The sequence below is a fragment of the Nothobranchius furzeri genome, chromosome 3 (genome assembly GCF_043380555.1).
Source record: "Nothobranchius furzeri strain GRZ-AD chromosome 3, NfurGRZ-RIMD1, whole genome shotgun sequence".
Classification (NCBI taxonomy): Eukaryota; Metazoa; Chordata; class Actinopteri; order Cyprinodontiformes; family Nothobranchiidae; genus Nothobranchius; species Nothobranchius furzeri.
In genome coordinates this window covers 24,176,953-24,321,131 of record NC_091743.1, presented here as the reverse complement: position 1 = coordinate 24,321,131, position 144,179 = coordinate 24,176,953, and positions in this window count along the sequence as shown.

Genomic DNA, 144,179 nt, shown 5'->3' with positions numbered 1-144,179 from the left:
GAGGTCAGGTTTGTTCCAGAGTACTCCAATCAACAGCCCCTACAACCACTAAAAGGAATGGAGTCATTAGCACTTATGGTTTGTAAATGGCACCCAGAATTATGTTGCACGAAGCACAATTTCACATCATTCTGGGTCCATTTGTGTGAAAACAAGGTCCAATCAGGCTGAAACGTTACAAGAAGGTAGAATCTATTGATTTGTAAGTGATCTGAACGTTTCATGATGATCGCACATTCCTATAGGGGGTCAAACTATGTCCCAAAGGTCACCGGGCCTGGTGTCACATTAAAGAAGTAGTCCAGTTACACATTTGTGGGCTTATAACTTGGCTTCTGAATGTCCTAGAGAGATCAGGTTTGTTTTAGTGTACTCCAATCAACAGCCCCTACAACCACAAAAGGAATGGAGTCATTAGCACTTATGGTTTGTAAATGGCACCCAGAATTATGTTGCACGAAGCACAATTTCACATCATTCTGGGTCCATTTGTGTGAAAACAAGGTCCAATCAGGCTGAAACGTTACAAGAAGGTAGAATCTATTGAGTTTAAGTGTTCTGAACGTTTCATGATGATCGCACATTCCTATAGCGGGTCAAACCATGTCCCAAAGGTCACCGGGCCTGGTGTCACTTTAAAGAAGTAGTCCAGTTACACCTTTGTGGGCTTATAACTTGACTTCTGAATGTCCTAGAGAGGTCAGGTTTGTTTCAGAGTACTCCAATCAACAGCCCCTACATCCGCTAAAAGGAATGGAGTCATTAGCACTTATGGTTTGTAAATGGCACCCAGAATTATGTTGCACGAAGCACAATTTCACATCATTCTGGGTCCATTTGTGTGAAAACAAGGTCCAATCAGGCTGAAACGTTACAAGAAGGTAGAATCTATTGAGTTGTAAGTGATCTGAACGTTTCATGATGATCGCACATTCCTATAGGGGGTCAAACCATGTCCCAAAGGTCACCGGGCCTGGTGTCACTTTAAAGAAGTAGTCCAGTTACAACTTTGTGGGCTTATAACTTGGCTTCTGAATGTCCTAGAGAGGTCAGGTTTGTTTTAGTGTACTCCATTCAACAGCCCCTACAACCACAAATAGGAATGGAGTCATTAGCACTTATGGTTTGTAAATGGCACCCAGAATTATGTTGCACAAAGCACAATTTCACATCATTCTGGGTCCATTTGTGTGAAAACAAGGTCCAATCAGGCTGAATTGTTACAAGAAGGTAGAATCTATTGAGTTGTAAGTGATCTGAACGTTTCATGATGATCGCACATTCCTATAGGGGGTCAAACCATGTCCCAAAGGTCACCGGGCCTGGTGTCACTTTAAAGAAGTAGTCCAGTTACACATTTGTGGGCTTATAACTTGGCTTCTGAATGTCCTAGAGAGATCAGGTTTGTTTTAATGTACTCCAACCAACAGCCCCTACAACCACAAAAAGGAATGGAGTCATTAGCACTTATGGTTTTTAAATGGCACCCAGAGTTATGTTGCACGAAGCACAATTTCACATCTTTCTGGGTCTATTTGTGTGAAAACAAGGTCCAATCAGGCTGAAACGTTACAGGAAGGTAGAATCTATTGAGTTGTAAGTGATCTGAACGTTTCCTAATGATAGCACTTTCCTAAGGGGGTCAAACCATGTCCCAAAGGTCACCGGATCTGGTGTCACTTCAAAGAAGTAGTCCAGTTACACCTTTGTGGGATTTAAACATTTCTTCTGAATGTCCTAGAGAGGTCAGGTTTGTTTTAGTGTACTCCAATCAACAGCCCCTACAACCACAAAAAGGAATGGAGTCATTAGCACTTATGGTTTGTAAATGGCACCCAGAAGTATGTTGCACGAAGCACAATTTCACATCATTCTGGGTCCATTTGTGTGAAAACAAGGTCCAATCAGGCTGAAACGTTACAGGAAGGTAGAATCTATTTAGTTGTAAGTGATCTGAACGTTTCATGATGATCGCACTTTCCTATAGGGGGTCAAACCATGTCCCAAAGGTCACCGGGCCTGGTGTCACTTTAAAGAAGTAGTCCAGTTACACCTTTGTGGGCTTATAACATTTCTTCTGAATGTCCTAGAGAGGTCAGGTTTGTTTTAGTGTACTCCAATCAACAGCCCCTACAACCACAAAAAGGAATGGAGTCATTAGCACTTATGGTTTGTAAATGGCACCCAGAATTATGTTGCACGAAGCACAATTTCACATCATTCTGGGTCCATTTGTGTGAAAACAAGGTCCAATCAGGCTGAAACGTTACAGGAAGGTAGAATCTATTGAGTTGTAAGTGATCTGAACGTTTCATGATGATCGCACATTCCTATAGGGGGTCAAACCATGTCCCAAAGGTCACCGGGCCTGGTGTCACTTTAAAGAAGTAGTCCAGTTACACCTTTGTGGGCTTATAACTTGGCTTCTGAATGTCCTAGAGAGGTCAGGTTTGTTTTAGTGTACTCCAATCAACAGCCCCTACAACCACAAAAAGGAATGGAGTTATTAACACTTATGGTTTGTAAATGGCACCCAGAATTATGTTGCACGAAGCACAATTTCACATCATTCTGGGTCCATTTGTGTGAAAACAAGGTCCAATCAGGCTGAAACGTTACAGGAAGGTAGAATCTATTGAGTTGTAAGTGATCTGAACGTTTCATGATGATAGCACTTTCCTAAGGGGGTCAAACCATGTCCCAAAGGTCACCGGATCTGGTGTCAATTTAAAGAAGTAGTCCAGTTACACATTTGTGGGCTTATAACTTGGCTTCTGAATGTCCTAGAGAGATCAGGTTTGTTTTAGTATACTCCAATCTAAAGCCCCTACAACCAAAAAAAGGAATTGAGTCATTAGCACTTATGGTTTTTAAATGGCACCCAGAATTATGTTGCACGAAGCACAATTTCACATCATTCTCGGTTCATTTGTGTGAAAACAAGGTCCAATCAGGCTGAAACGTTACAGAAAAGTAGAATCTATTGAGTTGTAATTGACCTGAACGTTTCATGATAATAGCACTTTCCTAAGGTTGTCAAACCATGTCCCAAAGGTCACCGGATCTGGTGTCAATTTAAAGAAGTAGTCCAGTTACACATTTGTGGGCTTATAACTTGGCTTCTGAATGTCCTAGAGAGATCAGTTTTGTTTCAGAGTACTCCAATCAACAGCCCCTACAACCACTAAAAGGAATGGAGTCATTAGCACTTATGGTTTGTAAATGGCACCCAGAATTATGTTGCACGAAGCACAATTTCACATCATTCTGGGTCCATTTGTGTGAAAACAAGGTCCAATCAGGCTGAAACGTTACAAGAAGGTAGAATCTATTGAGTTGTAAGTGATCTGAACGTTTCATGATGATCGCACATTCCTATAGGGGGTAAAACCATGTCCCAAAGGTCACCGGGCCTGGTGTCACTTTAAAGAAGTAGTCCAGTTACACCTTTGTGGGCTTATAACTTGGCTTCTGAATGTCCTAGAGAGGTCAGGTTTGTTTTAGAGTACTCCAATCCACAGCCCCCATTACCACTAAAAGGAATGGAGTCATTAGCGCTTATGGTTTTTGAATGGCACCCAGAATTATGTTGCACGAAGCACAATTTCACATCATTCTGGGTCCATTTGTGTGAAAACAAGGTCCAATCAGGCTGAAACGTCACAGAAAAGTAGAATCTATTGAGTTGTAAATGATTCCTGTGTTTAATTATGATAGCACATTCCTATAGGGGGTCAAACCATGTCCCAAAGGTCACCGGGCCTGGTGTCACTTCAAAGAAGTAGTCCAGTTACACCTTTGTGGGCTTATAACATTTCTTCTGAATGTCCTAGAGAGGTCAGGTTTGTTTTAGTGTACTCCAATCAACAGCCCCTACAACCACAAAAAGGAATGGAGTCATTTGCACTTATGGTTTTTAAATGGCACTCAGAAGTATGTTGCACGAAGCACAATTTCACATCATTCTGGGTCCATTTGTGTGAAAACAAGGTCCAATCAGGCTGAAACGTTACAGGAAGGTAGAATCTATTTAGTTGTAAGTGATCTGAACGTTTCATGATGATCGCACTTTCCTATAGGGGGTCAAACCATGTCCCAAAGGTCACCGGGCCTGGTGTCACTTTAAAGAAGTAGTCCAGTTACACCTTTGTGGGCTTATAACGTTTCTTCTGAATGTCGTAGAGAGGTCAGGTTTGTTTTAGTGTACTCCAATCAACAGCCCCTACAACCACAAAAAGGAATGGAGTCATTAGCACTTATGGTTTGTAAATGGCACCCAGAATTATGTTGCACGAAGCACAATTTCACATTATTCTGGGTCCATTTGTGTGAAAACAAGGTCCAATCAGGCTGAAACGTTACAGGAAGGTAGAATCTATTGAGTTGTAAGTGATCTGAACGTTTCATGATGATCGCACATTCCTATAGGGGGTCAAACCATGTCCCAAAGGTCACCGGGCCTGGTGTCACTTTAAAGAAGTAGTCCAGTTACACCTTTGTGGGCTTATAACTTGGCTTCTGAATGTCCTAGAGAGGTCAGGTTTGTTTTAGTGTACTCCAATCAACAGCCCCTACAACCACAAAAAGGAATGGAGTTATTAGCACTTATGGTTTGTAAATGGCACCCAGAATTATGTTGCACGAAGCACAATTTCACATCATTCTGGGTCCATTTGTGTGAAAACAAGGTCCAATCAGGCTGAAACGTTACAGGAAGGTAGAATCTATTGAGTTGTAAGTGATCTGAACGTTTCATGATGATAGCACTTTCCTAAGGGGGTCAAACCATGTCCCAAAAGTCACCGGATCTGGTGTCAATTTAAAGAAGTAGTCCAGTTACACATTTGTGGGCTTATAACTTGGCTTCTGAATGTCCTAGAGAGATCAGGTTTGTTTTAGTATACTCCAATCAAAAGCCCCTACAACCAAAAAAAGGAATGGAGTGATTAGCACTTATGGTTTTTAAATGGCACCCAGAATTATGTTGCACGAAGCACAATTTCACATCATTCTGGGTCCATTTGTGTGAAAACAAGGTCCAATCAGGCTGAAACATTACAGGAAGGTAGAATCTATTGAGTTGTAAGTGATCTGAACGTTTCATGATGATCGCACATTCCTACAGGGGGTCAAACCATGTCCCAAAAGTCACCGGGCCTGGTGTCACTTTAAAGAAGTAGTCCAGTTACACCTTTGTGGGCTTATAACTTGGCTTCTGAATGTCCTAGAGAGATCAGGTTTGTTTTAGTGTACTCCAATCAACAGCCCCTACAACCACAAAAAGGAATGGAGTTATTAGCACTTATGGTTTGTAAATGGCACCCAGAATTATGTTGCACGAAGCACAATTTCACATCATTCTGGGTCCATTTGTGTGAAAACAAGGTCCAATCAGGCTGAAACGTTACAGGAAGGTAGAATCTATTGAGTTGTAAGTGATCTGAACGTTTCATGATGATAGCACTTTCCTAAGGGGGTCAAACCATGTCCCAAAGGTCACCGGATCTGGTGTCAATTTAAAGAAGTAGTCCAGTTACACATTTGTGGGCTTATAACTTGGCTTCTGAATGTCCTAGAGAGATCAGGTTTGTTTTAGTATACTCCAATCAAAAGCCCCTACAACCAAAAAAAGGAATGGAGTCATTAGCACTTATGGTTTTTAAATGGCACCCAGAATTATGTTGCACGAAGCACAATTTCACATCATTCTCGGTTCATTTGTGTGGAAACAAGGTCCAATCAGGCTGAAACGTTACAGAAAAGTAGAATCTATTGAGTTGTAATTGACCTGAACGTTTCATGATAATAGCACTTTCCTAAGGGGGTCAAACCATGTCCCAAAGGTCACCGGATCTGGTGTCAATTTAAAGAAGTAGTCCAGTTACACATTTGTGGGCTTATAACTTGGCTTCTGAATGTCCTAGAGAGATCAGTTTTGTTTCAGAGTACTCCAATCAACAGCCCCTACAACCACTAAAAGGAATGGAGTCATTAGCACTTATGGTTTGTAAATGGCACCCAGAATTATGTTGCACGAAGCACAATTTCACATCATTCTGGGTCCATTTGTGTGAAAACAAGGTCCAGTCAGGCTGAAACGTTACAAGAAGGTAGAATCTATTGAGTTGTAAGTGATCTGAACGTTTCATGATGATCGCACATTCCTATAGGGGGTCAAACCATGTCCCAAAGGTCACCGGGCCTGGTGTCACTTTAAAGAAGTAGTCCAGTTACAACTTTGTGGGCTTATAAAGTTTCTTCTGAATGTCCAAGAGAGGTCAGATTTGTTTTAGTGTACTCCAATCAACAGCCCCTACAACCACAAAAAGGAATGGAGTCATTAGCACTTATGGTTTGTAAATGGCACCCAGAATTATGTTGCACAAAGCACAATTTCACATCTTTCTGGGTTCATTTGTGTGAAAACAAGGTCCAATCAGGCTGAAACGTTACAGGAAGGTAGAATCTATTGAGTTGTAAGTGATCTGAATGTTTCATGATGATAGCACTTTCCTAAGGGGGTCAAACCATGTCCCAAAGGTCACCGGATCTGGTGTCAATTTAAAGAAGTAGTCCAGTTACACATTTGTGGGCTTATAACTTGGCTTCTGAATGTCCTAGAGAGATCAGGTTTGTTTTATTGTACTCCAATCAACAGCCCCTACAACCACAAAAAGGAATGGAGTCATTAGCACTTATGGTTTGTAAATGGCACCCAGAATTATGTTGCACGAAGCACAATTTCACATCATTCTGGGTCCATTTGTGTGAAAACAAGGTCCAATCAGGCTGAAACGTTACAAGAAGGTAGAATCTATTGAGTTTAAGTGATCTGAACGTTTCATGATGATCGCACATTCCTATAGCGGGTCAAACCATGTCCCAAAGGTCACCGGGCCTGGTGTCACTTTAAAGAAGTAGTCCAGTTACACCTTTGTGGGCTTATAACTTGGCTTCTGAATGTCCTAGAGAGGTCAGGTTTGTTCCAGAGTACTCCAATCAACAGCCCCTACAACCACTAAAAGGAATGGAGTCATTAGCACTTATGGTTTGTAAATGGCACCCAGAATTATGTTGCACAAAGCACAATTTCACATCATTCTGGGTCCATTTGTGTAAAAACAAGGTCCAATCAGGCTGAAACGTTACAAGAAGGTAGAATCTATTGATTTGTAAGTGATCTGAACGTTTCATGATGATCGCACATTCCTATAGGGGGTCAAATTATGTCCCAAAGGTCACCGGGCCTGGTGTCACATTAAAGAAGTAGTCCAGTTACACATTTGTGGGCTTATAACTTGGCTTCTGAATGTCCTAGAGAGATCAGGTTTGTTTTAGTGTACTCCAATCAACAGCCCCTACAACCACAAGAGGAATGGAGTCATTAGCACTTATGGTTTGTAAATGGCACCCAGAATTATGTTGCACGAAGCACAATTTCACATCATTCTGGGTCCATTTGTGTGAAAACAAGGTCCAATCAGGCTGAAACGTTACAAGAAGGTAGAATCTATTGAGTTTAAGTGTTCTGAACGTTTCATGATGATCGCACATTCCTATAGCGGGTCAAACCATGTCCCAAAGGTCACCGGGCCTGGTGTCACTTTAAAGAAGTAGTCCAGTTACACCTTTGTGGGCTTATAACTTGGCTTCTGAATGTCCTAGAGAGGTCAGGTTTGTTTCAGAGTACTCCAATCAACAGCCCCTACATCCGCTAAAAGGAATGGAGTCATTAGCACTTATGGTTTGTAAATGGCACCCAGAATTATGTTGCACGAAGCACAATTTCACATCATTCTGGGTCCATTTGTGTGAAAACAAGGTCCAATCAGGCTGAAACGTTACAAGAAGGTAGAATCTATTGAGTTGTAAGTGATCTGAACGTTTCATGATGATCGCACATTCCTATAGGGGGTCAAACCATGTCCCAAAGGTCACCGGGCCTGGTGTCACTTTAAAGAAGTAGTCCAGTTACAACTTTGTGGGCTTATAACTTGGCTTCTGAATGTCCTAGAGAGGTCAGGTTTGTTTTAGTGTACTCCATTCAACAGCCCCTACAACCACAAATAGGAATGGAGTCATTAGCACTTATGGTTTGTAAATGGCACCCAGAATTATGTTGCACAAAGCACAATTTCACATCATTCTGGGTCCATTTGTGTGAAAACAAGGTCCAATCAGGCTGAATTGTTACAAGAAGGTAGAATCTATTGAGTTGTAAGTGATCTGAACGTTTCATGATGATCGCACATTCCTATAGGGGGTCAAACCATGTCCCAAAGGTCACCGGGCCTGGTGTCACTTTAAAGAAGTAGTCCAGTTACACATTTGTGGGCTTATAACTTGGCTTCTGAATGTCCTAGAGAGATCAGGTTTGTTTTAATGTACTCCAACCAACAGCGCCTACAACCACAAAAAGGAATGGAGTCATTAGCACTTATGGTTTTTAAATGGCACCCAGAGTTATGTTGCACGAAGCACAATTTCACATCTTTCTGGGTCTATTTGTGTGAAAACAAGGTCCAATCAGGCTGAAACGTTACAGGAAGGTAGAATCTATTGAGTTGTAAGTGATCTGAACGTTTCCTAATGATAGCACTTTCCTAAGGGGGTCAAACCATGTCCCAAAGGTCACCGGATCTGGTGTCAATTTAAAGAAGTAGTCCAGTTACACATTTGTGGGCTTATAACTTGGCTTCTGAATGTCCTAGAGAGATCAGGTTTGTTTAAATGTACTCCAACCAACAGCCCCTCCAACCACAAAAAGGAATGGAGTCATTAGCACTTATGGTTTTTAAATGGCACCCAGAATTATGTTGCACGAAGCACAATTTCACATCATTCTGGGTCCATTTGTGTGAAAACAAGGTCCAATCAGGCTGAAACGTTACAAGAAGGTAGAATCTATTGAGTTGTAAGTGATCTGAACGTTTCATGATGATCGCACATTCGTATAGGGGGTAAAACCATGTCCCAAAGGTCACAAGCCTGGTGTCACTTTAAAGAAGTAGTTCAGTTACACCTTTGTGGACTTATAACTTGGCTTCTGAATGTCCTAGAGAGGTCAGGTTTGTTTTAGAGTACTCCAATCCACAGCCCCCATTACCACTAAAAGGAATGGAGTCATTAGCACTTATGGTTTTTAAATGGCACCCAGAATTATGTTGCACGAAGCACAATTTCACGTCATTCTGGGTTCATTTGTGTGAAAACAAGGTCCAATCAGGCTGAAACGTTGCAAGAAGGTAGAATCTATTGAGTTGTAAGTGATCTGAACGTTTCATGATGATCGCTCATTCCTATAGGGGGTAAAACCATGTCCCAAAGGTCACCGGAACTGGTGTCACTTTAAAGAAGTAGTCCAATTGCACATTTGTGGGCTTATAACTTGGCTTCTGAATGTCCTAGAGAGATCAGGTTTGTTTTAGTGTACTCCAATCAACAGCCCCTACAACCTCAAAAAGGATTGGAGTCATTAGCACTTATGGTTTTTAAATGGCACCCAGAATTATGTTGCACGAAGCACAATTTCACATCATTCTGGGTCCATTTGTGTGAAAACAAGGTCCAATCAGGCTGAAACGTTACAAGAAGGTAGAATCTATTGAGTTGTAAGTGATCTGAACGTTTCATAATGATCGCAGATTCCTATAGGGGGTCAAACCATGTCCCAAAGGTCACCGGGGTAGGTGTCACTTTAAAGAAGTAGTCCAGTTACAACTTTGTGGGCTTATAACTTGGCTTCTGAATGTCCTAGAGAGGTCAGGTTTATTTTAGTGTACTCCATTCAACAGCCCCTACAACCACAAATAGGAATGGAGTCCTTAGCACTTATGGTTTTTAAATGGCACCCAGAATTATGTTGCACGAAGCACAATTTCACATCATTCTGGGTCCATTTGTGTGAAAACAAGGTCCAATCAAGCTGAAACGTCACAGAAAAGTAGAATCTATTGAGTTGTAAATGATTCCTGTGTTTAATTATGATAGCACATTCCTATAGGGGGTCAAACCATGTCCCAAAGGTCACCGGGCCTGGTGTCACTTCAAAGAAGTAGTCCAGTTACACCTTTGTGGGTTTATAACATTTCTTCTGAATGTCCTAGAGAGGTCAGGTTTGTTTTAGTGTACTCCAATCAACAGCCCCTACAACCACAAAAAGGAATGGAGTCATTAGCACTTATGGTTTGTAAATGGCACCCAGAAGTATGTTGCACGAAGCACAATTTCACATCATTCTGGGTCCATTTGTGTGAAAACAAGGTCCAATCAGGCTGAAACGTTACAGGAAGGTAGAATCTATTTAGTTGTAAGTGATCTGAACGTTTCATGATGATCGCACTTTCCTATAGGGGGTCAAACCATGTCCCAAAGGTCACCGGGCCTGGTGTCACTTTAAAGAAGTAGTCCAGTTACACCTTTGTGGGCTTATAACGTTTCTTCTGAATGTCCTAGAGAGGTCAGGTTTGTTTTAGTGTACTCCAATCAACAGCCCCTACAACCACAAAAAGGAATGGAGTCATTAGCACTTATGGTTTGTAAATGGCACCCAGAATTATGTTGCACGAAGCACAATTTCACATCATTCTGGGTCCATTTGTGTGAAAACAAGGTCCAATCAGGCTGAAACGTTACAGGAAGGTAGAATCTATTGAGTTGTAAGTGATCTGAACGTTTCATGATGATAGCACTTTCCTAAGGGGGTCAAACCATGTCCCAAAGGTCACCGGATCTGGTGTCAATTTAAAGAAGTAGTCCAGTTACACATTTGTGGGCTTATAACTTGGCTTCTGAATGTCCTAGAGAGATCGTGTTTGTTTTAGTATACTCCAATCTAAAGCCCCTACAACCAAAAAAAGGAATGGAGTCATTAGCACTTATGGTTTTTAAATGGCACCCAGAATTATGTTGCACGAAGCACAATTTCACATCATTCTGGGTCCATTTGTGTGAAAACAAGGTCCAATCAGGCTGAAACGTCACAGAAAAGTAGAATCTATTGAGTTGTAAATGATTCCTATGTTTAATTATGATAGCACATTCCTATAGGGGGTCAAACCATGTCCCAAAGGTCACCGGGCCTGGTGTCACTTCAAAGAAGTAGTCCAGTTACACCTTTGTGGGCTTATAACATTTCTTCTGAATGTCCTAGAGAGGTCAGGTTTGTTTTAGTGTACTCCAATCAACAGCCCCTACAACCACAAAAAGGAATGGAGTCATTAGCACTTATGGTTTTTAAATGGCACCCAGAAGTATGTTGCACGAAGCACAATTTCACATCATTCTGGGTCCATTTGTGTGAAAACAAGGTCCAATCAGGCTGAAACGTTACAGGAAGGTAGAATCTATTTAGTTGTAAGTGATCTGAACGTTTCATGATGATCGCACTTTCCTATAGGGGGTCAAACCATGTCCCAAAGGTCACCGGGCCTGGTGTCACTTAAAAGAAGTAGTCCAGTTACACCTTTGTGGGCTTATAACGTTTCTTCTGAATGTCCTAGAGAGGTCAGGTTTGTTTTAGTGTACTCCAATCAACAGCCCCTACAACCACAAAAAGGAATGGAGTCATTAGCACTTATGGTTTGTAAATGGCACCCAGAATTATGTTGCACGAAGCACAATTTCACATCATTCTGGGTCCATTTGTGTGAAAACAAGGTCCAATCAGGCTGAAACGTTACAAGAAGGTAGAATCTATTGAGTTGTAAGTGACCTGAACGTTTCATGATGATCGCACATTCCTATAGGGGGTCAAACCATGTCCCAAAGGTCACCGGGCCTGGTGTCACTTTAAAGTAGTCCAGTTACACATTTGTGGGCTTATAACTTGGCTTCTGAATATCCTAGAGAGGTCAGGTTTGTTTTAGAGTACTCCAATTAACAGCCCCCTTACCCCAAAAAGGAATGGAGTCATTAGCACTTATGGTTTTTAAATGTCACCCAGAATTATGTTGCACGAAGCACAATTTCACATCTTTCTGGGTTCATTTGTGTGAAAACAAGGTCCAATCAGGCTGAAACGTTACAGGAAGGTAGAATCTATTGAGTTGTAAGTGATCTGAATGTTTCATGATGATAGCACTTTCCTAAGGGGGTCAAACCATGTCCCAAATGTCACCGGATCTGGTGTCAATTTAAAGAAGTAGTCCAGTTACACATTTGTGGGCTTATAACTTGGCTTCTGAATGTCCTAGAGAGATCAGGTTTGTTTTAGTGTACTCCAATCAACAGCCCCTACAACCACAAAAAGGAATGGAGTCATTAGCACTTATGGTTTGTAAATGGCACCCAGAATTATGTTGCACGAAGCACAATTTCACATCATTCTGGGTCCATTTGTGTGAAAACAAGGTCCAATCAGGCTGAAACGTTACAAGAAGGTAGAATCTATTGAGTTTAAGTGATCTGAACGTTTCATGATGATCGCACATTCCTATAGCGGGTCAAACCATGTCCCAAAGGTCACCGGGCCTGGTGTCACTTTAAAGAAGTAGTCCAGTTACACCTTTGTGGGCTTATAACTTGGCTTCTGAATGTCCTAGAGAGGTCAGGTTTGTTCCAGAGTACTCCAATCAACAGCCCCTACAACCACTAAAAGGAATGGAGTCATTAGCACTTATGGTTTGTAAATGGCACCCAGAATTATGTTGCACGAAGCACAATTTCACATCATTCTGGGTCCATTTGTGTGAAAACAAGGTCCAATCAGGCTGAAACGTTACAAGAAGGTAGAATCTATTGATTTGTAAGTGATCTGAACGTTTCATGATGATCGCACATTCCTATAGGGGGTCAAACTATGTCCCAAAGGTCACCGGGCCTGGTGTCACATTAAAGAAGTAGTCCAGTTACACATTTGTGGGCTTATAACTTGGCTTCTGAATGTCCTAGAGAGATCAGGTTTGTTTTAGTGTACTCCAATCAACAGCCCCTACAACCACAAAAGGAATGGAGTCATTAGCACTTATGGTTTGTAAATGGCACCCAGAATTATGTTGCACGAAGCACAATTTCACATCATTCTGGGTCCATTTGTGTGAAAACAAGGTCCAATCAGGCTGAAACGTTACAAGAAGGTAGAATCTATTGAGTTTAAGTGTTCTGAACGTTTCATGATGATTGCACATTCCTATAGCGGGTCAAACCATGTCCCAAAGGTCACCGGGCCTGGTGTCACTTTAAAGAAGTAGTCCAGTTACACCTTTGTGGGCTTATAACTTGGCTTCTGAATGTCCTAGAGAGGTCAGGTTTGTTTCAGAGTACTCCAATCAACAGCCCCTACATCCGCTAAAAGGAATGGAGTCATTAGCACTTATGGTTTGTAAATGGCACCCAGAATTATGTTGCACGAAGCACAATTTCACATCATTCTGGGTCCATTTGTGTGAAAACAAGGTCCAATCAGGCTGAAACGTTACAAGAAGGTAGAATCTATTGAGTTGTAAGTGATCTGAACGTTTCATGATGATCGCACATTCCTATAGGGGGTCAAACCATGTCCCAAAGGTCACCGGGCCTGGTGTCACTTTAAATAAGTAGTCCAGTTACAACTTTGTGGGCTTATAACTTGGCTTCTGAATGTCCTAGAGAGGTCAGGTTTGTTTTAGTGTACTCAATTCAACAGCCCCTACAACCACAAATAGGAATGGAGTCATTAGCACTTATGGTTTGTAAATGGCACCCAGAATTATGTTGCACAAAGCACAATTTCACATCATTCTGGGTCCATTTGTGTGAAAACAAGGTCCAATCAGGCTGAATTGTTACAAGAAGGTAGAATCTATTGAGTTGTAAGTGATCTGAACGTTTCATGATGATCGCACATTCCTATAGGGGGTCAAACCATGTCCCAAAGGTCACCGGGCCTGGTGTCACTTTAAAGAAGTAGTCCAGTTACACATTTGTGGGCTTATAACTTGGCTTCTGAATGTCCTAGAGAGATCAGGTTTGTTTTAATGTACTCCAACCAACAGCCCCTACAACCACAAAAAGGAATGGAGTCATTAGCACTTATGGTTTCTAAATGGCACCCAGAGTTATGTTGCACGAAGCACAATTTCACATCTTTCTGGGTCTATTTGTGTGAAAACAAGGTCCAATCAGGCTGAAACGTTACAGGAAGGTAGAATCTATTGAGTTGTAAGTGATCTGAACGTTTCCTAATGATAGCACTTTCCTAAGGGGGTCAAACCATGTCCCAAAGGTCACCGGATCTGGTGTCAATTTAAAGAAGTAGTCCAGTTACACATTTGTGGGCTTATAACTTGGCTTCTGAATGTCCTAGAGAGATCAGGTTTGTTTAAATGTACTCCAACCAACAGCCCCTCCAACCACAAAAAGGAATGGAGTCATTAGCACTTATGGTTTTTAAATGGCACCCAGAATTCTGTTGCACGAAGCACAATTTCACATCATTCTGGGTCCATTTGTGTGAAAACAAGGTCCAATCAGGCTGAAACGTTACAAGAAGGTAGAATCTATTGAGTTGTAAGTGATCTGAACGTTTCATGATGATAGCACATTCCTATAGGGGGTAAAACCATGTCCCAAAGGTCACAAGCCTGGTGTCACTTTAAAGAAGTAGTTCAGTTACACCTTTGTGGACTTATAACTTGGCTTCTGAATGTCCTAGAGAGGTCAGGTTTGTTTTAGAGTACTCCAATCCACAGCCCCCATTACCACTAAAAGGAATGGAGTCATTAGCACTTATGGTTTTTAAATGGCACCCAGAAATATGTTGCACGAAGCACAATTTCACGTCATTCTGGGTTCATTTGTGTGAAAACAAGGTCCAATCAGGCTGAAACGTTGCAAGAAGGTAGAATCTATTGAGTTGTAAGTGATCTGAACGTTTCATGATGATCGCTCATTCCTATAGGGGGTAAAACCATGTCCCAAAGGTCACCGGAACTGGTGTCACTTTAAAGAAGTAGTCCAATTGCACATTTGTGGGCTTATAACTTGGCTTCTGAATGTCCTAGAGAGATCAGGTTTGTTTTAGTGTACTCCAATCAACAGCCCCTACAACCTCAAAAAGGATTGGAGTCATTAGCACTTATGGTTTTTAAATGGCACCCAGAATTATGTTGCACGAAGCACAATTTCACATCATTCTGGGTCCATTTGTGTGAAAACAAGGTCCAATCAGGCTGAAACGTTACAAGAAGGTAGAATCTATTGAGTTGTAAGTGATCTGAACGTTTCATAATGATCGCAGATTCCTATAGGGGGTCAAACCATGTCCCAAAGGTCACCGGGGTAGGTGTCACTTTAAAGAAGTAGTCCAGTTACAACTTTGTGGGCTTATAACTTGGCTTCTGAATGTCCTAGAGAGGTCAGGTTTATTTTAGTGTACTCCATTCAACAGCCCCTACAACCACAAATAGGAATGGAGTCCTTAGCACTTATGGTTTTTAAATGGCACCCAGAATTATGTTGCACGAAGCACAATTTCACATCATTCTGGGTCCATTTGTGTGAAAACAAGGTCCAATCAAGCTGAAACGTCACAGAAAAGTAGAATCTATTGAGTTGTAAATGATTCCTGTGTTTAATTATGATAGCACATTCCTATAGGGGGTCAAACCATGTCCCAAAGGTCACCGGGCCTGGTGTCACTTCAAAGAAGTAGTCCAGTTACACCTTTGTGGGCTTATAACATTTCTTCTGAATGTCCTAGAGAGGTCAGGTTTGTTTTAGTGTACTCCAATCAACAGCCCCTACAACCACAAAAAGGAATGGAGTCATTAGCACTTATGGTTTGTAAATGGCACCCAGAAGTATGTTGCACGAAGCACAATTTCACATCATTCTGGGTCCATTTGTGTGAAAACAAGGTCCAATCAGGCTGAAACGTTACAGGAAGGTAGAATCTATTTAGTTGTAAGTGATCTGAACGTTTCATGATGATCGCACTTTCCTATAGGGGGTCAAACCATGTCCCAAAGGTCACCGGGCCTGGTGTCACTTTAAAGAAGTAGTCCAGTTACACCTTTGTGGGCTTATAACGTTTCTTCTGAATGTCCTAGAGAGGTCAGGTTTGTTTTAGTGTACTCCAATCAACAGCCCCTACAACCACAAAAAGGAATGGAGTCATTAGCACTTATGGTTTGTAAATGGCACCCAGAATTATGTTGCACGAAGCACAATTTCACATCATTCTGGGTCCATTTGTGTGAAAACAAGGTCCAATCAGGCTGAAACGTTACAGGAAGGTAGAATCTATTGAGTTGTAAGTGATCTGAACGTTTCATGATGATAGCACTTTCCTAAGGGGGTCAAACCATGTCCCAAAGGTCACCGGATCTGGTGTCAATTTAAAGAAGTAGTCCAGTTACACATTTGTGGGCTTATAACTTGGCTTCTGAATGTCCTCGAGAGATCGTGTTTGTTTTAGTATACTCCAATCTAAAGCCCCTACAACCAAAAAAAGGAATGGAGTCATTAGCACTTATGGTTTTTAAATGGCACCCAGAATTATGTTGCACGAAGCACAATTTCACATCATTCTCGGTTCATTTGTGTGAAAACAAGGTCCAATCAGGCTGAAACGTTACAGAAAAGTAGAATCTATTGAGTTGTAATTGACCTGAACGTTTCATGATAATAGCACTTTCCTAAGGTGGTCAAACCATGTCCCAAAGGTCAACGGATCTGGTGTCAATTTAAAGAAGTAGTCCAGTTACACATTTGTGGGCTTATAACTTGGCTTCTGAATGTCCTAGAGAGATCAGTTTTGTTTCAGAGTACTCCAATCAACAGCCCCTACAACCACTAAAAGGAATGGAGTCATTAGCACTTATGGTTTGTAAATGGCACCCAGAATTATGTTGCACGAAGCACAATTTCACATCATTCTGGGTCCATTTGTGTGAAAACAAGGTCCAATCAGGCTGAAACGTCACAGAAAAGTAGAATCTATTGAGTTGTAAATGATTCCTGTGTTTAATTATGATAGCACATTCCTATAGGGGGTCAAACCATGTCCCAAAGGTCACCGGGCCTGGTGTCACTTCAAAGAAGTAGTCCAGTTACACCTTTGTGGGCTTATAACATTTCTTCTGAATGTCCTAGAGAGGTCAGGTTTGTTTTAGTGTACTCCAATCAACAGCCCCTACAACCACAAAAAGGAATGGAGTCATTAGCACTTATGGTTTTTAAATGGCACCCAGAAGTATGTTGCACGAAGCACAATTTCACATCATTCTGGGTCCATTTGTGTGAAAACAAGGTCCAATCAGGCTGAAACGTTACAGGAAGGTAGAATCTATTTAGTTGTAAGTGATCTGAACGTTTCATGATGATCGCACTTTCCTATAGGGGGTCAAACCATGTCCCAAAGGTCACCGGGCCTGGTGTCACTTAAAAGAAGTAGTCCAGTTACACCTTTGTGGGCTTATAACGTTTCTTCTGAATGTCCTAGAGAGGTCAGGTTTGTTTTAGTGTACTCCAATCAACAGCCCCTACAACCACAAAAAGGAATGGAGTCATTAGCACTTATGGTTTGTAAATGGCACCCAGAATTATGTTGCACGAAGCACAATTTCACATTATTCTGGGTCCATTTGTGTGAAAACAAGGTCCAATCAGGCTGAAACGTTACAGGAAGGTAGAATCTATTGAGTTGTAAGTGATCTGAACGTTTCATGATGATCGCACATTCCTATAGGGGGTCAAACCATGTCCCAAAGGTCACCGGGCCTGGTGTCACTTTAAAGAAGTAGTCCAGTTACACATTTGTGGGCTTATAACTTGGCTTCTGAATGTCCTAGAGAGATCAGGTTTGTTTTAGTCTACTTCAATCAAAAGCCCCTACAACCACTAAAAGGAATGGAGTCATTAGCACTTATGGTTTGTAAATGGCACCCAGAATTATGTTGCACAAAGCACAATTTCACATCATTCTGGGTCCATTTGTGTGAAAACAAGGTCCAATCAGGCTGAAACGTTACAAGAAGGTAGAATCTATTGAGTTGTAAGTGATCTGAACGTTTCATGATGATCGCACATTCCTATAGGGGGTCAAACCATGTCCCAAAGGTCACCGGGCCTGGTGTCACTTTAAAGTAGTCCAGTTACACATTTGTGGGCTTATAACTTGGCTTCTGAATATCCTAGAGAGGTCAGGTTTGTTTTAGAGTACTCCAATTAACAGCCCCCTTACCCCAAAAAGGAATGGAGTCATTAGCACTTATGGTTTTTAAATGTCACCCAGAATTATGTTGCACGAAGCACAATTTCACATCTTTCTGGGTTCATTTGTGTGAAAACAAGGTCCAATCAGGCTGAAACGTTACAGGAAGGTAGAATCTATTGAGTTGTAAGTGATCTGAATGTTTCATGATGATAGCACTTTCCTAAGGGGGTCAAACCATGTCCCAAAGGTCACCGGATCTGGTGTCAATTTAAAGAAGTAGTCCAGTTACACATTTGTGGGCTTATAACTTGGCTTCTGAATGTCCTAGAGAGATCAGGTTTGTTTTAGTGTACTCCAATCAACAGCCCCTACAACCACAAAAAGGAATGGAGTCATTAGCACTTATGGTTTGTAAATGGCACCCAGAATTATGTTGCACGAAGCACAATTTCACATCATTCTGGGTCCATTTGTGTGAAAACATGGTCCAATCAGGCTGAAACGTTACAAGAAGGTAGAATCTATTGAGTTTAAGTGATCTGAACGTTTCATGATGATCGCACATTCCTATAGCGGGTCAAACCATGTCCCAAAGGTCACCGGGCCTGGTGTCACTTTAAAGAAGTAGTCCAGTTACACCTTTGTGGGCTTATAACTTGGCTTCTGAATGTCCTAGAGAGGTCAGGTTTGTTCCAGAGTACTCCAATCAACAGCCCCTACAACCACTAAAAGGAATGGAGTCATTAGCACTTATGGTTTGTAAATGGCACCCAGAATTATGTTGCACGAAGCACAATTTCACATCATTCTGGGTCCATTTGTGTGAAAACAAGGTCCAATCAGGCTGAAACGTTACAAGAAAGTAGAATCTATTGAGTTGTAAGTGATCTGAACGTTTCATAATGATCGCAGATTCCTATAGGGGGTCAAACCATGTCCCAAAGGTCACCGGGGTAGGTGTCACTTTAAAGAAGTAGTCCAGTTACAACTTTGTGGGCTTATAACTTGGCTTCTGAATGTCCTAGAGAGGTCAGGTTTATTTTAGTGTACTCCATTCAACAGCCCCTACAACCACAAATAGGAATGGAGTCATTAGCACTTATGGTTTGTAAATGGCACCCAGAATTATGTTGCGCAAAGCACAATTTCACATCATTCTGGGTCCATTTGTGTAAAAACAAGGTCCAATCAGGCTGAAACGTTACAAGAAGGTAGAATCTATTGAGTTGTAAGTGATCTGAACGTTTCATGATGATCGCACATTCCTATAGGGGGTCAAACCATGTCCCAAAGGTCACCGGGCCTGGTGTCACATTAAAGAAGTAGTCCAGTTACACATTTGTGGGCTTATAACTTGGCTTCTGAATGTCCTAGAGAGATCAGGTTTGTTTTAGTGTACTCCAATCAACAGCCCCTACAACCACAAAAGGAATGGAGTCATTAGCACTTATGGTTTGTAAATTTCACCCAGAATTATGTTGCACGAAGCACAATTTCACATCATTCTGGGTCCATTTGTGTGAAAACAAGGTCCAATCAGGCTGAAACGTTACAAGAAGGTAGAATCTATTGAGTTTAAGTGTTCTGAACGTTTCATGATGATCGCACATTCCTATAGCGGGTCAAACCATGTCCCAAAGGTCACCGGGCCTGGTGTCACTTTAAAGAAGTAGTCCAGTTACACCTTTGTGGGCTTATAACTTGGCTTCTGAATGTCCTAGAGAGGTCAGGTTTGTTTCAGAGTACTCCAATCAACAGCCCCTACATCCACTAAAAGGAATGGAGTCATTAGCACTTATGGTTTGTTAATGGCACCCAGAATTATGTTGCACGAAGCACAATTTCACATCATTCTGGGTCCATTTGTGTGAAAACAAGGTCCAATCAGGCTGAAACGTTACAAGAAGGTAGAATCTATTGAGTTGTAAGTGATCTGAACGTTTCATGATGATCGCACTTTCCTATAGGGGGTCAAACCATGTCCCAAAGGTCACCGGGCCTGGTGTCACTTTAAAGAAGTAGTCCAGTTACAACTTTGTGGGCTTATAACTTGGCTTCTGAATGTCCTAGAGAGATCAGGTTTGTTTTAATGTACTCCAACCAACAGCCCCTACAACCACAAAAAGGAATGGAGTCATTAGCACTTATGGTTTTTAAATGGCACCCAGAGTTATGTTGCACGAAGCACAATTTCACATCTTTCTGGGTCTATTTGTGTGAAAACAAGGTCCAATCAGGCTGAAACGTTACAGGAAGGTAGAATCTATTGAGTTGTAAGTGATCTGAACGTTTCCTAATGATAGCACTTTCCTAAGGGGGTCAAACCATGTCCCAAAGGTCACCGGATCTGGTGTCAATTTAAAGAAGTAGTCCAGTTACATATTTGTGGGCTTATAACTTGGCTTCTGAATGTCCTAGAGAGATCAGGTTTGTTTAAATGTACTCCAACCAACAGCCCCTCCAACCACAAAAAGGAATGGAGTCATTAGCACTTATGGTTTTTAAATGGCACCCAGAATTATGTTGCACGAAGCACAATTTCACATCATTCTGGGTCCATTTGTGTGAAAACAAGGTCCAATCAGGCTGAAACGTTACAAGAAGGTAGAATCTATTGAGTTGTAAGTGATCTGAACGTTTCATGATGATCGCACATTCCTATAGGGGGTAAAACCATGTCCCAAAGGTCACCGGGCCTGGTGTCACTTTAAAGAAGTAGTTCAGTTACACCTTTGTGGGCTTATAACTTGGCTTCTGAATGTCCTAGAGAGGTCAGGTTTGTTTTAGAGTACTCCAATCCACAGCCCCCATTACCACTAAAAGGAATGGAGTCATTAGCACTTATGGTTTTTAAATGGCACCCAGAATTATGTTGCACGAAGCACAATTTCACGTCATTCTGGGTTCATTTGTGTGAAAACAAGGTCCAATCAGGCTGAAACGTTGCAAGAAGGTAGAATCTATTGAGTTGTAAGTGATCTGAACGTTTCATAATGATCGCAGATTCCTATAGGGGGTAAAACCATGTCCCAAAGGTCACCGGGGTAGGTGTCACTTTAAAGAAGTAGTCCAGTTACAACTTTGTGGGCTTATAACTTGGCTTCTGAATGTCCTAGAGAGGTCAGGTTTATTTTAGTGTACTCCATTCAACAGCCCCTACAACCACAAATAGGAATGGAGTCATTAGCACTTATGGTTTGTAAATGGCACCCAGAATTATGTTGCACAAAGCACAATTTCACATCATTCTGGGTCCATTTGTGTGAAAACAAGGTCCAATCAGGCTGAAACGTTACAAGAAGGTAGAATCTATTGAGTTGTAAGTGATCTGAACGTTTCATGATGATCGCACATTCCTATAGGGGGTCAAACCATGTCCCAAAGGTCACCGGGCCTGGTGTCACTTTAAAGAAGTAGTCCAGTTACACCTTTGTGGGCTTATAACTTGGCTTCTGAATGTCCTAGAGAGATCAGGTTTGTTTTAGTGTACTTCAATCAACAGCCCCTACAGCCACAAAAGGAATTGAGTCATTAGCACTTATGGTTTGTAAATGGCACCCAGAATTATGTTGCACGAAGCACAATTTCACATCATTCTGGGTCCATTTGTGTGAAAACAAGGTCCAATCAGGCTGAAACGTTACAAGAAGGTAGAATCTATTGAGTTTAAGTGTTCTGAACGTTTCATGATGATCGCACATTCCTATAGCGGGTCAAACCATGTCCCAAAGGTCACCGGGCCTGGTGTCACTTTAAAGAAGTAGTCCAGTTACACCTTTGTGGGCTTATAACTTGGCTTCTGAATGTCCTAGAGAGGTCAGGTTTGTTTCAGAGTACTCCAATCAACAGCCCCTACATCCACTAAAAGGAATGGAGTCATTAGCACTTATGGTTTGTAAATGGCACCCAGAATTATGTTGCACGAAGCACAATTTCACATCATTCTGGGTCCATTTGTGTGAAAACAAGGTCCAATCAGGCTGAAACGTTCCAAGAAAGTAGAATCTATTGAGTTGTAAGTGATCTGAACGTTTCATGATGATCGCACATTCCTATAGGGGGTCAAACCATGTCCCAAAGGTCACCGGGCCTGGTGTCACTTTAAAGAAGTAGTCCAGTTACAACTTTGTGGGCTTATAACTTGGCTTCTGAATGTCCTAGAGAGGTCAGGTTTGTTTTAGTGTACTCCATTCAACAGCCCCTACAACCACAAAAAGGAATGGAGTCATTAGCACTTATGGTTTGTAAATGGCACCCAGAAATATGTTGCACAAAGCAAAATTTCACATCATTCTGGGTCCATTTGTGTGAAAACAAGGTCCAATCAGGCTGAATTGTTACAAGAAGGTAGAATCTATTGAGTTGTAAGTGATCTGAATGTTTCATGATGATCGCACATTCCTATAGGGGGTCAAACCATGTCCCAAAGGTCACCGGGCCTGGTGTCACTTTAAAGAAGTAGTCCAGTTACACATTTGTGGGCTTATAACTTGGCTTCTGAATGTCCTAGAGAGATCAGGTTTGTTTTAATGTACTCCAACCAACAGCCCCTACAACCACAAAAAGGAATGGAGTCATTAGCACTTATGGTTTTTAAATGGCACCCAGAGTTATGTTGCACGAAGCACAATTTCACATCTTTCTGGGTCTATTTGTGTGAAAACAAGGTCCAATCAGGCTGAAACGTTACAGGAAGGTAGAATCTATTGAGTTGTAAGTGATCTGAACGTTTCCTAATGATAGCACTTTCCTAAGGGGGTCAAACCATGTCCCAAAGGTCACCGGATCTGGTGTCAATTTAAAGAAGTAGTCCAGTTACACATTTGTGGGCTTATAAATTGGCTTCTGAATGTCCTAGAGAGATCAGGTTTGTTTAATTGTACTCCAACCAACAGCCCCTCCAACCACAAAAAGGAATGGAGTCATTAGCACTTATGGTTTTTAAATGGCACCCAGAATTATGTTGCACGAAGCACAATTTCACATCATTCTGGGTCCATTTGTGTGAAAACAAGGTCCAATCAGGCTGAAACGTTACAAGAAGGTAGAATCTATTGAGTTGTAAGTGATCTGAATGTTTCATGATGATCGCACATTCCTATAGGGGGTAAAACCATGTCCCAAAGGTCACCGGGCCTGGTGTCACTTTAAAGAAGTAGTTCAGTTACACCTTTGTGGGCTTATAACTTGGCTTCTGAATGTCCTAGAGAGGTCAAGTTTGTTTTAGAGTACTCCAATCCACAGCCCCCATTACCACTAAAAGGAATGGAGTCATTAGCACTTATGGTTTGTAAATGGCACCCAGAATTATGTTGCACGAAGCACAATTTCACATCATTCTTGGTCCATTTGTGTGAAAACAAGGTCCAATCAGGCTGAAACGTTACAAGAAGGTAGAATCTATTGAGTTTAAGTGTTCTGAACATTTCTTGATGATCGCACATTCCTATAGCGGGTCAAACCATGTCCCAAAGGTCACCGGGCCTGGTGTCACTTTAAAGAAGTAGTCCAGTTACACCTTTGTGGGCTTATAACTTGGCTTCTGAATGTCCTAGAGAGGTCAGGTTTGTTTCAGAGTACTCCAATCAACAGCCCCTACATCCACTAAAAGGAATGGAGTCATTAGCACTTATGGTTTGTAAATGGCACCCAGAATTATGTTGCACGAAGCACAATTTCACATCATTCTGGGTCCATTTGTGTGAAAACAAGGTCCAATCAGGCTGAAACGTTACAAGAAAGTAGAATCTATTGAGTTGTAAGTGATCTGAACGTTTCATGATGATCGCACATTCCTATAGGGGGTCAAACCATGTCCCAAAGGTCACCGGGCCTGGTGTCACTTTAAAGAAGTAGTCCAGTTACAACTTTGTGGGCTTATAACTTGGCTTCTGAATGTCCTAGAGAGGTCAGGTTTGTTTTAGTGTACTCCATTCAACAGCCCCTACAAGCACAAATAGGAATGGAGTCATTAGCACTTATGGTTTGTAAATGGCACCCAGAATTATGTTGCACAAAGCACAATTTCACATCATTCTGGGTCCATTTGTGCGAAAACAAGGTCCAATCAGGCTGAATTGTTACAAGAAGGTAGAATCTATTGAGTTGTAAGTGATCTGAACGTTTCATGATGATCGCACATTCCTATAGGGGGTCAAACCATGTCCCAAAGGTCACCGGGCCTGGTGTCACTTTAAAGAAGTAGTCCAGTTACACATTTGTGGGCTTATAACTTGGCTTCTGAATGTCCTAGAGAGATCAGGTTTGTTTTAATGTACTCCAACCAACAGCCCCTACAACCACAAAAAGGAATGGAGTCATTAGCACTTATGGTTTTTAAATGGCACCCAGAGTTATGTTGCACGAAGCACAATTTCACATCTTTCTGGGTCTATTTGTGTGAAAACAAGGTCCAATCAGGCTGAAACGTTACAGGAAGGTAGAATCTATTGAGTTGTAAGTGATCTGAACGTTTCCTAATGATAGCACTTTCCTAAGGGGGTCAAACCATGTCCCAAAGGTCACCGGATCTGGTGTCAATTTAAAGAAGTAGTCCAGTTACACATTTGTGGGCTTATAACTTGGCTTCTGAATGTCCTAGAGAGATCAGGTTTGTTTAAATGTACTCCAACCAACAGCCCCTCCAACCACAAAAAGGAATGGAGTCATTAGCACTTATGGTTTTTAAATGGCACCCAGAATTATGTAGCACGAAGCACAATTTCACATCATTCTGGGTCCATTTGTGTGAAAACAAGGTCCAATCAGGCTGAAACGTTACAAGAAGGTAGAATCTATTGAGTTGTAAGTGATCTGACGTTTCATGATGATCGCACATTCCTATAGGGGGTAAAACCATGTCCCAAAGGTCACCGGGCCTGGTGTCACTTTAAAGAAGTAGTTCAGTTACACATTTGTGGGCTTATAACTTGGCTTCTGAATGTCCTAGAGAGGTCAAGTTTGTTTTAGAGTACTCCAATCCACAGCCCCCATTACCACTAAAAGGAATGGAGTCATTAGCACTTATGGTTTTTAAATGGCACCCAGAATTATGTTGCACGAAGCACAATTTCACGTCATTCTGGGTTCATTTGTGTGAAAACAAGGTCCAATCAGGCTGAAACGTTGCAAGAAGGTAGAATCTATTGAGTTGTAAGTGATCTGAACGTTTCATGATGATCGCTCATTCCTATAGGGGGTAAAACCATGTCCCAAAGGTCACCGGAACTGGTGTCACTTTAAAGAAGTAGTCCAGTTGCACATTTGTGGGCTTATAACTTGGCTTCTGAATGTCCTAGAGAGATCAGGTTTGTTTTAGTGTACTCCAATCAACAGCCCCTACAACCTCAAAAAGGATTGGAGTCATTAGCACTTATGGTTTTTAAATGGCACCCAGAATTATGTTGCACGAAGCACAATTTCACATCATTCTGGGTCCATTTTTGTGAAAACAAGGTCCAATCAGGCTGAAACGTTACAAGAAGGTAGAATCTATTGAGTTGTAAGTGATCTGAACGTTTCATGATGATCGCACATTCCTATAGGGGGTCAAACCATGTCCCAAAGGTCACCGGGCCTGGTGTCACTTTAAAGAAGTAGTCCAGTTACACCTTTGTGGGCTTATAACTTGGCTTCTGAATGTCCTAGAGAGGTCAGGTTTGTTTTAGAGTACTCCAATCCACAGCCCCCATTAACACTAAAAGGAATGGAGTCATTAGCACTTATGGTTTTTAAATGGCACCCAGAATTATGTTGCACGAAGCACGATTTCACATCATTCTGGGTCCATTTGTGTGAAAACAAGGTCCAATCAGGATGAAACGTCACAGAAAAGTAGAATCTATTGAGTTGTAAATGATTGCTGTGTTTAATTATGATAGCACATTCCTATAGGGGGTCAAACCATGTCCCAAAGGTCACCGGGCCTGGTGTCACTTTAAAGAAGTAGTCCAGTTACACCTTTGTGGGCTTATAACGTTTCTTCTGAATGTCCTAGAGAGGTCAGGTTTGTTTTAGTGTACTCCAATCAACAGCCCCTACAACCACAAAAAGGAATGGAGTCATTAGCACTTATGGTTTGTAAATGGCACCCAGAATTATGTTGCACGAAGCACAATTTCACATCATTCTGGGTCCATTTGTGTGAAAACAAGGTCCAATCAGGCTGAAACGTTACAGGAAGGTAGAATCTATTGAGTTGTAAGTGATCTGAACGTTTCATGATGATCGCTCATTCCTATAGGGGGTCAAACCATGTCCCAAAGGTCACCGGGCCTAGTGTCACTTTAAAGAAGTAGTCCAGTTACACCTTTGTGGGCTTATAACCTGGCTTCTGAATGTCCTAGAGAGGTCAGGTTTGTTTTAGTGTACTCCAATCAACAGCCCCTACAACCACAAAAAGGAATGGAGTTATTAGCACTTATGGTTTGTAAATGGCACCCAGAATTATGTTGCAGGAAGCACAAATTCACATCATTCTGGGTCCATTTGTGTGAAAACAAGGTCCAATCAGGCTGAAACGTTACAGGAAGGTAGAATCTATTGAGTTGTAAGTGATCTGAACGTTTCATGATGATAGCACTTTCCTAAGGGGGTCAAACCATGTCCCAAAGGTCACCGGGCCTGGTGTCACTTTAAAGAAGTAGTCCAGTTACACCTTTGTGGGCTTATAACGTTTCTTCTGAATGTCCTAGAGAGGTCAGGTTTGTTTTAGTGTACTCCAATCAACAGCCCCTACAACCACAAAAAGGAATGGAGTCATTAGCACTTATGGTTTGTAAATGGCACCCAGAATTATGTTGCACGAAGCACAATTTCACATCATTCTGGGTCCATTTGTGTGAAAACAAGGTCCAATCAGGCTGAAACGTTACAGGAAGGTAGAATCTATTGAGTTGTAAGTGATCTGAACGTTTCATGATGATCGCACATTCCTAAGGGGGTCAAACCATGTCCCAAAGGTCACCGGATCTGGTGTCAATTTAAAGAAGTAGTCCAGTTACACATTTGTGGGCTTATAACTTGGCTTCTGAATGCCCTAGAGAGATCAGGTTTGTTTCAGAGTACTCCAATCAACAGCCCCTACAACCACTAAAAGGAATGGAGTCATTAGCACTTATGGTTTTTAAATGGCACCCAGAATTATGTTGCACGAAGCACAATTTCACATCATTCTGGGTCCATTTGTGTGAAAACAAGGTCCAATCAGGCTGAAACGTTACAAGAAGGTAGAATCTATTGAGTTGTAAGTGATCTGAACGTTTCATGATGATCGCACATTCCTATAGGGGGTCAAACCATGTCCCAAAGGTCACCGGGCCTGGTGTCACTTTAAAGAAGTAGTCCAGTTACAACTTTGTGGGCTTATAACGTTTCTTCTGAATGTCCTAGAGAGGTCAGATTTGTTTTAGTGTACTCCAATCAACAGCCCCTACAACCACAAAAAGGAATGGAGTCATTAGCACTTATGGTTTGTAAATGGCACCCAGAATTATGTTGCACGAAGCACAATTTCACATCATTCTGGGTCCATTTGTGTGAAAACAAGGTCCAATCAGGCTGAAGCGTTACAAGAAGGTAGAATCTATTGAGTTGTAAGTGATCTGAACGTTTCATGATGATCGCACATTCCTATAGGGGGTCAAACCATGTCCCAAAGGTCACCGGGCCTGGTGTCACTTTAAAGTAGTCCAGTTACACATTTGTGGGCTTATAACTTGGCTTTTGAATATCCTAGAAAGGTCAGGTTTGTTTTAGAGTACTCCAATTAACAGCCCCCTTACCCATAAAAAGGAATGGAGTCATTAGCACTTATGGTTTTTAAATGTCACCCAGAATTATGTTGCACGAAGCACAATTTCACATCATTCTGGGTTCATTTGTGTGAAAACAAGGTCCAATCAGGCTGAAACGTTACAGGAAGGTAGAATCTATTGAGTTGTAAGTGATCTGAATGTTTCATGATGATAGCACTTTCCTAAGGGGGTCAAACCATGTCCCAAAGGTCACCAGATCTGGTGTAAATTTAAAGAAGTAGTCCATTTACACATTTGTGGGCTTATAACTTGGCTTCTGAATGTCCTAGAGAGATCAGATTTGTTTAAGTGTACTCCAATCAACAGCCCCTACAACCACAAAAAGGAATGGAGTCATTAGCACTTATGGTTTGTAAATGGCACCCAGAATTATGTTGCACGAAGCACAATTTCACATCATTCTGGGTCCATTTGTGTGAAAACAAGGTCCAATCAGGCTGAAACGTTACAAGAAGGTAGAATCTATTGAGTTTAAGTGATCTGAACGTTTCATGATGATCGCACATTCCTATAGCGGGTCAAACCATGTCCCAAAGGTCACCGGGCCTGGTGTCACTTTAAAGAAGTAGTCCAGTTACACCTTTGTGGGCTTATAACTTGGCTTCTGAATGTCCTAGAGAGATCAGGTTTGTTTTAATGTACTCCAACCAACAGCCCCTACAACCACAAAAAGGAATGGAGTCATTAGCACTTATGGTTTTTAAATGGCACCCAGAGTTATGTTGCACGAAGCACAATTTCACATCTTTCTGGGTCCATTTGTGTGAAAACAAGGTCCAATCAGGCTGAAACGTTACAAGAAGGTAGAATCTATTGAGTTTAAGTGATCTGAACGTTTCATGATGATCGCACATTCCTATAGCGGGTCAAACCATGTCCCAAAGGTCACTGGGCCTGGTGTCACTTTAAAGAAGTAGTCCAGCTACACCTTTGTGGGCTTATAACATGGCTTCTGAATGTCCTAGAGAGGTCAGGTTTGTTTTAGTGTACTCCAATCCACAGCCCCCATTACCACTAAAAGGAATGGAGTCATTAGCACTTATGGTTTGTAAATGGCACCCAGAATTATGTTGCACGAAGCACAATTTCACATCATTCTGGGTCCATTTGTATGAAAACAAGGTCCAATCAGGCTGAAACGTTACAAGAAGGTAGAATCTATTGAGTTGTAAGTGATCTGAACGTTTCATGATGATCGCACATTCCTATAGGGGGTCAAACCATGTCCCAAATGTCACCGGGCCTGGTGTCACTTTAAAGAAGTAGTCCAGTTACACATTTGTGGGCTTATAACTTGGCTTCTGAATGTCCTAGAGAGATCAGGTTTGTTTTAGTGTACTCCAATCAACAGCCCCTACAACCACAAAAGGAATGGAGTCATTAGCACTTATGGTTTGTAAATGGCACCCAGAATTATGTTGCACGAAGCACAATTTCACATCATTCTGGGTCCATTTGTGTGAAAACAAGGTCCAATCAGGCTGAAACGTTACAAGAAGGTAGAATCTATTGAGTTTAAGTGTTCTGAACGTTTCATGATGATCGCACATTCCTATAGCGGGTCAAACCATGTCCCAAAGGTCACCGGGCCTGGTGTCACTTTAAAGAAGTAGTCCAGTTACACCTTTGTGGGCTTATAACTTGGCTTCTGAATGTCCTAGAGAGGTCAGGTTTGTTTCAGAGTACTCCAATCAACAGCCCCTACATCCACTAAAAGGAATGGAGTCATTAGCACTTATGGTTTGTAAATGGCACCCAGAATTATGTTGCACGAAGCACAATTTCACATCATTCTGGGTCCATTTGTGTGAAAACAAGGTCCAATCAGGCTGAAACGTTACAAGAAGGTAGAATCTATTGAGTTGTAAGTGATCTGAACGTTTCATGATGATCGCACATTCCTATAGGGGGTCAAACCATGTCCCAAATGTCACCGGATCTGGTGTCACTTTAAAGAAGTAGTCCAGTTACAACTTTGTGGGCTTATAACTTGGCTTCTGAATGTCCTAGAGAGGTCAGGTTTGTTTTAGTGTACTCCATTCAACAGCCCCTACAACCACAAATAGGAATGGAGTCATTAGCACTTATGGTTTGTAAATGGCACCCAGAATTATGTTGCACAAAGCACAATTTCACATCATTCTGGGTCCATTTGTGTGAAAACAAGGTCCATTCAGGCTGAATTGTTACAAGAAGGTAGAATCTATTGAGTTGTAAGTGATCTGAACGTTTCATGATGATCGCACATTCCTATAGGGGGTAAAACCATGTCCCAAAGGTCACCGGAACTGGTGTCACTTTAAAGAAGTAGTCCAGTTGCACAATGGTGGGCTTATAACTTGGCTTCTGAATGTCCTAGAGAGATCAGGTTTGTTTTAGTGTACTCCAATCAACAGCCCCTACAACCTCAAAAAGGATTGGAGTCATTAGCACTTATGGTTTTTAAATGGCACCCAGAATTATGTTGCACGAAGCACAATTTCACATCATTCTGGGTCCATTTGTGTGAAAACAAGGTCCAATCAGGCTGAAACGTTACAAGAAGGTAGAATCTATTGAGTTGTAAGTGATCTGAACGTTTCCTAATGATAGCACTTTCCTAAGGGGGTCAAACCATGTCCCAAAGGTCACCGGATCTGGTGTCAATTTAAAGAAGTAGTCCAGTTACACATTTGTGGGCTTATAACTTGGCTTCTGAATGTCCTAGAGAGATCAGGTTTGTTTAAATGTACTCCAACCAACAGCCCCTCCAACCACAAAAAGGAATGGAGTCATTAGCCTTTATGGTTTTTAAATGGCACCCAGAATTATGTTGCACGAAGCACAATTTCACATCATTCTGGGTCCATTTGTGTGAAAACAAGGTCCAATCAGGCTGAAACGTTACAAGAAGGTAGAATCTATTGAGTTGTAAGTGATCTGAACGTTTCATGATGATCGCACATTCCTATAGGGGGTAAAACCATGTCCCAAAGGTCACCGGGCCTGGTGTCACTTTAAAGAAGTAGTTCAGTTACACCTTTGTGGGCTTATAACTTGGCTTCTGAATGTCCTAGAGAGGTCAGGTTTGTTTTAGAGTACTCCAATCCACAGCCCCCATTACCACTAAAAGGAATGGAGTCATTAGCACTTATGGTTTTTAAATGGCACCCAGAATTATGTTGCACGAAGCACAATTTCACGTCATTCTGGGTTCATTTGTGTGAAAACAAGGTCCAATCAGGCTGAAACGTTGCAAGAAGGTAGAATCTATTGAGTTGTAAGTGATCTGAACGTTTCATGATGATCGCTCATTCCTATAGGGGGTAAAACCATGTCCCAAAGGTCACCGGAACTGGTGTCACTTTAAAGAAGTAGTCCAGTTGCACAATGGTGGGCTTATAACTTGGCTTCTGAATGTCCTAGAGAGATCAGGTTTGTTTTAGTGTACTCCAATCAACAGCCCCTACAACCTCAAAAAGGATTGGAGTCATTAGCACTTATGGTTTTTAAATGGCACCCAGAATTATGTTGCACGAAGCACAATTTCACATCATTCTGGGTCCATTTGTGTGAAAACAAGGTCCAATCAGGCTGAAACGTTACAAGAAGGTAGAATCTATTGAGTTGTAAGTGATCTGAACATTTCATAATGATCGCAGATGCCTATAGGGGGTCAAACCATGTCCCAAAGGTCACCGGGGTAGGTGTCACTTTAAAGAAGTAGTCCAGTTACAACTTTGTGGGCTTATAACTTGGCTTCTGAATGTCCTAGAGAGGTCAGGTTTATTTTAGTGTACTCCATTCAACAGCCCCTACAACCACAAATAGGAATGGAGTCATTAGCACTTATGGTTTGTAAATGGCACCCAGAATTATGTTGCACAAAGCACAATTTCACATCATTCTGGGTCCATTTGTGTGAAAACAAGGTCCAATCAGGCTGAAACGTTACAAGAAGGTAGAATCTATTGAGTTGTAAGTGATCTGAACGTTTCATGATGATCGCACATTCCTATAGGGGGTCAAACCATGTCCCAAAGGTCACCGGGCCTGGTGTCACTTTAAAGAAGTAGTCCAGTTACACCTTTGTGGGCTTATAACTTGGCTTCTGAATGTCCTAGAGAGATCAGGTTTGTTTTAGTGTACTCCAATCAACAGCCCCTACAACCAAAAAAGGAATGGAGTCATTAGCACTTATGGTTTGTAAATGGCACCCAGAATTATGTTGCACGAAGCACAATTTCACATCATTCTGGGTCCATTTGTGTGAAAACAAGGTCCAATCAGGCTGAAACGTTACAAGAAGGTAGAATCTATTGAGTTTAAGTGTTCTGAACGTTTCATGATGATCGCACATTCCTATAGCGGGTCAAACCATGTCCCAAAGGTCACCGGGCCTGGTGTCACTTAAAGAAGTAGTCCAGTTACACCTTTGTGGGATATAACTTGGCTTCTGAATGTCCGAGAGAGGTCAGGTTTGTTTCAGAGTACTCCAATCAACAGCCCCTGCATCCACTAAAAGGAATGGAGTCATTAGCACTTATGGTTTGTAAATGGCACCCAGAATTATGTTGCACGAAGCACAATTTCACATAATTCTGGGTCCATTTGTGTGAAAACAAGGTCCAATCAGGCTGAAACGTTACAAGAAGGTAGAATCTATTGAGTTGTAAGTGATCTGAACGTTTCATGATGATCGCACATTCCTATAGGGGGTCAAACCATGTCCCAAAGGTCACCGGGCCTGGTGTCACTTTAAAGAAGTAGTCCAGTTACAACTTTGTGGGCTTATAACTTGGCTTCTGAATGTCCTAGAGAGGTCAGGTTTGTTTTAGTGTACTCCATTCAACAGCCCCTACAACCACAAATAGGAATGGAGTCATTAGCACTTATGGTTTGTAAATGGCACCCAGAATTATGTTGCACAAAGCACAATTTCACATCATTCTGGGTCCATTTGTGTGAAAACAAGGTCCAATCAGGCTGAATTGTTACAAGAAGGTAGAATCTATTGAGTTGTAAGTGATCTGAACGTTTCATGATGATCGCACATTCCTATAGGGGGTCAAACCATGTCCCAAAGGTCACCGGCTCTGGTGTCACTTTAAAGAAGTAGTCCAGTTACACATTTGTGGGCTTTTAACTTGGCTTCTGAATGTCCTAGAGAGATCAGGTTTGTTTTAATGTACTCCAACCAACAGCCCCTACAACCACAAAAAGGAATGGAGTCATTAGCACTTATGGTTTTTAAATGGCACCCAGAGTTATGTTGCACGAAGCACAATTTCACATCTTTCTGGGTCTATTTGTGTGAAAACAAGGTCCAATCAGGCTGAAACGTTACAGGAAGGTAGAATCTATTGAGTTGTAAGTGATCTGAACGTTTCATGATGATCGCACATTCCTATAGGGGGTCAAACCATGTCCCAAAGGTCACCGGGCCAAGTGTCACTTTAAAGAAGTAGTTCAGTTACACCTTTGTGGGCTTATAACTTGGCTTCTGAATGTCCTAGAGAGGTCAGGTTTGTTTTAGAGTACTCCAATCCACAGCCCCCATTACCACTAAAAGGAATGGAGTCATTAGCACTTATGGTTTTTAAATGGCACCCAGAATTATGTTGCACGAAGCACAATTTCACGTCATTCTGGGTTCATTTGTGTGAAAACAAGGTCCAATCAGGCTGAAACGTTGCAAGAAGGTAGAATCTATTGAGTTGTAAGTGATCTGAACGTTTCATGATGATCGCACATTCCTATAGGGGGTCAAACCATGTCCCAAAGGTCACCGGGCCAAGTGTCACTTTAAAGAAGTAGTTCAGTTACACCTTTGTGGGCTTATAACTTGGCTTCTGAATGTCCTAGAGAGGTCAGGTTTGTTTTAGAGTACTCCAATCCACAGCCCCCATTACCACTAAAAGGAATGGAGTCATTAGCACTTATGGTTTTTAAATGGCACCCAGAATTATGTTGCACGAAGCACAATTTCACGTCATTCTGGGTTCATTTGTGTGAAAACAAGGTCCAATCAGGCTGAAACGTTGCAAGAAGGTAGAATCTATTGAGTTGTAAGTGATCTGAACATTTCATGATGATCGCTCATTCCTATAGGGGGTAAAACCATGTCCCAAAGGTCACCGGAACTGGTGTCACTTTAAAGAAGTAGTCCAGTTGCACATTTGTGGGCTTATAACTTGGCTTCTGAATGTTCTAGAGAGATCAGGTTTGTTTTAGTGTACTCCAATCAACAGCCCCTACAACCTCAAAAAGGATTGGAGTCATTAGCACTTATGGTTTTTAAATGGCACCCAGAATTATGTTGCACGAAGCACAATTTCACATCATTCTGGGTCCATTTGTGTGAAAACAAGGTCCAATCAGGCTGAAACGTTACAAGAAGGTAGAATCTATTGAGTTGTAAGTGATCTGAACGTTTCATGATGATCGCACATTCCTATAGGGGGTCAAACCATGTCCCAAAGGTCACCGGGCCTGGTGTCACTTTAAAGAAGTAGTCCAGTTACACCTTTGTGGGCTTATAACTTGGCTTCTGAATGTCCTAGAGAGGTCAGGTTTGTTTTAGAGTACTCCAATCCACAGCCCCCATTAACACTAAAAGGAATGGAGTCATTAGCACTTATGGTTTTTAAATGGCACCCAGAATTATGTTGCACGAAGCACGATTTCACATCATTCTGGGTCCATTTGTGTGAAAACAAGGTCCAATCAGGATGAAACTTCACAGAAAAGTAGAATCTATTGAGTTGTAAATGATTGCTGTGTTTAATTATGATAGCACATTCCTATAGGGGCTCAAACCATGTCCCAAAGGTCACCGGGCCTGGTGTCACTTCAAAGAAGTAGTCCAGTTACACATTTGTGGGCTTATAACATTTCTTCTGAATGTCCTAGAGAGGTCAAGTTTGTTTTAGTGTACTCCAATCAACAGCCCCTACAACCACAAAAAGGAATGGAGTCATTAGCACTTATGGTTTGTAAATGGCACCCAGAAGTATGTTGCACGAAGCACAATTTCACATCATTCTGGGTCCATTTGTGTGAAAACAAGGTCCAATCAGGCTGAAACGTTACAGGAAGGTAGAATCTATTTAGTTGTAAGTGATCTGAACGTTTCATGATGATCGCACTTTCCTATAGGGGGTCAAACCATGTCCCAAAGGTCACCGGGCCTGGTGTCACTTTAAAGAAGTAGTCCAGTTACACCTTTGTGGGCTTATAACGTTTCTTCTGAATGTCCTAGAGAGGTCAGGTTTGTTTTAGTGTACTCCATACAACAGCCCCTACAACCACAAAAAGGAATGGAGTCATTAGCACTTATGGTTTGTAAATGGCACCCAGAATTATGTTGCACGAAGCACAATTTCACATCATTCTGGGTCCATTTGTGTGAAAACAAGGTCCAATCAGGCTGAAACGTTACAGGAAGGTAGAATCTATTGAGTTGTAAGTGATCTGAACGTTTCATGATGATCGCACATTCTTATAGGGGGTCAAACCATGTCCCAAAGGTCACCGGGCCTGGTGTCACTTTAAAGAAGTAGTCCAGTTACACCTTTGTGGGCTTATAACTTGGCTTCTAAAATGTCCTAGAGAGGTCAGGTTTGTTTTAGTGTACTCCAATCAACAGCCCCTACAACCACAAAAAGGAATGGAGTTATTAGCACTTATGGTTTGTAAATGGCACCCAGAATTATGTTGCACGAAGCACAATTTCACATCATTCTGGGTCCATTTGTGTGAAAACAAGGTCCAATCAGGCTGAAACGTTACAGGAAGGTAGAATCTATTGAGTTGTAAGTGATCTGAACGTTTCATGATGATAGCACTTTCCTAAGGGGGTCAAACCATGTCCCAAAAGTCACCGGATCTGGTGTCAATTTAAAGAAATAGTCCAGTTACACATTTGTGGGCTTATAACTTGGCTTCTGAATGTCCTAGAGAGATCAGGTTTGTTTTAGTATACTCCAATCAAAAGCCCCTACAACCAAAAAAAGGAATGGAGTGATTAGCACTTATGGTTTTTAAATGGCACCCAGAATTATGTTGCACGAAGCACAATTTCACATCATTCTGGGTCCATTTGTGTGAAAACAAGGTCCAATCAGGCTGAAACGTTACAGGAAGGTAGAATCTATTTAGTTGTAAGTGATCTGAAAGTTTCATGATGATCGCACTTTCCTATAGGGGGTCAAACCATGTCCCAAAGGTCACCGGGCCTGGTGTCACTTTAAAGAAGTAGTCCAGTTACACCTTTGTGGGCTTATAACGTTTCTTCTGAATGTCCTAGAGAGGTCAGGTTTGTTTTAGTGTTCTCCAATCAACAGCCCCTACAACCACAAAAAGGAATGGAGTCATTAGCACTTATGGTTTGTAAATGGCACCCAGAATTATGTTGCACGAAGCACAATTTCACATCATTCTGGGTCCATTTGTGTGAAAACAAGGTCCAATCAGGCTGAAACGTTACAGGAAGGTAGAATCTATTGAGTTGTAAGTGATCTGAACGTTTCATGATGATAGCACTTTCCTAAGGGGGTCAAACCATGTCCCAAAAGTCACCGGATCTGGTGTCAATTTAAAGAAGTAGTCCAGTTACACATTTGTGGGCTTATAACTTGGCTTCTGAATGTCCTAGAGAGATCAGGTTTGTTTTAGTATACTCCAATCAAAAGCCCCTACACCCAAAAAAAGGAATGGAGTGATTAGCACTTATGGTTTTTAAATGGCACCCAGAATTATGTTGCACGAAGCACAATTTCACATCATTCTGGGTTCATTTGTGTGAAAACAAGGTCCAATCAGGCTGAAACGTTACAAGAAGGTAGAATCTATTGAGTTGTAAGTGATCTGAACGTTTCATGATGATCGCACATTCCTATAGGGGGTCAAACCATGTCCCAAAGGTCACCGGGCCTGGTGTCACTTTAAAGAAGTAGTCCTGTTACACCTTTGTGGGCTTATAACTTGGCTTCTGAATGTCCTAGAGAGGTCAGGTTTGTTTTAGTGTACTCCAATCAACAGCCCCTACAACCACAAAAAGGAATGGAGTTATTAGCACTTATGGTTTGTAAATGGCACCCAGAATTATGTTGCACGAAGCACAATTTCACGTCATTCTGGGTTCATTTGTGTGAAAACAAGGTCCATCAGGCTGAAACGTTGCAAGAAGGTAGAATCTATTGAGTTGTAAGTGATCTGAACGTTTCATGATGATCGCTCATTCCTATAGGGGGTAAAACCATGTCCCAAAGGTCACCGGAACTGGTGTCACTTTAAAGAAGTAGTCCAGTTGCACATTTGTGGGCTTATAACTTGGCTTCTGAATGTCCTAGAGAGATCAGGTTTGTTTTAGTGTACTCCAATCAACAGCCCCTACAACCTCAAAAAGGATTGGAGTCATTAGCACTTATGGTTTTTAAATGGCACCCAGAATTATGTTGCACGAAGCACAATTTCACATCATTCTGGGTCCATTTGTGTGAAAACAAGGTCCAATCAGGCTGAAACGTTACAAGAAGGTAGAATCTATTGAGTTGTAAGTGATCTGAACGTTTCATCATGATCGCACATTCCTATAGGGGGTCAAACCATGTCCCAAAGGTCACCGGGCCTGGTGTCACTTTAAAGAAGTAGTCCAGTTACACCTTTGTGGGCTTATAACTTGGCTTCTGAATGTCCTAGAGAGGTCAGGTTTGTTTTAGAGTACTCCAATCCACAGCCCCCATTAACACTAAAAGGAATGGAGTCATTAGCACTTATGGTTTTTAAATGGCACCCAGAATTATGTTGCACGAAGCACGATTTCACATCATTCTGGGTCCATTTGTGTGAAAACAAGGTCCAATCAGGATGAAACGTCACAGAAAAGTAGAATCTATTGAGTTGTAAATGATTGCTGTGTTTAATTATGATAGCACATTCCTATAGGGGGTCAAACCATGTCCCAAAGGTCACCGGGCCTGGTGTCACTTCAAAGAAGTAGTCCAGTTACACATTTGTGGGCTTATAACATTTCTTCTGAATGTCCTAGAGAGGTCAGGTTTGTTTTAGTGTACTCCAATCAACAGCCCCTACAACCACAAAAAGGAATGGAGTCATTAGCACTTATGGTTTGTAAATGGCACCCAGAAGTATGTTGCACGAAGCACAATTTCACATCATTCTGGGTCCATTTGTGTGAAAACAAGGTCCAATCAGGCTGAAACGTTACAGGAAGGTAGAATCTATTTAGTTGTAAGTGATCTGAACGTTTCATGATGATCGCACTTTCCTATAGGGGGTCAAACCATGTCCCAAAGGTCACCGGGCCTGGTGTCACTTTAAAGAAGTAGTCCAGTTACACCTTTGTGGGCTTATAACGTTTCTTCTGAATGTCCTAGAGAGGTCAGGTTTGTTTTAGTGTACTCCAATCAACAGCCCCTACAACCACAAAAAGGAATGGAGTCATTAGCACTTATGGTTTGTAAATGGCACCCAGAATTATGTTGCACGAAGCACAATTTCACATCATTCTGGGTCCATTTGTGTGAAAACAAGGTCCAATCAGGCTGAAACGTTACAGGAAGGTAGAATCTATTGAGTTGTAAGTGATCTGAACGTTTCATGATGATCGCACATTCTTATAGGGGGTCAAACCATGTCCCAAAGGTCACCGGGCCTGGTGTCACTTTAAAGAAGTAGTCCAGTTACACCTTTGTGGGCTTATAACTTGGCTTCTGAATGTCCTAGAGAGGTCAGGTTTGTTTTAGTGTACTCCAATCAACAGCCCCTACAACCACAAAAAGGAATGGAGTTATTAGCACTTATGGTTTGTAAATGGCACCCAGAATTATGTTGCACGAAGCACAATTTCACATCATTCTGGGTCCATTTGTGTGAAAACAAGGTCCAATCAGGCTGAAACGTTACAGGAAGGTAGAATCTATTGAGTTGTAATTGATCTGAACGTTTCATGATGATAGCACTTTCCTAAGGGGGTCAAACCATGTCCCAAAAGTCACCGGATCTGGTGTCAATTTAAAGAAGTAGTCCAGTTACACATTTGTGGGCTTATAACTTGGCTTCTGAATGTCCTAGAGAGATCAGGTTTGTTTTAGTATACTCCAATCAAAAGCCCCTACAACCAAAAAAAGGAATGGAGTGATTAGCACTTATGGTTTTTAAATGGCACCCAGAATTATGTTGCACGAAGCACAATTTCACATCATTCTGGGTCCATTTGTGTGAAAACAAGGTCCAAACAGGCTGAAACGTTACAGGAAGGTAGAATCTATTTAGTTGTAAGTGATCTGAAAGTTTCATGATGATCGCACTTTCCTATAGGGGGTCAAACCATGTCCCAAAGGTCACCGGGCCTGGTGTCACTTTAAAGAAGTAGTCCAGTTACACCTTTGTGGGCTTATAACGTTTCTTCTGAATGTCCTAGAGAGGTCAGGTTTGTTTTAGTGTACTCCAATCAACAGCCCCTACAACCACAAAAAGGAATGGAGTCATTAGCACTTATGGTTTGTAAATGGCACCCAGAATTATGTTGCACGAAGCACAATTTCACATCATTCTGGGTCAATTTGTGTGAAAACAAGGTCCAATCAGGCTGAAACGTTACAGGAAGGTAGAATCTATTGAGTTGTAAGTGATCTGAACGTTTCATGATGATCGCACATTCTTATAGGGGGTCAAACCATGTCCCAAAGGTCACCGGGCCTGGTGTCACTTTAAAGAAGTAGTCCAGTTACACCTTTGTGGGCTTATAACTTGGCTTCTGAATGTCCTAGAGAGGTCAGGTTTGTTTTAGTGTACTCCAATCAACAGCCCCTACAACCACAAAAAGGAATGGAGTTATTAGCACTTATGGTTTGTAAATGGCACCCAGAATTATGTTGCACGAAGCACAATTTCACATCATTCTGGGTCCATTTGTGTGAAAACAAGGTCCAATCAGGCTGAAACATTACAGGAAGGTAGAATCTATTGAGTTGTAAGTGATCTGAACGTTTCATGATGATAGCAATTTCCTAAGGGGGTCAAACCATGTCCCAAAGGTCACCGGATCTGGTGTCAATTTAAAGAAGTAGTCCAGTTACACATTTGTGGGCTTATAACTTGGCTTCTGAATGTCCTAGAGAGATCAGGTTTGTTTTAGTATACTCCAATCAAAAGCCCCTACAACCAAAAAAAGGAATGGAGTGATTAGCACTTATGGTTTTTAAATGGCACCCAGAATTATGTTGCACAAAGCACAATTTCACATCATTCTCGGTTCATTTGTGTGAAAACAAGGTCCAATCAGGCTGAAACGTTACAGAAAAGTAGAATCTATTGAGTTGTAATTGACCTGAATGTTTCATGATAATAGCACTTTCCTAAGGGGGTCAAACCATGTCCCAAAGGTCACCGGATCTGGTGTCAATTTAAAGAAGTAGTCCAGTTACAACTTTGTGGGCTTATAACTTGGCTTTTGAATATCCTAGAAAGGTCAGGTTTGTTTTAGAGTACTCCAATTAACAGCCCCCTTACCCATAAAAAGGAATGGAGTCATTAGCACTTATGGTTTTTAAATGTCACCCAGAATTATGTTGCACGAAGCACAATTTCACATCATTCTGGGTTCATTTGTGTGAAAACAAGGTCCAATCAGGCTGAAACGTTACAGGAAGGTAGAATCTATTGAGTTGTAAGTGATCTGAATGTTTCATGATGATAGCACTTTCCTAAGGGGGTCAAACCATGTCCCAAAGGTCACCGGATCTGGTGTCAATTTAAAGAAGTAGTCCAGTTACACATTTGTGGGCTTATAACTTGGCTTCTGAATGTCCTAGAGAGATCAGGTTTGTTTTAGTGTACTCCAATCAACATTCCCTACAACCACAAAAAGGAATGGAGTCATTAGCACTTATGGTTTGTAAATGGCACCCAGAATTATGTTGCACGAAGCACAATTTCACATCATTCTGGGTCCATTTGTGTGAAAACAAGGTCCAATCAGGCTGAAACGTTACAAGAAGGTAGAATCTATTGAGTTTAAGTGATCTGAACGTTTCATGATGATCGCACATTCCTATAGCGGGTCAAACCATGTCCCAAAGTTCACCCGGCCTGGTGTCACTTTAAAGAAGTAGTCCAGTTACACCTTTGTGGGCTTATAACTTGGCTTCTGAATGTCCTAGAGAGTTCAGGTTTGTTTCAGAGTACTCCAATCAACAGCCCCTACAACCACTAAAAGGAATGGAGTCATTAGCACTTATGGTTTGTAAATGGCACCCAGAATTATGTTGCACGAAGCACAATTTCACATCATTCTGGGTCCATTTGTGTGAAAACAAGGTCCAATCAGGCTGAAACGTTACAAGAAGGTAGAATCTATTGAGTTGTAAGTGATCTGAACGTTTCATGATGATCGCACATTCCTATAGGGGGTCAAACCATGTCCCAAAGGTCACCGGGCCTGGTGTCACTTTAAAGAAGTAGTCCAGTTACACATTTGTGGGCTTATAACTTGGCTTCTGAATGTCCTAGAGAGATCAGGTTTGTTTTAATGTACTCCAACCAACAGCCCCTACAACCACAAAAAGGAATGGAGTCATTAGCACTTATGGTTTTTAAATGGCACCCAGAGTTATGTTGCACGAAGCACAATTTCACATCTTTCTGGGTCCATTTGTGTGAAAACAAGGTCCAATCAGGCTGAAACGTTACAAGAAGGTAGAATCTATTGAGTTGTAAGTGATCTGAACGTTTCATGATGATCACACATTCCTATAGGGGGTCAAACCATGTCCCAAAGGTCACCGGGCCTGGTGTCACTTTAAAGAAGTAGTCCAGCTACACCTTTGTGGGCTTATAACATGGCTTCTGAATGTCCTAGAGAGGTCAGGTTTGTTTTAGTGTACTCCAATCCACAGCCCCCATTACCACTAAAAGGAATGGAGTCATTAGCACTTATGGTTTTTAAATGGCACCCAGAAATATGTTGCACGAAGCACAATTTCACATCATTCTGGGTTCATTTGTGTGATAACAAGGTCCAATCAGGCTGAAACGTTGCAAGAAGGTAGAATCTATTGAGTTGTAAGTGATCTGAACGTTTCATGATGATCACACATTCCTATAGGGGGTAAAACCATGTCCCAAAGGTCACCGGAACTGGTGTCACTTTAAAGAAGTAGTCCAGTTACACATTTGTGGGCTTATAACTTGGCTTCTGAATGTCCTAGAGAGATCAGGTTTGTTTTAATGTACTCCAACCAACAGCCCCTACAACCACAAAAAGGAATGGAGTCATTAGCACTTATGGTTTTTAAATTGCACCCAGAATTATGTTGCACGAAGCACAATTTCACATCTTTCTGGGTCCATTTGTGTGAAAACAAGGTCCAATCAGGCTGAAACGTTACAAGAAGGTAGAATCTAATGAGTTGTAAGTGATCTGAATGTTTCATGATGATCGCACATTCCTATAGGGGGTCAAACCATGTCCCAAAGGTCACCGGGCCTGGTGTCACTTTAAAGTAGTCCAGCTACACCTTTGTGGGCTTATAACTTGGCTTCTGAATGTCCTAGAGAGGTCAGGAATGTTTTAGAGTACTCCAATCCACAGCCCCTATTACCACTAAAAGGAATGGAGTCATTAGCACTTATGGTTTTTAAATGGCACCCAGAATTATGTTGCACGAAGCACAATTTCACATCATTCTGGGTTCATTTGTGTGAAAACAAGGTCCAATCAGGCTGAAACGTTGCAAGGAGGTAGAATCTATTGAGTTGTAAGTGATCTGAATGTTTCATGATGATCGCACATTCCTATAGGGGGTAAAACCATGTCCCAAAGGTCACCGGAACTGGTGTCACTTTAAAGAAGTAGTCCAGTTACACATTTGTGGGCTTATAACTTGGCTTCTGAATGTCCTAGAGAGATCAGGTTTGTTTTAGTGTACTCCAATCAACAGCCCCTACAACCTCAAAAAGGATTGGAGTCATTAGCACTTATGGTTTTTAAATGGCACCCAGAATTATGTTGCACGAAGCACAATTTCACATCATTCTGGGTCCATTTGTGTGAAAACAAGGTCCAATCAGGCTGAAACGTTACAGGAAGGTAGAATCTATTGAGTTGTAAGTGATCTGAACGTTTCATGTTGATAGCACATTCTAAGGGGGTCAAACCATGTCCCAAAAGTCACCGGATCTGGTGTCAACTTAAAGAAGTAGTCCAGTTACACCTTTGTGGGCTTATAACTTGGCTTCTGAATGTCCTAGAGAGATCAGGTTTGTTTTAGTGTACTCCAATCAAAAGCCCCTACAACCACAAAAAGGAATGGAGTCATTAGCACTTATGGTTTGTAAATGGCACCCAGAATTATGTTGCACGAAGCACAATTTCACATCATTCTGGGTCCATTTGTGTGAAAACAAGGTCCAATCAGGCTGAAACGCTACAAGAAGGTAGAATCTATTGAGTTGTAAGTGATCTGAAATTTTCAAGATGATAGCACATTCCTATAGGGGGTCAAACCATGTCCCAAAGGTCACCAGGCCTGGTGTCAATTTAAAGAAGTAGTCCAGTTACACCTTTGTGGGCTTATAACTTGGCTTCTGAATGTCCTAGAGAGGTCAGGTTTGTTTTAGTGTACTCCAATCAACAGCCCCTACAATCACAAAAAGGAATGGAGTCCTTAGCACTTATGGTTTGTAAATGGCACCCAGAATTATGTTGCACGAAGCACAATTTCACATCATTCTGGGTTCATTTGTGTGAAAACAAGGTCCAATCAGGCTGAAACGTTACAGGAAGGTAGAATCTATTGAGTTGTAAGTGATCTGAACGTTTCATGATGATAGCACTTTCCTAAGGAGGTCAAACCATGTCCCAAAGGTCACCGGATCTGGTGTCAATTTAAAGAAGTAGTCCAGTTACACATTTGTGGGATTATAACTTGGCTTCTGAATGTCCTAGAGAGATCAGGTTTGTTTTAGTATACTCCAATCAACAGCCCCTACAACCACAAAAAAGGAATGGAGTCATTAGCACTTATGGTTTTTAAATGGCACCCAGAATTATGATGCACGAAGCACAATTTCACATCATTCTGGGTTCATTTGTGTGAAAACAAGGTCCAATCAGGCTGAAACGTTACAGGAAGGTAGAATCTATTGAGTTGTAAGTGATCTGAACGTTTCATGATGATAGCCCTTTCCTAAGGGGGTCAAACCATGTCCCAAAGGTCACCGGATCTGGTGTCAATTTAAAGAAGTAGTCCAGTTACACATTTGTGGGCTTATAACTTGGCTTCTGAATGTCCTAGAGAGATCAGGTTTGTTTTAGTGTACTCCAATCAACAGCCCCTACAACCACAAAAAGGAATGGAGTCATTAGCACTTATGGTTTGTAAATGGCACCCAGAATTATGTTGCACGACGCACAATTTCACATCATTCTGGGTCCATTTGTGTGAAAACAAGGTCCAATCAGGCTGAAACGCTACAAGAAGGTAGAATCTATTGAGTTGTAAGTCATCTCAACGTTTCTTGATGATCGCACATTCCTATAGGGGGTCAAACCATGTCCCAAAGGTCACCGGGCCTGGTGTCACTTTAAAGAAGTAGTCCAGTTACACCTTTGTGGGCTTATAACTTGGCTTCTCAATGTCCTAGAGAGGTCAGGTTTGTTTTAGTGTATTCCAATCAACAGCCCCTACAACCACAAAAAGGAATGGAGTCATTAGCACTTATGGTTTGTAAATGGCACCCAGAATTATGTTGCACGAAGCACAGTTTCACATCATTCTGGGTTCATTTGTGTGAAAACAAGGTCCAATCAGGCTGAAACGTTACAGGAAGGTAGAATCTATTGAGTTGTAAGTGATCTGAACGTTTCATGATGATAGCACTTTCCTAAGGAGGTCAAACCATGTCCCAAAGGTCACCGGATCTGGTGTCAAATTAAAGAAGTAGTCCAGTTACACATTTGTGGGCTTATAACTTGGCTTCTGAATGTCCTAGAGAGATCAGGTTTGTTTTAGTATACTCCAATCAACAGCCCCTACAACCACAAAAAGGAATGGAGTCATTAGCACTTATGGTTTTTAAATGGCACCCAGAATTATGTTGCACGAAGCACAATTTCACATCATTCTGGGTTCATTTGTGTGAAAACAAGGTCCAATCAGGCTGAAACGTTACAGGAAGGTAGAATCTATTGAGTTGTAAGTGATCTGAACGTTTCATGATGATAGCGCTTTCCTAAGGAGGTCAAACCATGTCCCAAAGGTCACCGGATCTGGTGTCAATTTAAAGAAGTAGCCCAGTTACACATTTGTGTGCTTACAACTTGGCTTCTGAATGTCCTAGAGAGATCAGGTTTGTTTTAGTGTACTCCAATCAAAAGCCCCTACAACCACAAAAAGGAATGGAGTCATTAGCACTTATGGTTTGTAAATGGCACCCAGAATTATGTTGCACGAAGCACAATTTCACATCATTCTGGGGCCATTTGTGTGAAAACAAGGTCCAATCAGGCTGAAACGCTACAAGAAGGTAGAATCTATTGAGTTGTAAGTGATCTGAAATTTTCAAGATGATAGCACATTCCTATAGGGGGTAAAACCATGTCCCAAAGGTCACCGGGCCTGGTGTCACTTTAAAGAAGTAGTCCAGTTACACCTTTGTGGGCTTATAACTTCGCTTCTGAATATCCTAGAGAGATCAGGTTTGTTTTAGTGTACTCCAATCAACAGCCCCTACAACCACAAAAAGGAATGGAGTCATTAGCACTCATGGTTTGTAAATGGCACCCAGAATTATGTTGCACGAAGCACAATTTCACATCATTCTGGGTCCATTTGTGTGAAAACAAGGTCCAACCAGGCTGAAACATTACAGGAAGGTAGAATATATTAAGTTGTAAGTTATCTGAACGTTTCATGATGATAGCACTTCCCTAAGGGGGTCAAACCATGTCCCAAAGGTCACCGGATCTGGTGTCTAAAGAAGTAGTCCAGTTACACATTTGTGGGCTTATAACTTGGCTTCTGAATGCCCTAGAGAGATCAGGTTTGTTTTAGTATACTCCAATGAACAGCCCCTACAACCACAAAAAGGAATGGAGTCATTAGCACTTATGGTTTTTAAATGGCACCCAGAATTATGTTGCACGAAGCACAATTTCACATCATTCTGGGTTCATTTGTGTGAAAACAAGGTCCAATCAGGCTGAAACGTTACAGGAAGGTAGAATATATTGAGTTGTAAGTGATCTGAACGTTTCATGATGATAGCACTTTACTAAGGGGGTCAAACCATGTCCCAAAGGTCACCGGATCTGGTGTCAATTTAAAGAAGTAGTCCAGTTACACATTTGTGGGCTTATAACTTGGCTTCTGAATGCCCTAGAGAGATCAGGTTTGTTTTAGTGTACTCCAATCAACAGCCCCTACAACCACAAAAAGGAATGGAGTCATTAGCACTCATGGTTTGTAAATGGCACCCAGAATTATGTTGCACGAAGCACAATTTCACATCATTCTGGGTCCATTTGTGTGAAAACAAGGTCCAATCAGGCTGAAACATTACAGGAAGGTAGAATCTATTAAGTTGTAAGTGATCTGAACGTTTCATGATGATAGCACTTCCCTAAGGGGGTCAAACCATGTCCCAAAGGTCACCGGATCTGGTGTCTAAAGAAGTAGTCCAGTTACACATTTGTGGGCTTATAACTTGGCTTCTGAATGCCCTAGAGAGATCAGGTTTGTTTTAGTATACTCCAATCAACATCCCCTACAACCACAAAAAGGAATGGAGTCATTAGCACTTATGGTTTTTAAATGGCACCCAGAATTATGTTGCACGAAGCACAATTTCACATCATTCTGGGTTCATTTGTGTGAAAACAAGGTCCAATCAGGCTGAAACGTTACAGGAAGGTAGAATCTATTGAGTTGTAAGTGATCTGAACGTTTCATGATGATAGCACTTTCCTAAGGGGGTCACACCATGTCCCAAAGGTCACCGGATCTGGTGTCAATTTAAAGAAGTAGTCCAGTTACACATTTGTGGGCTTATAACTTGGCTTCTGTATGTCCTAGAGAGATCAGGTTTGTTTTAATGTACTCCAACCAACAGCCCCTACAACCACAAAAAGGAATGGAGTCATTAGGACTTATGGTTTGTAAATGGCACCCAGAATTATGTTACACGAAGCACAATTTCACATCATTCTGGGTCCATTTGTGTGAAAACAAGGTCCAATAAGGCTGAAACGCTACAAGAAGGTAGAATCTATTGAGTTGTAAGTGATCTGAACGTTTCAAGATGATCGCACATTCCTATAGGGGGTAAAACCATGTCCCAAAGGTCACCGGGCCTGGGGTCACTTTAAAGAAGTAGTCCAGTTACACCTTTGTGGGCTTATAACTTGGCTTCTGAATGTCCTAGAGAGGTTAGGTTTGTTTTAGTGTACTCCAATCAACAGCCCCTACAACCACAAAAAGGAATGGAGTCATTAGCACTTATGGTTTGTAAATGGCACCCAGAATTATGTTGCACGAAGCACAATTTCACATCATTCTGGGTCCATTTGTGTGAAAACAAGGTCCAATCAGGCTGAAACATTACAGGAAGGTAGAATCTATTAAGTTGTAAGTGATCTGAACGTTTCATGATGATAGCACTTCCCTAAGGAGGTCAAACCATGTCCCAAAGGTCACCGGATCTGGTGTCTAAAGAAGTAGTCCAGTTACACATTTGTGGGCTTATAACTTGGCTTCTGAATGCCCTAGAGAGGTTAGGTTTGTTTTAGTGTACTCCAATCAACAGCCCATACAACCACAAAAAGGAATGGAGTCATTAGCACTTATGGTTTGTAAATGGCACCCAGAATTATGTTGCACGAAGCACAATTTCACATCATTCTGCGTCCATTTGTGTGAAAACAAGGTCCAATCAGGCTGAAACATTACAGGAAGGTAGAATCTATTAAGTTGTAAGTGATCTGAACGTTTCATGATGATAGCACTTCCCTAAGGAGGTCAAACCATGTCCCAAAGGTCACCGGATCTGGTGTCTAAAGAAGTAGTCCAGTTACACATTTGTGGGCTTATAACTTGGCTTCTGAATGCCCTAGAGAGATCAGGTTTGTTTTAGTATACTCCAATCAACAGCCCCTACAACCACAAAAAGGAATGGAGTCATTAGCACTTATGGTTTTTAAATGGCACCCAGAATTATGTTGCACGAAGCACAATTTCACATCATTCTGGGTTCATTTGTGTGAAAACAAGGTCCAATCAGGCTGAAACGTTACAGGAAGGTAGAATCTATTGAGTTGTAAGTGATCTGAACGTTTCATGATGATAGCACTTTCCTAAGGGGGTCAAACCATGTCCCAAAGGTCACCGGATCTGGTGTCAATTTAAAAAAGTAGTCCAGTTACACATTTGTGGGCTTATAACTTGGCTTCTGAATGTCCTAGAGCGATCAGGTTTGCTTTAGTGTACTCCAATCAACAGCCCCTACAACCACAAAAAGGAATGGAGACATTAGCACTTATGGTTTTTAAATGGCACCCAGAATTATGTTGCACGAAGCACAATTTCACATCATTCTGGGTTCATTTGTGTAAAAACAAGGTCCAATCATGCTGAAACAACACAGGAAGGTAGAATCTATTGAGTTGTAAGTGATCTGAATGTTTCATGATGATCGCACTTTCCTAAGGGGGTCAAACCATGTCCCAAAGGTCACCGGACCTGGTGTCACTTTAAAGAAGTAGTCCAGTTACACATTTGTGGGCTTATAACTTGGCTTCTGAATGTCCTAGAGAGGTCAGGGTTGTTTTAGTGTACTCCAATCAACAGCCCCTACAACCACAAAAAGCAAAGGAGTCATTAGCACTTATGGTTTGTAAATGGCACCCAGAATTATGTTGCACGAAGCACAATTTCACATCATTCTGGGTGCATTTGTGTGAAAACAAGGTCAAATCAGGCTGAAACGTTACAGGAAGGTAGAATCTATTGAGTTGTAAGTGATCTGAACATTTCATGATGATAGCACTTTCCTAAGGGGGTCACACCATGTCCCAAAGGTCACCGGATCTGGTGTCAATTTAAAGAAGTAGTCCAGTTACACATTTGTGGGCTTATAACTTGGCTTCTGAATGTCCTAGAGAGATCAGGTTTGTTTTAGTGTACTCCAATCAACAGCCCCTACTACCACAAAAAGGAATGGAGTCATTAGCACTTATGGTTTTTAAATGGCACCCAGAATTATGTTGCACAAAGCACAATTTCACATCATTCTGGGTTCATTTGTGTGAAAACAAGGTCCAATCAGGCTGAAACGTTACAGGAAGGTAGAATCTACTGAGTTGTAAGTGATCTGAACGTTTCATGGTGATAGCACTTTCCTAAGGGGGTCAAACCATGTCCCAAAGGTCACCGGGCCTGGTGTCACTTTAAAGAAGTAGTCCAGTTACACATTTGTGGGCTTATAACCTGGCTTCTGAATGTCCTAGAGAGATCAGGTTTGTTTTAGTGTACTCCAATCAACAGCCCCTACAACCACAAAAAGGAATGGAGTCATTAGCACTTATGGTTTGTAAATGGCACCCAGAATTATGTTACACGAAGCACAATTTCACATCATTCTGGGTCCATTTGTGTGAAAACAAGGTCCAATAAGGCTGAAACGCTACAAGAAGGTAGAATCTATTGAGTTGTAAGTGATCTGAACGTTTCAAGATGATCGCACATTCCAATAGGGGGTAAAACCATGTCCCAAAGGTCACCGGGCCTGGTGTCACTTTAAAGATGTAGTCCAGTTACACCTTTGTGGGCTTATAACTTGGCTTCTGAATGTCCTAGAGAGGTTAGGTTTGTTTTAGTGTACTCCAATCAACAGCCCCTACAACCACAAAAAGGAATGGAGTCATTAGCACTTATGGTTTGTAAATGGCACCCAGAATTATGTTGCACGAAGCACAATTTCATATCATTCTGGGTCCATTTGTGTGAAAACAAGGTCCAATCAGGCTGAAACGTTGCAGGAAGGTAGAATCTATTGAGTTGTAAGTGATCTGAACGTTTCATGATGATAGCACTTTCCTAAGGGGGTCAAACCATGTCCCAAAGGTCATCGGATCTGGTGTCAATTTAAAGAAGTAGTCCAGTTACACATTTGTGGGCTTATAACTTGGCTTCTGAATGTCCTAGAGAGATCAGGTTTGTTTTAATGTACTCCAATCAACAGCCCCTACAACCACAAAAAGGAATGGAGTCATTAGCACTTATGGTTTGTAAGTGGCACCCAGATTTATGTTGCACGAAGCACAATTTCACATCATTCTGGGTCCATTTGTGTGAAAACAAGGTCCAATCCGGCTGAAACGCTACAAGAAGGTAGAATCTATTGAGTTGTAAGTGATCTGAACGTTTCAAGATGATCGCACATTCCTATAGGGGGTCAAACCATGTCCCAAAGGTCACCGGATCTGGTGTCAATTTAAAGAAGTAGTCCAGTTACACATTTGTGGGCTTATAACTTGGCTTCTGAATGTCCTAGAGAGATCAGGTTTGTTTTAGTATACTCCAATCAACAGCCCCTACAATCACAAAAAGGAATGGAGTCATTAGCACTTATGGTTTGTAAATGGCACCCAGAATTATGTTGCACGAAGCACAATTTCACATCATTCTGGGTTCATTTGTGTGAAAACAAGGTCCAATCAGCTGAAACGTTACAGGAAGGTAGAATCTATTGAGTTGTAAGTGATCTGAACGTTTCATGATGATAGCACTTTCGTAAGGGGGTCAAACCATGTCCCAAAGGTCACCGGATCTGGTGTCAATTTAAAGAAGTAGTCCAGTTACACATTTGTGGGCTTATAACGTGGCTTCTGAATGTCCTAGAGAGATCAGGTTTGTTTTATTATACTCCAATCAACAGGCCCTACAACCACAAAAAGGAATGGAGTCATTAGCGCTTATGGTTTTTAAATGGCACCCAGAATTATGTTGCACGAAGCACAGTTTCACCTCATTCTGGGTTCATTTGTGTGAAAACAAGGTCCAATCAGGCTGAAATGTTACAGGAAGGTAGAATCTATTGAGTTGTAAGTGATCTGAACGTTTCATGATGATAGCACTTTCCTAAGCGGGTCAAACCATGTCCCAAAGGTCACCGGATCTGGTGTCAATTTAAAGAAGTAGTCCAGTTACACATTTGTGGGCTTATAACTTGGCTTCTGAATGTCCTAGAGCGATCAGGTTTGTTTTAGTGTACTCCAATCAACAGCCCCTACAACCACAAAAAGGAATGGAGTCATTAGCACTCATGGTTTGTAAATGGCACCCAGAATTATGTTACACGAAGCACAATTTCACATCATTCTGGGTCCATATGTGTGAAAACAAGGTCCAATAAGGCTGAAACGCTACAAGAAGGTAGAATCTATTGAGTTGTAAGTGATCTAAACGTTTCAAGATGATCGCACATTCCAATAGGGGGTAAAACCATGTCCCAAAGGTCACCGGGCCTGGTGTCACTGTAAAGATGTAGTCCAGTTACACCTTTGTGGGCTTATAACTTGGCTTCTGAATGTCCTAGAGAGGTTAGGTTTGTTTTAGTGTACTCCAATCAACAGCCCCTACAACCACAAAAAGGAATGGAGTCATTAGCACTTATGGTTTGTAAATGGCACCCAGAATTATGTTGCACGAAGCACAATTTCATATCATTCTGGGTCCATTTGTGTGAAAACAAGGTCCAATCAGGCTGAAACGTTGCAGGAAGGTAGAATCTATTGAGTTGTAAGTGATCTGAACGTTTCATGATGATAGCACTTTCCTAAGGGGGTCAAACCATGTCCCAAAGGTCATCGGATCTGGTGTCAATTTAAAGAAGTAGTCCAGTTACACATTTGTGGGCTTATAACTTGGCTTCTGAATGTCCTAGAGAGATCAGGTTTGTTTTAATGTACTCCAATCAACAGCCCCTACAACCACAAAAAGGAATGGAGTCATTAGCACTTATGGTTTGTAAGTGGCACCCAGAATTATGTTGCACGAAGCACAATTTCACATCATTCTGGGTCCATTTGTGTGAAAACAAGGTCCAATCCGGCTGAAACGCTACAAGAAGGTAGAATCTATTGAGTTGTAAGTGATCTGAACGTTTCAAGATGATCGCACATTCCTATAGGGGGTCAAACCATGTCCCAAAGGTCACCGGATCTGGTGTCAATTTAAAGAAGTAGTCCAGTTACACATTTGTGGGCTTATAACTTGGCTTCTGAATGTCCTAGAGAGATCAGGTTTGTTTTAGTATACTCCAATCAACAGCCCCTACAATCACAAAAAGGAATGGAGTCATTAGCACTTATGGTTTGTAAATGGCACCCAGAATTATGTTGCACGAAGCACAATTTCACATCATTCTGGGTTCATTTGTGTGAAAACAAGGTCCAATCAGCTGAAACGTTACAGGAAGGTAGAATCTATTGAGTTGTAAGTGATCTGAACGTTTCATGATGATAGCACTTTCGTAAGGGGGTCAAACCATGTCCCAAAGGTCACCGGATCTGGTGTCAATTTAAAGAAGTAGTCCAGTTACACATTTGTGGGCTTATAACGTGGCTTCTGAATGTCCTAGAGAGATCAGGTTTGTTTTATTATACTCCAATCAACAGGCCCTACAACCACAAAAAGGAATGGAGTCATTAGCGCTTATGGTTTTTAAATGGCACCCAGAATTATGTTGCACGAAGCACAGTTTCACCTCATTCTGGGTTCATTTGTGTGAAAACAAGGTCCAATCAGGCTGAAACGTTACAGGAAGGTAGAATCTATTGAGTTGTAAGTGATCTGAACGTTTCATGATGATAGCACTTTCCTAAGCGGGTCAAACCATGTCCCAAAGGTCACCGGATCTGGTGTCAATTTAAAGAAGTAGTCCAGTTACACATTTGTGGGCTTATAACTTGGCTTCTGAATGTCCTAGAGCGATCAGGTTTGTTTTAGTGTACTCCAATCAACAGCCCCTACAACCACAAAAAGGAATGGAGTCATTAGCACTCATGGTTTGTAAATGGCACCCAGAATTATGTTGCACGAAGCACAATTTCACATCATTCTGGGTCCATTTGTGTGAAAACAAGGTCCAATAAGGCTGAAACATTACAGAAAGGTAGAATCTATTGAGTTGTAAGTGATCTGAACGTTTCAAGATGATCGCACGTTCCTATAGGGGGTCAAACCATGTCCCAAAGGTCACCGGATCTGGTGTCTAAAGAAGTAGTCCAGTTACACATTTGTGGGCTTATAACTTGGCTTCTGAATGCCCTAGAGAGATCAGGTTTGTTTTAGTATACTCCAATCAACAGCCCCTACAACCACAAAAAGGAATGGAGTCATTAGCACTTATGGTTTTTAAATGGCACCCAGAATTATGTTGCACAAAGCACAATTTCACATCATTCTGGGTTCATTTGTGTGAAAACAAGGTCCAATCAGGCTGAAACGTTACAGGAAGGTAGAATCTATTGAGTTGTAAGTGATCTGAACGTTTCATGATGATAGCACTATCCTGAGGGGGTCAAACCATGTCCCAAAGATCACCGGATCTGGTGTCAATTTAAAGAAGTAGTCCAGTTACAACTTTGTGGGCTTATAACTTGGCTTCTGAATGTCCTAGAGAGATCAGGTTTGTTTTAGTGTACTCCAATCAACAGCCCCTACAACCACAAAAAAGAATGGAGTCATTAGCACTTATGGTTTGTAAATGGCACCCAGAATTATGTTACACGAAGCACAATTTCACATCATTCTGGGTCCATTTGTGTGAAAACAAGGTCCAATAAGGCTGAAACGCTACAAGAAGGTAGAATCTATTGAGTTGTAAGTGATCTGAACGTTTCAAGATGATCGCACGTTCCTATAGGGGGTAAAACCATGTCCCAAAGGTCACCGGGCCTGGTGTCACAATAAAGAAGTAGTCCAGTTACACCTTTGTGGGCTTATAACTTGGCTTCTGAATGTCCCAGAGAGGTTAGGTTTGTTTTAGTGTACTCCAATCAACAGCCCCTACAACCACAAAAAGGAATGGAGTCATTAGCACTTGTGGTTTGTAAATGGCACCCAGAATTATGTTGCACGAAGCACAATTTCACATCATTCTGGGTCCATTTGTGTGAAAACAAGGTCCAATCAGGCTGAAACATTACAGGAAGGTAGAATCTATTAAGTTGTAAGTGATCTGAACGTTTCATGATGATAGCACTTCCCTAAGGGGGTCAAACCATGTCCCAAATGTCACCGGATCTGGTGTCTAAAGAAGTAGTCCAGTTACACATTTGTGGGCTTATAACTTGGCTTCTGAATGCCCTAGAGAGATCAGGTTTGTTTTAGTATACTCCAATCAACAGCCCCTACAACCACAAAAAGGAATGGAGTCATTAGCACTTATGGTTTTTAAATGGCACCCAGAATTATGTTGCACAAAGCACAATTTCACATCATTCTGGGTTCATTTGTGTTAAAACAAGGTCCAATCAGGCTGAAACGTTACAGGAAGGTAGAATCTGTTGAGTTGTAAGTGATCTGAACGTTTCATGATGATAGCACTTTCCTAAGGGCGTCAAACCATGTCCCAAAGGTCACCGGATCTGGTGTCAATTTAAAGAAGTAGTCCAGTTACACATTTGTGGGCTTATAACTTGGCTTCTGAATGTCCTAGAGCGATCAGGTTTGCTTTAGTGTACTCCAATCAACAGCCCCTACAACCACAAAAAGGAATGGAGACATTAGCACTTATGGTTTTTAAATGGCACCCAGAATTATGTTGCACGAAGCACAATTTCACATCATTCTGGGTTCATTTGTGTGAAAACAAGGTCCAATCAGGCTGAAACAATACAGGAAGGTAGAATCTATTGAGTTGTAAGTGATCTGAACGTTTCATGATGATCGCACTTTCCTAAGGGGGTCAAACCATGTCCCAAAGGTCACCGGATCTGGTGTCACTTTAAAGAAGTAGTCCAGTTACACATTTGTGGGCTTATAACTTGGCTTCTGAATGTCCTAGAGAGGTCAGGGTTGTTTTAGTGTACTCCAATCAACAGCCCCTACAACCACAAAAAGCAATGGAGTCATTAGCACTTATGGTTTGTAAATGGCACCCAGAATTATGTTGCACGAAGCACAATTTCACATCATTCTGGGTCCATTTGTGTGAAAACAAGGTCAAATCAGGCTGAAACGTTACAGGAAGGTAGAATCTATTGAGTTGTAAGTGATCTGAACGTTTCATGATGATAGCACTTTCCTAAAGGGGTCACACCATGTCCCAAAGGTCACCGGACCTGGTGTCAATTTAAAGAAGTAGTCCAGTTACACATTTGTGGGCTTACAACTTGGCTTCTGAATGTCCTAGAGAGATCAGGTTTGTTTTAGTGTACTCCAATCAACAGCCCCTACAATCACAAAAAGGAATGGAGTCATTAGCACTTATGGTTTTTAAATGGCACCCAGAATTATGTTGCACGAACCACAATTTCACATCATTCTGGGTTCATTTGTGTGAAAACAAGGTCCAATCAGGCTGAAACGTTACAGGAAGGTAGAATCTACTGAGTTGTAAGTGATCTGAACGTTTCATGATGATAGCACTTTCCTAAGGGGGTCAAACCATGTCCCAAAGATCACCGGATCTGGTGTCAATTTAAAGAAGTAGTCCAGTTACACATTTGTGTGCTTATAACTTGGCTTCTGATTGTCCTAGAGAGATCAGGTTTGTTTTAGTGTACTCCAATCAACAGCCCCTACAACCACAAAAAGGAATGGAGTCATTAGCACTTATGGTTTGTAAATGGCACCCAGAATTATGTTACACGAAGCACAATTTCACATCATTCTGGGTCCATTTGTGTGAAAACAAGGTCCAATAAGGCTGAAACGCTACAAGAAGGTAGAATCTATTGAGTTGTAAGTGATCTGAACGTTTCAAGATGATCGCACATTCCTATAGGGGGTAAAACCATGTCCCAAAGGTCACTGGGCCTGGTGTCACTTTAAAGAAGTAGTCCAGTTACACCTTTGTGGGCTTATAACTTGGCTTCTGAATGTCCTAGAGAGGTTAGGTTTGTTTTAGTGTACTCCAATCAACAGCCCCTACAACCACAAAAAGGAATGGAGTCATTAGCACTTATGGTTTGTAAATGGCACCCAGAATTATGTTGCACGAAGCACAATTTCACATCATTCCTGGTCCATTTGTGTGAAAACAAGGTCCAATCCGGCTGAAACGCTACAAGAAGGTAGAATCTATTGAGTTGTAGGTGATCTGAATGTTTCAAGATGATCGCACATTCCTATAGGGGGTCAAACCATGTCCCAAAGGTCACCGGGCCAAGTGTCACTTTAAAGAAGTAGTCCAGTTACACCTTTGTGGGCTTATAACTTGGGTTCTTAATGTCCTAGAGAGGTTAGGTTTGTTTTAGTGTACTCCAATCAACAGCCCCTACAACCACAAAAAGGAATGGAGTCATTAGCACTTATGCTTTTTAAATGGCACCCAGAATTATGTTGCACGAAGCACAATTTCACATCATTCTGGGTTCATTTGTGTGAAAACAAGGTCCAATCAGGCTGAAACGTTACAGGAAGGTAGAATCTATTGAGTTGTAAGTGATCTGAACGTTTCATGATGATAGCACTTTCCTGAGGGGGTCAAACCATGTCCCAAAGATCACCGGATCTGGTGTCAATTTAAAGAAGTAGTCCAGTTACAACTTTGTGGGCTTATAACTTGGCTTCTGAATGTCCTAGAGAGATCAGGTTTGTTTTAGTGTACTCCAATCAACAGCCCCTACAACCACAAAAAAGAATGGAGTCATTAGCACTTATGGTTTGTAAATGGCACCCAGAATTATGTTACACGAAGCACAATTTCACATCATTCTGGGTCCATTTGTGTGAAAACAAGGTCCAATAAGGCTGAAACGCTACAAGAAGGTAGAATCTATTGAGTTGTAAGTGATCTGAACGTTTCAAGATGATCGCACGTTCCTATAGGGGGTAAAACCATGTCCCAAAGGTCACCGGGCCTGGTGTCACAATAAAGAAGTAGTCCAGTTACACCTTTGTGGGCTTATAACTTGGCTTCTGAATGTCCCAGAGAGGTTAGGTTTGTTTTAGTGTACTCCAATCAACAGCCCCTACAACCACAAAAAGGAATGGAGTCATTAGCACTTGTGGTTTGTAAATGGCACCCAGAATTATGTTGCACGAAGCACAATTTCACATCATTCTGGGTCCATTTGTGTGAAAACAAGGTCCAATCAGGCTGAAACATTACAGGAAGGTAGAATCTATTAAGTTGTAAGTGATCTGAACGTTTCATGATGATAGCACTTCCCTAAGGGGGTCAAACCATGTCCCAAATGTCACCGGATCTGGTGTCTAAAGAAGTAGTCCAGTTACACATTTGTGGGCTTATAACTTGGCTTCTGAATGCCCTAGAGAGATCAGGTTTGTTTTAGTATACTCCAATCAACAGCCCCTACAACCACAAAAAGGAATGGAGTCATTAGCACTTATGGTTTTTAAATGGCACCCAGAATTATGTTGCACAAAGCACAATTTCACATCATTCTGGGTTCATTTGTGTTAAAACAAGGTCCAATCAGGCTGAAACGTTACAGGAAGGTAGAATCTGTTGAGTTGTAAGTGATCTGAACGTTTCATGATGATAGCACTTTCCTAAGGGCGTCAAACCATGTCCCAAAGGTCACCGGATCTGGTGTCAATTTAAAGAAGTAGTCCAGTTACACATTTGTGGGCTTATAACTTGGCTTCTGAATGTCCTAGAGCGATCAGGTTTGCTTTAGTGTACTCCAATCAACAGCCCCTACAACCACAAAAAGGAATGGAGACATTAGCACTTATGGTTTTTAAATGGCACCCAGAATTATGTTGCACGAAGCACAATTTCACATCATTCTGGGTTCATTTGTGTGAAAACAAGGTCCAATCAGGCTGAAACAATACAGGAAGGTAGAATCTATTGAGTTGTAAGTGATCTGAACGTTTCATGATGATCGCACTTTCCTAAGGGGGTCAAACCATGTCCCAAAGGTCACCGGATCTGGTGTCACTTTAAAGAAGTAGTCCAGTTACACATTTGTGGGCTTATAACTTGGCTTCTGAATGTCCTAGAGAGGTCAGGGTTGTTTTAGTGTACTCCAATCAACAGCCCCTACAACCACAAAAAGCAATGGAGTCATTAGCACTTATGGTTTGTAAATGGCACCCAGAATTATGTTGCACGAAGCACAATTTCACATCATTCTGGGTCCATTTGTGTGAAAACAAGGTCAAATCAGGCTGAAACGTTACAGGAAGGTAGAATCTATTGAGTTGTAAGTGATCTGAACGTTTCATGATGATAGCACTTTCCTAAAGGGGTCACACCATGTCCCAAAGGTCACCGGACCTGGTGTCAATTTAAAGAAGTAGTCCAGTTACACATTTGTGGGCTTACAACTTGGCTTCTGAATGTCCTAGAGAGATCAGGTTTGTTTTAGTGTACTCCAATCAACAGCCCCTACAATCACAAAAAGGAATGGAGTCATTAGCACTTATGGTTTTTAAATGGCACCCAGAATTATGTTGCACGAACCACAATTTCACATCATTCTGGGTTCATTTGTGTGAAAACAAGGTCCAATCAGGCTGAAACGTTACAGGAAGGTAGAATCTACTGAGTTGTAAGTGATCTGAACGTTTCATGATGATAGCACTTTCCTAAGGGGGTCAAACCATGTCCCAAAGATCACCGGATCTGGTGTCAATTTAAAGAAGTAGTCCAGTTACACATTTGTGTGCTTATAACTTGGCTTCTGATTGTCCTAGAGAGATCAGGTTTGTTTTAGTGTACTCCAATCAACAGCCCCTACAACCACAAAAAGGAATGGAGTCATTAGCACTTATGGTTTGTAAATGGCACCCAGAATTATGTTACACGAAGCACAATTTCACATCATTCTGGGTCCATTTGTGTGAAAACAAGGTCCAATAAGGCTGAAACGCTACAAGAAGGTAGAATCTATTGAGTTGTAAGTGATCTGAACGTTTCAAGATGATCGCACATTCCTATAGGGGGTAAAACCATGTCCCAAAGGTCACTGGGCCTGGTGTCACTTTAAAGAAGTAGTCCAGTTACACCTTTGTGGGCTTATAACTTGGCTTCTGAATGTCCTAGAGAGGTTAGGTTTGTTTTAGTGTACTCCAATCAACAGCCCCTACAACCACAAAAAGGAATGGAGTCATTAGCACTTATGGTTTGTAAATGGCACCCAGAATTATGTTGCACGAAGCACAATTTCACATCATTCCTGGTCCATTTGTGTGAAAACAAGGTCCAATCCGGCTGAAACGCTACAAGAAGGTAGAATCTATTGAGTTGTAGGTGATCTGAATGTTTCAAGATGATCGCACATTCCTATAGGGGGTAAAACCATGTCCCAAAGGTCATCGGGCCAAGTGTCACTTTAAAGAAGTAGTCCAGTTACACCTTTGTGGGCTTATAACTTGGGTTCTTAATGTCCTAGAGAGGTTAGGTTTGTTTTAGTGTACTCCAATCAACAGCCCCTACAACCACAAAAAGGAATGGAGTCATTAGCACTTATGCTTTTTAAATGGCACCCAGAATTATGTTGCACGAAGCACAATTTCACATCATTCTGGGTTCATTTGTGTGAAAACAAGGTCCAATCAGGCTGAAACGTTACAGGAAGGTAGAATCTATTGAGTTGTAAGTGATTTGAACGTTTCATGATGATAGCACTTTCCTAAGGGGGTCAAACCATGTCCCAAAGGTCACCGGATCTGGTGTCAATTTCAAGAAGTAGTCCAGTTACACATTTGTGGGCTTATAACTTGGCTTCTTAATGTCCTAGAGAGATCAGGTTTGTTTTAGTGTACTCCAATCAAAAGCCCCTACAACCACAAATAGGAATGGAGTCATTAGCACTTATGGTTTGTAAATGGCACCCAGAATTATGTTACACGAAGCACAATTTCACATCATTCTGGGTCCATTTGTGTGAAAACAAGGTCCAATAAGGCTGAAACGCTACAAGAAGGTAGAATCTATTGAGTTGTAAGTGATCTGAACGTTTCAAGATGATCGCACATTCCTATAGGGGGTAAAACCATGTCCCAAAGGTCACTGGGCCTGGTGTCACTTTAAAGAAGTAGTCCAGTTACACCTTTGTGGGCTTATAACTTGGCTTCTGAATGTCCTAGAGAGGTTAGGTTTGTTTTAGTGTACTCCAATCAACAGCCCCTACAACCACAAAAAGGAATGGAGTCATTAGCACTTATGGTTTGTAAATGGCACCCAGAATTATGTTGCACGAAGCACAATTTCACATCATTCCTGGTCCATTTGTGTGAAAACAAGGTCCAATCCGGCTGAAACGCTACAAGAAGGTAGAATCTATTGAGTTGTAGGTGATCTGAATGTTTCAAGATGATCGCACATTCCTATAGGGGGTCAAACCATGTCCCAAAGGTCACCGGGCCAAGTGTCACTTTAAAGAAGTAGTCCAGTTACACCTTTGTGGGCTTATAACTTGGGTTCTTAATGTCCTAGAGAGGTTAGGTTTGTTTTAGTGTACTCCAATCAACAGCCCCTACAACCACAAAAAGGAATGGAGTCATTAGCACTTATGCTTTTTAAATGGCACCCAGAATTATGTTGCACGAAGCACAATTTCACATCATTCTGGGTTCATTTGTGTGAAAACAAGGTCCAATCAGGCTGAAACGTTACAGGAAGGTAGAATCTATTGAGTTGTAAGTGATTTGAACGTTTCATGATGATAGCACTTTCCTAAGGGGGTCAAACCATGTCCCAAAGGTCACCGGATCTGGTGTCAATTTCAAGAAGTAGTCCAGTTACACATTTGTGGGCTTATAACTTGGCTTCTGAATGTCCTAGAGAGATCAGGTTTGTTTTAGTGTACTCCAATCAAAAGCCCCTACAACCACAAATAGGAATGGAGTCATTAGCACTTATGGTTTGTAAATGGCACCCAGAATTATGTTGCACGAAGCACAATTTCACATCATTCTGGGTCCATTTGTGTGAAAACAAGGTCCAATAAGGCTGAAACGCTACAAGAAGGTAGAATCTATTGAGTTGTAAGTGATCTGAACGTTTCAAGATGATCGCACATTCCTATAGGGGGTAAAACCATGTCCCAAAGGTCACCGGGCCTGGTGTCACTTTAAAGAAGTAGTCCAGTTACACCTTTGTGGGCTTATAACTTGGCTTCTGAATGTCCTAGAGAGGTTAGGTTTGTTTTAGTGTACTCCAATCAACAGCCCCTATAACCACAAAAAGGAATGGAGTCATTAGCACTTATGGTTTGTAAATGATACCTAGAATTATGTTGCACGAAGCACAATTTCACATCATTCTGGGTCCATTTGTGTGAAAACAAGGTCCAATCAGGCTGAAACGTTACAGGAAGGTAGAATCTATTGAGTTGTAAGTGATCTGAACGTTTCATGATGATAGCACTTTCCTAAGGGGGTCAAACCATGTCCCAAAGGTCATCGGATCTGGTGTCAATTTAAAGAAGTAGTCCAGTTACACATTTGTGGGCTTATAACTTGGCTTCTGAAAGTCCTTGAGGGATCAGGTTTGTTTTAATGTACTCCAATCAACAGCCCCTACAACCACAAAAAGGAATGGAGTCATTAGCACTTATGGTTTGTAAGTGGCACCCAGAATTATGTTGCACGAAGCACAATTTCACATCATTCTGGGTCCATTTGTGTGAAAACAAGGTCCAATCCGGCTGAAACGCTACAAGAAGGTAGAATCTATTGAGTTGTAAGTGATCTGAACGTTTCAAGATGATCGCACATTCCTATAGGGGGTCAAACCATGTCCCAAAGGTCACCGGGCCAAGTGTCACTTTAAAGAAGTAGTCCAGTTACACCTTTGTGGGCTTATAACTTGGCTTCTGAATGTCCTAGAGAGGTTAGGTTTGTTTTAGTGTACTCCAATCAACAGCCCCTACAACCACAAAAAGGAATGGAGTCATTAGCACTTATGGTTTGTAAATGGCACCCAGAATTATGTTGCACGAAGCACAATTTCACATCATTCTGGGTCCATTTGTGTGAAAACAAGGTCCAATCAGGCTGAAACGTTACAGAAAGGTAAAATCTATTGAGTTGTAAGTGATCTGAACGTTTCATGATGATAGCACTTTCCTAAGGAGGTCAAACCATGTCCCAAAGGTCACCGGATCTGGTGTCAATTTAAAGAAGTAGTCCAGTTACACATTTGTGGGCTTATAACTTGGCTTCTGAATGTCCAAGAGAGATCAGGTTTGTTTTAGTATACTCCAATCAACAGCCCCTACAACCACAAAAAGGAATGGAGTCATTAGCACTTATGCTTTTTAAATGGCACCCAGAATTATGTTGCACGAAGCACAATTTCACATCATTCTGGGTTCATTTGTGTGAAAACAAGGTCCATTCAGGCTGAAACGTTACAGGAAGGTAGAATCTATTGAGTTGTAAGTGATTTGAACGTTTCATGATGATAGCACTTTCCTAAGGGGGTCAAACCATGTCCCAAAGGTCACCGGATCTGGTGTCAATTTAAAGAAGTAGTCCAGTTACACATTTGTGGGCTTATAACTTGGCTTCTGAATGTCCTAGAGAGATCAGGTTTGTTTTAGTGTACTCCAATCAAAAGCCCCTACAACCACAAAAAGGAATGGAGTCATTAGCACTTATGGTTTGTAAATGGCACCCAAAATTATGTTGCACGAAGCACAATTTCACATCATTCTGGGTCCATTTGTGTGAAAACAAGGTCCAATAAGGCTGAAACGCTACAAGAAGGTAGAATCTATTGAGTTGTAAGTGATCTGAACGTTTCAAGATGATCGCACATTCCTATAGGGGGTCAAACCATGCCCCAAAGGTCACCGGGCCAAGTGTCACTTTAAAGAAGTAGTCCAGTTACACCTTTGTGGGCTTATAACTTGGCTTCTGAATGTCCTAGAGAGGTTAGGTTTGTTTTAGTGTACTCCAATCAACAGCCCCTACAACCACAAAAAGGAATGGAGTCATTAGCACTTATGGTTTGTAAATGGCACCCAGAATTATGTTGCACGAAGCACAATTTCACATCATTCTGGGTCCATTTGTGTGAAAACAAGGTCCAATCAGGCTGAAACGTTACAAGAAGGTAGAATCTATTGAGTTGTAAGTGATCTGAACGTTTCATGATGATCGCACATTCCTATAAGGGGTCAAACCATGTCCCAAAGGTCACCGGATCAGGTGTCAATTTAAATAAGTAGTCCAGTTACACATTTGTGGGCTTATAACTTGGCTTCTGAATGACCTAGAGAGATCAGGTTTGTTTTAGTGTACTCCAATCAAAAGCCCCTACAACCACAAAAAGGAATGGAGTCATTAGCACTTATTGTTTGTAAATGGCACCCAGACACAATTTCACATCATTCTGGGTCCATTTGTGTGAAAACAAGGTCCAATCAGGCTGAAACGTTACAGGAAGGTAGAATCTATTGAGTTGTAAGTGATCTGAACGTTTCATGATGATAGCACTTTCCTAAGGAGGTCAAACCATGTCCCAAAGGTCACCGGATCTGGTGTCAATTTAAAGAAGTAGTCCAGTTACACATTTGTGGGCTTATAACTTGGCTTCTGAATGTCCAAGAGAGATCAGGTTTGTTTTAGTATACTCCAATCAACAGCCCCTACAACCACAAAAAAGGAATGGAGTCATTAGCACTTATGCTTTTTAAATGGCACCCAGAATTATGTTGCACGAAGCACAATTTCACATCATTCTGGGTTCATTTGTGTGAAAACAAGGTCCAATCAGGCTGAAACGTTACAGGAAGGTAGAATCTATTGAGTTGTAAGTGATTTGAACGTTTCATGATGATAGCACTTTCCTAAGGGGGTCAAACCATGTCCCAAAGGTCACCGGATCTGGTGTCAATTTAAAGAAGTAGTCCAGTTACACATTTGTGGGCTAATAACTTGGCTTCTGAATGTCCTAGAGAGATCAGGTTTGTTTTAGTGTACTCCAATCAAAAGCCCCTACAACCACAAAAAGGAATAGAGTCATTAGCACTTATGGTTTGTAAATGGCACCCAGAATTATGTTGCACGAAGCACAATTTCACATCATTCTTGGTTCATTTGTGTGAAAACAAGGTCCAATCAGGCTGAAACGTTACAGGAAGGTAGAATCTATTGAGTTGTAAGTGATCTGAACGTTTCATGGTGATAGCACTTTCCTAAGGGGGTCAAACCATGTCCCAAAGGTCACCGGATCTGGTGTCAATTTAAAGAAGTAGTCCAGTTACACATTTGTGGGCTTATAACTTGGCTTCTGAATGTCCTAGAGAGATCAGGTTTGTTTTAGTTTACTCCAACCAACAGCCCCTACAACCACAAAAAGGAATGGAGTCATTAGCACTTATGGTTTTTAAATGGCACCCAGAATTATGTTGCACGAAGCACAATTTCACATCATTCTGGGTTCATTTGTGTGAAAACAAGGTCCAATCAGGCTGAAACGTTACAGGAAGGTAGAATCTATTGAGTTGTAAGTGATCTGAACGTTTCATGATGATAGCACTTTCGTAAGGGGGTCAAACCATGTCCCAAAGGTCACCGGATCTGGTGTCAATTTAAAGAAGTAGTGCAGTTACACATTTGTGGGCTTATAACTTGGCTTCTGAATGTCCTAGAGAGATCAGGTTTGTTTTAATGTACTCCAATCAACAGCCCCTACAACCACAAAAAGGAATGGAGTCATTAGCACTTATGATTTGTAAATGGCACCCAGAATTATGTTGCACGAAGCACAATTTCACATCATTCTGGGTTCATTTGTGTGAAAACAAGGTCCAATCAGGCTGAAATGTTACAGGAAGGTAGAATCTATTGAGTTGTAAGTGATCTGAACGTTTCATGATGATAGCACTTTCCTAAGGGGGTCAAACCATGTCCCAAATGTCACCGGATCTGGTGTCAATTTAAAGAAGTAGTCCAGTTACATATTTGTGGGCTTATAACTTGGCTTCTGAATGTCCTAGAGAGATCAGGTTTTTTTAGTGTACTCCAATCAACAGCCCCTACAACCACAAAAAGGAATGGAGTCATTAGCACTTATGGTTTGTAAATGGCACCCAGAATTATGTTGCACGAAGCACAATTTCACTTCATTCTGGGTCCTTTTGTGTGAAAACAAGGTCCAATCAGGCTGAAACTCTACAAGAAGGAAGAATCTATTGAGTTGTAAGTGATCTGAACGTTTCAAGATGATCGTACATTCCTATAGGGGGTCAAACCATGTCCCAAAGGTCACCGGGCCTGGTGTCACTTTAAAGAAGTAGTCCAGTTACACATTTGTGGGCTTATAACTTGGCTTCTGAATGTCCTAGAGAGATCAGGTTTGTTTTAGTGTACTCCAATCAAAAGCCCCTACAACCACAAAAAGGAATGGAGTCATTAGCACTTATGGTTTGTAAATGGCACCCAGAATTATGTTGCACGAAGCACAATTTCACATCATTCTGGGTCCATTTGTGTGAAAACAAGGTCCAATCAGGCTGAAACGTTACAAGAAGGTAGAATCTATTGAGTTGTAAGTGATCTGAACGTTTCATGATGATCGCACAATCCTATAGGGTGTCAAACCATGTCCCAAAGGTCACCGGGCCTGGTGTCACTTTAAAGAAGTAGTCCAGTTACACCTTTGTGGGCTTATAACTTGGCTTCTGAATGTCCTAGAGAGGTCAGGTTTGTTTTAGTGTACTCCAATCAACAGCCCCTACAACCACAAAAAGGAATGGAGTCATTAGCACCTATGGTTTGTAAATGGCACCCAGAATTATTTTGCACGAAGCACAATTTCACATCATTCTGGGTTCATTTGTGTGAAAACAAGGTCCAATCAGGCTGAAACGTTACAGGAAGGTAGAATCTATTGAGTTGTAAGTGATCTGAACGTTTCATGATGATAGCACTTTCCTAAGGAGGTCAAATCATGTCCCAAAGGTCACCGGATCTGGTGTCAATTTAAAGAAGTAGTCCAGTTACACATTTGTGGGCTTATAACTTGGCTTCTGAATGTCCTAGAGAGATCAGGTTTGTTTTTGTATACTCCAATCAACAGCCCCTACAACCACAAAAAGGAATGGAGTCATTAGCACTTATGGTTTTTAAATGGCACCCAGAATTATGTTGCACGAAGCACAATTTCACATCATTCTGGGTTCATTTGTGTGAAAACAAGGTCCAATCAGGCTGAAACGTTACAGGAAGGTAGAATCTACTGAGTTGTAAGTGATCTGAACGTTTCATGATGATAGCACTTTCCTAAGGGGGTCAAACCATGTCCCAAAGATCACCGGATCTGGTGTCAATTTAAAGAAGTAGTCCAGTTACACATTTGTGTGCTTATAACTTGGCTTCTGAATGTCCTAGAGAGATCAGGTTTGTTTTAGTGTACTCCAATCAATAGCCCCTACAACCACAAAAAGGAATGGAGTCATTAGCACTTATGGTTTGTAAATGGCACCCAGAATTATGTTGCACGAAGCACAATTTCACATCATCCTGGGTCCATTTGTGTGAAAACAAGGTCCAATCAGGCTGAAATGTTACAAGAAGGTAGAATCTATTGAGTTGTAAGTGATCTGAACGTTTCATGATGATCGCACATTCCTATAGGGGGTCAAACCATGTCCCAAAGGTCACCGGGCCTGGTGTCACTTTAAAGAAGTAGTCCAGTTACACCTTTGTGGGCTTATAACTTGGCTTCTGAATGTCCTAGAGAGGTCAGGTTTGTTTTAGTGTAGTCCAATCAACAGCCCCTACAACCACAAAAAGGAATGGAGACATTAGCACTTATGGTTTGTAAATGGCACCCAGAATTATGTTGCACGAAGCACAATTTCACATCATTCTGGGTCCATTTGTGTGAAAACAAGGTCCAATCAGGCTGAAACATTACAGGAAGGTAGAATCTATTGAGTTGTAAGTGATCTGAATGTTTCATGATGATAGCACTTTCCTAAGGGGCTCAAACCATGTCCCAAAGGTCACCGGATCTGGTGTCAATTTAAAGAAGTAGTCCAGTTACACATTTGTGGGCATATAACTTGGCTTCTGAATGTCCTAGAGAGATCAGGTTTGTTTTAGTATACTCCAATCAACAGCCCCTACAATCACAAAAAGGAATGGAGTCATTAGCACTTATGGTTTGTAAATGGCACCCAGAATTATGTTGCACGAAGCACTATTTCACATCATTCTCGGTTCATTTGTGTGAAAACAAGGTCCAATCAGGCTGAAACGTTACAGGAAGGTAGAATCTATTGAGTTGTAAGTGATCTGAACGTTTCATGATGATAGCACTTTCGTAAGGGGGTCAAACCATGTCCCAAAGGTCACCGGATCTGGTGTCAATTTAAAGAAGTAGTCCAGTTACACATTTGTGGGCTTATAACTTGGCTTATGAATGTCCTAGAGAGATCAGGTTTGTTTTAGTGTACTCCAATCAAAAGCCCCTACAACCACAAAAAGGAATGGAGTCATTAGCACTTATTGTTTGTAAATGGCACCCAGAATTATGTTGCACGAAGCACAATTTCACATCATTCTGGGTCCATTTGTGTGAAAACAAGGTCCAATCAGGCTGAAACGTTACAGGAAGGTAGAATCTATTGAGTTGTAAGTGATCTGAAAGTTTCATGATGATAGCACTTTCCTAAGGGGGTCAAACCATGTCCCAAAGGTCACCGGATCTGGTGTCAATTTAAAGAAGTAGTCCAGTTACACATTTGTGGGCTTATAACTTGGCTTCTGAATGTCCTAGAGAGATCAGGTTTGTTTTAATGTACTCCAATCAACAGCCCCTACAACCACAAAAAGGAATGGAGTCATTAGCACTTATGGTTTGTAAGTGGCACCCAGAATTATGTTGCACGAAGCACAATTTCAAATCATTCTGGGTCCATTTGTGTGAAAACAAGGTCCAATCCGGCTGACACGCTACAAGAAGGTAGAATCTATTGAGTTGTAAGTGATCTGAACGTTTCAAGATGATCGCACATTCCTATAGGGGGTCAAACCATGTCCCAAAGGTCACCGGGCCAAGTATCACTTTAAAGAAGTAGTCCAGTTACACCTTTGTGGGCTTATAACTTGGCTTCTGAATGTCCTAGAGAGGTTAGGTTTGTTTTAGTGTACTCCAATCAACAGCCCCTACAACCACAAAAAGGAATGGAGTCATTGGCACTTACTGTTTGTAAATGGCACCCAGAATTATGTTGCACGAAGCACAATTTCACATCATTCTGGGTCCATTTGTGTGAAAACAAGGTCCAATCAGGCTGAAACGTTACAGGAAGGTAGAATCTATTGAGTTGTAAGTGATCTGAATGTTTCATGATGATAGCACTTTCCTAAGGAGGTCAAACCATGTCCCAAAGGTCACGGGATCTGGTGTCAATTTAAAGAAGTAGTCCAGTTACACATTTGTGGGCTTATAACTTGGCTTCTGAATGTCCAAGAGAGATCAGGTTTGTTTTAGTATACTCCAATCGACAGCCCCTACAACCACAAAAAGGAATGGAGTCATTAGCACTTATGCGTTTTAAATGGCACCCAGAATTATGTTGCACGAAGCACAATTTCACATCATTCTGGGTTCATTTGTGTGAAAACAAGGTCCAATCAGGCTGAAATGTTACAGGAAGGTAGAATCTATTGAGTTGTAAGTGATCTGAACGTTTCATGATGATAGCACTTTCCTAAGGGGGTCAAACCATGTCCCAAAGGTCACCGGATCTGGTGTCAATTTAAAGAAGTAGTCCAGTTACACATTTGTGGGCTTATAACTTGGCTTCTGAATGTGCTAGAGAGATCAGGTTTGTTTTAATGTACTCCAATCAACAGCCCCTACAACCACAAAAAGGAATGGAGTCATTAGCACTTATGGTTTGTAAGTGGCACCCAGAATTATGTTGCACGAAGCACAATTTCAAATCATTCTGGGTCCATTTGTGTGAAAACAAGGTCCAATCCGGCTGACACGCTACAAGAAGGTAGAATCTATTGAGTTGTAAGTGATCTGAACGTTTCAAGATGATCGCACATTCCTATAGGGGGTCAAACCATGTCCCAAAGGTCACCGGGCCAAGTATCACTTTAAAGAAGTAGTCCAGTTACACCTTTGTGGGCTTATAACTTGGCTTCTGAATGTCCTAGAGAGGTTAGGTTTGTTTTAGTGTACTCCAATCAACAGCCCCTACAACCACAAAAAGGAATGGAGTCATTGGCACTTACTGTTTGTAAATGGCACCCAGAATTATGTTGCACGAAGCACAATTTCACATCATTCTGGGTCCATTTGTGTGAAAACAAGGTCCAATCAGGCTGAAACGTTACAGGAAGGTAGAATCTATTGAGTTGTAAGTGATCTGAATGTTTCATGATGATAGCACTTTCCTAAGGAGGTCAAACCATGTCCCAAAGGTCACGGGATCTGGTGTCAATTTAAAGAAGTAGTCCAGTTACACATTTGTGGGCTTATAACTTGGCTTCTGAATGTCCAAGAGAGATCAGGTTTGTTTTAGTATACTCCAATCGACAGCCCCTACAACCACAAAAAGGAATGGAGTCATTAGCACTTATGCGTTTTAAATGGCACCCAGAATTATGTTGCACGAAGCACAATTTCACATCATTCTGGGTTCATTTGTGTGAAAACAAGGTCCAATCAGGCTGAAACGTTACAGGAAGGTAGAATCTATTGAGTTGTAAGTGATTTGAACGTTTCATGATGATAGCCCTTTCCTAAGGGGGTCAAACCATGTCCCAAAGGTCACCGGATCTGGTGTCAATTTAAAGAAGTAGTCCAGTTACACATTTGTGGGCTAATAACTTGGCTTGTGAATGTCCTAGAGAGATCAGGTTTGTTTTAGTATACTCCAATCAACAGACCCTACAACCACAAAAAGGAATGGAGTCATTAGCACTTATGGTTTGTAAATGGCACACAGAATTATGTTGCACGAAGCACAATTTCACATCATTCTGGGTTCATTTGTGTGAAAACAAGGTCCAATCAGGCTGAAACGTTACAGGAAGGTAGAATCTATTGAGTTGTAAGTGATCTGAACGTTTCATGATGATAGCACTTTCCTAAGGAGGTCAAACCATGTCCCAAAGGTCACCGGATCTGGTGTCAATTTAAAGAAGTAGTCCAGTTACACATGTGTGGGCTTATAACTTGGCTTCTGAATGTCCTAGAGAGATCAGGTTTGTTTTAGTTTACTCCAACCAACAGCCCCTACAACCACAAAAAGGAATGGAGTCATTAGCACTTATGATTTGTAAATGGCACCCAGAATTATGTTGCACGAAGCACAATTTCACATCATTCTGGGTTCATTTGTGTGAAAACAAGGTCCAATCAGGCTGAAATGTTACAGGAAGGTAGAATCTATTGAGTTGTAAGTGATCTGAACGTTTCATGATGATAGCACTTTCCTAAGGGGGTCAAACCATGTCCCAAATGTCACCGGATCTGGTGTCAATTTAAAGAAGTAGTCCAGTTACATATTTGTGGGCTTATAACTTGGCTTCTGAATGTCCTAGAGAGATCAGGTTTGTTTTAGTGTACTCCAATCAACAGCCCCTACAACCACAAAAAGGAATGGAGTCATTAGCACTTATGGTTTGTAAATGGCACCCAGAATTATGTTGCACGAAGCACAATTTCACTTCATTCTGGGTCCATTTGTGTGAAAACAAGGTCCAATCAGGCTGAAACGTTACAAGAAGGTAGAATCTATTGAGTTGTAAGTGATCTGAACGTTTCATGATGATCGCACATTCCTATAGGGGGTCAAACCATGTCCCAAAGGTCACCGGGCCTGGTGTCACTTTAAAGAAGTAGTCCAGTTACACATTTGTGGGCTTATAACTTGGCTTCTGAATGTCCTAGAGAGATCAGGTTTGTTTTAGTGTACTCCAATCAAAAGCCCCTACAACCACAAAAAGGAATGGAGTCATTAGCACTTATGGTTTGTAAATGGCACCCAGAATTATGTTGCACGAAGCACAATTTCACATCATTCTGGGTCCATTTGTGTGAAAACAAGGTCCAATCAGGCTGAAACGTTACAAGAAGGTAGAATCTATTGAGTTGTAAGTGATCTGAACGTTTCATGATGATCGCACAATCCTATAGGGGGTCAAACCATGTCCCAAAGGTCACCGGGCCTGGTGTCACTTTAAAGAAGTAGTCCAGTTACACCTTTGTGGGCTTATAACTTGGCTTCTGAATGTCCTAGAGAGGTCAGGTTTGTTTTAGTGTACTCCAATCAACAGCCCCTACAACCACAAAAAGGAATGGAGTCATTAGCACTTATGGTTTGTAAATGGCACCCAGAATTATTTTGCACGAAGCACAATTTCACATCATTCTGGGTTCATTTGTGTGAAAACAAGGTCCAATCAGGCTGAAACGTTACAGGAAGGTAGAATCTATTGAGTTGTAAGTGATCTGAACAATTCATGATGATAGCACTTTCCTAAGGAGGTCAAACCATGTCCCAAAGGTCACCGGATCTGGTGTCAATTTAAAGAAGTAGTCCAGTTACACATTTGTGGGCTTATAACTTGGCTTCTGAATGTCCTAGAGAGATCAGGTTTGTTTTAGTATACTCCAATCAACAGCCCCTACAACCACAAAAAGGAATGGAGTCATTAGCACTTATGGTTTTTAAATGGCACCCAGAATTATGTTGCACGAAGCACAATTTCACATCATTCTGGGTTCATTTGTGTGAAAACAAGGTCCAATCAGGCTGAAACGTTAGAGAAAGGTAGAATCTACTGAGTTGTAAGTGATCTGAACGTTTCATGATGATAGCACTTTCCTAAGGGGGTCAAACCATGTCCCAAAGATCACCGGATCTGGTGTCAATTTAAAGAAGTAGTCCAGTTACACATTTGTGTGCTTATAACTTGGCTTCTGAATGTCCTAGAGAGATCAGGTTTGTTTTAGTGTACTCCAATCAACAGCCCCTACAACCACAAAAAGGAATGGAGTCATTAGCACTTATGGTTTGTAAATGGCACCCAGAATTATGTTGCACGAAGCACAATTTCACATCATTCTGGGTCCATTTGTGTGAAAACAAGGTCCAATCAGGCTGAAACGTTACAAGAAGGTAGAATCTATTGAGTTGTAAGTGATCTGAACGTTTCATGATGATCGCACATTCCTATAGGGGGTCAAACCATGTCCCAAAGGTCACCGGGCCTGGTGTCACTTTAAAGAAGTAGTCCAGTTACACCTTTGTGGGCTTATAACTTGGCTTCTGAATGTCCTAGAGAGGTCAGGTTTGTTTTAGAGTACTCCAATCAACAGCCCCTACAACCACAAAAAGGAATGGAGTCATTAGCACTTATGGTTTGTAAATGGCACCCAGAATTATGTTGCACGAAGCACAATTTCACATCATTCTGGGTCCATTTGTGTGAAAACAAGGTCCAATCAGGCTGAAACATTACAGGAAGGTAGAATCTATTGAGTTGTAAGTGATCTGAATGTTTCATGATGATAGCACTTTCCTAAGGGGCTCAAACCATGTCCCAAAGGTCACCGGATCTGGTGTCAATTTAAAGAAGTAGTCCAGTTACACATTTGTGGGCTTATAACTTGGCTTCTGAATGTCCTAGAGAGATCAGGTTTGTTTTAGTATACTCCAATCAACAGCCCCTACAATCACAAAGAGGAATGGAGTCATTAGCACTTATGGTTTGTAAATGGCACCCAGAATTATGTTGCACGAAGCACAATTTCACATCATTCTGGGTTCATTTGTGTGAAAACAAGGTCCAATCAGGCTGAAACGTTACAGGAAGGTAGAATCTATTGAGTTGTAAGTGATCTGAACGTTTCATGATGATAGCACTTTCGTAAGGGGGTCAAACCATGTCCCAAAGGTCACCGGATCTGGTGTCAATTTAAAAAAGTAGTCCAGTTACACATTTGTGGGCTTATAACTTGGCTTATGAATGTCCTAGAGAGATCAGGTTTGTATTAGTGTACTCCAATCAAAAGCCCCTACAACCACAAAAAGGAATAGAGTCATTAGCACTTATTGTTTGTAAATGGCACACAGAATTATGTTGCACGAAGCACAATTTCAAATCATTCTGGGTCCATTTGTGTGAAAACAAGGTCCAATCAGGCTGAAACGTTACAGGAAGGTAGAATCTATTGAGTTGTAAGTGATCTGAACGTTTCATGATGATAGCACTTTCCTAAGGAGGTCAAACCATGTCCCAAAGGTCACCGGATCTGGTGTCAATTTAAAGAAGTAGTCCAGTTACACATTTGTGGGCTTATAACTTGGCTTCTGAATGTCCAAGAGAGATCAGGTTTGTTTTAGTATACTCCAATCAACAGCCCCTACAACCACAAAAAGGAATGGAGTCATTAGCACTTATGCTTTTTAAATGGCACCCAGAATTATGTTGCACGAAGCACAATTTCACATCATTCTGGGTTCATTTGTGTGAAAACAAGGTCCAATCAGGCTGAAACGTTACAGGACGGTAGAATCTATTGAGTTGTAAGTGATTTGAACGTTTCATGATGATAGCACTTTCCTAAGGGGGTCAAACCATGTCCCAAAGGTCACCGGATCTGGTGTCAATTTAAAGAAGTAGTCCAGTTACACATTTGTGGGCTTATAACTTGGCTTCTGAATGTCCTAGAGAGATCAGGTTTGTTTTAGTGTACTCCAATCAAAAGCCCCTACAACCACAAAAAGGAATGGAGTCATTAGCACCTATGGTTTGTAAATGGCACCCAGAATTATGTTGCACGAAGCACAATTTCACATCATTCTGGGTCCATTTGTGTGAAAACAAGGTCCAATAAGGCTGAAACGCTACAAGAAGGTAGAATCTATTGAGTTGTAAGTGATCTGAACGTTTCAAGATGATCGCACATTCCTATAGGGGGTAAAACCATGTCCCAAAGGTCACCGGGCCTGGTGTCACTTTAAAGAAGTAGTCCAGTTACACCTTTGTGGGCTTATAACTTGGCTTCTGAATGTCCTAGAGAGGTTAGGTTTGTTTTAGTGTACTCCAATCAACAGCCCCTACAACCACAAAAAGGAATGGAGTCATTAGCAGTTATGGTTTGTAAATGGCACCCAGAATTATGTTGCACGAAGCACAATTTCACATCATTCTGGGTCCATTTGTGTGAAAACAAGGTCCAATCAGGCTGAAACGTTACAGGAAGGTAGAATCTATTGAGTTGTAAGTGATCTGAACGTTTCATGATGATAGCACTTTCCTAAGGGGGTCAAACCATGTCCCAAAGGTCATCGGATCTGGTGTCAATTTAAAGAAGTAGTCCAGTTACACATTTGTGGGCTTATAACTTGGCTTCTGAATGTCCTAGAGAGATCAGGTTTGTTTTAATGTACTCCAATCAACAGCCCCTACAACCACAAAAAGGAATGGAGTCATTAGCACTTATGGTTTGTAAGTGGCACCCAGAATTATGTTGCACGAAGCACAATTTCACATCATTCTGGGTCCATTTGTGTGAAAACAAGGTCCAATCCGGCTGAAACGCTACAAGAAGGTAGAATCTATTGAGTTGTAAGTGATCTGAACGTTTCAAGATGATCGCACATTCCTATAGGGGGTCAAACCATGTCCCAAAGGTCACCGGGCCAAGTGTCACTTTAAAGAAGTAGTCCAGTTACACCTTTGTGGGCTTATAACTTGGCTTCTGAATGTCCTAGAGAGGTTAGGTTTGTTTTAGTGTACTCCAATCAACAGCCCCTACAACCACAAAAAGGAATGGAGTCATTAGCACTTATGGTTTGTAAATGGCAACCAGAATTATGTTGCACGAAGCACAATTTCACATCATTCTGGGTCCATTTGTGTGAAAACAAGGTCCAATCAGGCTGAAACGTTACAAGAAGGTAGAATCTATTGAGTTGTAAGTGATCTGAACGTTTCATGATGATCGCACATTCCAATAGGGGGTCAAACCATGTCCCAAAGGTCACCGGGCCTGGTGTCACTTTAAAGAAGTAGTCCAGTTACACCTTTGTGGGCTTATAACTTGGCTTCTGAATGTCCTAGAGAGGTCAGGTTTGTTTTAGTGTACTCCAATCAACAGCCCCTACAACCAAAAAAAGGAATGGAGTCATTAGCACTTATGGTTTGTAAATGGCACCCAGAATTATGTTGCACGAAGAACAATTTCACATCATTCTGGGCCCATTTGTGTGAAAACAAGGTCCAATCAGGCTGAAACATTACAGGAAGGTAGAATCTATTGAGTTGTAAGTGATCTGAATGTTTCATGATGATAGCACTTTCCTAAGGGGCTCAAACCATGTCCCAAAGGTCACCGGATCTGGGGTCAATTTAAAGAAGTAGTCCAGTTACACATTTGTGGGCTTATAACTTGGCTTCCGAATGTCCTAGAGAGATCAGGTTTGTTTTAGTATACTCCAATCAACAGCCCCTACAATCACAAAAAGGAATGGAGTCATTAGCACTTATGGTTTGTAAATGGCACCCAGAATTATGTTGCACGAAGCACAATTTCAAATCATTCTGGGTTCATTTGTGTGAAAACAAGGTCCAATCAGGCTGAAACGCTACAAGAAGGTAGAATCTATTGAGTTGTAAGTGATCTGAACTTTTCAAGATGATCGCACATTCCTATAGGGGGTCAAACCATGCCCCAAAGGTCACCGGGCCAAGTGTCACTTTAAAGAAGTAGTCCAGTTACACCTTTGTGGGCTTATAACTTGGCTTCTGAATGTCCTAGAGAGGTTAGGTTTGTTTTAGTGTACTCCAATCAACAGCCCCTACATCCACTAAAAGGAATGGAGTCATTAGCACTTATGGTTTGTAAATGGCACCCAGAATTATGTTGCACGAAGCACAATTTCACATCATTCTGGGTCCATTTGTGTGAAAACAAGGTCCAATCAGGCTGAAACGTTACAAGAAGGTAGAATCTATTGAGTTGTAAGTGATCTGAACGTTTCATGATGATCGCACATTCCTATAAGGGGTCAAACCATGTCCCAAAGGTCACCGGATCAGGTGTCAATTTAAAGAAGTAGTCCAGTTACACATTTGTGGGCTTATAACTTGGCTTCTGAATGACCTAGAGAGATCAGGTTTGTTTTAGTGTACTCCAATCAAAAGCCCCTACAACCACAAAAAGGAATGGAGTCATTAGCACTTATTGTTTGTAAATGGCACCCAGACACAATTTCACATCATTCTGGGTCCATTTGTGTGAAAACAAGGTCCAATCAGGCTGAAACGTTACAGGAAGGTAGAATCTATTGAGTTGTAAGTGATCTGAACGTTTCATGATGATAGCACTTTCCTAAGGAGGTCAAACCATGTCCCAAAGGTCACCGGATCTGGTGTCAATTTAAAGAAGTAGTCCAGTTACACATTTGTGGGCTTATAACTTGGCTTCTGAATGTCCAAGAGAGATCAGGTTTGTTTTAGTATACTCCAATCAACAGCCCCTACAACCACAAAAAAGGAATGGAGTCATTAGCACTTATGCTTTTTAAATGGCACCCAGAATTATGTTGCACAAAGCACAATTTCACATCATTCTGGGTTCATTTGTGTGAAAACAAGGTCCAATCAGGCTGAAACGTTACAGGAAGGTAGAATCTATTGAGTTGTAAGTGATTTGAACGTTTCATGATGATAGCACTTTCCTAAGGGGGTCAAACCATGTCCCAAAGGTCACCGGATCTGGTGTCAATTTAAAGAAGTAGTCCAGTTACACATTTGTGGGCTAATAACTTGGCTTCTGAATGTCCTAGAGAGATCAGGTTTGTTTTAGTGTACTCCAATCAAAAGCCCCTACAACCACAAAAAGGAATGGAGTCATTAGCACTTATGGTTTGTAAATGGCACCCAGAATTATGTTGCACGAAGCACAATTTCACATCATTCTTGGTTCATTTGTGTGAAAACAAGGTCCAATCAGGCTGAAACGTTACAGGAAGGTAGAATCTATTGAGTTGTAAGTGATCTGAACGTTTCATGGTGATAGCACTTTCCTAAGGGGGTCAAACCATGTCCCAAAGGTCACCGGATCTGGTGTCAATTTAAAGAAGTAGTCCAGTTACACATTTGTGGGCTTATAACTTGGCTTCTGAATGTCCTAGAGAGATCAGGTTTGTTTTAGTTTACTCCAACCAACAGCCCCTACAACCACAAAAAGGAATGGAGTCATTAGCACTTATGGTTTTTAAATGGCACCCAGAATTATGTTGCACGAAGCACAATTTCACATCATTCTGGGTTCATTTGTGTGAAAACAAGGTCCAATCAGGCTGAAACGTTACAGGAAGGTAGAATCTATTGAGTTGTAAGTGATCTGAACGTTTCATGATGATAGCACTTTCGTAAGGGGGTCAAACCATGTCCCAAAGGTCACCGGATCTGGTGTCAATTTAAAGAAGTAGTCCAGTTACACATTTGTGGGCTTATAACTTGGCTTCTGAATGTCCTAGAGAGATCAGGTTTGTTTTAATGTACTCCAATCAACAGCCCCTACAACCACAAAAAGGAATGGAGTCATTAGAACTTATGATTTGTAAATGGCACCCAGAATTATGTTGCACGAAGCACAATTTCACATCATTCTGGGTTCATTTGTGTGAAAACAAGGTCCAATCAGGCTGAAATGTTACAGGAAGGTAGAATCTATTGAGTTGTAAGTGATCTGAACGTTTCATGATGATAGCACTTTCCTAAGGGGGTCAAACCATGTCCCAAATGTCACCGGATCTGGTGTCAATTTAAAGAAGTAGTCCAGTTACATATTTGTGGGCTTATAACTTGGCTTCTGAATGTCCTAGAGAGATCAGGTTTTTTTTAGTGTACTCCAATCAACAGCCCCTACAACCACAAAAAGGAATGGAGTCATTAGCACTTATGGTTTGTAAATGGCACCCAGAATTATGTTGCACGAAGCACAATTTCACTTCATTCTGGGTCCTTTTGTGTGAAAACAAGGTCCAATCAGGCTGAAACTCTACAAGAAGGAAGAATCTATTGAGTTGTAAGTGATCTGAACGTTTCAAGATGATCGTACATTCCTATAGGGGGTCAAACCATGTCCCAAAGGTCACCGGGCCTGGTGTCACTTCAAAGAAGTAGTCCAGTTACATCTTTGTGGGCTTATAACTTGGCTTCTGAATGTCCTAGACAGGTTAGGTTTGTTTTAGTGTACTCCAATCAACAGCCCCTACAACCACAAAAAGGAATGGAGTCATTAGCACTTATGGTTTGTAAATGGCACCCAGAATTATGTTGCACGAAGCACAATTTCACATCATTCTGGGTTCATTTGTGTGAAAACAAGGTCCAATCAGGCTGAAACGTTACAAGAAGGTAGAATCTATTGAGTTGTAAGTGATCTGAACGTTTCATGATGATCGCACATTCCTATAGGGGGTCAAACCATGTCCCAAAGGTCACCGGGCCTGGTGTCACTTTAAAGAAGTAGTCCAGTTACACATTTGTGGGCTTATAACTTGGCTTCTGAATGTCCTAGAGAGATCAGGTTTGTTTTAGTGTACTCCAATCAAAAGCCCCTACAACCACAAAAAGGAATGGAGTCATTAGCACTTATGGTTTGTAAATGGCACCCAGAATTATGTTGCACGAAGCACAATTTCACATCATTCTGGGTCCATTTGTGTGAAAACAAGGTCCAATCAGGCTGAAACGTTACAAGAAGGTAGAATCTATTGAGTTGTAAGTGATCTGAACGTTTCATGATGATCGCACAATCCTATAGGGTGTCAAACCATGTCCCAAAGGTCACCGGGCCTGGTGTCACTTTAAAGAAGTAGTCCAGTTACACCTTTGTGGGCTTATAACTTGGCTTCTGAATGTCCTAGAGAGGTCAGGTTTGTTTTAGTGTACTCCAATCAACAGCCCCTACAACCACAAAAAGGAATGGAGTCATTAGCACTTATGGTTTGTAAATGGCACCCAGAATTATTTTGCACGAAGCACAATTTCACATCATTCTGGGTTCATTTGTGTGAAAACAAGGTCCAATCAGGCTGAAACGTTACAGGAAGGTAGAATCTATTGAGTTGTAAGTGATCTGAACGTTTCATGATGATAGCACTTTCCTAAGGAGGTCAAATCATGTCCCAAAGGTCACCGGATCTGGTGTCAATTTAAAGAAGTAGTCCAGTTACACATTTGTGGGCTTATAACTTGGCTTCTGAATGTCCTAGAGAGATCAGGTTTGTTTTAGTATACTCCAATCAACAGCCCCTACAACCACAAAAAGGAATGGAGTCATTAGCACTTATGGTTTTTAAATGGCACCCAGAATTATGTTGCACGAAGCACAATTTCACATCATTCTGGGTTCATTTGTGTGAAAACAAGGTCCAATCAGGCTGAAACGTTACAGGAAGGTAGAATCTACTGAGTTGTAAGTGATCTGAACGTTTCATGATGATAGCACTTTCCTAAGGGGGTCAAACCATGTCCCAAAGATCACCGGATCTGGTGTCAATTTAAAGAAGTAGTCCAGTTACACATTTGTGTGCTTATAACTTGGCTTCTGAATGTCCTAGAGAGATCAGGTTTGTTTTAGTGTACTCCAATCAATAGCCCCTACAACCACAAAAAGGAATGGAGTCATTAGCACTTATGGTTTGTAAATGGCACCCAGAATTATGTTGCACGAAGCACAATTTCACATCATTCTGGGTCCATTTGTGTGAAAACAAGGTCCAATCAGGCTGAAATGTTACAAGAAGGTAGAATCTATTGAGTTGTAAGTGATCTGAACGTTTCATGATGATCGCACATTCCTATAGGGGGTCAAACCATGTCCCAAAGGTCACCGGGCCTGGTGTCACTTTAAAGAAGTAGTCCAGTTACACCTTTGTGGGCTTATAACTTGGCTTCTGAATGTCCTAGAGAGGTCAGGTTTGTTTTAGTGTAGTCCAATCAACAGCCCCTACAACCACAAAAAGGAATGGAGTCATTAGCACTTATGGTTTGTAAATGGCACCCAGAATTATGTTGCACGAAGCACAATTTCACATCATTCTGGGTCCATTTGTGTGAAAACAAGGTCCAATCAGGCTGAAACATTACAGGAAGGTAGAATCTATTGAGTTGTAAGTGATCTGAATGTTTCATGATGATAGCACTTTCCTAAGGGGCTCAAACCATGTCCCAAAGGTCACCGGATCTGGTGTCAATTTAAAGAAGTAGTCCAGTTACACATTTGTGGGCTTATAACTTGGCTTCTGAATGTCCTAGAGAGATCAGGTTTGTTTTAGTATACTCCAATCAACAGCCCCTACAATCACAAAGAGGAATGGAGTCATTAGCACTTATGGTTTGTAAATGGCACCCAGAATTATGTTGCACGAAGCACAATTTCACATCATTCTGGGTTCATTTGTGTGAAAACAAGGTCCAATCAGGCTGAAACGTTACAGGAAGGTAGAATCTATTGAGTTGTAAGTGATCTGAACGTTTCATGATGATAGCACTTTCGTAAGGGGGTCAAACCATGTCCCAAAGGTCACCGGATCTGGTGTCAATTTAAAGAAGTAGTCCAGTTACACATTTGTGGGCTTATAACTTGGCTTATGAATGTCCTAGAGAGATCAGGTTTGTTTTAGTGTACTCCAATCAAAAGCCCCTACAACCACAAAAAGGAATGGAGTCATTAGCACTTATTGTTTGTAAATGGCACCCAGAATTATGTTGCACGAAGCACAATTTCACATCATTCTGGGTCCATTTGTGTGAAAACAAGGTCCAATCAGGCTGAAACGTTACAGGAAGGTAGAATCTATTGAGTTGTAAGTGATCTGAACGTTTCATGATGATAGCACTTTCCTAAGGGGGTCAAACCATGTCCCAAAGGTCACCGGATCTGGTGTCAATTTAAAGAAGTAGTCCAGTTACACATTTGTGGGCTTATAACTTGGCTTCTGAATGTCCTAGAGAGATCAGGTTTGTTTTAATGTACTCCAATCAACAGCCCCTACAACCACAAAAAGGAATGGAGTCATTAGCACTTATGGTTTGTAAGTGGCACCCAGAATTATGTTGCACGAAGCACAATTTCAAATCATTCTGGGTCCATTTGTGTGAAAACAAGGTCCAATCCGGCTGAAACGCTACAAGAAGGTAGAATCTATTGAGTTGTAAGTGATCTGAACGTTTCAAGATGATCGCACATTCCTATAGGGGGTCAAACCATGTCCCAAAGGTCACCGGGCCAAGTGTCACTTTAAAGAAGTAGTCCAGTTACACCTTTGTGGGCTTATAACTTGGCTTCTGAATGTCCTAGAGAGGTTAGGTTTGTTTTAGTGTACTCCAATCAACAGCCCCTACAACCACAAAAAGGAATGGAGTCATTGGCACTTACTGTTTGTAAATGGCACCCAGAATTATGTTGCACGAAGCACAATTTCACATCATTCTGGGTCCATTTGTGTGAAAACAAGGTCCAATCAGGCTGAAACGTTACAGGAAGGTAGAATCTATTGAGTTGTAAGTGATCTGAATGTTTCATGATGATAGCACTTTCCTAAGGAGGTCAAACCATGTCCCAAAGGTCACGGGATCTGGTGTCAATTTAAAGAAGTAGTCCAGTTACACATTTGTGGGCTTATAACTTGGCTTCTGAATGTCCAAGAGAGATCAGGTTTGTTTTAGTATACTCCAATCGACAGCCCCTACAACCACAAAAAGGAATGGAGTCATTAGCACTTATGCTTTTTAAATGGCACCCAGAATTATGTTGCACGAAGCACAATTTCACATCATTCTGGGTTCATTTGTGTGAAAACAAGGTCCAATCAGGCTGAAACGTTACAGGAAGGTAGAATCTATTGAGTTGTAAGTGATTTGAACGTTTCATGATGATAGCCCTTTCCTAAGGGGGTCAAACCATGTCCCAAAGGTCACCGGATCTGGTGTCAATTTAAAGAAGTAGTCCAGTTACACATTTGTGGGCTAATAACTTGGCTTGTGAATGTCCTAGAGAGATCAGGTTTGTTTTAGTATACTCCAATCAACAGCCCCTACAACCACAAAAAGGAATGGAGTCATTAGCACTTATGGTTTGTAAATGGCACCCAGAATTATGTTGCACGAAGCACAATTTCACATCATTCTGGGTTCATTTGTGTGAAAACAAGGTCCAATCAGGCTGAAACGTTACAGGAAGGTAGAATCTATTGAGTTGTAAGTGATCTGAACGTTTCATGATGATAGCACTTTCCTAAGGAGGTCAAACCATGTCCCAAAGGTCACCGGATCTGGTGTCAATTTAAAGAAGTAGTCCAGTTACACATGTGTGGGCTTATAACTTGGCTTCTGAATGTCCTAGAGAGATCAGGTTTGTTTTAGTTTACTCCAACCAACAGCCCCTACAACCACAAAAAGGAATGGAGTCATTAGCACTTATGATTTGTAAATGGCACCCAGAATTATGTTGCACGAAGCACAATTTCACATCATTCTGGGTTCATTTGTGTGAAAACAAGGTCCAATCAGGCTGAAATGTTACAGGAAGGTAGAATCTATTGAGTTGTAAGTGATCTGAACGTTTCATGATGATAGCACTTTCCTAAGGGGGTCAAACCATGTCCCAAATGTCACCGGGCCTGGTGTCACTTTAAAGAAGTAGTCCAGTTACACATTTGTGGGCTTATAACTTGGCTTCTGAATGTCCTAGAGAGATCAGGTTTGTTTTAGTGTACTCCAATCAAAAGCCCCTACAACCACAAAAAGGAATGGAGTCATTAGCACTTATGGTTTGTAAATGGCACCCAGAATTATGTTGCACGAAGCACAATTTCACATCATTCTGGGTCCATTTGTGTGAAAACAAGGTCCAATCAGGCTGAAACGTTACAAGAAGGTAGAATCTATTGAGTTGTAAGTGATCTGAACGTTTCATGATGATCGCACAATCCTATAGGGGGTCAAACCATGTCCCAAAGGTCACCGGGCCTGGTGTCACTTTAAAGAAGTAGTCCAGTTACACCTTTGTGGGCTTATAACTTGGCTTCTGAATGTCCTAGAGAGGTCAGGTTTGTTTTAGTGTACTCCAATCAACAGCCCCTACAACCACAAAAAGGAATGGAGTCATTAGCACTTATGGTTTGTAAATGGCACCCAGAATTATTTTGCACGAAGCACAATTTCACATCATTCTGGGTTCATTTGTGTGAAAACAAGGTCCAATCAGGCTGAAACGTTACAGGAAGGTAGAATCTATTGAGTTGTAAGTGATCTGAACAATTCATGATGATAGCACTTTCCTAAGGAGGTCAAACCATGTCCCAAAGGTCACCGGATCTGGTGTCAATTTAAAGAAGTAGTCCAGTTACACATTTGTGGGCTTATAACTTGGCTTCTGAATGTCCTAGAGAGATCAGGTTTGTTTTAGTATACTCCAATCAACAGCCCCTACAACCACAAAAAGGAATGGAGTCATTAGCACTTATGGTTTTTAAATGGCACCCAGAATTATGTTGCACGAAGCACAATTTCACATCATTCTGGGTTCATTTGTGTGAAAACAAGGTCCAATCAGGCTGAAACGTTAGAGGAAGGTAGAATCTACTGAGTTGTAAGTGATCTGAACGTTTCATGATGATAGCACTTTCCTAAGGGGGTCAAACCATGTCCCAAAGATCACCGGATCTGGTGTCAATTTAAAGAAGTAGTCCAGTTACACATTTGTGTGCTTATAACTTGGCTTCTGAATGTCCTAGAGAGATCAGGTTTGTTTTAGTGTACTCCAATCAACAGCCCCTACAACCACAAAAAGGAATGGAGTCATTAGCACTTATGGTTTGTAAATGGCACCCAGAATTATGTTGCACGAAGCACAATTTCACATCATTCTGGGTCCATTTGTGTGAAAACAAGGTCCAATCAGGCTGAAACGTTACAAGAAGGTAGAATCTATTGAGTTGTAAGTGATCTGAACGTTTCATGATGATAGCACTTTCGTAAGGGGGTCAAACCATGTCCCAAAGGTCCCTGGATCTGGTGTCAATTTAAAACAGTAGTCCAGTTACACATTTGTGGGCTTATAACTTGGCTTATGAATGTCCTAGAGAGATCAGGTTTGTATTAGTGTACTCCAATCAAAAGCCCCTACAACCACAAAAAGGAATGGAGTCATTAGCACTTATTGTTTGTAAATGGCACACAGAATTATGTTGCACGAAGCACAATTTCAAATCATTCTGGGTCCATTTGTGTGAAAACAAGGTCCAATCAGGCTGAAACGTTACAGGAAGGTAGAATCTATTGAGTTGTAAGTGATCTGAACGTTTCATGATGATAGCACTTTCCTAAGGAGGTCAAACCATGTCCCAAAGGTCACCGGATCTGGTGTCAATCTAAAGAAGTAGTCCAGTTACACATTTGTGGGCTTATAACTTGGCTTCTGAATGTCCAAGAGAGATCAGGTTTGTTTTAGTATACTCCAATCAACAGCCCCTACAACCACAAAAAGGAATGGAGTCATTAGCACTTATGCTTTTTAAATGGCACCCAGAATTATGTTGCACGAAGCACAATTTCACATCATTCTGGGTTCATTTGTGTGAAAACAAGGTCCAATCAGGCTGAAACGTTACAGGAAGGTAGAATCTATTGAGTTGTAAGTGATTTGAACGTTTCATGATGATAGCACTTTCCTAAGGGTGTCAAACCATGTCCCAAAGGTCACCGGATCTGGTGTCAATTTAAAGAAGTAGTCCAGTTACACATTTGTGGGCTTATAACTTGGCTTCTGAATGTCCTAGAGAGATCAGGTTTGTTTTAGTGTACTCCAATCAAAAGCCCCTACAACCACAAAAAGGAATGGAGTCATTAGCACCTATGGTTTGTAAATGGCACCCAGAATTATGTTGCACGAAGCACAATTTCACATCTTTCTGGGTCCATTTGTGTGAAAACAAGGTCCAATAAGGCTGAAACGCTACAAGAAGGTAGAATCTATTGAGTTGTAAGTGATCTGAACGTTTCAAGATGATCGCACATTCCTATAGGGGGTAAAACCATGTCCCAAAGGTCACCGGGCCTGGTGTCACTTTAAAGAAGTAGTCCAGTTACACCTTTGTGGGCTTATAACTTGGCTTCTGAATGTCCTAGAGAGGTTAGGTTTGTTTTAGTGTACTCCAATCAACAGCCCCTACAACCACAAAAAGGAATGGAGTCATTAGCAGTTATGGTTTGTAAATGGCACCCAGAATTATGTTGCACGAAGCACAATTTCACATCATTCTGGGTCCATTTGTGTGAAAACAAGGTCCAATCAGGCTGAAACGTTACAGGAAGGTAGAATCTATTGAGTTGTAAGTGATCTGAACGTTTCATGATGATAGCACTTTCCTATAGGGGGTCAAACCATGTCCCAAAGGTCATCGGATCTGGTGTCAATTTAAAGAAGTAGTCCAGTTACACATTTGTGGGCTTATAACTTGGCTTCTGAATGTCCTAGAGAGATCAGGTTTGTTTTAATGTACTCCAATCAACAGCCCCTACAACCACAAAAAGGAATGGAGTCATTAGCACTTATGGTTTGTAAGTGGCACCCAGAATTATGTTGCACGAAGCACAATTTCACATCATTCTGGGTCCATTTGTGTGAAAACAAGGTCCAATCCGGCTGAAACGCTACAAGAAGGTAGAATCTATTGAGTTGTAAGTGATCTGAACGTTTCAAGATGATCGCACATTCCTATAGGGGGTCAAACCATGTCCCAAAGGTCACCGGGCCAAGTGTCACTTTAAAGAAGTAGTCCAGTTACACCTTTGTGGGCTTATAACTTGGCTTCTGAATGTCCTAGAGAGGTTAGGTTTGTTTTAGTGTACTCCAATCAACAGCCCCTACAACCACAAAAAGGAATGGAGTCATTAGCACTTATGGTTTGTAAATGGCAACCAGAATTATGTTGCACGAAGCACAATTTCACATCATTCTGGGTCCATTTGTGTGAAAACAAGGTCCAATCAGGCTGAAACGTTACAAGAAGGTAGAATCTATTGAGTTGTAAGTGATCTGAACGTTTCATGATGATCGCACATTCGTAAGGGGGTCAAACCATGTCCCAAAGGTCACCGGATCTGGTGTCAATTTAAAAAAGTAGTCCAGTTACACATTTGTTGGCTTATAACTTGGCTTATGAATGTCCTAGAGAGATCAGGTTTGTATTAGTGTACTCCAATCAAAAGCCCCTACAACCACAAAAAGGAATGGAGTCATTAGCACTTATTGTTTGTAAATGGCACACAGAATTATGTTGCACGAAGCACAATTTCAAATCATTCTGGGTCCATTTGTGTGAAAACAAGGTCCAATCAGGCTGAAACGTTACAGGAAGGTAGAATCTATTGAGTTGTAAGTGATCTGAACGTTTCATGATGATAGCACTTTCCTAAGGAGGTCAAACCATGTCCCAAAGGTCACCGGATCTGGTGTCAATTTAAAGAAGTAGTCCAGTTACACATTTGTGGGCTTATAACTTGGCTTCTGAATGTCCAAGAGAGATCAGGTTTGTTTTAGTATACTCCAATCAACAGCCCCTACAACCACAAAAAGGAATGGAGTCATTAGCACTTATGCTTTTTAAATGGCACCCAGAATTATGTTGCACGAAGCACAATTTCACATCATTCTGGTTTCATTTGTGTGAAAACAAGGTCCAATCAGGCTGAAACGTTACAGGAAGGTAGAATCTATTGAGTTGTAAGTGATTTGAACGTTTCATGATGATAGCACTTTCCTAAGGGGGTCAAACCATGTCCCAAAGGTCACCGGATCTGGTGTCAATTTAAAGAAGTAGTCCAGTTACACATTTGTGGGCTTATAACTTGGCTTCTGAATGTCCTAGAGAGATCAGGTTTGTTTTAGTGTACTCCAATCAAAAGCCCCTACAACCACAAAAAGGAATGGAGTCATTAGCACCTATGGTTTGTAAATGGCACCCAGAATTATGTTGCACGAAGCACAATTTCACATCATTCTGGGTCCATTTGTGTGAAAACAAGGTCCAATAAAGCTGAAACGCTACAAGAAGGTAGAATCTATTGAGTTGTAAGTGATCTGAACGTTTCAAGATGATCGCACATTCCTATAGGGGGTCAAACCATGTCCCAAAGGTCACCGGGCCAAGTGTCACTTTAAAGAAGTAGTCCAGTTACACCTTTGTGGGCTTATAACTTGGCTTCTGAATGTCCTAGAGAGGTTAGGTTTGTTTTAGTGTACTCCAATCAACAGCCCCTACAACCACAAAAAGGAATGGAGTCATTAGCACTTATGGTTTGTAAATGGCAACCAGAATTATGTTGCACGAAGCACAATTTCACATCATTCTGGGTCCATTTGTGTGAAAACAAGGTCCAATCAGGCTGAAACGTTACAAGAAGGTAGAATCTATTGAGTTGTAAGTGATCTGAACGTTTCATGATGATCGCACATTCGTAAGGGGGTCAAACCATGTCCCAAAGGTCACCGGATCTGGTGTCAATTTAAAAAAGTAGTCCAGTTACACATTTGTTGGCTTATAACTTGGCTTATGAATGTCCTAGAGAGATCAGGTTTGTATTAGTGTACTCCAATCAAAAGCCCCTACAACCACAAAAAGGAATGGAGTCATTAGCACTTATTGTTTGTAAATGGCACACAGAATTATGTTGCACGAAGCACAATTTCAAATCATTCTGGGTCCATTTGTGTGAAAACAAGGTCCAATCAGGCTGAAACGTTACAGGAAGGTAGAATCTATTGAGTTGTAAGTGATCTGAACGTTTCATGATGATAGCACTTTCCTAAGGAGGTCAAACCATGTCCCAAAGGTCACCGGATCTGGTGTCAATTTAAAGAAGTAGTCCAGTTACACATTTGTGGGCTTATAACTTGGCTTCTGAATGTCCAAGAGAGATCAGGTTTGTTTTAGTATACTCCAATCAACAGCCCCTACAACCACAAAAAGGAATGGAGTCATTAGCACTTATGCTTTTTAAATGGCACCCAGAATTATGTTGCACGAAGCACAATTTCACATCATTCTGGTTTCATTTGTGTGAAAACAAGGTCCAATCAGGCTGAAACGTTACAGGAAGGTAGAATCTATTGAGTTGTAAGTGATTTGAACGTTTCATGATGATAGCACTTTCCTAAGGGGGTCAAACCATGTCCCAAAGGTCACCGGATCTGGTGTCAATTTAAAGAAGTAGTCCAGTTACACATTTGTGGGCTTATAACTTGGCTTCTGAATGTCCTAGAGAGATCAGGTTTGTTTTAGTGTACTCCAATCAAAAGCCCCTACAACCACAAAAAGGAATGGAGTCATTAGCACCTATGGTTTGTAAATGGCACCCAGAATTATGTTGCACGAAGCACAATTTCACATCATTCTGGGTCCATTTGTGTGAAAACAAGGTCCAATAAAGCTGAAACGCTACAAGAAGGTAGAATCTATTGAGTTGTAAGTGATCTGAACGTTTCAAGATGATCGCACATTCCTATAGGGGGTAAAACCATGTCCCAAAGGTCACCGGGCCTGGTGTCACTTTAAAGAAGTAGTCCAGTTACACCTTTGTGGGCTTATAACTTGGCTTCTGAATGTCCTAGAGAGGTTAGGTTTGTTTTAGTGTACTCCAATCAACAGCCCCTACAACCACAAAAAGGAATGGAGTCATTAGCAGTTATGGTTTGTAAATGGCACCCAGAATTATGTTGCACGAAGCACAATTTCACATCATTCTGGGTCCATTTGTGTGAAAACAAGGTCCAATCAGGCTGAAACGTTACAGGAAGGTAGAATCTATTGAGTTGTAAGTGATCTGAACGTTTCATGATGATAGCACTTTCCTAAGGGGGTCAAACCATGTCCCAAAGGTCATCGGATCTGGTGTCAATTTAAAGAAGTAGTCCAGTTACACATTTGTGGGCTTATAACTTGGCTTCTGAATGTCCTAGAGAGATCAGGTTTGTTTTAATGTACTCCAATCAACAGCCCCTACAACCACAAAAAGGAATGGAGTCATTAGCACTTATGGTTTGTAAGTGGCACCCAGAATTATGTTGCACGAAGCACAATTTCACATCATTCTGGGTCCATTTGTGTGAAAACAAGGTCCAATCCGGCTGAAACGCTACAAGAAGGTAGAATCTATTGAGTTGTAAGTGATCTGAACGTTTCAAGATGATCGCACATTCCTATAGGGGGTCAAACCATGTCCCAAAGGTCACCGGGCCAAGTGTCACTTTAAAGAAGTAGTCCAGTTACACCTTTGTGGGCTTATAACTTGGCTTCTGAATGTCTTCGAGAGGTTAGGTTTGTTTTAGTGTACTCCAATCAACAGCCCCTACAACCACAAAAAGGAATGGAGTCATTAGCACTTATGGTTTGTAAATGGCAACCAGAATTATGTTGCACGAAGCACAATTTCACATCATTCTGGGTCCATTTGTGTGAAAACAAGGTCCAATCAGGCTGAAACGTTACAAGAAGGTAGAATCTATTGAGTTGTAAGTGATCTGAACGTTTCATGATGATCGCACATTCCAATAGGGGGTCAAACCATGTCCCAAAGGTCACCGGGCCTGGTGTCACTTTAAAGAAGTAGTCCAGTTACACCTTTGTGGGCTTATAACTTGGCTTCTGAATGTCCTAGAGAGGTCAGGTTTGTTTTAGTGTACTCCAATCAACAGCCCCTACAACCAAAAAAAGGAATGGAGTCATTAGCACTTATGGTTTGTAAATGGCACCCAGAATTATGTTGCACGAAGAACAATTTCACATCATTCTGGGCCCATTTGTGTGAAAACAAGGTCCAATCAGGCTGAAACATTACAGGAAGGTAGAATCTATTGAGTTGTAAGTGATCTGAATGTTTCATGATGATAGCACTTTCCTAAGGGGCTCAAACCATGTCCCAAAGGTCACCGGATCTGGGGTCAATTTAAAGAAGTAGTCCAGTTACACATTTGTGGGCTTATAACTTGGCTTCCGAATGTCCTAGAGAGATCAGGTTTGTTTTAGTATACTCCAATCAACAGCCCCTACAATCACAAAAAGGAATGGAGTCATTAGCACTTATGGTTTGTAAATGGCACCCAGAATTATGTTGCACGAAGCACAATTTCAAATCATTCTGGGTTCATTTGTGTGAAAACAAGGTCCAATCAGGCTGAAACGCTACAAGAAGGTAGAATCTATTGAGTTGTAAGTGATATGAACATTTCAAGATGATCGTACATTCCTATAGGGGGTCAAACCATGTCCCAAAGGTCACTGGGCCTGGTGTCACTTTAAAGAAGTAGTCCAGTTACATCTTTGTGGGCTTATAACTTGGCTTCTGAATGTCCTAGACAGGTTAGGTTTGTTTTACTGTACTCCAATCAACAGCCCCTACAACCACAAAAAGGAATGGAGTCATTAGCACTTATGGTTTGTAAATGGCACCCAGAGTTATGTTGCACGAAGCACAATTTCACATCATTCTGGGTTCATTTGTGTGAAAACAAGGTCCAATCAGGCTGAAACATTACAAGAAGGTAGAATCTATTGAGTTGTAAGTGATCTGAACATTTCATGATGATCGCACATTCCTATAGGGGGTCAAACCATGTCCCAAAGGTCACCGGATCTGGTGTCAATTTAAAGAAGTAGTCCAGTTACAAATTTGTGAGCTTATAACTTTTCTTCTGAATGTCCTAGAGAGATCAGGTTTGTTTCAGAGTACTCCAATCAACAGCCCCTACAACCACAAAAAGGAATGGAGTCATTAGCACTTATGGTTTGTAAATGGCACCCAGAATTATGTTGCACGAAGCACAATTTCACATCATTCTGGGTCCATTTATGTGAAAACAAGGTCCAATAAGGCTGAAACGTCACAAAAAAGTAGAATGTAGTGAGTTGTAAATGATTCCTGTGCTTCATGATGATAGCACATTCCTAAGGGCGTCAAATCAGGTCATAAAGGTCACCGGATCACTTGTTCCTTAAAGGCAGGGTTCCAAACACACATTTGGGGGCTTATAACTTGGCTTCTGAATGTCCTAGAGAGGTCAGGTTTGTTTTAGAGTACTTCAATTAACAGCTCCTACAACCCCAAAAAGGAATGGAGTCATTAGCACTTATGGGTTTTAAATGCCACCCAGAATTATGTCGCACAAAGCACAATTTCACATCATTCCTGGTCCATTTCTCAGAAAAAAGCTTCAATCAGGCTGAAATGTCACAGAAAAGTAGAATCTATTGAGTTGTAAAGGATTCCTGTGTTTCATGATGATAGCACATTCCTAAGGGCATCAAATTAGGTCATAAAGGTCACCGGATCACTTGTTCCTTAAAGGCAGGGTTCCAAACACACATTTGGGGGCTTATAACTTGGCTTCTGAATGTCTCAGAGAGGTCAGGTTTGTTTTAGCGTACTCCAATCAACAGCCCCTATTACCCCAAAAAGAAATGGAGTCATTAGCACTTGGTTTTTAAATGGCACCCAGATTTATGTTGCACGAAGCACAATTTCACATCATTCTGGGTCCATTTGTGTGAAAACAAGGTCCAATTAGGCTGAAACGTAACAAGAAGGTAGAATCTATAGAGTTGTAAGTGATCTGAACGTTTCGTGATGATCGCACATTCCTATAGGGGGTCAAACCATGTCCCAAAGGTCACCAGGCTTGGTGTCACTTTAAAGAAGTAGTCCAGTTACACATTTGTGGGCTTATAACTTGGCTTCTGAATGTCCTAGAGAGATCAGGTTTGTTTTAATGTACTCCAACCAACAGCCCCTACAACCACAAAAAGGGATGGAGTCATTAACACTTATGGTTTTTAAATGGCACCCAGAGTTATGTTGCACGAAGCACAATTTCACATCTTTCTGGGTCCATTTGTGTGAAAACAAGGTCCAATCAGGCTGAAACGTTACAAGAAGGTAGAATCTATTGAGTTGTAAGTGATCTGAACGTTTCATGATGATCGCACATTCCTATAGGGGGTCAAACCATGTCCCAAAGGTCACCGGGCCTGGTGTCACTTTAAAGAAGTAGTCCAGTTACACCTTTGTGGGCTTATAACTTGGCTTCTGAATGTCCTAGAGAGGTCAGGTTTGTTTTAGAGTACTCCATTCCACAGCCCCCATTACCACTAAAAGGAATGGAGTCATTAGCACTTATGGTTTTTAAATGGCACCCAGAATTATGTTGCACGAAGCACAATTTCACATCATTCTGGGTTCATTTGTGTGAAAACAAGGTCCAATCAGGCTGAAACGTTGCAAGAAGGTAGAATCTATTGAGTTGTAAGTGATCTGAACGTTTCATGATGATCGCACATTCCTATAGGGGGTAAAACCATGTCCCAAAGGTCACCTTAACTGGTGTCACTTTAAAGAAGTAGTCCAGTTACACATTTGTGGGATTAAAACTTGGCTTCTGAATGTCCTAGAGAGATCAGGTTTGTTTTAGTGTACTCCAATCAACAGCCCCTACAACCTCAAAAAGGATTGGAGTCATTAGCACTTATGGTTTTTAAATGGCACCCAGAATTATGTTGCACGAAGCACAATTTCACATCATTCTGGGTCCATTTGTGTGAAAACAAGGTCCAATCAGGCTGAAATGTTACAAGAAGGTAGAATCTATTGAGTTGTAAGTGATCTGAACGTTTCATGATGATCGCACATTCCTATAGGGGGTCAAACCATGTCCCAAAGGTCACCGGGCCTGGTGTCACTTTAAAGAAGTAGTCCAGTTACACCTTTGTGGGCTTATAACTTGGCTTCTGAATGTCCTAGAGAGGTCAGATTTGTTTTAGAGTACTCCAATCCACAGCCCCCATTACCACTAAAAGGAATGGAGTCATTAGCACTTATGGTTTTTAAATGGCACCCAGAATTATGTTGCACGAAGCACAATTTCACATCATTCTGGGTCCATTTGTGTGAAAACAAGGTCCAATCAGGCTGAAACGTCACAGAAAAGTAGAATCTATTGAGTTGTAAATGATTCCTGTGTTTTATTATGATAGCACATTCCTATAGGGGGTCAAACCATGTCCCAAAGGTCACGGGGCCTGGTGTCACTTCAAAGAAGTAGTCCAGTTACACCTTTGTGGGCTTATAACATTTCTTCTGAATGTCCTAGAGAGGTCAGGTTTGTTTTAGTGTACTCCAATCAACAGCCCCTACAACCACAAAAAGGAATGGAGTCATTAGCACTTATGGTTTGTAAATGGCACGCAGAATTATGTTGCACGAAGCACAATTTCACATCATTCTGGGTCCATTTGTGTGAAAACAAGGTCCAATCAGGCTGAAACGTTACAGGAAGGTAGAATCTATTTAGTTGTAAGTGATCTGAACGTTTCATGATGATCGCACATTCCTATAGGGGGTCAAACCATGTCCCAAAGGTCACCGGGCCTGGTGTCACTTTAAAGAAGTAGTCCAGTTACACCTTTGTGGGCTTATAACGTTTCTTCTGAATGTCCTAGAGAGGTCAGGTGTGTTTTAGTGTACTTCAATCAACAGCCCCTACAACCACAAAAAGGAATGGAGTCATTAGCACTTATGGTTTGTAAATGGCACCCAGAATTATGTTGCACGAAGCACAATTTCACATCATTCTGGGTCCATTTGTGTGAAAACAAGGTCCAATCAGGCTGAAACGTTACAGGAAGGTAGAATCTATTGAGTTGTAAGTGATCTGAACGTTTCATGATGATCGCACATTCCTATAGGGGGTCAAACCATGTCCCAAAGGTCACCGGGCCTGGTGTCACTTTAAAGAAGTAGTCCAGTTACACCTTTGTGGGCTTATAACTTGGCTTCTGAATGTCCTAGAGAGGTCAGGTTTGTTTAAGTGTACTCCAATCAACAGCCCCTACAACCACAAAAAGGAATGGAGTCATTAGCACTTATGGTTTGTAAATGGCACCCAGAATTATGTTGCACGAAGCACAATTTCACATCATTCTGGGTCCATTTGTGTGAAAACAAGGTCCAATCAGGCTGAAACGTTACAGGAAGGTAGAATCTATTGAGTTGTAAGTGATCTGATTGTTTCATGATGATAGCACTTTCCTAAGGGGGTCAAACCATGTCCCAAAGGTCACCGGATCTGTTGTCAATTTAAAGAAGTAGTCCAGTTACATATTTGTGGGCTTATAACTTGGCTTCTGAATGTCCTAGAGAGATCAGGTTTGTTTTAGTATACTCCAATCAAAAGCCCCTACAACCACAAAAAGGAATGGAGTCATTAGCACTTATGGTTTGTAAATGGCACCCAGAATTATGTTGCACGAAGCACAATTTCACATCATTCTCGGTTCATTTGTGTGAAAACAAGGTCCAATCAGGCTGAAACGTTACAGAAAAGTAGAATCTATTGAGTTGTAATTGATCTGAACGTTTCATGATAATGGCACTTTCCTAAGGGGGTCAAACCATGTCCCAAAGGTCACTGGATCTCGTGTCACTTTAAAGAAGTAGTCCAGTTACAGATTTGTGGGCTTATAACTTGGCTTCTGAATGTCCTAGAGAGATCAGGTTTGTTTCAGAGTACTCCAATCAACAGCCCCTAAAACCACTAAAAGGAATGGAGTCATTAGCACTTATGGTTTGTAAATGGCACCCAGAATTATGTTGCACGAAGCACAATTTCACATCTTTCTGGGTCCATTTGTGTGAAAACAAGGTCCAATCAGGCTGAAACGTTACAAGAAGGTAGAATCTATTGAGTTGTAAGTGATCTGAACGTTTCATGATGATCGCACATTCCTATAGGGGGTCAAACCATGTCCGAAACGTCACCGGGCCTGGTGTCACTTTAAAGAAGTAGTCCAGTTACAACTTTGTGGGCTTATAACTTGGCTTCTGAATGTCCTAGAGAGGTCAGATTTGTTTTAGTGTACTCCAATCAACAGCCCCTACAACCACAAAAAGGAATGGAGTCATTAGCACTTATGGTTTGTAAATGGCACCCAGAATTATGTTGCACAAAGCACAATTTCACATCATTCTGGGTCCATTTGTGTGAAAACAAGGTCCAATCAGGCTGAAACGTTACAAGAAGGTAGAATCTATTGAGTTGTAAGTGATCTGAACGTTTCATGATGATCGCACATTCCTATAGGGGGTCAAACCATGTCCCAAAGGTCACCGGGCCTGGTGTCACTTTAAAGAAGTAGTCCAGTTACACCTTTGTGGGCTTATAACTTGGCTTCTGAATGTCCTAGAGAGGTCAGGTTTGTTTTAGTGCACTCCAATCAACAGCCCCTACAACCACAAAAAGGAATGGAGTCATTAGCACTTATGGTTTTTAAATGGCACCCAGAATTATGTTGCACGAAGCACAATTTCACATCATTCTGGGTCCATTTGTGTGAAAACAAGGTCCAATCAGGCTGAAACGTTACAAGAAGGTAGAATCTATTGAGTTGTAAGTGATCTGAACGTTTCATGATGATCGCACATTCCTATAGGGGGTCAAACCATGTCCCAAAGGTCACCGGGCCTGGTGTCACTTTAAAGAAGTAGTCCAGTTACACCTTTGTGGGCTTATAACTTGGCTTCTGAATGTCCTAGAGAGGTCAGATTTGTTTTAGAGTACTCCAATCCACAGCCCCCATTACCACTAAAAGGAATGGAGTCATTAGCACTTATGGTTTTTAAATGGCACCCAGAATTATGTTGCACGAAGCACAATTTCACATCATTCTGGGTCCATTTGTGTGAAAACAAGGTCCAATCAGGCTGAAACGTCACAGAAAAGTAGAATCTATTGAGTTGTAAATGATTCCTGTGTTTTATTATGATAGCACATTCCTATAGGGGGTCAAACCATGTCCCAAAGGTCACGGGGCCTGGTGTCACTTCAAAGAAGTAGTCCAGTTACACCTTTGTGGGCTTATAACATTTCTTCTGAATGTCCTAGAGAGGTCAGGTTTTTTTTAGTGTACTCCAATCAACAGCCCCTACAACCACAAAAAGGAATGGAGTCATTAGCACTTATGGTTTGTAAATGGCACGCAGAATTATGTTGCACGAAGCACAATTTCACATCATTCTGGGTCCATTTGTGTGAAAACAAGGTCCAATCAGGCTGAAACGTTACAGGAAGGTAGAATCTATTTAGTTGTAAGTGATCTGAACGTTTCATGATGATCGCACATTCCTATAGGGGGTCAAACCATGTCCCAAAGGTCACCGGGCCTGGTGTCACTTTAAAGAAGTAGTCCAGTTACACCTTTGTGGGCTTATAATGTTTCTTCTGAATGTCCTAGAGAGGTCAGGTGTGTTTTAGTGTACTTCAATCAACAGCCCCTACAACCACAAAAAGGAATGGAGTCATTAGCACTTATGGTTTGTAAATGGCACCCAGAATTATGTTGCACGAAGCACAATTTCACATCATTCTGGGTCCATTTGTGTGAAAACAAGGTCCAATCAGGCTGAAACGTTACAGGAAGGTAGAATCTATTGAGTTGTAAGTGATCTGAACGTTTCATGATGATCGCACATTCCTATAGGGGGTCAAACCATGTCCCAAAGGTCACCGGGCCTGGTGTCACTTTAAAGAAGTAGTCCAGTTACACCTTTGTGGGCTTATAACTTGGCTTCTGAATGTCCTAGAGAGGTCAGGTTTGTTTAAGTGTACTCCAATCAACAGCCCCTACAACCACAAAAAGGAATGGAGTCATTAGCACTTATGGTTTGTAAATGGCACCCAGAATTATGTTGCACGAAGCACAATTTCACATCATTCTGGGTCCATTTGTGTGAAAACAAGGTCCAATCAGGCTGAAACGTTACAGGAAGGTAGAATCTATTGAGTTGTAAGTGATCTGATTGTTTCATGATGATAGCACTTTCCTAAGGGGGTCAAACCATGTCCCAAAGGTCACCGGATCTGTTGTCAATTTAAAGAAGTAGTCCAGTTACATATTTGTGGGCTTATAACTTGGCTTCTGAATGTCCTAGAGAGATCAGGTTTGTTTTAGTATACTCCAATCAAAAGCCCCTACAACCACAAAAAGGAATGGAGTCATTAGCACTTATGGTTTGTAAATGGCACCCAGAATTATGTTGCACGAAGCACAATTTCACATCATTCTCGGTTCATTTGTGTGAAAACAAGGTCCAATCAGGCTGAAACGTTACAGAAAAGTAGAATCTATTGAGTTGTAATTGATCTGAACGTTTCATGATAATGGCACTTTCCTAAGGGGGTCAAACCATGTCCCAAAGGTCACTGGATCTCGTGTCACTTTAAAGAAGTAGTCCAGTTACAGATTTGTGGGCTTATAACTTGGCTTCTGAATGTCCTAGAGAGATCAGGTTTGTTTCAGAGTACTCCAATCAACAGCCCCTAAAACCACTAAAAGGAATGGAGTCATTAGCACTTATGGTTTGTAAATGGCACCCAGAATTATGTTGCACGAAGCACAATTTCACATCTTTCTGGGTCCATTTGTGTGAAAACAAGGTCCAATCAGGCTGAAATGTTACAAGAAGGTAGAATCTATTGAGTTGTAAGTGATCTGAACGTTTCATGATGATCGCACATTCCTATAGGGGGTCAAACCATGTCCGAAAGGTCACCGGGCCTGGTGTCACTTTAAAGAAGTAGTCCAGTTACAACTTTGTGGGCTTATAACTTGGCTTCTGAATGTCCTAGAGAGGTCAGATTTGTTTTAGTGTACTCCAATCAACAGCCCCTACAACCACAAAAAGGAATGGAGTCATTAGCACTTATGGTTTGTAAATGGCAACCAGAATTATGTTGCACAAAGCACAATTTCACATCATTCTGGGTCCATTTGTGTGAAAACAAGGTCCAATCAGGCTGAAACGTTACAAGAAGGTAGAATCTATTGAGTTGTAAGTGATCTGAACGTTTCATGATGATCGCACATTCCTATAGGGGGTCAAACCATGTCCCAAAGGTCACCGGGCCTGGTGTCACTTTAAAGAAGTAGTCCAGTTACACCTTTGTGGGCTTATAACTTGGCTTCTGAATGTCCTAGAGAGGTCAGGTTTGTTTTAGTGTACTCCAATCAACAGCCCCTACAACCACAAAAAGGAATGGAGTCATTAGCACTTATGGTTTGTAAATGGCACCCAGAATTATGTTGCACGAAGCACAATTTCACATCATTCTGGGTCCATTTGTGTGAAAACAAGGTCCAATCAGGCTGAAACGTTAGAGGAAGGTAGAATCTATTGAGTTGTAAGTGATCTGAACATTTCATGATTATAGCACTTTCCTAAGGGGGTCAAACCATGCCCCAAAGGTCACCGGATTTGGTGTCACTTTAAAGAAGTAGTCCAGTTACACATTTGTGGGCTTATAACTTGGCTTCTGAATGTCCTAGAGAGATCAGGTTTGTTTTAGTATACTCCAATCAAAAGCCCCTACAACCAAAAAAAGGCATGGAGTCATTTGCACTTATGGTTTTTAAATGGCACCCAGAATTATGTTGCACGAAGCACAATTTCACATCATTCTCGGTTCATTTGTGTGAAAACAAGGTCCAATCAGGCTAAAACGTTACAAAAAAGTAGAATCTATTGATTTGTAATTGATCTGAACGTTTCATGATAATAGCACTTTCCTAAGGGGGTCAAACCATGTCCCAAAGGTCACCGGATCTGGTGTCAATTTAAAGAAGTAGTCCAGTTACACCTTTGTGGGCTTAAAACTTGGCTTCTGAATGTCCTAGAGAGGTCAGGTTTGTTTTAGAGTACTCCAATTAACAGCCCCCTTACCCCAAAAAGGAATGGAGTCATTAGCACTTATGGTTTTTAAATGGCACCCAGAATTATGTTGCACGAAGCACAATTTCACATCATTCTGGGTTCATTTGTGTGAAAACAAGGTCCAATCAGGCTGAAACGTTACAGGAAGGTAGAATATATTGAGTTGTAAGTTATCTGAACCATGTCCCAAAGGTCACCGGATCTGGTGTCAATTTAAAGAAGTAGTCCAGTTACACCTTTGTGGGCTTATAACTTGGCTTCTGAATGTCCTAGAGAGGTCAGGTTTGTTTCAGAGTACTCCAATCAACAGCCCCTACAACCACTAAAAGGAATGGAGTCATTAGCACTTATGGTTTGTAAATGGCACCCAGAATTATGTTGCACAAAGCACAATTTCACATCATTCTGGGTCCATTTGTGTGAAAACAAGGTCCAATCAGGCTGAAACGTTACAAGAAGGTAGAATCTATTGAGTTGTAAGTGATCTGAACGTTTCATGATGATCGCACATTCCTATAGGGGGTCAAACCATGTCCCAAAGGTCACCGGGCCTGGTGTCACTTTAAAGAAGTAGTCCAGTTACAACTTTGTGGGCTTATAATTTGGCTTCTGAATGTCCTAGAGAGGTCAGGTTTGTTTTAGTGTACTCCATTCAACAGCCCCTACAACCACAAATAGGAATGGAGTCATTAGCACTTATGGTTTGTAAATGGCACCCAGAATTATGTTGCACAAAGCACAATTTCACATCATTCTGGGTCCATTTGTGTGAAAACAAGGTCCAATCAGGCTGAAACGTTACAAGAAGGTAGAATCTATTGAGTTGTAAGTGATCTGAACGTTTCATGATGATCGCACATTCCTATAGGGGGTCAAACCATGTCCCAAAGGTCACCGGGCCTGGTGTCACTTTAAAGAAGTAGTCCAGTTACACATTTGTGGGCTTATAACTTGGCTTCTGAATGTCCTAGAGAGATCAGGTTTTTTTTCGAGTACTCCAACCAACAGCCCCTACAACCACAAAAAGTAATGGAGTCATTAGCACTTATGGTTTTTAAATGGCACCCAGAGTTATGTTGCACGAAGCACAATTTCACATCTTTCTGTGTCCATTTGTGTGAAAACAAGGTCCAATCAGGCTGAAACGTTACAAGAAGGTAGAATCTATTGAGTTGTAAGTGATCTGAACGTTTCATGATGATCGCACATTCCTATAGGGGGTCAAACCATGTCCCAAAGGTCACCGGGCCTGGTGTCACTTTAAAGAAGTAGTCCAGTTACACCTTTGTGGGCTTATAACTTGGCTTCTGAATGTCCTAGAGAGGTCAGGTTTGTTTTAGAGTACTCCAATCCACAGCCCCCATTACCACTAAAAGGAATGGAGTCATTAGCACTTATGGTTTTTAAATGGCACCCAGAATTATGTTGCACGAAGCACAATTTCACATCATTCTGGGTTCATTTGTGTGAAAACAAGGTCCAATCAGGCTGAAATGTTGCAAGAAGGTAGAATCTATTGAGTTGTAAGTGATCTGAATGTTTCATGATGATCGCACATTCCTATAGGGGGTAAAACCATGTCCCAAAGGTCACCGGAACTGGTGTCACTTTAAAGAAGTAGTCCAGTTACACATTTGTGGGCTTATACCTTGGCTTCTGAATGTCCTAGAGAGATCAGGTTTGTTTTACTGTACTCCAATCTACAGCCCCTACAACCTCAAAAAGGATTGGAGTCTTTAGCACTTATGGTTTTTAAATGGCACCCAGAATTATGTTGCACGAAGCACAATTTCACATCATTCTGGGTCCATTTGTGTGAAAACAAGGTCCAATCAGGCTGAAACGTTACAAGAAGGTAGAATCTATTGAGTTGTAAATGATTCCTGTGTTTAATTATGATAGCACATTCCTATAGGGGGTCAAACCATGTCCCAAAGGTCACCTGGCCTGGTGTCACTTCAAAGAAGTAGTCCAGTTACACCTTTGTGGGCTTATAACATTTCTTCTGAATGTCCTAGAGAGGTCAGGTTTGTTTTAGTGTACTCCAATCAACAGCCCCTACAACCACAAAAAGGAATGGAGTCATTAGCACTTATGGTTTGTAAATGGCACCCAGAAGTATGTTGCACGAAGCACAATTTCACATCATTCTGGGTCCATTTGTGTGAAAACAAGGTCCAATCAGGCTGAAAAGTTACAGGAAGGTAGAATCTATTTAGTTGTAAGTGATCTGAATGTTTCATGATGATCGCACATTCCTATAGGGGGTCAAACCATGTCCCAAAGGTCACCGGGGCTGGTGTCACTTTAAAGAAGTAGTCCAGTTACACGTTTGTGGGATTATAACGTTTATTCTGAATGTCCTAGAGTGGTCAGGTTTGTTTTAGTGTACTCCAATCAACAGGCACTACAACCACAAAAAGGAATGGAGTCATTAGCACTTATGGTTTGTAAATGGCACCCAGATATATGTTGCACGAAGCACAATTTCACATCTTTCTGGGTCCATTTGTGTGAAAACAAGGTCCAATCAGGCTGAAACGTTACAGGAAGGTAGAATCTATTGAGTTGTAAGTGATCTGAACGTTTCATGATGATCGCACATTCCTATAGGGGGTCAAATCATGTCCAAAAGGTCACCGGATCTGGTGTCAATTTAAAGAAGTAGTCCAGTTACACCTTTGTGGGCTTATAACTTGGCTTCTGAATGTCCTAGAGAGATCAGGTTTGTTTCAGAGTACTCCAATCAACAGCCCCTACAACCACTAAAAGGAATGGAGTCATTAGCACTTATGGTTTGTAAATGGCACCCAGAATTATGTTGCACGAAGCACAATTTCACATCATTCTGGGTCCATTTGTGTGAAAACAAGGTCCAATCAGGCTGAAACGTTACAAGAAGGTAGAATCTATTGAGTTGTAAGTGATCTGAACGTTTCATGATGATCGCACATTCCTATAGGGGGTCAAACCATGTCCCAAAGGTCACCGGGCCTGGTGTCACTTTAAAGAAGTAGTCCAGTTACAACTTTGTGGATTTATAACTTGGCTTCTGAATGTCCTAGAGAGGTCAGATTTGTTTTAGTGTACTCCAATCAACAGCCCCTACAACCACAAAAAGGAATGGAGTCATTAGCACTTATGGTTTGTAAATGGCACCCAGAATTATGTTGCACAAAGCACAATTTCACATCATTCTGGGTCCATTTGTGTGAAAACAAGGTCCAATCAGGCTGAAACGTTACAAGAAGGTAGAATCTATTGAGTTGTAAGTGATCTGAACGTTTCATGATGATCGCACATTCCTATAGGGGGTCAAACCATGTCCCAAAGGTCACCGGGCCTGGTGTCACTTTAAAGTAGTCCAGTTACACATTTGTGGGCTTATAACTTGGCTTTTGAATATCCTAGAGAGGTCAGGTTTGTTTTAGAGTACTCCAATTAACAGCCCCCTTACCCCAAAAAGGAATGGAGTCATTAGCACTTATGGTTTTTAAATGTCACCCAGAATTATGTTGCACGAAGCACAATTTCACATCATTCTGGGTTCATTTGTGTGAAAACAAGGTCCAATCAGGCTGAAACGTTACAGGAAGGTAGAATCTATTGAGTTGTAAGTGATCTGAACGTTTCATGATGATAGCACTTTCCTAAGGGGGTCAAACCATGTCCCAAAGGTCACCGGGCCTGGAGTCACTTTAAAGAAGTAGTCCAGTTACACATTTGTGGGCTTATAACTTGGCTTCTGAATGTCCTAGAGAGATCAGGTTTGTTTTAATGTACTCCAACCAACAGCCCCTACAACCACAAAAAGGAATGGATTCATTAGCACTTATGGTTTTTAAATGGCACCCAGAGTTATGTTGCACGAAGCACAATTTCACATCTTTCTGGGTCCATTTGTGTGAAAACAAGGTCCAATCAGGCTGAAACGTTACAAGAAGGTAGTATCTATTGAGTTGTAAGTGATCTGAACGTTTCATGATGATCGCACATTCCTATAGGGGGTCAAACCATGTCCCAAAGGTCACCGGGCCTGGTGTCACTTTAAAGAAGTAGTCCAGCTACACCTTTGTGGGCTTATAACTTGGCTTCTGAATGTCCTAGAGAGGTCAGGTTTGTTTTAGAGTACTCCAATCCACAGCCCCCATTACCACTAAAAGGAATGGAGTCATTAGCACTTATGGTTTTTAAATGGCACCCAGAATTATGTTGCACGAAGCACAATTTCACATCATTCTGGGTTCATTTGTGTGAAAACAAGGTCCAATCAGGCTGAAACGTTGCAAGAAGGTAGAATCTATTGAGTTGTAAGTGATCTGAACGTTTCATGATGATCGCACATTCCTATAGGGGGTAAAACCATGTCCCAAAGGTCACCGGAACTGGTGTCACTTTAAAGAAGTAGTCCAGTTACACATTTGTGGGCTTATAACTTGGCTTCTGAATGTCCTAGAGAGATCAGGTTTGTTTTAATGTACTCCAACCAAATGCCCCTACAACCACAAAAATGAATGGAGTCATTAGCACTTATGGTTTTTAAATGGCACCCAGAGTTATGTTGCACGAAGCACAATTTCACATCTTTCTGGGTCTATTTGTGTGAAAACAAGGTCCAATCAGGCTGAAATGTTACAAGAAGGTAGAATCTATTGAGTTGTAAGTGATCTGAACGTTTCATGATGATCGCACATTCCTATAGGGGGTCAAACCATGTCCCAAAGGTCACCGGGCCTGGTGTCACTTTAAAGAAGTAGTCCAGCTACACCTTTGTGGGCTTATAACTTGGCTTCTGAATGTCCTAGAGAGATCAGGTTTGTTTCAGAGTACTCCAATCAACAGCCCCTACAACCACTAAAAGGAATGGAGTCATTAGCACTTTAGGTTTGTAAATGGCACCCAGAATTATGTTGCACGAAGCACAATTTCACATCATTCTGGGTCCATTTGTGTGAAAACAAGGTCCAATCAGGCTGAAACGTTACAGAAAAGTAGAATCTATTGAGTTGTAATTGACCTGAACGTTTCATGATAATAGCACTTTCCAAAGGGGGTCAAACCATGTCCCAAAGGTCACCGGATCTGGTGTCAATTTAAAGAAGTAGTCCAGTTACACATTTGTGGGCTTATAACTTGGCTTCTGAATGTCCTAGAGAGATCAGGTTTGTTTCAGAGTACTCCAATCAACAGCCCCTACAACCACTAAAAGGAATGGAGTCATTAGCACTTATGGTTTGTAAATGGCACCCAGAATTATGTTGCACGAAGCACAATTTCACATCATTCTGGGTCCATTTGTGTGAAAACAAGGTCCAATCAGGCTGAAACGTTACAAGAAGGTAGAATCTATTGAGTTGTAAGTGATCTGAACGTTTCATGATGATCACACATTCCTATAGGGGGTCAAACCATGTCCCAAAGGTCACCGGGCCTGGTGTCACTTTAAAGAAGTAGTCCAGTTACAACTTTGTGGGCTTATAACTTGGCTTCTGAATGTCCTAGAGAGGTCAGATTTGTTTTAGTGTACTCCAATCAACAGCCCCTACAACCACAAAAAGGAATGGAGTCATTAGCACTTATGGTTTGTAAATGGCACCCATAATTATGTTGCACAAAGCACAATTTCACATCATTCTGGGTCCATTTGTGTGAAAACAAGGTCCAATCAGGCTGAAACGTTACAAGAAGGTAGAATCTATTGAGTTGTAAGTGATCTGAACGTTTCATGATGATCGCACATTCCTATAGGGGGTCAAACCATGTCCCAAAGGTCACCGGGCCTGGTGTCACTTTAAAGTAGTCCAGTTACACATTTGTGGGCTTATAACTTGGCTTTTGAATATCCTAGAGAGGTCAGGTTTGTTTTAGAGTACTCCAATTAACATCCCCCTTACCCCAAAAAGGAATGGAGTCATTAGCACTTATGGTTTTTAAATGTCACCCAGAATTATGTTGCACGAAGCACAATTTCACATCATTCTGGGTTCATTTGTGTGAAAACAAGGTCCAATCAGGCTGAAACGTTACAGGAAGGTAGAATCTATTGAGTTGTAAGTGATCTGAACGTTTCATGATGATAGCACTTTCCTAAGGGGGTCAAACCATGTCCCAAAGGTCACCGGGCCTGGAGTCACTTTAAAGAAGTAGTCCAGTTACACATTTGTGGGCTTATAACTTGGCTTCTGAATGTCCTAGAGAGATCAGGTTTGTTTTAATGTACTCCAACCAACAGCCCCTACAACCACAAAAAGGAATGGATTCATTAGCACTTATGGTTTTTAAATGGCACCCAGAGTTATGTTGCACGAAGCACAATTTCACATCTTTCTGGGTCCATTTGTGTGAAAACAAGGTCCAATCAGGCTGAAACGTTACAAGAAGGTAGTATCTATTGAGTTGTAAGTGATCTGAACGTTTCATGATGATCGCACATTCCTAGAGGGGGTCAAACCATGTCCCAAAGGTCACCGGGCCTGGTGTCACTTTAAAGAAGTAGTCCAGCTACACCTTTGTGGGCTTATAACTTGGCTTCTGAATGTCCTAGAGAGACCAGGTTTGTTTTAATGTACTCCAACCAAATGCCCCTACAACCACAAAAAGGAATGGAGTCATTAGCACTTATGGTTTTTAAATGGCACCCAGAGTTATGTTGCACGAAGCACAATTTCACATCTTTCTGGGTCTATTTGTGTGAAAACAAGGTCCAATCAGGCTGAAATGTTACAAGAAGGTAGAATCTATTGAGTTGTAAGTGATCTGAACGTTTCATGATGATCGCACATTCCTATAGGGGGTCAAACCATGTCCCAAAGGTCACCGGGCCTGGTGTCACTTTAAAGAAGTAGTCCAGCTACACCTTTGTGGGCTTATAACTTGGCTTCTGAATGTCCTAGAGAGATCAGGTTTGTTTCAGAGTATTCCAATCAACAGCCCCTACAACCACTAAAAGGAATGGAGTCATTAGCACTTTAGGTTTGTAAATGGCACCCAGAATTATGTTGCACGAAGCACAATTTCACATCATTCTGGGTCCATTTGTGTGAAAACAAGGTCCAATCAGGCTGAAACGTTACAGAAAAGTAGAATCTATTGAGTTGTAATTGACCTGAACGTTTCATGATAATAGCACTTTCCAAAGGGGGTCAAACCATGTCCCAAAGGTCACCGGATCTGGTGTCAATTTAAAGAAGTAGTCCAGTTACAACTTTGTGGGCTTATAACTTGGCTTCTGAATGTCCTAGAGAGGTCAGATTTGTTTTAGTGTACTCCAATCAACAGCCCCTACAACCACAAAAAGGAATGGAGTCATTAGCACTTATGGTTTGTAAATGGCACCCATAATTATGTTGCACAAAGCACAATTTCACATCATTCTGGGTCCATTTGTGTGAAAACAAGGTCCAATCAGGCTGAAACGTTACAAGAAGGTAGAATCTATTGAGTTGTAAGTGATCTGAACGTTTCATGATGATCGCACATTCCTATAGGGGGTCAAACCATGTCCCAAAGGTCACCGGGCCTGGTGTCACTTTAAAGTAGTCCAGTTACACATTTGTGGGCTTATAACTTGGCTTTTGAATATCCTAGAGAGGTCAGGTTTGTTTTAGAGTACTCCAATTAACATCCCCCTTACCCCAAAAAGGAATGGAGTCATTAGCACTTATGGTTTTTAAATGTCACCCAGAATTATGTTGCACGAAGCACAATTTCACATCATTCTGGGTTCATTTGTGTGAAAACAAGGTCCAATCAGGCTGAAACGTTACAGGAGGGTAGAATCTATTGAGTTGTAAGTGATCTGAACGTTTCATGATGATAGCACTTTCCTAAGGGGGTCAAACCATGTCCCAAAGGTCACCGGGCCTGGAGTCACTTTAAAGAAGTAGTCCAGTTACACATTTGTGGGCTTATAACTTGGCTTCTGAATGTCCTAGAGAGATCAGGTTTGTTTTAATGTACTCCAACCAACAGCCCCTACAACCACAAAAAGGAATGGATTCATTAGCACTTATGGTTTTTAAATGGCACCCAGAGTTATGTTGCACGAAGCACAATTTCACATCTTTCTGGGTCCATTTGTGTGAAAACAAGGTCCAATCAGGCTGAAACGTTACAAGAAGGTAGTATCTATTGAGTTGTAAGTGATCTGAACGTTTCATGATGATCGCACATTCCTATAGGGGGTCAAACCATGTCCCAAAGGTCACCGGGCCTGGTGTCACTTTAAAGAAGTAGTCCAGCTACACCTTTGTGGGCTTATAACTTGGCTTCTGAATGTCCTAGAGAGGTCAGGTTTGTTTTAGAGTACTCCAATCCACAGCCCCCATTACCACTAAAAGGAATGGAGTCATTAGCACTTATGGTTTTTAAATGGCACCCAGAATTATGTTGCACGAAGCACAATTTCACATCATTCTGGGTAAATCTGTGTGAAAACAAGGTCCAATCAGGCTGAAACGTTGCAAGAAGGTAGAATCTATTGAGTTGTAAGTGATCTGAACGTTTCATGATGATCGCACATTCCTATAGGGGGTAAAACCATGTCCCAAAGGTCACCGGAACTGGTGTCACTTTAAAGAAGTAGTCCAGTTACACATTTGTGGGCTTATAACTTGGCTTCTGAATGTCCTAGAGAGATCAGGTTTGTTTTAGTGTACTCCAATCAACAGCCCCTACAACCTCAAAAAGGATTGGAGTCATTAGCACTTATGGTTTTTAAATGGCACCCAGAATTATGTTGCACGAAGCACAATTTCACATCATTCTGGGTCCATTTGTGTGAAAACAAGGTCCAATCAGGCTGAAACGTTACAGGAAGGTAGAATCTATTGAGTTGTAAGTGATCTGAACGTTTCATGATGATAGCATTTTCCTAAGGGGGTCAAACCATGTCCAAAAGGTCACCGGATCTGGTGTCAACTTAAAGTAGTAGTCCAGTTACACATTTGTGGGCTTATAACTTGGCTTCTGAATGTCCTAGAGAGATCAGGTTTGTTTTAGTATACTCCAATCAACAGCCCCTACAACCACAAAAAGGAATGGAGTCATTAGCACTTATGGTTTTTAAATGGCACCCAGAATTATGTTGCACGAAGCACAATTTCACATCATTCTGGGTTCATTTGTGTGAAAACAAGGTCCAATCAGGCTGAAACGTTACAGGAAGGTAGAATCTATTGAGTTGTAAGTGATCTGAACGTTTCCTAATGATAGCACTTTCCTAAGGGGGTCAAACCATGTCCCAAAGGTCACCGGGCCTGGTGTCACTTCAAAGAAGTAGTCCAGTTACAACTTTGTGGGCTTATAACTTGGCTTCTGAATGTCCTAGAGAGGTCAAGTTTGTTTCAGAATACTCCAATCAACAGCCCCTACATCCACTAAAAGGAATGGAGTCATTAGCACTTATGGTTTGTAAATGGCACCCAGAATTATGTTGCACGAAGCACAATTTCACATCATTCTGGGTCCATTTGTGTGAAAACAAGTGTCCAATCAGGCTGAAACGTTACAAGAAGGTAGAATCTATTGAGTTGTAAGTGATCTGAACGTTTCATGATGATCGCACATTCCCATAGGGGGTCAAACCATGTCCCAAAGGTCACCGGGCCTGGTGTCACTTTAAAGAAGTAGTCCAGTTACAACTTTGTGGGCTTATAACTTGGCTTCTGAATGTCCTAGAGAGGTCAGGTTTGTTTTAGTGTACTCCATTAAACAGCCCCTACAACCACAAATAGGAATGGAGTCATTAGCACTTATGGTTTGTCAATGGCACCCAGAATTATGTTGCACAAAGCACAATTTCACATCATTCTGGGTCCATTTGTGTGAAAACAAGGTCCAATCAGGCTGAAACGTTACAAGAAGGTAGAATCTATTGAGTTGTAAGTGATCTGAACGTTTCATGATGATCGCACATTCCTATAGGGGGTCAAACCATGTCCCAAAGGTCACCGGGCCTGGTGTCACTTTAAAGTAGTCCAGTTACACATTTGTGGGCTTATAACTTGGCTTTTGAATATCCTAGAGAGGTCAGGTTTGTTTTAGAGTACTCCAATTAACATCCCCCTTACCCCAAAAAGGAATGGAGTCATTAGCACTTATGGTTTTTAAATGTCACCCAGAATTATGTTGCACGAAGCACAATTTCACATTATTCTGGGTTCATTTGTGTGAAAACAAGGTCCAATCAGGCTGAAACGTTACAGGAAGGTAGAATCTATTAAGTTGTAAGTGATCTGAACGTTTCATGATGATAGCACTTTCCTAAGGGGGTCAAACCATGTCCCAAAGGTCACCGGGCCTGGAGTCACTTTAAAGAAGTAGTCCAGTTACACATTTGTGGGCTTATAACTTGGCTTCTGAATGTCCTAGAGAGATCAGGTTTGTTTTAATGTACTCCAACCAACAGCCCCTACAACCACAAAAAGGAATGGATTCATTAGCACTTATGGTTTTTAAATGGCACCCAGAGTTATGTTGCACGAAGCACAATTTCACATCTTTCTGGGTCCATTTGTGTGAAAACAAGGTCCAATCAGGCTGAAACGTTACAAGAAGGTAGTATCTATTGAGTTGTAAGTGATCTGAACGTTTCATGATGATCGCACATTCCTATAGGGGGTCAAACCATGTCCCAAAGGTCACCGGGCCTGGTGTCACTTTAAAGAAGTAGTCCAGCTACACCTTTGTGGGCTTATAACTTGGCTTCTGAATGTCCTAGAGAGATCAGGTTTGTTTTAATGTACTCCAACCAAATGCCCCTACAACCACAAAAAGGAATGGAGTCATTAGCACTTATGGTTTTTAAATGGCACCCAGAGTTATGTTGCACGAAGCACAATTTCACATCTTTCTGGGTCTATTTGTGTGAAAACAAGGTCCAATCAGGCTGAAATGTTACAAGAAGGTAGAATCTATTGAGTTGTAAGTGATCTGAACGTTTCATGATGATCGCACATTCCTATAGGGGGTCAAACCATGTCCCAAAGGTCACCGGGCCTGGTGTCACTTTAAAGAAGTAGTCCAGCTACACCTTTGTGGGCTTATAACTTGGCTTCTGAATGTCCTAGAGAGATCAGGTTTGTTTCAGAGTACTCCAATCAACAGCCCCTACAACCACTAAAAGGAATGGAGTCATTAGCACTTTAGGTTTGTAAATGGCACCCAGAATTATGTTGCACGTAGCACAATTTCACATCATTCTGGGTCCATTTGTGTGAAAACAAGGTCCAATCAGGCTGAAACGTTACAGAAAAGTAGAATCTATTGAGTTGTAATTGACCTCAACGTTTCATGATAATAGCACTTTCCAAAGGGGGTCAAACCATGTCCCAAAGGTCACCGGATCTGGTGTCAATTTAAAGAAGTAGTCCAGTTACAACTTTGTGGGCTTATAACTTGGCTTCTGAATGTCCTAGAGAGGTCAGATTTGTTTTAGTGTACTCCAATCAACAGCCCCTACAACCACAAAAAGGAATGGAGTCATTAGCACTTATGGTTTGTAAATGGCACCCATAATTATGTTGCACAAAGCACAATTTCACATCATTCTGGGTCCATTTGTGTGAAAACAAGGTCCAATCAGGCTGAAACGTTACAAGAAGGTAGAATCTATTGAGTTGTAAGTGATCTGAACGTTTCATGATGATCGCACATTCCTATAGGGGGTCAAACCATGTCCCAAAGGTCACCGGGCCTGGTGTCACTTTAAAGTAGTCCAGTTACACATTTGTGGGCTTATAACTTGGCTTTTGAATATCCTAGAGAGGTCAGGTTTGTTTTAGAGTACTCCAATTAACATCCCCCTTACCCCAAAAAGGAATGGAGTCATTAGCACTTATGGTTTTTAAATGTCACCCAGAATTATGTTGCACGAAGCACAATTTCACATCATTCTGGGTTCATTTGTGTGAAAACAAGGTCCAATCAGGCTGAAACGTTACAGGAAGGTAGGATCTATTGAGTTGTAAGTGATCTGAACGTTTCATGATGATAGCACTTTCCTAAGGGGGTCAAACCATGTCCCAAAGGTCACCGGGCCTGGAGTCACTTTAAAGAAGTAGTCCAGTTACACATTTGTGGGCTTATAACTTGGCTTCTGAATGTCCTAGAGAGATCAGGTTTGTTTTAATGTACTCCAACCAACAGCCCCTACAACCACAAAAAGGAATGGATTCATTAGCACTTATGGTTTTTAAATGGCACCCAGAGTTATGTTGCACGAAGCACAATTTCACATCTTTCTGGGTCCATTTGTGTGAAAACAAGGTCCAATCAGGCTGAAACGTTACAAGAAGGTAGTATCTATTGAGTTGTAAGTGATCTGAACGTTTCATGATGATCGCACATTCCTATAGGGGGTCAAACCATGTCCCAAAGGTCACCGGGCCTGGTGTCACTTTAAAGAAGTAGTCCAGCTACACCTTTGTGGGCTTATAACTTGGCTTCTGAATGTCCTAGAGAGGTCAGGTTTGTTTTAGAGTACTCCAATCCACACCCCCCATTACCACTAAAAGGAATGGAGTCATTAGCACTTATGGTTTTTAAATGGCACCCAGAATTATGTTGCACGAAGCACAATTTCACATCATTCTGGGTTCATTTGTGTGAAAACAAGGTCCAATCAGGCTGAAACGTTGCAAGAAGGTAGAATCTATTGAGTTGTAAGTGATCTGAACGTTTCATGATGATCGCACATTCCTATAGGGGGTAAAACCGTGTCCCAAAGGTCACCGGAACTGGTGTCACTTTAAAGAAGTAGTCCAGTTACACATTTGTGGGCTTATAACTTGGCTTCTGAATGTCCTAGAGAGATCAGGTTTGTTTTAGTGTACTCCAATCAACAGCCCCTACAACCTCAAAAAGGATTGGAGTCATTAGCACTTATGGTTTTTAAATGGCACCCAGAATTATGTTGCACGAAGCACAATTTCACATCATTCTGGGTCCATTTGTGTGAAAACAAGGTCCAATCAGGCTGAAACGTTACAGGAAGGTAGAATCTATTGAGTTGTAAGTGATCTGAACGTTTCATGATGATAGCATTTTCCTAAGGGGGTCAAACCATGTCCAAAAGGTCACCGGATCTGGTGTCAACTTAAAGAAGTAGTCCAGTTACACATTTGTGGGCTTATAACTTGGCTTCTGAATGTCCTAGAGAGATCAGGTTTGTTTTAGTATACTCCAATCAACAGCCCCTACAACCACAAAAAGGAATGGAGTCATTAGCACTTATGGTTTTTAAATGGCACCCAGAATTATGTTGCACGAAGCACAATTTCACATCATTCTGGGTTCATTTGTGTGAAAACAAGGTCCAATCAGGCTGAAACGTTACAGGAAGGTAGAATCTATTGAGTTGTAAGTGATCTGAACGTTTCCTAATGATAGCATTTCCCTAAGGGGGTCAAACCATGTCCCAAAGGTCACCGGGCCTGGTGTCACTTCAAAGAAGTAGTCCAGTTACAACTTTGTGGGCTTATAACTTGGCTTCTGAATGTCCTAGAGAGGTCAGGTTTGTTTCAGAATACTCCAATCAACAGCCCCTACATCCACTAAAAGGAATGGAGTCATTAGCACTTATGGTTTGTAAATGGCACCCAGAATTATGTTGCACGAAGCACAATTTCACATCATTCTGGGTCCATTTGTGTGAAAACAAGTGTCCAATCAGGCTGAAACGTTACAAGAAGGTAGAATCTATTGAGTTGTAAGTGATCTGAACGTTTCATGATAATCGCACATTCCTATAGGGGGTCAAACCATGTCCCAAAGGTCACCGGAACTGGTGTCACTTTAAAGAAGTAGTCCAGTTACACATTTGTGGGCTTATAACTTGGCTTCTGAATGTCCTAGAGAGATCAGGTTTGTTTTTGTGTACTCCAATCAACAGCCCCTACAACCTCAAAAAGGATTGGAGTCATTAGCACTTATGGTTTTTAAATGGCACCCAGAATTATGTTGCACGAAGCACAATTTCACATCATTCTGGGTCCATTTGTGTGAAAACAAGGTCCAATCAGGCTGAAACGTTACAGGAAGGTAGAATCTATTGAGTTGTAAGTGATCTGAACGTTTCATGATGATAGCATTTTCCTAAGGGGGTCAAACCATGTCCAAAAGGTCACCGGATCTGGTGTCAACTTAAAGAAGTAGTCCAGTTACACATTTGTGGGCTTATAACTTGGCTTCTGAATGTCCTAGAGAGATCAGGTTTGTTTTAGTATACTCCAATCAACAGCCCCTACAACCACAAAAAGGAATGGAGTCATTAGCACTTATGGTTTTTAAATGGCACCCAGAATTATGTTGCACGAAGCACAATTTCACATCATTCTGGGTTCATTTGTGTGAAAACAAGGTCCAATCAGGCTGAAACGTTACAGGAAGGTAGAATCTATTGAGTTGTAAGTGATCTGAACGTTTCCTAATGATAGCACTTTCCTAAGGGGGTCAAACCATGTCCCAAAGGTCACCGGGCCTGGTGTCACTTCAAAGAAGTAGTCCAGTTACAACTTTGTGGGCTTATAACTTGGCTTCTGAATGTCCTAGAGAGGTCAGGTTTGTTTCAGAATACTCCAATCAACAGCCCCTACATCCACTAAAAGGAATGGAGTCATTAGCACTTATGGTTTGTAAATGGCACCCAGAATTATGTTGCACGAAGCACAATTTCACATCATTCTGGGTCCATTTGTGTGAAAACAAGTGTCCAATCAGGCTGAAACGTTACAAGAAGGTAGAATCTATTGAGTTGTAAGTGATCTGAACGTTTCATGATGATCGCACATTCCTATAGGGGGTCAAACCATGTCCCAAAGGTCACCGGGCCTGGTGTCACTTTAAAGAAGTAGTCCAGTTACAACTTTGTGGGCTTATAACTTGGCTTCTGAATGTCCTAGAGAGGTCAGGTTTGTTTTAGTGTACTCCATTCAACAGCCCCTACAACCACAAATAGGAATGGAGTCATTAGCACTTATGGTTTGTCAATGGCACCCAGAATTATGTTGCACAAAGCACAATTTCACATCATTCTGGGTCCATTTGTGTGAAAACAAGGTCCAATCAGGCTGAAACGTTACAAGAAGGTAGAATCTATTCAGTTGTAAGTGATCTGAACGTTTCATGATGATCGCACATTCCTATAGGGGGTCAACCCATGTCCCAAAGGTCACCGGGCCTGGTGTCACTTTAAAGAAGTAGTCCAGTTACAACTTTGTGGGCTTATAACTTGGCTTTTGAATATCCTAGAGAGGTCAGGTTTGTTTTAGAGTACTCCAATTAACATCCCCCTTACCCCAAAAAGGAATGGAGTCATTAGCACTTATGGTTTTTAAATGTCACCCAGAATTATGTTGCACGAAGCACAATTTCACATCATTCTGGGTTCATTTGTGTGAAAACAAGGTCCAATCAGGCTGAAACGTTACAGGAAGGTAGAATCTATTGAGTTGTAAGTGATCTGAACGTTTCATGATGATAGCACTTTCCTAAGGGGGTCAAACCATGTCCCAAAGGTCACCGGGCCTGGAGTCACTTTAAAGAAGTAGTCCAGTTACACATTTGTGGGCTTATAACTTGGCTTCTGAATGTCCTAGAGAGATCAGGTTTGTTTTAATGTACTCCAACCAACAGCCCCTACAACCACAAAAAGGAATGGATTCATTAGCACTTATGGTTTTTAAATGGCACCCAGAGTTATGTTGCACGAAGCACAATTTCACATCTTTCTGGGTCCATTTGTGTGAAAACAAGGTCCAATCAGGCTGAAACGTTACAAGAAGGTAGTATCTATTGAGTTGTAAGTGATCTGAACGTTTCATGATGATCGCACATTCCTATAGGGGGTCAAACCATGTCCCAAAGGTCACCGGGCCTGGTGTCACTTTAAAGAAGTAGTCCAGCTACACCTTTGTGGGCTTATAACTTGGCTTCTGAATGTCCTAGAGAGGTCAGGTTTGTTTTAGAGTACTCCAATCCACAGCCCCCATTACCACTAAAAGGAATGGAGTCATTAGCACTTATGGTTTTTAAATGGCACCCAGAATTATGTTGCACGAAGCACAATTTCACATCATTCTGGGTTAATTTGTGTGAAAACAAGGTCCAATCAGGCTGAAACGTTGCAAGAAGGTAGAATCTATTGAGTTGTAAGTGATCTGAACGTTTCATGATGATCGCACATTCCTATAGGGGGTCAAACCATGTCCCAAAGGTCACCGGAACTGGTGTCACTTTAAAGAAGTAGTCCAGTTACACATTTGTGGGCTTATAACTTGGCTTCTGAATGTCCTAGAGAGATCAGGTTTGTTTTAGTGTACTCCAATCAACAGCCCCTACAACCTCAAAAAGGATTGGAGTCATTAGCACTTATGGTTTTTAAATGGCACCCAGAATTATGTTGCACGAAGCACAATTTCACATCATTCTGGGTCCATTTGTGTGAAAACAAGGTCCAATCAGGCTGAAACGTTACAGGAAGGTAGAATCTATTGAGTTGTAAGTGATCTGAACGTTTCATGATGATAGCATTTTCCTAAGGGGGTCAAACCATGTCCAAAAGGTCACCGGATCTGGTGTCAACTTAAAGAAGTAGTCCAGTTACACATTTGTGGGCTTATAACTTGGCTTCTGAATGTCCTAGAGAGATCAGGTTTGTTTTAGTATACTCCAATCAACAGCCCCTACAACCACAAAAAGGAATGGAGTCATTAGCACTTATGGTTTTTAAATGGCACCCAGAATTATGTTGCACGAAGCACAATTTCACATCATTCTGGGTTCATTTGTGTGAAAACAAGGTCCAATCAGGCTGAAACGTTACAGGAAGGTAGAATCTATTGAGTTGTAAGTGATCTGAACGTTTCCTAATGATAGCACTTTCCTAAGGGGGTCAAACCATGTCCCAAAGGTCACCGGGCCTGGTGTCACTTCAAAGAAGTAGTCCAGTTACAACTTTGTGGGCTTATAACTTGGCTTCTGAATGTCCTAGAGAGGTCAGGTTTGTTTCAGAATACTCCAATCAACAGCCCCTACATCCACTAAAAGGAATGGAGTCATTAGCACTTATGGTTTGTAAATGGCACCCAGAATTATGTTGCACGAAGCACAATTTCACATCATTCTGGGTCCATTTGTGTGAAAACAAGTGTCCAATCAGGCTGAAACGTTACAAGAAGGTAGAATCTATTGAGTTGTAAGTGATCTGAACGTTTCATGATGATCGCACATTCCTATAGGGGGTCAAACCATGTCCCAAAGGTCACCGGGCCTGGTGTCACTTTAAAGAAGTAGTCCAGTTACAACTTTGTGGGCTTATAACTTGGCTTCTGAATGTCCTAGAGAGGTCAGGTTTGTTTTAGTGTACTACATTCAACAGCCCCTACAACCACAAATAGGAATGGAGTCATTAGCACTTATGGTTTGTAAATGGCACCCAGAATTATGTTGCACAAAGCACAATTTCACATCATTCTGGGTCCATTTGTGTGAAAACAAGGTCCAATCAGGCTGAAACGTTACAAGAAGGTAGAATCTATTGAGTTGTAAGTGATCTGAACGTTTCATGATGATCGCACATTCCTATAGGGGGTCAAACCATGTCCCAAAGGTCACCGGGCCTGGTGTCACTTTAAAGAAGTAGTCCAGTTACAACTTTGTGGGCTTATAACTTGGCTTCTGAATGTCCTAGAGAGGTCAGGTTTGTTTTAGTGTACTCCATTCAACAGCCCCTACAACCACAAATATGAATGGAGTCATTAGCACTTATGGTTTGTAAATGGCACCCAGAATTATGTTGCACAAAGCACAATTTCACATCATTCTGGGTCCATTTGTGTGAAAACAAGGTCCAATCAGGCTGAAACGTTACAAGAAGGTAGAATCTATTGAGTTGTAAGTGATCTGAACGTTTCATGATGATCACACATTCCTATAGGGGGTCAAACCATGTCCCAAAGGTCACCGGGCCTGGTGTCACTTTAAAGAAGTAGTCCAGTTACACATTTGTGTGTCTTATAACTTGGCTTCTGAATGTCCTAGAGAGATCAGGTTTGTTTTAATGTACTCCAACCAACAGCCCCTACAACCACAAAAAGGAATGGAGTCATTAGCACTTATGGTTTTTAAATGGCACCCAGAGTTATGTTGCTCGAAGCACAATTTCACATCTTTCTGGGTCTATTTGTGTGAAAACAAGGTCCAATCAGGCTGAAATGTTACAAGAAGGTAGAATATATTGAGTTGTAAGTGATCTGAACGTTTCATGATGATCGCACATTCCTATAGGGGGTCAAACCATGTCCCAAAGGTCACCGGGACTGGTGTCACTTTAAAGAAGTAGTCCAGCTACACCTTTGTGGGCTTATAACTTGGCTTCTGAATGTCCTAGAGAGATCAGGTTTGTTTCAGAGTACTCCAATCAACAGCACCTACAACCACTAAAAGGAATGGAGTCATTAGCACTTTAGGTTTGTAAATGGCACCCAGAATTATGTTGCACGAAGCACAATTTCACATCATTCTCGGTCCATTTGTGTGAAAACAAGGTCCAATCAGGCTGAAACGTTACAAGAAGGTAGAATCTATTGAGTTGTAAGTGATCTGAACGTTTCATGATGATCGCACATTCCTATAGGGGGTCAAACCATGTCCCAAAGGTCACCGGGCCTGGTGTCACTTTAAAGAAGTAGTCCAGTTACAACTTTGTGGGCTTATAACTTGGCTTCTGAATGTCCTAGAGAGGTCAGATTTGTTTTAGTGTACTCCAATCAACAGCCCCTACAACCACAAAAAGGAATGGAGTCATTAGCACTTATGGTTTGTACATGGCACCCAGAATTATGTTGCACAAAGCACAATTTCACATCATTCTGGGTCCATTTGTGTGAAAACAAGGTCCAATCAGGCTGAAACGTTACAAGAAGGTAGAATCTATTGAGTTGTAAGTGATCTGAACGTTTCATGATGATCGCACATTCCTATAGGGGGTCAAACCATGTCCCAAAGGTCACCGGGCCTGGTGTCACTTTAAAGTAGTCCAGTTACACATTTGTGGGCTTATAACTTGGCTTTTGAATATCCTAGAGAGGTCAGGTTTGTTTTAGAGTACTCCAATTAACAGCCCCCTTACCCCAAAAAGGAATGGAGTCATTAGCACTTATGGTTTTTAAATGTCACCCAGAATTATGTTGCACGAAGCACAATTTCACATCATTCTGGGTTCATTTATGTGAAAACAAGGTCCAATCAAGCTGAAACGTTACAGGAAGGTAGAATCTATTGAGTTGTAAGTGATCTGAACGTTTCATGATGATAGCACTTTCCTAAGGGGGTCAAACCATGTCCCAAAGGTCACCGGATCTGGTGTCAATTTAAAGAAGTAGTCCAGTTACACATTTGTGGTCTTATAACTTGGCTTCTGAATGTCCTAGAGAGATCAGGTTTGTTTTAGTGTACTCCAATCAACAGCCCCTACAACCACAAAAAGGAATGGAGTCATTAGCACTTATGGTTTGTAAATGGCACCCAGAATTATGTTGCACGAAGCACAATTTCACATCATTCTGGGTCCATTTGTGTGAAAACAAGGTCCAATCAGGCTGAAACGTTACAAGAAGGTAGAATCTATTGAGTTTAAGAGATCTGAACGTTTCATGATGATCGCAAATTCCTATAGTGGGTCAAACCATGTCCCAAAGGTCACCGGGCCTGGTGTCACTTTAAAGAAGTAGTCCAGTTACACCTTTGTGGGCTTATAACTTGGCTTCTGAATGTCCTAGTGAGGTCAGGTTTGTTTCAGAGTACTCCATTCAACAGCCCCTACAACCACAAATAGGAATGGAGTCATTAGCACTTATGGTTTGTAAATGGCACCCAGAATTATGTTGCACAAAGCACAATTTCACATCATTCTGGGTCCATTTGTGTGAAAAGAAGGTCCAATCAGGCTGAAACGTTACAAGAAGGTAGAATCTATTGAGTTGTAAGTGATCTGAACGTTTCATGATGATCGCACATTCCTATAGGGGGTCAAACCATGTCCCAAAGGTCACCGGGCCTGTTGTCACTTTAAAGAAGTAGTCCAGCTACACCTTTGTGGGCTTATAACTTGGCTTCTGAATGTCCTAGAGAGGTCAGGTTTTTTTTAGAGTACTCCAATCCACAGCCCCCATTACCACTAAAAGGAATGTAGTCATTAGCACTTATGGTTTTAAAATGGCACCCAGAATTATGTTGCACGAAGCACAATTTCACATCATTCTGGGTTCATTTGTGTGAAAACAAGGTCCAATCAGGCTGAAACGTTGCAAGAAGGTAGAATCTATTGAGTTGTAAGTGATCTGAACGTTTCATGATGATCGCACATTCCTATAGGGGGTAAAACCATGTCCCAAAGTTCACCGGAACTGGTGTCACTTTAAAGAAGTAGTCCAGTTACACATTTGTGGGCTTATAACTTGGCTTTTGAATGTCCTAGAGAGATCAGGTTTGTTTTAGTATACTCCAATCAACAGCCCATACAACCACAAAAAGGAACGGAGTCATTAGCACTTATGGTTTTTAAATGGCACCCAGAATTATGTTGCACGAAGCACAATTTCACATCATTCTGGGTTCATTTGTGTGAAAACAAGGTCCAATCAGGCTGAAACGTTACAGGAAGGTAGAATCTATTGAGTTGTAAGTGATCTGAACGTTTCCTAATGATAGCACTTTCCTAAGGGGGTCAAACCATGTCCCAAAGGTCACCGGATCTGGTGTCAATTTAAAGAAGTAGTCCAGTTACACATTTGTGGGCTTATAACTTGGCTTCTGAATGTCCTAGAGAGATCAGGTTTGTTTAAATGTACTCCAACCAACAGCCCCTCCAACCACAAAAAGGAATGGAGTCATTAGCACTTATGGTTTTTAAATGGCACCCAGAATTATGTTGCACGAAGCACAATTTCACATCATTCTGGGTCCATTTGTGTGAAAACAAGGTCCAATCAGGCTGAAACGTTACAAGAAGGTAGAATCTATTGAGTTGTAAGTGATCTGAACGTTTCATGATGATCGCACATTCCTATAGGGGGTCAAACCATGTCCCAAAGGTCACCGGGCCTGGTGTCACTTTAAAGTAGTCCAGTTACACATTTGTGGGCTTATAACTTGGCTTTTGAATATCCTAGAGAGGTCAGGTTTGTTTTAGAGTACTCCAATTAACATCCCCCTTACCCCAAAAAGGAATGGAGTCATTAGCACTTATGGTTTTTAAATGTCACCCAGAATTATGTTGCACGAAGCACAATTTCACATCATTCTGGGTTCATTTGTGTGAAAACAAGGTCCAATCAGGCTGAAACGTTACAGGAAGGTAGAATCTATTGAGTTGTAAGTGATCTGAACGTTTCATGATGATATCACTTTCCTAAGGGGGTCAAACCATGTCCCAAAGGTCACCGGGCCTGGTGTCACTTTAAAGAAGTAGTCCAGTTACACATTTGTGGGCTTATAACTTGGCTTCTGAATGTCCTAGAGAGATCAGGTTTGTTTTAATGTACTCCAACCAACAGCCCCTACAACCACAAAAAGGAATGGATTCATTAGCACTTATGGTTTTTAAATGGCACCCAGAGTTATGTTGCACGAAGCACAATTTCACATCTTTCTGGGTCCATTTGTGTGAAAACAAGGTCCAATCAGGCTGAAACGTTACAAGAAGGTAGTATCTATTGAGTTGTAAGTGATCTGAACGTTTCATGATGATCGCACATTCCTATAGGGGGTCAAACCATGTCCCAAAGGTCACCGGGCCTGGTGTCACTTTAAAGAAGTAGTCCAGCTACACCTTTGTGGGCTTATAACTTGGCTTCTGAATGTCCTAGAGAGGTCAGGTTTGTTTTAGAGTACTCCAATCCACAGCCCCAATTACCACTAAAAGGAATGGAGTCATTAGCACTTATGGTTTTTAAATGGCACCCAGAATTATGTTGCACGAAGCACAATTTCACATCATTCTGGGTTCATTTGTGTGAAAACAAGGTCCAATCAGGCTGAAACGTTGCAAGAAGGTAGAATCTATTGAGTTGTAAGTGATCTGAACGTTTCATGATGATCGCACATTCCTATAGGGGGTAAAACCATGTCCCAAAGGTCACCGGAACTGGTGTCACTTTAAAGAAGTAGTCCAGTTACACATTTGTGGGCTTATAACTTGGCTTCTGAATGTCCTAGAGAGATCAGGTTTGTTTTAGTGTACTCCAATCAACAGCCCCTACAACCTCAAAAAGGATTGGAGTCATTAGCACTTATGGTTTTTAAATGGCACCCAGAATTATGTTGCACGAAGCACAATTTCACATCATTCTGGGTCCATTTGTGTGAAAACAAGGTCCAATCAGGCTGAAACGTTACACGAAGGCAGAATCTATTGAGTTGTAAGTGATCTGAACGTTTCATGATGATAGCATTTTCCTAAGGGGGTCAAACCATGTCCCAAAGGTCACCGGATCTGGTGTCAACTTAAAGAAGTAGTCCAGTTACACATTTGTGGGCTTATAACTTGGCTTCTGAATGTCCTAGAGAGATCAGGTTTGTTTTAGTGTACTCCAATCAACAGCCCCTACAACCACAAAAAGGAATGGAGTCATTAGCACTTATGGTTTTTAAATGGCACCCAGAATTATGTTGCACGAAGCACAATTTCACATCATTCTGGGTTCATTTGTGTGAAAACAAGGTCCAATCAGGCTGAAACGTTACAGGAAGGTAGAATCTATTGAGTTGTAAGTGATCTGAACGTTTCCTAATGATAGCACTTTCCTAAGGGGGTCAAACCATGTCCCAAAGGTCACCGGGCCTGGTGTCACTTCAAAGAAGTAGTCCAGTTACACCTTTGTGGGCTTTTAACTTGGCTTCTGAATGTCCTAGAGAGGTCAGGTTTGTTTCAGAATACTCCAATCAACAGCCCCTACATCCACTAAAAGGAATGGAGTCATTAGCACTTATGGTTTGTAAATGGCACCCAGAATTATGTTGCACGAAGCACAATTTCACATCATTCTGGGTCCATTTGTGTGAAAACAAGGTCCAATCAGGCTGAAACGTTACAAGAAGGTAGAATCTATTGAGTTGTAAGTGATCTGAACGTTTCATGATGATCGCACATTCCTATAGGGGGTCAAACCATGTCCCAAAGGTCACCGGGCCTGGTGTCACTTTAAAGAAGTAGTCCAGTTACAACTTTGTGGGCTTATAACTTGGCTTCTGAATGTCCTAGAGAGGTCAGGTTTGTTTTAGTGTACTCCATTCAACAGCCCCTACAACCACAAATAGGAATGGAGTCATTAGCACTTATGGTTTGTAAATGGCACCCAGAATTATGTTGCACAAAGCACAATTTCACATCATTCTGGGTCCATTTGTGTGAAAACAAGGTCCAATCAGGCTGAAACGTTACAAGAAGGTAGAATCTATTGAGTTGTAAGTGATCTGAACGTTTCATGATGATCGCACATTCCTATAGGGGGTCAAACCTTGTCCCAAAGGTCACCGGGCCTGGTGTCACTTTAAAGAAGTAGTCCAGTTACACATTTGTGTGGCTTATAACTTGGCTTCTGAATGTCCTAGAGAGATCAGGTTTGTTTTAATGTACTCCAACCAACAGCCCCTAAAACCACAAAAAGGAATGGAGTCATTAGCACTTATGGTTTTTAAATGGCACCCAGAGTTATGTTGCTCGAAGCACAATTTCACATCTTTCTGGGTCTATTTGTGTGAAAACAAGGTCCAATCAGGCTGAAATGTTACAAGAAGGTAGAATATATTGAGTTGTAAGTGATCTGAACGTTTCATGATGATCGCACATTCCTATAGGGGGTCAAACCATGTCCCAAAGGTCACCGGGCCTGGTGTCACTTTAAAGAAGTAGTCCAGCTACACCTTTGTGGGCTTATAACTTGGCTTCTGAATGTCCTAGAGAGATCAGGTTTGTTTCAGAGTACTCCAATCAACAGCACCTACAACCACTAAAAGGAATGGAGTCATTAGCACTTTAGGTTTGTAAATGGCACCCAGAATTATGTTGCACGAAGCACAATTTCACATCATTCTGGGTCCATTTGTGTGAAAACAAGGTCCAATCAGGCTGAAACGTTACAAGAAGGTAGAATCTATTGAGTTGTAAGTGATCTGAACGTTTCATGATGATCGCACATTCCTATAGGGGGTCAAACCATGTCCCAAAGGTCACCGGGCCTGGTGTCACTTTAAAGAAGTAGTCCAGTTACAACTTTGTGGGCTTATAACTTGGCTTCTGAATGTCCTAGAGAGGTCAGATTTGTTTTAGTGTATTCCAATCAACAGCCCCTACAACCACAAAAAGGAATGGAGTCATTAGCACTTATGGTTTGTACATGGCACCCAGAATTATGTTGCACAAAGCACAATTTCACATCATTCTGGGTCCATTTGTGTGAAAACAAGGTCCAATCAGGCTGAAACGTTACAAGAAGGTAGAATCTATTGAGTTGTAAGTGATCTGAACGTTTCATGATGATCGCACATTCCTATAGGGGGTCAAACCATGTCCCAAAGGTCACCGGGCCTGGTGTCACTTTAAAGTAGTCCAGTTACACATTTGTGGGCTTATAACTTGGCTTTTGAATATCCTAGAGAGGTCAGGTTTGTTTTAGAGTACTCCAATTAACAGCCCCCTTACCCCAAAAAGGAATGGAGTCATTAGCACTTATGGTTTTTAAATGTCACCCAGAATTATGTTGCACGAAGCACAATTTCACATCATTCTGGGTTCATTTGTGTGAAAACAAGGTCCAATCAAGCTGAAACGTTACAGGAAGGTAGAATCTATTGAGTTGTAAGTGATCTGAACGTTTCATGATGATAGCACTTTCCTAAGGGGGTCAAACCATGTCCCAAAGGTCACCGGATCTGGTGTAAATTTAAAGAAGTAGTCCAGTTACACATTTGTGGGCTTATAACTTGGCTTCTGAATGTCCTAGAGAGATCAGGTTTGTTTTAGTGTACTCCAATCAACAGCCCCTACAACCACAAAAAGGAATGGAGTCATTAGCACTTATGGTTTGTAAATGGCACCCAGAATTATGTTGCACGAAGCACAATTTCACATCATTCTGGGTCCATTTGTGTGAAAACAAGGTCCAATCAGGCTGAAACGTTACAAGAAGGTAGAATCTATTGAGTTTAAGAGATCTGAACGTTTCATGATGATCGCACATTCCTATAGGGGGTCAAACCATGTCCCAAAGGTCACCGGGGCTGGTGTCACTTTAAAGAAGTAGTCCAGTTACACATTTGTGGGCTTATAACTTGGCTTCTGAATGTCCTAGAGAGATCAGGTTTGTTTTAATGTACTCCAACCAACAGCCCCTACAACCACAAAAAGGAATGGAGTCATTAGCACTTATGGTTTTTAAATGGCACCCAGAGTTATGTTGCACGAAGCACAATTTCACATCTTTCTGGGTCTATTTGTGTGAAAACAAGGTCCAATCAGGCTGAAATGTTACAAGAAGGTAGAATCTATTGAGTTGTAAGTGATCTGAACGTTTCATGATGATCGCACATTGCTATAGGGGGTCAAACCATGTCCCAAAGGTCATCGGGCCTGGTGTCACTTTAAAGAAGTAGTCCAGTTACACATTTGTGGGCTTATAACTTGGCTTCTGAATGTCCTAGAGAGGTCAGATTTGTTTTAGTGTACTCCAATCAACAGCCCCTACAACCACAAAAAGGAATGGAGTCATTAGCACTTATGGTTTGTACATGGCACCCAGAATTATGTTGCACAAAGCACAATTTCACATCATTCTGGGTCCATTTGTGTGAAAACAAGGTCCATTCAGGCTGAAACGTTACAAGAAGGTAGAATCTATTGAGTTGTAAGTGATCTGAACGTTTCATGATGATCGCACATTCCTATAGGGGGTCAAACCATGTCCCAAAGTTCACCGGGCCTGGTGTCACTTTAAAGTAGTCCAGTTACACATTTGTGGGCTTATAACTTGGCTTTTGAATATCCTAGAGATGTCAGGTTTGTTTTAGAGTACTCCAATTAACAGCCCCCTTACCCCAAAAAGGAATGGAGTCATTAGCACTTATGGTTTTTAAATGTCACCCAGAATTATGTTGCACGAAGCACAATTTCACATCATTCTGGGTTCATTTGTGTGAAAACAAGGTCCAATCAGGCTGAAACGTTACAGGAAGGTAGAATCTATTGAGTTGTAAGTGATCTGAACGTTTCATGATGATAGCACTTTCCTAAGGGGGTCAAACCATGTCCCAAAGGACACCGGATCTGGTGTCAATTTAAAGAAGTAGTCCAGTTACACATTTGTGGGCTTATAACTTGGCTTCTGAATGTCCTAGAGAGATCAGGTTTGTTTTAGTGTACTCCAATCAACAGCCCCTACAACCACAAAAAGGAATGGAGTCATTAGCACTTATGGTTTGTAAATGGCACCCAGAATTATGTTGCACGAAGCACAATTTCACATCATTCTGGGTCCATTTGTGTGAAAACAAGGTCCAATCAGGCTGAAACGTTACAAGAAGGTAGAATCTATTGAGTTTAAGAGATCTGAACGTTTCATGATGATCGCACATTCCTATAGCGGGTCAAACCATGTCCCAAAGGTCACCGGGCCTGGTGTCACTTTAAAGAAGTAGTCCAGCTACACATTTGTGGGCTTATAACTTGGCTTCTGAATGTCCTAGAGAGATCAGGTTTGTTTTAATGTACTCCAACCAACAGCCCCTACAACCACAAAAAGGAATGGAGTCATTAGCACTTATGGTTTTTAAATGGCACCCAGAGTTATGTTGCACGAAGCACAATTTCACATCTTTCTGGGTCTATTTGTGTGAAAACAAGGTCCAATCAGGCTGAAATGTTACAAGAAGGTAGAATCTATTGAGTTGTAAGTGATCTGAACATTTCATGATGATCGCACATTCCTATAGGGGGTCAAACCATGTCCCAAAGGTCACCGGGCCTGGTGTCACTTTAAAGAAGTAGTCCATCTACACCTTTGTGGGCTTATAACTTGGCTTCTGAATGTCCTAGAGAGGTCAGGTTTGTTTTAGAGTACTCCAATCCACAGCCCCCATTACCACTAAAAGGAATGTAGTCATTAGCACTTATGGTTTTTAAATGGCACCCAGAATTATGTTGCACGAAGCACAATTTCACATCATTCTGGGTTCATTTGTGTGAAAACAAGGTCCAATCAGGCTGAAACGTTGCAAGAAGGTAGAATCTATTGAGTTGTAAGTGATCTGAACGTTTCATGATGATCGCACATTCCTATAGGGGGTAAAACCATGTCCCAAAGGTCACCGGAACTGGTGTCACTTTAAAGAAGTAGTCCAGTTACACATTTGTGGGCTTATAACTTGGCTTCTGAATGTCCTAGAGAGATCAGGTTTGTTTTAGTATACTCCAATCAACAGCCCATACAACCACAAAAAGGAACGGAGTCATTAGCACTTATGGTTTTTAAATGGCACCCAGAATTATGTTGCACGAAGCACAATTTCACATCATTCTGGGTTCATTTGTGTGAAAACAAGGTCCAATCAGGCTGAAACGTTACAGGAAGGTAGAATCTATTGAGTTGTAAGTGATCTGAACGTTTCCTAATGATAGCACTTTCCTAAGGGGGTCAAACCATGTCCCAAAGGTCACCGGATCTGGTGTCAATTTAAAGAAGTAGTCCAGTTACACATTTGTGGGCTTATAACTTGGCTTCTGAATGTCCTAGAGAGATCAGGTTTGTTTAAATGTACTCCAACCAACAGCCCCTCCAACCACAAAAAGGAATGGAGTCATTAGCACTTATGGTTTTTAAATGGCACCCAGAATTATGTTGCACGAAGCACAATTTCACATCATTCTGGGTCCATTTGTGTGAAAACAAGGTCCAATCAGGCTGAAACGTTACAAGAAGGTAGAATCTATTGAGTTGTAAGTGATCTGAACGTTTCATGATGATCGCACATTCCTATAGGGGGTAAAACCATGTCCCAAAGGTCACCGGGCCTTGTGTCACTTTAAAGAAGTAGTCCAGTTACACCTTTGTGGGCTTATAACTTGGCTTCTGAATGTCCTAGAGAGGTCAGGTTTGTTTTAGAGTACTGCAATCCACAGCCCCCATTACCACTAAAAGGAATTGAGTCATTAGCACTTATGGTTTTTAAATGGCACCCAGAATTATGTTGCACGAAGCACAATTTCACGTCATTCTGGGTTCATTTGTGTGAAAACAAGGTCCAATCAGGCTGAAACGTTGCAAGAAGGTAGAATCTATTGAGTTGTAAGTCATCTGAACGTTTCATGATGATCGCACATTCCTATAGGGGGTAAAACCATGTCCCAAAGGTCACCGGAACTGGTGTCACTTTAAAGAAGTAGTCCAGTTACACATTTGTGGGCTTATAACTTGGCTTCTGAATGTCCTAGAGAGGTCAGGTTTGTTTTAGAGTACTCCAATCCACAGCCCCCATTACCACTAAAAGGAATGGAGCCATTAGCACTTATGGTTTTTAAATGGCACCCAGAATTATGTTGCACGAAGCACAATTTCACATCATTCTGGGTCCATTTGTGTGAAAACAAGGTCCAATCAAGCTGAAACGTCACAGAAAAGTAGAATCTATTGAGTTGTAAATGATTCCTGTGTTTAATTATGATAGCACATTCCTATAGGGGGTCAAACCATGTCCCAAAGGTCACCGGGCCTGGTGTCACTTCAAAGAAGTAGTCCAGTTACACCTTTGTGGGCTTATAACATTTCTTCTGAATGTCCTAGAGAGGTCAGGTTTGTTTTAGTGTACTCCAATCAACAGCCCCTACAACCACAAAAAGGAATTGAGTCATTAGCACTTATGGTTTGTAAATGGCACCCAGAAGTATGTTGCACGAAGCACAATTTCACATCATTCTGGGTCCATTTGTGTGAAAACAAGGTCCAATCAGGCTGAAACATTACAGGAAGGTAGAATCTATTTAGTTGTAAGTGATCTGAACGTTTCATGATGATCGCACTTTCCTATAGGGGGTCAAACCATGTCCCAAAGGTCACCGGGCCTGGTGTCACTTTAAAGAAGTAGTCCAGTTACACCTTTGTGGGCTTATAACGTTTCTTCTGAATGTCCTAGAGAGGTCAGGTTTGTTTTAGTGTACTCCAATCAACAGCCCCTACAACCACAAAAAGGAATGGAGTCATTAGCACTTATGGTTTGTAAATGGCACCCAGAATTATGTTGCACGAAGCACAATTTCACATCATTCTGGGTCCATTTGTGTGAAAACAAGGTCCAATCAGGCTGAAACGTTACAGGAAGGTAGAATCTATTGAGTTGTAAGTGATCTGAACGTTTCATGATGATCGCACATTCCTATAGGGGGTCAAACCATGTCCCAAAGGTCACCGGGCCTGGTGTCACTTTAAAGAAGTAGTCCAGTTACACCTTTGTGGGCTTATAACTTGGCTTCTGAATGTCCTAGAGAGGTCAGGTTTGTTTTAGTGTACTCCAATCAACAGCCCCTACAACCACAAAAAGGAATGGAGTTATTAGCACTTATGGTTTGTAAATGGCACCCAGAATCATGTTGCACGAAGCACAATTTCACATCATTCTGGGTCCATTTGTGTGAAAACAAGGTCCAATCAGGCTGAAACGTTACAGGAAGGTAGAATCTATTGAGTTGTAAGTGATCTGAACGTTTCATGATGATAGCACTTTCCTAAGGGGGTCAAACCATGTCCCAAAGGTCACCGGATCTGGTGTCAATTTAAAGAAGTAGTCCAGTTACACATTTGTGGGCTTATAACTTGGCTTCTGAATGTCCTAGAGAGATCAGGTTTGTTTTAGTATACTCCAATCTAAAGCCCCTACAACCAAAAAAAGGAATGGAGTCATTAGCACTTATGGTTTTTAAATGGCACCCAGAATTATGTTGCACGAAGCACAATTTCACATCATTCTCGGTTCATTTGTGTGAAAACAAGGTCCAATCAGGCTGAAACGTTACAGAAAAGTAGAATCTATTGAGTTGTAATTGACCTGAACGTTTCATGATGATCGCACATTCCTATAGGGGGTAAAACCATGTCCCAAAGGTCACCGGGCCTGGTGTCACTTTAAAGAAGTAGTCCAGTTACACCTTTGTGGGCTTATAACTTGGCTTCTGAATGTCCTAGAGAGGTCAGGTTTGTTTTAGAGTACTCCAATCCACAGCCCCCATTACCACTAAAAGGAATGGAGTCATTAGCGCTTATGGTTTTTAAATGGCACCCAGAATTATGTTGCACGAAGCACAATTTCACATCATTCTGGGTCCATTTGTGTGAAAACAAGGTCCAATCAGGCTGAAACGTCACAGAAAAGTAGAATCTATTGAGTTGTAAATGATTCCTGTGTTTAATTATGATAGCACATTCCTATAGGGGGTCAAACCATGTCCCAAAGGTCACCGGGCCTGGTGTCACTTCAAAGAAGTAGTCCAGTTACACCTTTGTGGGCTTATAACATTTCTTCTGAATGTCCTAGAGAGGTCAGGTTTGTTTTAGTGTACACCAATCAACAGCCCCTACAACCACAAAAAGGAATGGAGTCATTAGCACTTATGGTTTTTAAATGGCACCCAGAAGTATGTTGCACGAAGCACAATTTCACATCATTCTGGGTCCATTTGTGTGAAAACAAGGTCCAATCAGGCTGAAACGTTACAGGAAGGTAGAATCTATTTAGTTGTAAGTGATCTGAACGTTTCATGATGATCGCACTTTCCTATAGGGGGTCAAACCATGTCCCAAAGGTCACCGGGCCTGGTGTCACTTTAAAGAAGTAGTCCAGTTACACCTTTGTGGGCTTATAACGTTTCTTCTGAATGTCCTAGAGAGGTCAGGTTTGTTTTAGTGTACTCCAATCAACAGCCCCTACAACCACAAAAAGGAATGGAGTCATTAGCACTTATGGTTTGTAAATGGCACCCAGAATTATGTTGCACGAAGCACAATTTCACATTATTCTGGGTCCATTTGTGTGAAAACAAGTTCCAATCAGGCTGAAACGTTACAGGAAGGTAGAATCTATTGAGTTGTAAGTGATCTGAACGTTTCATGATCATCGCACATTCCTATAGGGGGTCAAACCATGTCCCAAAGGTCACCGGGCCTGGTGTCACTTTAAAGAAGTAGTCCAGTTACACCTTTGTGGGCTTATAACTTGGCTTCTGAATGTCCTAGAGAGGTCAGGTTTGTTTTAGTGTACTCCAATCAACAGCCCCTACAACCAAAAAAAGGAATGGAGTGATTAGCACTTATGGTTTTTAAATGGCACCCAGAATTATGTTGCACGAAGCACAATATCACATCATTCTGGGTCCATTTGTGTGAAAACAAGGTCCAATCAGGCTGAAACGTTACAGGAAGGTAAAATCTATTGAGTTGTAAGTGATCTGAACGTTTCATGATGATCGCACATTCCTATAGGGGGTCAAACCATGTCCCAAAGGTCACCGGGCCTGGTGTCACTTTAAAGAAGTAGTCCAGTTACACCTTTGTGGGCTTATAACTTGGCTTCTGAATGTCCTAGAGAGATCAGGTTTGTTTTAGTGTACTCCAATCAACAGCCCCTACAACCACAAAAAGGAATGGAGTTATTAGCACTTATGGTTTGTAAATGGCACCCAGAATTATGTTGCACGAAGCACAATTTCACATCATTCTGGGTCCATTTGTGTGAAAACAAGGTCCAATCAGGCTGAAACGTTACAGGAAGGTAGAATCTATTGAGTTGTAAGTGATCTGAATGTTTCATGATGATAGCACTTTCCTAAGGGGGTCAAACCATGTCCCAAAGGTCACCGGATCTGGTGTCAATTTAAAGAAGTAGTCCAGTTACACATTTGTGGGCTTATAACTTGGCTTCTGAATGTCCTAGAGAGATCAAGTTTGTTTTAGTATACTCCAATCAAAAGCCCCTACAACCAAAAAAAGGAATGGAGTCATTAGCACTTATGGTTTTTAAATGGCACCCAGAATTATGTTGCACGAAGCACAATTTCACATCATTCTCGGTTCATTTGTGTGAAAACAAGGTCCAATCAGGCTGAAACGTTACAGAAAAGTAGAATCTATTGAGTTGTAATTGACCTGAACGTTTCATGATAATAGCACTTTCCTAAGGGGGTCAAACCATGTCCCAAAGGTCACCGGATCTGGTGTCAATTTAAAGAAGTAGTCCAGTTACACATTTGTGGGCTTATAACTTGGCTTCTGAATGTCCTAGAGAGATCAGTTTTGTTTCAGAGTACTCCAATCAACAGCCCCTACAACCACTAAAAGGAATGGAGTCATTAGCACTTATGGTTTGTAAATGGCACCCAGAATTATGTTGCACGAAGCACAATTTCACATCATTCTGGGTCCATTTGTGTGAAAACAAGGTCCAATCAGGCTGAAACGTTACAAGAAGGTAGAATCTATTGAGTTGTAAGTGATCTGAACGTTTCATGATGATCGCACATTCCTATAGGGGGTCAAACCATGTCCCAAAGGTCACCGGGCCTGGTGTCACTTTAAAGAAGTAGTCCAGTTACAACTTTGTGGGCTTATAAAGTTTCTTCTGAATGTCCAAGAGAGGTCAGATTTGTTTTAGTGTACTCCAATCAACAGCCCCTACAACCACAAAAAGGAATGGAGTCATTAGCACTTATGGTTTGTAAATGGCACCCAGAATTATGTTGCACAAAGCACAATTTCACATCATTCTGGGTCCATTTGTGTGAAAACAAGGTCCAATCAGGCTGAAACGTTACAAGAAGGTAGAATCTATTGAGTTGTAAGTGATCTGAACGTTTCATGATGATTGCACATTCCTATAGGGGGTCAAACCATGTCCCAAAGGTCACCGGGCCTGGTGTCACTTTAAAGTAGTCCAGTTACACATTTGTGGGCTTATAACTTGGCTTCTGAATATCCTAGAGAGGTCAGGTTTGTTTTAGAGTACTCCAATTAACAGCCCCCTTACCCCAAAAAGGAATGGAGTCATTAGCACTTATGGTTTTTAAATGTCACCCAGAATTATGTTGCACGAAGCACAATTTCACATCTTTCTGGGTTCATTTGTGTGAAAACAAGGTCCAATCGGGCTGAAACGTTACAGGAAGGTAGAATCTATTGAGTTGTAAGTGATCTGAATGTTTCATGATGATAGCACTTTCCTAAGGGGGTCAAACCATGTCCCAAAGGTCACCGGATCTGGTGTCAATTTAAAGAAGTAGTCCAGTTACACATTTGTGGGCTTATAACTTGGCTTCTGAATGTCCTAGAGAGATCAGGTTTGTTTTATTGTACTCCAATCAACAGCCCCTACAACCACAAAAAGGAATGGAGTCATTAGCACTTATGGTTTGTAAATGGCACCCAGAATTATGTTGCACAAAGCACAATTTCACATCATTCTGGGTCCATTTGTGTGAAAACAAGGTCCAATCAGGCTGAAACGTTACAAGAAGGTAGAATCTATTGAGTTTAAGTGATCTGAACGTTTCATGATGATCGTACATTCCTATAGCCGGTCAAACCATGTCCCAAAGGTCACCGGGCCTGGTGTCACTTTAAAGAAGTAGTCCAGTTACACCTTTGTGGGCTTATAACTTGGCTTCTGAATGTCCTAGAGAGGTCAGGTTTGTTCCAGAGTACTCCAATCAACAGCCCCTACAACCACTAAAAGGAATGGAGTCATTAGCACTTATGGTTTGTAAATGGCACCCAGAATTATGTTGCACGAAGCACAATTTCACATCATTCTGGGTCCATTTGTGTGAAAACAAGGTCCAATCAGGCTGAAATGTTACAAGAAGGTAGAATCTATTGAGTTGTAAGTGATCTGAACGTTTCATAATGATCGCAGATTCCAATAGGGGGTCAAACCATGTCCCAAAGGTCACCGGGGTAGGTGTCACTTTAAAGAAGTAGTCCAGTTACAACTTTGTGGGCTTATAACTTGGCTTCTGAATGTCCTAGAGAGGTCAGGTTTATTTTAGTGTACTCCATTCAACAGCCCCTACAACCACAAATAGGAATGGAGTCATTAGCACTTATGGTTTGTAAGTGGCACCCAGAATTATGTTGCACAAAGCACAATTTCACATCATTCTGGGTCCATTTGTGTAAAAACAAGGTCCAATCAGGCTGAAACGTTACAAGAAGGTAGAATCTATTGAGTTGTAAGTGATCTGAACGTTTCATGATGATCGCACATTCCTATAGGGGGTCAAACCATGTCCCAAAGGTCACCGGGCCTGGTGTCACATTAAAGAAGTAGTCCAGTTACACATTTGTGGGCTTATAACTTGGCTTCTGAATGTCCTAGAGAGATCAGGTTTGTTTTAGTGTACTCCAATCAACAGCCCCTACAACCACAAAAGGAATGGAGTCATTAGCACTTATGGTTTGTAAATGGCACCCAGAATTATGTTGCACGAAGCACAATTTCACATCATTCTGGGTCCATTTGTGTGAAAACAAGGTCCAATCAGGCTGAAACGTTACAAGAAGGTAGAATCTATTGAGTTTAAGTGTTCTGAACGTTTCATGATGATCGCACGTTCCTATAGCGGGTCAAACCATGTCCCAAAGGTCACCGGGCCTGGTGTCACTTTAAAGAAGTAGTCCAGTTACACCTTTGTGGGCTTATAACTTGGCTTCTGAATGTCCTAGAGAGGTCAGGTTTGTTTCAGAGTACTCCAATCAACAGCCCCTACATCCAATAAAAGGAATGGAGTCATTAGCACTTATGGTTTTTAAATGGCACCCAGAATTATGTTGCACGAAGCACAATTTCACGTCATTCTGGGTTCATTTGTGTGAAAACAAGGTCCAATCAGGCTGAAACGTTGCAAGAAGGTAGAATCTATTGAGTTGTAAGTGATCTGAACGTTTCATGATGATCGCTCATTCCTATAGGGGGTAAAACCATGTCCCAAAGGTCACCGGAACTGGTGTCACTTTAAAGAAGTAGTCCAATTGCACATTTGTGGGCTTATAACTTGGCTTCTGAATGTCCTAGAGAGATCAGGTTTGTTTTAGTGTACTCCAATCAACAGCCCCTACAACCTCAAAAAGGATTGGAGTCATTAGCACTTATGGTTTTTAAATGGCACCCAGAATTATGTTGCACGAAGCACAATTTCACATCATTCTGGGTCCATTTGTGTGAAAACAAGGTCCAATCAGGCTGAAACGTTACAAGAAGGTAGAATCTATTGAGTTGTAAGTGATCTGAACGTTTCATAATGATCGCAGATTCCTATAGGGGGTCAAACCATGTCCCAAAGGTCACCGGGGTAGGTGTCACTTTAAAGAAGTAGTCCAGTTACAACTTTGTGGGCTTATAACTTGGCTTCTGAATGTCCTAGAGAGGTCAGGTTTATTTTAGTGTACTCCATTCAACAGCCCCTACAACCACAAATAGGAATAAAGTCCTTAGCACTTATGGTTTTTAAATGGCACCCAGAATTATGTTGCACGAAGCACAATTTCACATCATTCTGGGTCCATTTGTGTGAAAACAAGGTCCAATCAAGCTGAAACGTCACAGAAAAGTAGAATCTATTGAGTTGTAAATGATTCCTGTGTTTAATTATGATAGCACATTCCTATAGGGGGTCAAACCATGTCCCAAAGGTCACCGGGCCTGGTGTCACTTCAAAGAAGTAGTCCAGTTACACCTTTGTGGGCTTATAACATTTCTTCTGAATGTCCTAGAGAGGTCAGGTTTGTTTTAGTGTACTCCAATCAACAGCCCCTACAACCACAAAAAGGAATGGAGTCATTAGCACTTATGGTTTGTAAATGGCACCCAGAAGTATGTTGCACGAAGCACAATTTCACATCATTCTGGGTCCATTTGTGTGAAAACAAGGTCCAATCAGGCTGAAACGTTACAGGAAGGTAGAATCTATTTAGTTGTAAGTGATCTGAACGTTTCATGATGATCGCACTTTCCTATAGGGGGTTAAACCATGTCCCAAAGGTCACCGGGCCTGGTGTCACTTTAAAGAAGTAGTCCAGTTACACCTTTGTGGGCTTATAACGTTTCTTCTGAATGTCCTAGAGAGGTCAGGTTTGTTTTAGTGTACTCCAATCAACAGCCCCTACAACCACAAAAAGGAATGGAGTCATTAGCACTTATGGTTTGTAAATGGCACCCAGAATTATGTTGCACGAAGCACAATTTCACATCATTCTGGGTCCATTTGTGTGAAAACAAGGTCCAATCAGGCTGAAACGTTACAGGAAGGTAGAATCTATTGAGTTGTAAGTGATCTGAACGTTTCATGATGATCGCACATTCCTATAGGGGGTCAAACCATGTCCCAAAGGTCACCGGGCCTGGTGTCACTTTAAAGAAGTAGTCCAGTTACACCTTTGTGGGCTTATAACTTGGCTTCTGAATGTCCTAGAGAGGTCAGGTTTGTTTTAGTGTACTCCAATCAACAGCCCCTACAACCACAAAAAGGAATGGAGTTATTAGCACTTATGGTTTGTAAATGGCACCCAGAATTATGTTGCACGAAGCACAATTTCACATCATTCTGGGTCCATTTGTGTGAAAACAAGGTCCAATCAGGCTGAAACGTTACAGGAAGGTAGAATCTATTGAGTTGTAAGTGATCTGAACGTTTCATGATGATAGCACTTTCCTAAGGGGGTCAAACCATGTCCCAAAGGTCACCGGATCTGGTGTCAATTTAAAGAAGTAGTCCAGTTACACATTTGTGGGCTTATAACTTGGCTTCTGAATGTCCTAGAGAGATCAGGTTTGTTTTAGTATACTCCAATCTAAAGCCCCTACAACCAAAAAAAGGAATGGAGTCATTAGCACTTATGGTTTGTAAATGGCACCCAGAATTATGTTGCACGAAGCACAATTTCACATCATTCTGGGTCCATTTGTGTGAAAACAAGGTCCAATCAGGCTGAAACGTTACAAGAAGGTAGAATCTATTGAGTTGTAAGTGATCTGAACGTTTCATGATGATCGCACATTCCTATAGGGGGTAAAACCATGTCCCAAAGGTCACCGGGCCTGGTGTCACTTTAAAGAAGTAGTCCAGTTACACCTTTGTGGGCTTATAACTTGGCTTCTGAATGTCCTAGAGAGGTCAGGTTTGTTTTAGAGTACTCCAATCCACAGCCCCCATTACCACTAAAAGGAATGGAGTCATTAGCGCTTATGGTTTTTAAATGGCACCCAGAATTATGTTGCACGAAGCACAATTTCACATCATTCTGGGTCCATTTGTCTGAAAACAAGGTCCAATCAGGCTGAAACGTCACAGAAAAGTAGAATCTATTGAGTTGTAAATGATTCCTGTGTTTAATTATGATAGCACATTCCTATAGGGGGTCAAACCATGTCCCAAAGGTCACCGGGCCTGGTGTTACTTCAAAGAAGTAGTCCAGTTACACCTTTGTGGGCTTATAACATTTCTTCTGAATGTCCTAGAGAGGTCAGGTTTGTTTTAGTGTACTCCAATCAACAGCCCCTACAACCACAAAAAGGAATGGAGTCATTAGCACTTATGGTTTTTAAATGGCACCCAGAAGTATGTTGCACGAAGCACAATTTCACATCATTCTGGGTCCATTTGTGTGAAAACAAGGTCCAATCAGGCTGAAACGTTACAGGAAGGTAGAATCTATTTAGTTGTAAGTGATCTGAACGTTTCATGATGATCGCACTTTCCTATAGGGGGTCAAACCATGTCCCAAAGGTCACCGGGCCTGGTGTCACTTTAAAGAAGTAGTCCAGTCACACCTTTGTGGGCTTATAACGTTTCTTCTGAATGTCCTAGAGAGGTCAGGTTTGTTTTATTGTACTCCAATCAACAGCCCCTACAACCACAAAAAGGAATGGAGTCATTAGCACTTATGGTTTGTAAATGGCACCCAGAATTATGTTGCACGAAGCACAATTTCACATTATTCTGGGTCCATTTGTGTGAAAACAAGGTCCAATCAGGCTGAAACGTTACAGGAAGGTAGAATCTATTGAGTTGTAAGTGATCTGAACGTTTCATGATGATCGCACATTCCTATAGGGGGTCAAACAATGTACCAAAGGTCACCGGGCCTGGTGTCACTTTAAAGAAGTAGTCCAGTTACACCTTTGTGGGCTTATAACTTGGCTTCTGAATGTCCTAGAGAGATCAGGTTTGTTTTAGTATACTCCAATCAAAAGCCCCTACAACCAAAAAAAGGAATGGAGTGATTAGCACTTATGGTTTTTAAATGGCACCCAGAATTATGTTGCACGAAGCACAATTTCACATCATTCTGGGTCCATTTGTGTGAAAACAAGGTCCAATCAGGCTGAAACGTTACAGGAAGGTAGAATCTATTGAGTTGTAAGTGATCTGAACGTTTCATGATGATCGCACATTCCTATAGGGGGTCAAACCATGTCCCAAAGGTCACCGGGCCTGGTGTCACTTTAAAGAAGTAGTCCAGTTACACCTTTTTGGGCTTATAACTTGGCTTCTGAATGTCCTAGAGGGATCAGGTTTGTTTTAGTGTACTCCAATCAACAGCCCCTACAACCACAAAAAGGAATGGAGTTATTAGCACTTATGGTTTGTAAATGGCACCCAGAATTATGTTGCACGAAGCACAATTTCACATCATTCTGGGTCCATTTGTGTGAAAACAAGGTCCAATCAGGCTGAAACGTTACAGGAAGGTAGAATCTATTGAGTTGTAAGTGATCTGAACGTTTCATGATGATAGCACTTTCCTAAGGGGGTCAAACCATGTCCCAAAGGTCACCGGATCTGGTGTCAATTTAAAGAAGTAGTCCAGTTACACATTTGTGGGCTTATAACTTGGCTTCTGAATGTCCTAGAGAGATCAGGTTTTTTTTAGTATACTCCAATCAAAAGCCCCTACAACCAAAAAAAGGAATGGAGTCATTAGCACTTATGGTTTTTAAATGGCACCCAGACTTATGTTGCACGAAGCATAATTTCACATCATTCTCGGTTCATTTGTGTGAAAACAAGGTCCAATCAGGCTGAAACGTTACAGAAAAGTAGAATCTATTGAGTTGTAATTGACCTGAACGTTTCATGATAATAGCACTTTCCTAAGGGGGTCAAACCATGTCCCAAAGGTCACCGGATCTGGTGTCAATTTAAAGAAGTAGTCCAGTTACACATTTGTGGGCTTATAACTTGGCTTCTGAATGTCCTAGAGAGATCAGGTTTGTTTCAGAGTACTCCAATCAACAGCCCCTACAACCACTAAAAGGAATGGAGTCATTAGCACTTATGGTTTGTAAATGGCACCCAGAATTATGTTGCACGAAGCACAATTTCACATCATTCTGGGTCCATTTGTGTGAAAACAAGGTCCAATCAGGCTGAAACGTTACAAGAAGGTAGAATCTATTGAGTTGTAAGTGATCTGAACGTTTCATGATGATCGCACATTCCTATAGGGGGTCAAACCATGTCCCAAAGGTCACCGGGCCTGGTGTCACTTTAAAGAAGTAGTCCAGTTACAACTTTGTGGGCTTATAAAGTTTCTTCTGAATGTCCAAGAGAGGTCAGATTTGTTTTAGTGTACTCCAATCAACAGCCCCTACAACCACAAAAAGGAATGGAGTCATTAGCACTTATGGTTTGTAAATGGCACCCAGAATTATGTTGCACAAAGCACAATTTCACATCATTCTGGGTCCATTTGTGTGAAAACAAGGTCCAATCAGGCTGAAACGTTACAAGAAGGTAGAATCTATTGAGTTGTAAGTGATCTGAACGTTTCATGATGATCGCACATTCCTATAGGGGGTCAAACCATGTCCCAAAGGTCACCGGGCCTGGTGTCACTTTAAAGTAGTCCAGTTACACATTTGTGGGCTTATAACTTGGCTTCTGAATATCCTAGAGAGGTCAGGTTTGTTTTAGAGTACTCCAATTAACAGCCCCCTTACCCCAAAAAGGAATGGAGTCATTAGCACTTATGGTTTTTAAATGTCACCCAGAATTATGTTGCACGAAGCACAATTTCACATCTTTCTGGGTTCATTTGTGTGAAAACAAGGTCCAATCAGGCTGAAACGTTACAGGAAGGTAGAATCTATTGAGTTGTAAGTGATCTGAATGTTTCATGATGATAGCACTTTCCTAAGGGGGTCAAACCATGTCCCAAAGGTCACCGGATCTGGTGTCAATTTAAAGAAGTAGTCCAGTTACACATTTGTGGGCTTATAACTTGGCTTCTGAATGTCCTAGAGAGATCAGGTTTGTTTTAGTGTACTCCAATCAATAGCCCCTACAACCACAAAAAGGAATGGAGTCATTAGCACTTATGGTTTGTAAATGGCACCCAGAATTATGTTGCACGAAGCACAATTTCACATCATTCTGGGTCCATTTGTGTGAAAACAAGGTCCAATCAGGCTGAAACGTTACAAGAAAGTAGAATCTATTGAGTTGTAAGTGATCTGAACGTTTCATAATGATCGCAGATTCCTATAGGGGGTCAAACCATGTCCCAAAGGTCACCGGGGTAGGTGTCACTTTAAAGAAGTAGTCCAGTTACAACTTTGTGGGCTTATAACTTGGCTTCTGAATGTCCTAGAGAGGTCAGGTTTATTTTAGTGTACTCCATTCAACAGCCCCTACAACCACAAATAGGAATGGAGTCATTAGCACTTATGGTTTGTAAATGGCACCCAGAATTATGTTGCGCAAAGCACAATTTCACATCATTCTTGGTCCATTTGTGTAAAAACAAGGTCCAATCAGGCTGAAACGTTACAAGAAGGTAGAATCTATTGAGTTGTAAGTGATCTGAACGTTTCATGATGATCGCACATTCCTATAGGGGGTCAAACCATGTCCCAAAGGTCACCGGGCCTGGTGTCACATTAAAGAAGTAGTCCAGTTACACATTTGTGGGCTTATAACTTGGCTTCTGAATGTCCTAGAGAGATCAGGTTTGTTTTAGTGTACTCCAATCAACAGCCCCTACAACCACAAAAGGAATGGAGTCATTAGCACTTATGGTTTGTAAATGGCACCCAGAATTATGTTGCACGAAGCACAATTTCACATCATTCTGGGTCCATTTGTGTGAAAACAAGGTCCAATCAGGCTGAAACGTTACAAGAAGGTAGAATCTATTGAGTTTAAGTGTTCTGAACGTTTCATGATGATCGCACATTCCTATAGCGGGTCAAACCATGTCCCAAAGGTCACCGGGCCTGGTGTCACTTTAAAGAAGTAGTCCAGTTACACCTTTGTGGGCTTATAACTTGGCTTCTGAATGTCCTAGAGAGGTCAGGTTTGTTTCAGAGTACTCCAATCAACAGCCCCTACATCCACTAAAAGGAATGGAGTCATTAGCACTTATGGTTTGTAAATGGCACCCAGAATTATGTTGCACGAAGCACAATTTCACATCATTCTGGGTCCATTTGTGTGAAAACAAGGTCCAATCAGGCTGAAACGTTACAAGAAGGTAGAATCTATTGAGTTGTAAGTGATCTGAACGTTTCATGATGATCGCACATTCCTATAGGGGGTCAAACCATGTCCCAAAGGTCACCGGGCCTGGTGTCACTTTAAAGAAGTAGTCCAGTTACAACTTTGTGGGCTTATAACTTGGCTTCTGAATGTCCTAGAGAGGTCAGGTTTGTTTTAGTGTACTCCATTCAACAGCCCCTACAACCACAAATAGGAATGGAGTCATTAGCACTTATGGTTTGTAAATGGCACCCAGAATTATGTTGCACAAAGCACAATTTCACATCATTCTGGGTCCATTTGTGTGAAAACAAGGTCCAATCAGGCTGAAACGTTACAAGAAGGTAGAATCTATTGAGTTTAAGTGATCTGAACGTTTCATGATGATCGTACATTCCTATAGCGGGTCAAACCATGTCCCAAAGGTCACCGGGCCTGGTGTCACTTTAAAGAAGTAGTCCAGTTACACCTTTGTGGGCTTATAACTTGGCTTCTGAATGTCCTAGAGAGGTCAGGTTTGTTTCAGAGTACTCCAATCAACAGCCCCTACATCCACTAAAAGGAATGGAGTCATTAGCACTTATGGTTTGTAAATGGCACCCAGAATTATGTTGCACGAAGCACAATTTCACATCATTCTGGGTCCATTTGTGTGAAAACAAGGTCCAATCAGGCTGAAACGTTACAAGAAGGTAGAATCTATTGAGTTGTAAGTGATCTGAACGTTTCATGATGATCGCACATTCCTATAGGGGGTCAAACCATGTCCCAAAGGTCACCGGGCCTGGTGTCACTTTAAAGAAGTAGTCCAGTTACAACTTTGTGGGCTTATAACTTGGCTTCTGAATGTCCTAGAGAGGTCAGGTTTGTTTTAGTGTACTCCATTCAACAGCCCCTACAACCACAAATAGGAATGGAGTCATTAGCACTTATGGTTTGTAAATGGCACCCAGAATTATGTTGCACAAAGCACAATTTCACATCATTCTGGGTCCATTTGTGTGAAAACAAGGTCCAATCAGGCTGAATTGTTACAAGAAGGTAGAATCTATTGAGTTGTAAGTGATCTGAACGTTTCATGATGATCGCACATTCCTATAGGGGGTCAAACCAATTCCCAAAGGTCACCGGGCCTGGTGTCACTTTAAAGAAGTAGTCCAGTTACACATTTGTGGGCTTATAACTTGGCTTCTGAATGTCCTAGAGAGATCAGGTTTGTTTTAATGTACTCCAACCAACAGCCCCTACAACCACAAAAAGGAATGGAGTCATTAGCACTTATGGTTTTTAAATGGCACCCAGAGTTATGTTGCACGAAGCACAATTTCACATCTTTCTGGGTCTATTTGTGTGAAAACAAGGTCCAATCAGGCTGAAACATTACAGGAAGGTAGAATCTATTGAGTTGTAAGTGATCTGAACGTTTCCTAATGATAGCACTTTCCTAAGGGGGTCAAACCATGTCCCAAAGGTCACCGGATCTGGTGTCAATTTAAAGAAGTAGTCCAGTTACACATTTGTGGGCTTATAACTTGGCTTCTGAATGTCCTAGAGAGATCAGGTTTGTTTAAATGTACTCCAACCAACAGCCCCTCCAACCACAAAAAGGAATGGAGTCATTAGCACTTATGGTTTTTAAATGGCACCCAGAATTATGTTGCACGAAGCACAATTTCATATCATTCTGGGTCCATTTGTGTGAAAACAAGGTCCAATCAGGCTGAAACGTTACAAGAAGATAGAATCTTTTGAGTTGTAAGTGATCTGAACGTTTCTTGATGATCGCACATTCCTATAGGGGGTAAAACCATGTCCCAAAGGTCACCGGGCCTGGTGTCACTTTAAAGAAGTAGTTCAGTTACACCTTTGTGGGCTTATAACTTGGCTTCTGAATGTCCTAGAGAGGTCAGGTTTGTTTTAGAGTACTCCAATCCACAGCCCCCATTACCACTAAAAGGAATGGAGTCATTAGCACTTATGGTTTTTAAATGGCACCCAGAATTATGTTGCACGAAGCACAATTTCACGTCATTCTGGGTTCATTTGTGTGAAAACAAGGTCCAATCAGGCTGAAACGTTGCAAGAAGGTAGAGTCTATTGAGTTGTAAGTGATCTGAACGTTTCATGATGATCGCTCATTCCTATAGGGGGTAAAACCATGTCCCAAAGGTCACCGGGGTAGGTGTCACTTTAAAGAAGTAGTCCAATTGCACATTTGTGGGCTTATAACTTGGCTTCTGAATGTCCTAGAGAGATCAGGTTTGTTTTAGTGTACTCCAATCAACAGCCCCTACAACCTCAAAAAGGATTGGAGTCATTAGCACTTATGGTTTTTAAATGGCACCCAGAATTATGTTGCACGAAGCACAATTTCACATCATTCTGGGTCCATTTGTGTGAAAACAAGGTCCAATCAGGCTGAAACGTTACAAGAAGGTAGAATCTATTGAGTTGTAAGTGATCTGAACGTTTCATAATGATCGCACATTCCTATAGGGGGTCAAACCATGTCCCAAAGGTCACCGGGCCTGGTGTCACTTTAAAGAAGTAGTCCAGTTACAACTTTGTGGGCTTATAACTTGGCTTCTGAATGTCCTAGAGAGGTCAGGTTTATTTTAGTGTACTCCATTCAACAGCCCCTACAACCACAAAAGGAATGGAGTCATTAGCACTTATGGTTTGTAAATGGCACCCAGAATTATGTTGCACGAAGCACAATTTCACATCATTCTGGGTCCATTTGTGTGAAAACAAGGTCCAATCAGGCTGAAACGTTACAAGAAGGTAGAATCTATTGAGTTTAAGTGTTCTGAACGTTTCATGATGATCGCACATTCCTATAGCGGGTCAAACCATGTCCCAAAGGTCACCGGGCCTGGTGTCACTTTAAAGAAGTAGTCCAGTTACACCTTTGTGGGCTTATAACTTGGCTTCTGAATGTCCTAGAGAGGTCAGGTTTGTTTCAGAGTACTCCAATCAACAGCCCCTACATCCACTAAAAGGAATGGAGTCATTAGCACTTATGGTTTGTAAATGGCACCCAGAATTATGTTGCACGAAGCACAATTTCACATCATTCTGGGTCCATTTGTGTGAAAACAAGGTCCAATCAGGCTGAAACGTTACAAGAAGGTAGAATCTATTGAGTTGTAAGTGATCTGAACGTTTCATGATGATCGCACATTCCTATAGGGGGTCAAACCATGTCCCAAAGGTCACCGGGCCTGGTGTCACTTTAAAGAAGTAGTCCAGTTACAACTTTGTGGGCTTATAACTTGGCTTCTGAATGTCCTAGAGAGGTCAGGTTTGTTTTAGTGTACTCCATTCAACAGCCCCTACAACCACAAATAGGAATGGAGTCATTAGCACTTATGGTTTGTAAATGGCACCCAGAATTATGTTGCACAAAGCACAATTTCACATCATTCTGGGTCCATTTGTGTGAAAACAAGGTCCAATCAGGCTGAATTGTTACAAGAAGGTAGAATCTATTGAGTTGTAAGTGATCTGAACGTTTCATGATGATCGCACATTCCTATAGGGGGTCAAACCAATTCCCAAAGGTCACCGGGCCTGGTGTCACTTTAAAGAAGTAGTCCAGTTACACATTTGTGGGCTTATAACTTGGCTTCTGAATGTCCTAGAGAGATCAGGTTTGTTTTAATGTACTCCAACCAACAGCCCCTACA